The 140,734-nt window shown below is 40.6% G+C and overlaps 11 protein-coding genes and 2 long non-coding RNA genes across 27 annotated transcripts; 8 read left to right on the top strand and 5 right to left on the bottom strand.

Annotated features, from left to right (window-relative positions):
* Window positions 1-5,696: 5,696 nt before the first annotated feature.
* unm_sa1261 (un-named sa1261) lies at window positions 5,697-19,680 on the bottom strand. 2 transcript variants are annotated; one of them, XM_027003336.3, is made up of 4 exons: window positions 19,436-19,680; window positions 14,774-14,996; window positions 11,434-11,636; window positions 5,697-8,671 (listed from the first exon to the last, which is right to left on the bottom strand). In XM_027003336.3, the coding sequence occupies exons 2-4, from the start codon at window positions 14,943-14,945 to the stop codon at window positions 7,811-7,813; spliced, it is 1,236 nt and encodes a 411-aa protein (XP_026859137.1). In that variant the 5' UTR covers window positions 14,946-14,996; window positions 19,436-19,680; the 3' UTR covers window positions 5,697-7,810. The 2 variants fall into 2 exon arrangements, with proteins under 2 accessions (XP_026859137.1, XP_081567300.1); XM_081711174.1 differs by lacking the exon at window positions 19,436-19,680 and adding an exon at window positions 15,630-16,312.
* An 8,649-nt stretch (window positions 19,681-28,329) lies between these two features.
* luc7l3 (LUC7-like 3 pre-mRNA splicing factor) lies at window positions 28,330-37,380 on the top strand. Of its 2 annotated transcripts, XM_027003386.3 has the most exons (11): window positions 28,330-28,547; window positions 29,582-29,648; window positions 29,740-29,779; window positions 29,860-30,004; window positions 30,187-30,261; window positions 30,884-30,988; window positions 31,144-31,305; window positions 31,829-32,199; window positions 34,245-34,423; window positions 34,956-35,152; window positions 36,838-37,380. In XM_027003386.3, the coding sequence occupies exons 1-10, from the start codon at window positions 28,449-28,451 to the stop codon at window positions 35,117-35,119; spliced, it is 1,407 nt and encodes a 468-aa protein (XP_026859187.1). In that variant the 5' UTR covers window positions 28,330-28,448; the 3' UTR covers window positions 35,120-35,152; window positions 36,838-37,380. The 2 variants fall into 2 exon arrangements, with proteins under 2 accessions (XP_026859187.1, XP_081567299.1); XM_081711173.1 differs by having other exon boundaries at window positions 34,956-37,380.
* Window positions 37,381-38,764: 1,384 nt separating this feature from the next.
* radil2a (Ras association and DIL domains 2a) lies at window positions 38,765-59,503 on the top strand. Of its 2 annotated transcripts, XM_081711172.1 has the most exons (18): window positions 38,765-39,194; window positions 39,287-39,450; window positions 40,472-40,801; window positions 40,947-41,182; window positions 42,320-42,636; window positions 44,407-45,081; window positions 45,265-45,302; window positions 46,115-46,296; window positions 46,473-46,585; window positions 49,556-49,775; window positions 50,085-50,257; window positions 53,731-53,875; window positions 54,022-54,117; window positions 54,302-54,477; window positions 54,610-54,988; window positions 56,705-56,841; window positions 57,722-57,861; window positions 58,283-59,503. In XM_081711172.1, the coding sequence occupies exons 2-18, from the start codon at window positions 39,323-39,325 to the stop codon at window positions 58,380-58,382; spliced, it is 3,585 nt and encodes a 1,194-aa protein (XP_081567298.1). In that variant the 5' UTR covers window positions 38,765-39,194; window positions 39,287-39,322; the 3' UTR covers window positions 58,383-59,503. The 2 variants fall into 2 exon arrangements, with proteins under 2 accessions (XP_081567298.1, XP_026859156.2); XM_027003355.3 differs by lacking the exon at window positions 54,022-54,117 and having other exon boundaries at window positions 38,767-39,194; window positions 58,283-59,315.
* Window positions 59,504-63,200: 3,697 nt separating this feature from the next.
* Window positions 63,201-68,540, bottom strand: LOC113573204 (uncharacterized). 2 transcript variants are annotated; one of them, XR_014122781.1, is made up of 4 exons: window positions 68,302-68,540; window positions 66,789-66,866; window positions 66,222-66,385; window positions 63,201-64,991 (listed from the first exon to the last, which is right to left on the bottom strand). It is a non-coding gene; the product is annotated as an uncharacterized LOC113573204 (long non-coding RNA). The 2 variants fall into 2 exon arrangements; XR_014122780.1 differs by having other exon boundaries at window positions 66,222-66,382; window positions 68,302-68,539.
* A 2,273-nt stretch (window positions 68,541-70,813) lies between these two features.
* Window positions 70,814-79,929, bottom strand: LOC145657012 (uncharacterized). Of its 5 annotated transcripts, none has more exons than XR_014122775.1 (4): window positions 79,745-79,929; window positions 75,315-75,353; window positions 74,285-74,362; window positions 70,814-73,581 (listed from the first exon to the last, which is right to left on the bottom strand). It is a non-coding gene; the product is annotated as an uncharacterized LOC145657012 (long non-coding RNA). The 5 variants fall into 5 exon arrangements; XR_014122779.1 differs by lacking the exon at window positions 79,745-79,929 and adding an exon at window positions 75,459-75,519; XR_014122776.1 differs by lacking the exon at window positions 79,745-79,929 and adding an exon at window positions 75,459-75,508 and having other exon boundaries at window positions 74,285-75,353.
* Window positions 79,930-80,350: 421 nt separating this feature from the next.
* gcat (glycine C-acetyltransferase) lies at window positions 80,351-84,688 on the top strand. Its single transcript, XM_027003319.3, has 9 exons — window positions 80,351-80,636; window positions 81,250-81,380; window positions 81,492-81,593; window positions 81,788-81,934; window positions 82,663-82,817; window positions 83,082-83,164; window positions 83,358-83,529; window positions 83,832-83,953; window positions 84,329-84,688. Exons 1-9 carry the CDS (start codon window positions 80,414-80,416, stop codon window positions 84,478-84,480), a joined length of 1,287 nt encoding a protein of 428 aa, XP_026859120.2. The 5' UTR covers window positions 80,351-80,413; the 3' UTR covers window positions 84,481-84,688.
* Window positions 84,689-85,757: 1,069 nt separating this feature from the next.
* On the top strand, window positions 85,758-93,130 carry mcm5 (minichromosome maintenance complex component 5). The gene is made up of 16 exons (XM_027003405.3): window positions 85,758-86,117; window positions 86,513-86,639; window positions 86,985-87,113; window positions 87,341-87,513; window positions 87,745-87,900; window positions 88,208-88,377; window positions 88,480-88,651; window positions 88,844-88,955; window positions 89,158-89,301; window positions 89,414-89,479; window positions 89,605-89,781; window positions 89,873-89,985; window positions 90,177-90,305; window positions 90,614-90,756; window positions 91,029-91,156; window positions 92,597-93,130. The coding sequence occupies exons 1-16, from the start codon at window positions 85,948-85,950 to the stop codon at window positions 92,696-92,698; spliced, it is 2,211 nt and encodes a 736-aa protein (XP_026859206.2). The 5' UTR covers window positions 85,758-85,947; the 3' UTR covers window positions 92,699-93,130.
* A 380-nt stretch (window positions 93,131-93,510) lies between these two features.
* hmox1a (heme oxygenase 1a) lies at window positions 93,511-96,527 on the bottom strand. The gene is made up of 6 exons (XM_027003406.3): window positions 96,317-96,527; window positions 95,906-96,017; window positions 95,002-95,217; window positions 94,246-94,518; window positions 93,957-94,005; window positions 93,511-93,855 (listed from the first exon to the last, which is right to left on the bottom strand). The coding sequence occupies exons 1-6, from the start codon at window positions 96,355-96,357 to the stop codon at window positions 93,725-93,727; spliced, it is 822 nt and encodes a 273-aa protein (XP_026859207.1). The 5' UTR covers window positions 96,358-96,527; the 3' UTR covers window positions 93,511-93,724.
* Window positions 96,528-97,309: 782 nt separating this feature from the next.
* On the top strand, window positions 97,310-103,108 carry foxred2 (FAD-dependent oxidoreductase domain containing 2). Of its 2 annotated transcripts, none has more exons than XM_081711171.1 (10): window positions 97,310-97,443; window positions 98,489-98,620; window positions 98,928-99,239; window positions 99,471-99,722; window positions 100,069-100,401; window positions 100,916-101,082; window positions 101,398-101,563; window positions 101,676-101,902; window positions 102,142-102,312; window positions 102,493-103,108. In XM_081711171.1, the coding sequence occupies exons 2-10, from the start codon at window positions 98,541-98,543 to the stop codon at window positions 102,717-102,719; spliced, it is 1,935 nt and encodes a 644-aa protein (XP_081567297.1). In that variant the 5' UTR covers window positions 97,310-97,443; window positions 98,489-98,540; the 3' UTR covers window positions 102,720-103,108. The 2 variants fall into 2 exon arrangements, with proteins under 2 accessions (XP_081567297.1, XP_026859127.1); XM_027003326.3 differs by having other exon boundaries at window positions 98,390-98,620.
* Window positions 103,109-103,589: 481 nt separating this feature from the next.
* ankrd54 (ankyrin repeat domain 54) lies at window positions 103,590-106,769 on the top strand. Of its 2 annotated transcripts, XM_035527583.2 has the most exons (9): window positions 103,590-103,772; window positions 103,907-104,274; window positions 104,424-104,471; window positions 104,619-104,717; window positions 104,844-104,915; window positions 105,084-105,131; window positions 105,279-105,403; window positions 105,908-106,015; window positions 106,514-106,769. In XM_035527583.2, exons 2-9 carry the CDS (start codon window positions 103,908-103,910, stop codon window positions 106,586-106,588), a joined length of 942 nt encoding a protein of 313 aa, XP_035383476.1. In that variant the 5' UTR covers window positions 103,590-103,772; window position 103,907; the 3' UTR covers window positions 106,589-106,769. The 2 variants fall into 2 exon arrangements, with proteins under 2 accessions (XP_035383476.1, XP_035383467.1); XM_035527574.2 differs by having other exon boundaries at window positions 103,590-104,274.
* Window positions 106,770-107,161: 392 nt separating this feature from the next.
* Window positions 107,162-113,944, top strand: hmgxb4a (HMG box domain containing 4a). Of its 5 annotated transcripts, none has more exons than XM_027003415.3 (13): window positions 107,162-107,249; window positions 108,207-108,297; window positions 108,383-108,492; window positions 109,022-109,100; window positions 109,564-110,202; window positions 110,517-110,747; window positions 110,859-111,028; window positions 111,174-111,255; window positions 111,452-111,516; window positions 111,618-111,717; window positions 111,946-112,121; window positions 112,822-112,944; window positions 113,043-113,944. In XM_027003415.3, exons 2-13 carry the CDS (start codon window positions 108,261-108,263, stop codon window positions 113,085-113,087), a joined length of 1,857 nt encoding a protein of 618 aa, XP_026859216.2. In that variant the 5' UTR covers window positions 107,162-107,249; window positions 108,207-108,260; the 3' UTR covers window positions 113,088-113,944. The 5 variants fall into 5 exon arrangements, with proteins under 5 accessions (XP_026859216.2, XP_026859215.2, XP_081567296.1 ...); XM_027003414.3 differs by having other exon boundaries at window positions 108,383-108,522; XM_081711169.1 differs by lacking the exon at window positions 107,162-107,249 and adding an exon at window positions 107,277-107,781 and having other exon boundaries at window positions 108,383-108,522.
* Window positions 113,945-114,349: 405 nt separating this feature from the next.
* si:dkeyp-69e1.8 (GTPase IMAP family member 7) lies at window positions 114,350-118,389 on the top strand. Its single transcript, XM_027003335.3, has 4 exons — window positions 114,350-114,499; window positions 114,962-115,049; window positions 116,255-116,421; window positions 116,595-118,389. Exons 2-4 carry the CDS (start codon window positions 114,965-114,967, stop codon window positions 117,462-117,464), a joined length of 1,122 nt encoding a protein of 373 aa, XP_026859136.2. The 5' UTR covers window positions 114,350-114,499; window positions 114,962-114,964; the 3' UTR covers window positions 117,465-118,389.
* Window positions 118,390-134,677: 16,288 nt separating this feature from the next.
* On the bottom strand, window positions 134,678-136,213 carry foxd7 (forkhead box D7). Its single transcript, XM_027003365.3, has one exon. The coding sequence runs from the start codon at window positions 135,824-135,826 to the stop codon at window positions 134,849-134,851; it is 978 nt and encodes a 325-aa protein (XP_026859166.2). The 5' UTR covers window positions 135,827-136,213; the 3' UTR covers window positions 134,678-134,848.
* Window positions 136,214-140,734: the final 4,521 nt, after the last annotated feature.

Raw genomic sequence — 140,734 nt, 5'->3', positions numbered from 1 at the left:
AAGTCACACAGGCATTCAGAAGATGTATAGAAGCACATAGCAAACTTAACATAAAACAAAATCAGAAACAACCACAAATCAACACAAGCATATAAGATCTATAGAAACTGCATATGAATTCATTCAGTATCTGCCCTTGATTCTCCGTATTGGAACACTCAGGGCATATTAATGAACAAGTTTCACTTCTGCTGGATAATATATAAACTAAAGGCAATTGGTTTTGCATAATCATGTTCTTGTGTATCCCATGGAAGAAGTATCAGAAGAGAATATTTAAAAACTCCACCTAATCTGCACAGCTGCACTTGTGTAGATATCTACAGAACTGGTATTAGCCTTTGACTGAAGCAACTTTGTTTAACAGTAATCTGTAGATACCAGTAATATCTGCACTAAGTTCCTGTTATTTATTTATCTTCTGTAATTTATTATAATGAAATGGGATTAATTATGGAGGGTGGAAATTCCATTTAATGTTATCCAGGAGAGGGAGCTGTAGACCAGTCTTTGAATTATAGTATATTTTACAGAATTCTTTATTTTCGTTTACATTTACGGCATTTGGTACACGCTGTTATCCGGAGTCACTTACAAAGGTGCTTTATCTGAATTTGACAGTTGTTTCAATATTTCAACTGAAATCCTAACTTATTTCAATAATTCAAAGCTGTCTTGATGCATCTAATCCATTTATGTGTGTGTGTGTGTGTGTGTGTGTGTGTGTGTGTGTGTGTGTGTGTGTGTGTATGGAGACTAGGTGCTAGGTCTAAGTTAGTCAGTGTTATTGTGTGTCAAAGTCTGTCACAGTGTACTACTAGTGCTAGCACATAAACACTTTAACAGTATACCAAACTATGACACTATAACTAAATACCAAATTAGATTTAGCATTCACACATAATGATGTATAATAATAGGGTATGATAGATTATGACACTATGACTAATGTAGACCTAGCATCGATACATTGTGATCGATACTGTGATTAACCTGTACTAGCACTTACACACTGTGACAGAGTATGACACACAATGACACTGACTAACCTAGAGTTAGCACCTAGTCTCCATCAGTTTGGCCTACAATGTAAGCTGAGGAATTCCAGTATAAGTTCCCTGTAAATGTTTGAAGGAAGGAAGCAGGCAATAAATCAGGGTGGAACGCCACTGTAGGCCATTGTGTTTCTACACTCAGCCTGCTTCTCCATTTTACAGAGAAAGTGGCCACTTCATGTCACTGCATTGCTGCATTGCTGAGGTGTTGATAACTCCTGCATATCTTATTTGAAGAGACCTAATGGTCTGGCTGGATCAGAAGCGCTAGCAATGTATTAGCCCAGCAACTAGTTATCACTAGACAGTGAATTTGAGAGAGTGCTATATATTTTTGAAATTTGTGCGTAAACAACGGTTTTTAAACATGGAAGTAGCTGGACTACTTGCCTAGTCTAATTATACCAAAGTGAGTTAGCTACATTTCCTGTGAAGGCAGGAGTGTCGTGGATTAAAATAAATCATTAGAATGCCAAAGTGCATGCTGGTGGTGTCATTAGTGGAATGAAAAATCAATGACAGTGTGCAATCTCTACCCAAATCAGTTTCATGCTAGGTTGCTAAGGTATCTGCTGGAATCTTTCCTTTTAGAAACTCCACATAGCTAGTGTGAGGAGGCAAAAAAAAAAAAAAAAATGCTTTGTCTTTCAGCGCTCTGTGAGCAACCCAATAGCAGTGGTGGTGTCACTCTGACCTATAGCATAGCATGGCCAGCTTCCCCTCTACTGTCTCATCATCTTGTTGAGCTCAGAGTAGAGTATCTCTCCCCTGACTAAAGCAGAGGATTCAAGGTGTTTCGTGTGTGTGTGTGTGTGTGTGTGTGTGTGTGTGTGTGTGTGTGTGTGTGTGTGTGTGTGTGTGTGTGTGTGTGTGTGGTTGTAGTTTTTGCAGGGGGGTTGCCTATACTTCATCATGTTCATTTTTAGCAGCAGATGTTTGGCACTGTTGCCTTTGGGAACAGGTGGTGCATTTCCTGGCTGTGCTTGAGTGGATATATTCAGCTTCGTTCTTATGATGTGTGAAGACTGGCAAGATATGCGCACTCACTCCATCAATTAATTGATGTATTTTATATGCCACATTGCACTCCAAGTAGAGATGCAGGGACTGGTCCCTGCCATGGGTGGTTGCCTGAGGCATTCTTAGGACATCGTCAATTGTAGAGATGCAAAGTGCCAAGCCACGAACAAAGGGAAAATAAACAGAGTGACAAAGTTATGCTGCAAAGGAACATGACTTTTCAGAAGGGAATTTCTGAATGAAGGGAATTTCCCATGAATGCACAAAGCTGAATTAACAGTGTAATTCAGCTTTGTGCATTCATGGGAAATTCCCTTCTGAAAAGTTCAACTATTCAGCAAGCAGACTATGTTTAGAAGCAGACCAGGGCTTCATGTACCAAACGCTTCATAGTGTTAAGATTATCTTAAATGAAAGAGCCAGTGTTCCGTGTCATACTTACTCTACCATTTAATGATGATCTTTGTGTTATGATGCTTTTGGGAAACCAGCATAGTTTTTACAGTAGTCTGTAAATGACACATTCATTTTATTGGTAAACTACATTTAGATGATAGTATTTTTAAGCACATTTCTAAGTCCTTAAATCAACTTGCGCTCCAGATGAAATGCCTCCTAAAGCACTAGTTAAAGTGGAATTTAAACTCAAATACCTTTGGACAAAAGAAAGTGGTTCTTGTCTGAGCTGCTAATTGACCAAGGAAACTAACATTTGGAGCAGCAAGTAAAACCTCAAATATTAACAGCTCATTCAACAGTACACTGCCCTTCCTCTGAACAGTGTGCATGACAGTTTCTCAAGTAAAGTTCTACCTCTATATGCCATTTTCCATGGTGTACTTAGGCATGAATAATTCTTCTTGCTTATTTCACCCATAAACTATGGTGAGATGGGGAGGAGGGGGCTGTATCTCAGTCATGCATGTTCAAGGTTGGTATATAATGGTGTTGATGCCTGCAGCGGTTGTCGTAGGCTTCTCTAGTTCTGTATGCTAACGTTATCTCAGCTCTCACAAATGCTAATTTGACCCCATCACAAGTGTAATTCACATCACTTTAGCTCTGGATTGTTCGAGTGATTTTTTTTTCTTCTTCTGTCTCTCTTTCTTTTAGAGAGAATAGCAACTTTTTACAAAGATGATATGAGTGCATATTCAGGATGACAATATAGATCCTTTAACAACAGTCCTTTAACAGTAACTGCATGCTTAACTTGCAAGTCAATAGGGTCTGCCTGGTATGAGAATGGTGCTTTGGCAAAGTCTACACATAAATGAGTGTGGAAAGCTTTTTGGATCGGGCTCTTAATAAGGCCGTCAATCAGCACGGCCTACCACGTGCCTGTGATGAATCATATGCTATCAAACATACGCTATTGCGTGTAAACGGCCCACATCACAGTCTCATGATGAATAGTACTCATTGCATTTGTGGCACATATTCTCCAGGAGTCTATTCAAGACTCCCAAGAAAGCTGTCATTATGTTGTCTCAAACCAGAATCCATTGTAGCCTAATAGCAGATGGCTGCTTTCAGTGGTCTTATCATGATTCTGTTGCACATGCAGCCTTTCTAAGCTTGTGCACTCAGCTCCATGTTGAAATAGCAGTTCCTGTCCTTGGAGAGCTGTATCTCAGAGGGCAAACCCGTCTGGCATCTCAATTAACAGCATGTACTCACACATTACTCTTAAAGGATGTCTTTATCCACTGCCAGACTATGTTCTCACATCATCTCTCTAGATGCAGTTAGAATGTTATGAAGCGGTGTTTTTGACTAGTTTCTCTAATTAGGGCATGACATCTTAATATTCATGAGATGTGTAAAGGTGACAAGATGCCACTGACATTTTGGTTAATGTCACTTAGGATGTCCCATGTTTAAAGTGAATGTCAGTTTTATATATAATACATAATGGATGAAACAGAGTTTCAGACAGCAGGAGGTAGTAAATGTGTCTACTCCATGCAGACATTGACATCAAACTTTTTCTCTTAAATTATTATTAAATGTGCTAAATGTCTTGTTGCAGTAGAGAACATTTATTATGTTTTGGATGCATCCAGCCACTTTTGTGGCTTTTCTGAAGATTTCAATGCACCTCAAATGAAAGTCTCTTTGCCTGATTGTTGACCTTTGAACCCAACCCAAAATGTCATTTGTCCATCTTCACACATAAATTTAATTCTCCTTTAGTGTTCACTAGCAATGTCCCTTCCATCTCTTCATGCATGGGGTTAAGAGTTGAATACTATCATGTGGCCTTGCAGGTACATGTAACTTTCATTTCTCTGAAAAACACCACCAAGTAATATTGTACATTTCAGAACACCTGTATCTGTATTTGCATAAACTGTCCTCTATACCCTGTGGGTTCACTTTGCCCTAACCTATGGCATGAGGTTTAGCAAAGGTTTACTAGCCACTTTTCATTTAAACTGCTACTGTTGACTACTGCTCTATAAAGTCCTGTTTTACATTATCCATACAGACGTCTGTATAGATTAGTAAGATTAAAGCTGTGTAATTTGTGATTTTTTTCATATATAAAAACTATTCTTATTACATAAATATCTCACCAGTATGTTGACTGGATGTAAAAACTGTATGTCTATTGTAAAGCATCCTTGGGTTCTGAGAATGGCACTATTTAATTGTAACTTTATTTATTCATTAATTCATATTAGAATGTGTAGTTTGCAAAGAATTTCACATTTGAATTTGAGGCATGTTCATACTAAACTTTTGAGGCTTTTTGAGACCTGGTCCAATGTACTGTGCTTCATCTGTTTCTAGACCATTTTCAAGCTTTTTGCTGTAGGAAGAGGTGCATTTGACAGTACTATCTGACATGTTGAAGTAGTAATGTATCACGTTAAATATGTTTAAACATTCATTGAGTCACTGATGTGCAGCTTTACACAATACCTAATCAAGTTGTTCACTGAGTTCCTTTATAGTATATATATGTTATGAGTTTACCCCAGGTTTATGACCATTCATGGAATTGTTTATGAAATATTTAGTAACAATTTCCTGGGATGTTGCGATAGCTCATTTTCAGGGGCAGGAGATCTCCTCCCTCCTCCCAGCCTTCCACTCCACTCTAACCCTTCAGACAGATAGAAGAAGCCGAGATAGCACTCTTACTGCCCTTTTTCCGTTCAGAATGTGCCGGAAAGGGCAGAACTCACAGGTTTGCTTCTGCCGAAGCCTCACATTAGGCATGAAAAGTCAACAAGGCCTCATTCAGTGACTTAAACCCTGCAGCAAATCCACTGGGTCACAGCAGGTACAACTAGGTTGTCACCAAGACACAGAGGAACAACAGGAACACCATTATACAGTTAACAGGATGTGAGCTTAGTGACATGTCTTTGCTTTTGTGTGTGTGTGTGTGTGTGTGTGTGTGTGTGTGTGTGCGTGCGTGCGTGCGTGCGTTTATTTTTTATAAGGACAAAATAGCACAGTTATTTCTCAAATCGACTCTTTTATCAAGTGAAGGAAAAATAAAATTTCTTCTATGTCTGTAGGTTCCATGAATGGGGAGAACATCTTGGATAAGATCTAAATAATGAGTCACATTCAAATACTTGTGACTTTAACTCAAAAACAAAACTCTTCTATAGCATATGTATTTATTTCCACAAGGTCTTTCCAGAACAATATTAAAACATGCAAATATTTCTGGAAGTCACAATACACAATTTCAACAATTTTGTGGAGGATAATGTTTGGCAATATTTTCTTTTTTCAGAACAAAAAACAGATTTTCTGTGCAAGATAGTTGAATTTACTGAGGTTCAACAACAGTCTGAGGGCACAACATGGCCAAGAAATTGTTATCTAACACTCTGTAACTTTGATTTAGGATGCATGTAGGCCTATAGCACAGAGAGCATAAGAGAAATCCTAGTTTTTTTTTAATTTAGCTCATTTTCAATTCCATCAATAGATCAATCTAGGCAAACTTGTGCTACAGCAAAATATCACAACAATTATTCTCACAAATCTAAAATGTAGCACAGTTAAAATCCCCTTTCACATAGGTTTTATATCCATGCGATTTCAAAAATGTCCCCTTTTGACAAATATTTGTTGCCAATCTCTGAACTTGATTTAAAAAACACTGCTACTGTCTTTATCAAAACAGAGAACATAAACTCATTCAAAGCCCTAAACCAAGAGTCTAAAACCATGCTATAAAAAAATCTCTGTTCAAATCATGACATAGCAGAAGTCAAGGTTTGTATATGAATTAGATCTTCCATTAAAATAAATCTTGTTTTAGATTATTAGTGTTTTAAAAAGCTGTGTAATTCAGTCAAAATTAGGCAGATGATATGGAGTGTCAACTGGAACCTTCAGATCTTTTTATATCTAGCTTTAGAACCAAATGAATTGCCTGCTGTGAGTAATAACAGCTATCAGTTTGAGTTCTAAGTGTGATTTTGCTTCTTTTGTTAACCTTTTTATTATTTTTAATTAGAACCTTGGAATTATAAACAACGCAGCACTTTCATGCGTTATCGGTCTCTGTCCTTTTGTCTTAGTATGCATTTCAGTAACCTATAACAGATAATCTGCAGTCCTTCATTCTCTTTAAATTACAAGACTCAAACTTGGTTGTTTGGAGATATTACACAGTATAGGCCTTTCATATACCTGAGAAATCCATAAAAACACCTTCAAGTCAGCAGGATCCATTCGGAATGTTCCATCTTTACTCAAAAAACAGTCAAGTGACAGCATTCTACTACTTCTCAAACCATAATCAAGTGGTTCTGAAGCACAATGGTACCACTGTTTCTGAATCACTTGGTTGGGGAACACAGCTCTATTTTTAAATGGTCTAAACCCTCTGTGTGCGCGGGGTGACAACAGGCATGTGTGTGCACTGTGATCACATCGACATCACCCATGCAGCCCAAACCTTGCTCACCGTGAGAAGACCAATTGAAAACAAAATCTGCTGACTCACAAATGCACCACACTGCAACACAGAGATAGTGACATGCATCTACTCTTCAAAGACATTAAGATGAGGTCTTGGTGATGTTCTGATCTACAAAGTTTTGGTTTAGAGGAAGTAAACAGTTTTTACAATGCAACTCACTGCAAAAGCAACTGGGTATTATTATAACTCCATAATGCTACATTATAAAATAAATAGCAAAATGTCAAAAGTACAGGACCAAAATAAATAATGCAACAAAATAACAAAGAGAAACTACATTTTTAGTATTAACCCACTGAACAGAAAAGTACCACTTCCAAAAATCAGATTTTCAGTCAGTTTTGAGATCAGTCTCTTCCACATTCTAGTTTTTGTTTCTGATCTATTTTGACCACTTTTTTGCAAAATATTTAACATATTGCTTTATGATGATCTGATGATTTTTCACCAGAAAAGAACACCTTTTTTTGCACCATGGTAGACTGATTACATGTGGAAATATGTGGTACAAATCCTCAGCTATACAGTCAGTGGGACGGGATTGTCTTCCACCCAGGTCGTTCCCTCAGAGATCTTCATCATAAGGAACAATTACAAAAACAACAAGGGAACTCTGCCTGGAACCCTCTGTAGAATGCTTTCACAGTGTCCTGCACTCATCATGGGCTACAGAACATTTCCTGCTTACGGTTCCTCCATTTGAGGACTCGAGTGCTCTGTCTGGCCCGCTCGTTCTCAGTGTGTGAGTACATCTAAAGTGCATCGGCTCCTCTCTCCTCTACACGCAGATTTCAATAGGTGTGGCCACCAGGATGCGACCACCATTGCCGTTGCTGTCACGAGCAACACGCTCATAGCCACTGGTGGAGGAGGGAGAGCCATTTGTGGACATGGTAGAATAGTGTGCTGCCACAGGCTCCATAACAATGCCGTTCTTGGTGCCAGCACACCCAGGCGACAGGCTCTGCTGCTTCAGGCGGTCCGCCAGCTCGTCCTCTTCTGAAGAAGAGGAGCTGAGCTCGGCCAGGTGCCCGTTGACCACTGCACCACCATTGGTGTTGGTGGCGGCTCCAGGTGACACAGCCGCATTGCCATTCTCGGTATCCAGCATCCAGCAGTGACCAAAGTAACCAAACACGTCCTTGACGGAGCAGCGGCGCTCTGGGGCGATGGCCAGCAAGCGGCGGAACATGCGCAGCGCCTCGCCGGTGAAGCGACGCCACTGAGACGGCACAGCACCCAACCGTCGCCGCCGCTGCTGCCAGCGCACAAATTCCTCGTAGAAGGTGTCACACGGCATAGCTTTCTCCCATGGGAAGTTTCCTGTGAGCATGCAGAAGAGCAGCACGCCGAAGGCCCACACGTCTGTGCTGTAGTCCACGCAGAAGCCCTCCTGCCGCCCTGCATCGCACAGCTCGGGTGCCGTGTACGGGATGGTGCCGCTCACACGTTTCACTGGCGAGCCAGCCCTCCGTGTCATTCCAAAGTCGGACAGCTTCACCTTGCGACACTCCCGGTCGAAGATGAGGATGTTCTCGGGCTTGATATCACGGTGCACCAGCTTCTTGCCATGCAGGTAGTCCAAGGCGATGGCCACCTGGTGCACACAGCGCTTGGCCACACTCTCCGGGAGCCCCACCTGCACAGGAAGATGAGCCAGGCAGATGGAATGAGCGGCTCAATGGGACACAACAAACTGTTACCCAATAACAGTATCAGAATCTACACTGGCGGCCAGGACTGGAGCTATTGGAGCCCCCGCATCAGCAATCCCCATCCACAGTAAGCCAGGGACTCACTGTACCATGCCAGCAAGACTCCATGGAACATGTTATACTCATTAAATGCTACCTGCAACTTGGAGTTGATATTTGTCAAAACACCTGCTATAAATATCTCAGGAGGTTTCAGGAATAAACATTACACTAAGAAAACATAATAATTGTTCAAACTTGAAATCTGAGGATTTAGAGGTCTGATTTTCTCATTTTATTTCATTGTAAAGACCTCTGCTATAATTAAAATGAAATACTGATTAATGTATCACTGAAGAGAAAAAAATAAAATTATATACACACACACACTTCAGACAGAAGGCTTAAATAAAACTATAATAAGATACAACTATAATAAACTACAATAATGCTAATAATGTAAATTTTTTTAGGTATAATTTCTTAAACTGTTGGGCACCTTGTCTTCAAAATGAGTCACATCTTTTCCATTGGTTCCACTGCTTAGCAATATGGGCAGAGGCCCTTTGTCATATTTTGTTAATTCAGAGATAGGGTTCGCATGACCTGCTTGAAGTTGCAAATCATATGTCTCAGATTTTAACCCAGTCTCAATGCTTTGTGTAACACTTATATCATTTTGTGCCATTTAATGTTTTGGTTTTTTTGTTTGTGCTACTTTGGTTTTTGAGATATAAATCCAAATTTGTTTATATAGGTGTATAGGTGTGTAATCTGCACCCCGTAATGCTGGTGACATAATCAATGTAAAGAAACATACAAAAAAATAAATAAATAAAGAAGCACAAACAAACCGGCGCAAAGCGATTGCGAGCAGTATGTTTAAAATCTGAGACATATATGGGGTGCCAACTTTATGCTAATCACATACCCATGTAAACAAAGTTTTACATCTCAGAAATTATAGCAGTGAAAAATACAAATGAAAAATTAAACAGCACAAACGACTGAGACGAGGTTGATTAAAATCATGACATAAGCGGTGCCAGCCCCACATGGCATGCCAGCCTCAGGATGGCATTCACGTCTATGCTGCTTTAGCTCGTTTGGAGCTCTTTCATGAGTCCTAAGGATAGGAGGGAAATAACGTGCTACATTTACTCCGTTACATTTACTTAAGTACATTTTTGAACAAATTATACTTTAAGAGCTGTTTTAAAATAGTATACTGTATACTCTTACTCGAGTCCATTTGCGAGGTCAGAACTGTACTTTTACTCCCTTAATTCGTCAACGTTCCTCCCGTTACATTTAAAATGTTTTTTTTGTTTGTTTGTTTTTTACATCTTGTACGTTTTGTTCGTAACCTGTCAAGTGTGGGAAGGTTGGTGAAATCACTAAATATTATCAATGAGTTAAATCTGTAAAGATGACCGAGTGTCACCGCTTTGCTTCAGTACGTTCGACAACTAGACACTTCAGTAGACCGACATAACGAACAGGCACATTTTCCGGCGTGGGAAAAATAGCTCACATTTTTCTAATGTGCATTATTAATGTAATATAAAAGTAATGTGTGGTCCGATATATGAGAATATATGGATGACATCAATAATATTCTGAGAAAGAAAATGGCTAGCTACCTAACCTACGTAGCTAAACTACAAGCATCAGAAAAAGCAGCTGAACTGAACTCATGGCGTGCAGCAATGCACACCCCATTTTGAGGCCCATTTTCAAAATTATAAAGGTTTCAAGGTTATTAAAAGGTTTGCTATTGATTTTATATATTTATATTTTTTCGACTACAGGCGCAATTGTTAGCTAAGCACCGTAGCATATCTAGCCAGCCAGTCGGTCTGGCTAATCGTTCTTCTAATTGCAAGTTAAATATAACGAGCTGTAAAATGTAGTAAAATGCCTTTGGCAAGAGCTCGAAATATTCCCACAGACTGTAGCTACTAATCGCAAAGTGATTACCAAATCCAGTGCGATGCTTGTGGTTTATATTATATGCACAATGTTTAGCCGCTATGAAAACAAACACAAAATAAGTAGGACAGACCCAGAGCAAAGAAAACAGTTATGTATTTTTGCACGCTGAATTCAAATATGTTTTCAGGGTTGTTGTTTTTTAAACCCATTATATTTGCATCTACATTTGCATGGCATTTAGCAGACGTGATCTACCAAAGTCCTTTTAACTGTCTACTTAAAACAAATAGTATAGAACAGATTACACTCACATATTATTATGTATAGTAGGCCTATGGAAAATCGGTACCAAGGAAAGTGGAGCACCTCTGTGTTGGCAGACTATTGCTGGACACTGAAGAGGGATATTTCTGAAGCCAAATATTCACAAAATTCATACACTTGTACAAGACTGTACATTTTTTTTATGTGTAATAACAGACTTATTTATGAATAAGGAATATGTATTTATTTTAATTTTCACTTAGAAACTATGCCAGAGAGAGACATCTTTAAAACAGAATTGAATTCAGTGTAAAAAGAACTATGAGGACCACATTTTTTTTTGGTTTTTTTTAAACAGATACTTTTACTTAAGTAATAATTTAAATGACTACTTTTACTTCTACTTGAGTAATTATTGTTTTAAAGTAACAGTATTTTTACTTGAGTACAGTCTTTGGCTACTCTACCCACCTCTGGTCCTAAGATGAGTCACCTTCATCACACTCACCTGTGGGGGAATGATATCAAAGAGGTCTCCAGCTAGCGCATATTCTTGGGCAAAGATATAGTACTCGTCTGTCTCAAAGGCAACGCCATACATGTTGATGATGAAGGGGCATGGTGAAAGATAGAGAGAGATGCTGTACTCCCTCAGGAAGCTCTTCAGCTTTGTCGTCTTCTTCCGCAAGAACTTCAAGGCCATCTTGGTGCCTGTGGGAAGGAGGTGCCAGGGAGTTACGGTGACTTGCGCTTTTACTGTGCTATAGTCTGTTCTGCAGCCTCATGGAGCTGAAATATCACTAAATGTGACCTAACTAGCCACACTCCGGGCTGAGTCTGGGAGTTCAGAAGAAGGAGAATCTTTCTGGCCAGAGTCGATACATTTCCAAAGGAAGAAGTCTGTCATATTTTTAAAACTAATTGTGTGTCACCTAAAGAAGCTGTTCCAAGATGAATAATATCCTATTTTAAATAGGTTTATTTGAACAGAATTAGTCATAATCTCCTACATTGTTTTTCTTAAAAAAATTAAAATAAAAAAAAAGATTATGTACATTCCTTTGATGTTTAAAAAACTAAATACATATTGCTACTGTAAAACATCCAAACTTCCCAAAGAAATACATCAAAATGAAATACTTTAATTCAGTTAAGTTGTTCATTATTAGCATTTATTGCACTGTATCACATTTAATTTGTGAATTAGATATGTATTTAATATAGGCACATATGAATGTTAGAATGCCTCCAAATATGTGTGTCAGATATAAAGACATGTAAACACATGTTAAAGACAATGCTACTATTACAGAGATCAAAGCACACAGAACTTGTGCAATTCGCAGAACTCTTGTAGTTACATTAAACAGTTCTGCTGGGAGATGGCTCTGAGTCTGTCCAGCGTGCCTTCCATCCGTGTCGAGGACAATCTTGGATGGACTAAGAACATCTTACAAATGACTTATGATATTTTCATTATCTCTGACACTACCTTTTTACCTTCGAAGGGCAGACTCCACTCTGAAATCCTCCACAGACCGAGATTCCTTTGGGGCTTTGTTGGAAAAAAGCTGCTGGGAATTTATGTGGAGGGCCTGAATTGTGGGAGGATTGCCGCTTCTTTGTTATTACATAATGCAAATGGCACAAATCAGGACACAGGCCCATCTATCAGAGTAGGGACCAAAAAAAGGCTAAACAAAAGCCAAGAAGAGCCATCTCGTTGTCTGCTACTGTGCCTTCCCTACACTGACACCTGTCTAGTGCAGATGTGTCACTGAATCTGAAAGGCAAATAAGTGGAGCAGTGTCCCGAGAATTGGCACACTGTTTGAGTGAAGAAAGCCAACATTAAAGCCTTTGTCTGTCAGGTGTCTTCATTCTGAATTTGCTTTAAACAGTACTCAGTAAATGTTCAGTGATGATGCAATAATCTAAGTAGAGAATTACTTATTGTGAATACCAGAATTGTCACAATTAGTCCCTCCCAGATTCCGTGTTCTGTGTTTTCCCTGTCTTGTATATTTTAGTTCCATTCCAAACCCTGTGTTTCCTGTGTCTTGGCTGTTCATTGTTTAATTTAGTGGTTGTGTTTATTTGAATGGTTGTGTTTATTTTAATCTGTGCGTTTATGTGTTTAGTGAATGTTTTTGAAAGCCCGTCTCTGTATACCTGTAAGTTTGTACTCTGCGTATCCTAGCCTTCGTGTTTCTTAGCCCCGAGTTTTCCCTAGTCTTTGTCATAGCCTGCTTCCCCTTCTTGCCTTCGTGTGTTTTGTTTGTTTGCTCATGTATCCATGTACTTTCCATGTTGACTCTGTGACCCTGGACTACTACAACAACTCTGATTTTCAATTTGCCCATAATAAATCTTGCTCTTCTCCACACGTGTCCACCTCCTTACTGCTCACCATTACAAAAATAAAAAAGGTTAATTTACCAATGCTGACTTAAGATCTCTTTTCTGCACTACTTCTCAGTCCTCTAAAATATTTATTCTGAAATGATTAATCCCCTCTCCCCTAGTCTGTATGTTGCTTATTTCTGAATGGCACTTTATTCTCTAACATCTACTACACTCAGCAGAATGTGGAAGTATATAACCAGTGTCTTTAAACCAGACTACTAATGATAGTGCAGAAAACTCCAGGCTCTCATGGTTATGAAACTGTAATGGAATGACAGCAATTTCTCAGACACAGGAGAGCTTCATTCTATGCCATGCGCTGTATTATTTTACATCATACATGCAGCAGAAAATGCTTGTGCACGTGTGTGTGTCTGTGTTTTAAACATTAAAATCTGACCCCTGTGATGTGCACCATTGTATATCATTGTGTTGCATTAAATTGCATAAGACAAAATAATTAACATTGTAACATTTAATATCTTCAGCAGTGGAGCACCTCACAGCTTTGCGGAAGTGTTTTAACTGGCTGTGCCCCTGTTTGAGAGTGGATTCTACGCCCCAGCAACCAATGGGAACTTCAGTGGTACCCAGAGCAGCCGTCTTTTTTTGTATTGTCTCCTCCTCATTTGCATAAATTCAAGTCGTATAGAACAGACCCCTCTCAGTTTTCTTTGGGTGCATGAGCTGCCTGTTGATATGGGATGTGGGAGTGTGGATGCTTAGGGCCATCTGTGCAGTTTTCTCATGTCACAAGCCCCTAAGAACACCTCTTTATGCAAAAAATTGAACTTGGGGGTTTGGGGTGCCAACAGATGGCGTGTTTCTCTGTTGGTCCTTTAAGAATCCTAAGGACCCAAGAACTCCGCAGCCTGTGCTCTACAGGCTGGAGGGACTGACAAGACACAGCAGAGACACCAGTGTCATGTGACCCGGGCTGCTCCTGCTTTAGGCTTTCATCAAAGGGCATTAACACTGCAGCCAGGAACAGATGGCTAGAGTCTGGCCACTGTCACAGGCAGGTTAGGCAAATGTTCTAGGGACAGAACATTTGGATGAGCTGTCTGGATCCTGTGCTGTTTTGTAATGCTGAGCTCTAAAGACTACACTGCATGGAACTTAGATTTGACAGAAGATGCCTAAAAGCAGCAGGGCATTAAGGAAGCTGAGCACCAGAGGTCAGGGATGAGATGAAGGGGTATTGGTTAAGAGGTCAACACAGAAAATTTTATTAATCATGAAAGTGTATGAGTCAACAAGAAACATGTTGTGTTATATGTGTATGTAAAGTTCCCTAGCTACACTTCTGTGAGTGTGTGTATTGTTTACTGTAGAACTATTTTTTTGTAGAAAATGTAGAATGCTAGAATAGGAAACAATAATTATTCATAATTCTATTTGCAGAAACAGTAGAAGAAGGCCAGAGGTAGGCCATACGCCTACCTCGGATCTTGTGGACAACTAGATCCACCTTGCCATAGGTGCCCTTGCCCAGTTCTCTGATAACCTCATAGTACTTATTGATGTCCAGTTTCTCCAGGTTCTGGGCTGCAATAAGCTGCAGCTCCTCCAGGATGTCGATTGAATCACGGGACACGAGGGGGCAGGAGCTCATTCTTCCAGTTGGAGGGGTCAGTTACCACAGGTGATGTGTTGACCAGCAGCTCTTAAGATGAGAACAGGGAAAAGAACAGAAAGAGATGAGAATACCATAACCCGGGACACAAAAGAGTTTATTAGTCTGATTATTAGTCTGTTCTGGTGCTTTCTTCATCACAGAATTAATCCAATTCTCTACACAGACACACATGCACAAACATGAATTTCAAAGTGACAAAGTTCAGGGAAGGCTGGTATCTAAACCAAACAAGTTTATTATATAAACTTTGGCATCCTGCAGTAAATGCTGATCTAAATTCACTGCCTGCAATGCCTTTTATGCACAAGCGCTTTCTACAGAGCAGAAGCAAGAAGCAGAACACAACACAAGAAATACAAGACACAAGGAAGACAAGTTGACAGTAAGTCAAAATCCCCTCTCAGATCTCTTCAACACATCATTCCTTGCTGCTTGCTGTTTACTTTTGTGACACACAGAGGAAAAAAGATTTTGCACGTTACATAACAATAATGAACATTTTGCTTTTACTAAAGTCCCAGTTGGGCTTGTCTATACAATATAACCTAGAGTGTTTGATGACATATTATTGGACTGTACTCAGCTGACAGGTTTCTGCACCATTCCTGCCCTCAGCCAAGAGTGCAGCATGATTTCTGAATGACTGAATAGACTTAGTACCTATGGCCTGCCAGTGCTCACTAATGAAGACAAATGTGTTGAATGAGGCTAGATATTGCACATCTTGTCCATACACGCCATCTGTGGACATCTGAGGGTGCACGTGTGTGTCTGAGTGAGAAAAAGATAGATTCCATTCAGTCATGCTAAATGACTACACTTTCACCCATATAGAGCAAGGGACACACATAAATGCACACACTCACAGTGTCATGTATCAAAGCTAACTACTCTCTCTCTGTATTTCTCTTTCTCAATCCTGCTCCTTTGCAACAGTGGGGAGATTCACAGAAGACAAATATACTTTTCAATATATCTCATGGGAACAGTTTCAATAAGGCATGGCCTTAAAAAATAGCCAGCCTATCCTTCTATGACAAACAGTTGCACATGTTCTATTTGCCTGCACAGTGCTGTGCTCTGAGGTTCAGTCAGAAGCTGGCCTCTTCCAGAGTGTACTGTAACCAGTACATAAGCCTGCCTCATGCCAGCTTCACTTGCAAAAATCTGTTGTGCAATTCTGCCTCCTTTCCACCCTCCACCCCAACACTACACCATGCATACCACCCTCCACCCAACACTACATCACTCATACCACCCACCACCTCAACACCACACTACGCATACCACCCAACACCCCAACACCACACTGCTCATACAACCCACCACCCCAACACTACATCACTCATTCCACCCACCATTCCAACACTATACCACTAATACCACCCACCACCCCAACACCACATCATTCATATAACCCAACACCACGCCACTCATACCACTCACCACCCCAACATTACATCACTCATGCCACCCAACACCACACCACTCATATCACACACCACCACACCATTTCAACACTACACTACTCATATCACCCAACCAGTCCACCCCAACACCACACTACTCATACCACCCACCACTGCTACAAAAAAAAAAAGTGACCTCAAGAATCTCTAGGGTAACAAATCACTGCTGCCCACCAGAATCCTCTGCGTAGCCTTTTAAAGGTTATAATAATTTGTAACAGCTTAATCAATATAGTGGCGTTTTACAAGACTGTGCAGCCACTCCAGCTTAAATGTTAAGATGTCCAAGTGTAATCACATTATAAGTGAACAATATCTAGAAATTATAAGTGATATTCTCTCTGCCTCAAATCTTTTGTAGTTGTCGTGACATTCAATCAGGTTCCAGTAAACCTGGAACGTTCTGCAGTTTTTACAGTGTTCTGTATAGCAGGGACATATATGGGAGTGTCTATAATGCTCATGATGCCACAGCTGTGGCTATGCCTTCCTCTTTGCTGATTCTTTAACCTTTAAAGCCTTGAGTCAAGCTCCTCTTTGCTGTAGAACATAATAGACTCAGACTGTGTGTGTGTGTGTGCGTGTGCGTGTGCGTGTGCGTGCGCGTGCGCGTGCGCGTGAGTGTGTGTCTGTGTCTGTGTCTGTGTCTGTGTCTGTTTGGATGAGTAGTCCCTCTCCACTGAACAGCTAATCCAGCAACAAGCAGACATCTCCAGGCAGTCCTGCTGACTCAAACTAAAGCCACAGGCTCACAACACTTGGCTCTCAACAACACAATCAAGCCTCAAAGTTGCATCCTTTGTTAGCCCATAAGGAAATGTGCTTGAGCAAATGAAGAACATGCTTGTGATCCACCGCTTGCTCAGAAAAACTTTAGAAATTAATTTTGTAATAATGAGGACTTTCAATCATCTTTCATTGGCTCTCTAGCTTTTCTGAAGCCTAGAGCTCATAAAACACCAGTTGTTACTGTGAAACTAGTGCACTTGAGTTAAGCATAATATTATAGATACCTCACCTGCTACATGTTCAGACTACAGAGCTATGGGGCTGAAAATATGGAGTCTCTGTAATAGACAGTGAAGATACAGCCATTCATATTCATGTTATGGCAATGTATACTCTAAATGTATATTTACATTTCAGAATTTTCAGTGATTCCCTTTGGTTATGGTGAGTGACCCAAATTAACCATACACAGAAAAAGCATGTTCGCATGTTCGCATCAAACATGTTCGCATCAAACAAGTTCGGAAGCCTTACTACCAATTATTTTACAGTGAAAATGCCAAATACTGATGATATCTATTGTCGTGATTCACAGAGCTGAAGATCATATATTGATCATATATTGCTCCCTCTCTTAGCTTGAAGGCAGACCATGGAAGCCATATTAAGTGCAAGTTTACTTGCTGTACACACACACACACACACAGTGTTGATGGAGCCTTGGAGCACATTAAAGGCAGCAGGCCAGGCAGGGCCAGTGTCACCAGCGCACTTGCCCTTTGCATCTCTCTGTGGTGGTTCATCCACTCTCATCTTCACTCACACCAGACGCATCTCTGTTTTCCACACATGCCTAGGACCATGCACAACCTAGCTCATTTGCATATGAGCTTTGTAGAAATGCCTCTGCAGACCATATTCTGGCAGCTCTACACAGCAGGTCTCTTTAACAACCTCATAATGACAGCCCTCCTCCACGGGTCAGTGTAACAACCTCGTTATGGAAACTCTATGCAGGAGGTTACTGTAACAAACTCATTATGACAGCCCTAGTCAGTGGATTGTTGTAACAACCTCATTATGGAAGTTCTATGCAAGAGGTCATTGTAAGAACCTCATTATGACATCTCTATGCAGCAGCTAGCTGCAACAAACTCATTATGACAGGTCTGTGCAGCAGCTCGCTGTAGCAAAGTCAAACTACTGAGAGCACACTAGAAGTATAACACCTCCCTCTCAGCCAAATGCTTGGCTAAAGTCAGAACTGCAATAATGATGAGCTGTGAGCTCAAATAAGGCTCGCTCACAAAACATTTTCTTTCCATGAGGAACAGAGAGCACAGGATGTGCATATTTTTCAAGCTTAGATCATCTCCACACTCCAGTGTGTCCCTTTAGAAAGAGAAGGGGATTTGGAGGTTTATCACTTGTTCAATATTCTGTGCAACTCTGTCAGTGGCTTTGGAAATGAAGCAACTGGCTGCTTTCAATCATTATATTGACCAGCTGTCAGTGTTTTAATAGGCATGGCTACTTGATCATCACAGCACCATTCAGTAAGCATCTGAAGCCCCTTCCATATTTGAGACCGTGTGTGTGTGTGTGTGTGTGTGTGTGTGTGTGTGTGTGTGTGTGTGTGTGTGTGCATGCGTGCATGCATGCATGCCTGTGTGAGTGTGTTTTCATGCTTGCACATGTGCATGGGTGCATATTTGTGTAATATCTCTTCAAATGCAACATATTCATAATCCTATTAACCACAATAAACATGCGTTGTTACATGACATCGGTGACATTGATAAATTAAAATCTTTTTGAGCCATTTAGATTTAAATCAGTTTCGACACCTGAAACAATGAACACAATGCTGACATACACTAAAAGATGCTCACCTATTGTTCTTATCAGTGTATCAGTCTTCCTATGCAAATATAATGTTAAATTCACAACGTAATGAGGATATTTGTCAACAATAAAAGCGAAGAGCACTGTTACAGATACTCCTGTGCAATTGCACGCATTTGTGCAGCATCACTAGAACGATTTATTGAGAACAGACAGCGCGCTGCGTTACTATTGCTACAGACCGAGGTGAGATCAACAAAAGCAGGTTTGTTTTTGAAACCAAGGATGTGAGATTACGGGACTGATCCCATAGAGAACAGCGTGCTTATTCGCCATGAACGAAGCAAAGTAAAACAAAAGCTATTTAATTAAGCGCATCTGTGTTTCCAAATGATATGTTAATATTAAGGCTGGTTTTCTTACCTTTCAAAGCGCACCGCATACAACAGCTTCCGCCGTCATTGCCTTCCGTGGTAAACTTTGATTATATGGCCATTGGCGTGAATTCGGTAGTAAACCACCTTTCCTCGTGTCTTTTGATCACTAAAAGATGCAATTTCTTTATTATGTTACTGGGGCACGCGATAGTACTGCGCGGTCGCGCACACAATCACCTTGGGTATCTCGTGCGCTGGTGCGTCTGGAGGACCGAATTGACTGGCCTATTGTCTCTTCGCTGCTGTGGATGCGACTAATGGCAGCCAGGGAGGTAGCGTAGCACCAGCCCACCGCACCCACCGGCCAATCGTAGCTCAGACTGAGAGCGCTGCCAAGTCTGTCTGTCTTAGTGGGGTTCTGTCTCCATACAGATTTCTTTTAGCATTTGCTCTGCGCATGGAAAATGAGCATCTGCAAGGTGGCGGCCGCTGCGTTGCTACACACGCTCACAAAGACATTTATAGGCATCATTTCCATCATTGCACCGCTGACTTTTGATAAACATTCTATCAAGTCCACTCTTTGATACAATTATTTATTAAATAAAATACGTACACACATAAGTGAAATCTTAAGATGATAATTTCTAGCAAATGGCTCCGATTGCGAATTGGTTGCATTCATTACACAAAATAAGATGAATGAATTAACGGAATAAATCAATCCTAGTCAATGTTTAGTTGTTTTACCTGTCATTTAACCTGTCTTTCTGTAACAATATGACCATGGGCATACACGTATATTAGAGCGAATTACTTCTTATGAAATCATGTAGCAGTAAACTGGAATCTTGTTTATTGATAACAGCTCAAGGTGGAGTTCCTGTGACTGCCCACATACAAGACTCATACAAGACTCCTCCCTTCCTTTGGCCAGTCCTTGAGAGCTACAGAACAGCACAGATTTAACTTGCCATCTAATCATCAAATCCTTATATGTGCAACAAACTGTGAAGTCTTTCTGATGTCTCATAGCACCTTTCTGGAGAGGTACTGCAGAGGGTCATCAAAGCAGTACTATATCTTGCAAATACAAAAGAAAAAATGTTCAGTATGACCTAAACATTGGGTTAAAAGAATCATTGCTCAAGACACAGTAGTCTCTCCCCTGATTTATTTGTTCTCCAAACAGTGATAGCAATTCAGTTCACTTTAGTGATAACCAGGATTCCTCAGTACAAGTATTGTAGAATTCAATATGTGCTGAGTTTCCCCTGTTGAGTGCTTGTTTCCTATGTCTACTTACAATGAACTTCACAAAGGTCATTGTGTACTATAACATATGCTACCTGTGTTTATTCCAAGGTGCTCTGTCATCAAGTTCTTATTTAGGCTAAACACACTGTTCCTTCAGTCATGCAACCTTTTTGGTGAACATCCCATTGCTTCCAGCCAAATGCACTCTGAATCTTCACTATCTACTCTGCTGAGTCCACAGGCCTGTTGCAGATCACTGGGCTTCTCACCCAAGCAGAATTTACTTTAAGCAACATTGGACAAGTTCTTTTGGCTCTGCTGAGCTGAGAATAACAAAGGGTATGTATTTTAGTCTTAACACATCATGTTTTATAATTAGTTAAAATGATGCTTGATTAATAGGCCTACCTGATAAAGCAGCTTGATTATTTTATCATTCTGTAGCACTGATGTTTTCTGCATTCATTTTTTTCTAAGAAATCTATTCAAATACAGGGCCAGCAGATTAGTAAAAAAAAAAAGTAAAATACATGTATCTGGCTCTCTGTTTGAATGCATTGTTTGATCAGTCAGCTTGAAATTTAAATAATGGGATCTTCTGGTCCTCAGAGGTTAAACTGACAAACAGCACCACACACACACACACACACACACACACACACACACACACACACACACAAACTCATGCCATCAGAACACCTGTGTACTGGGTTCCCTCTCTGGAGTCTACCATGTCTGAATATAACACAGTGACTCGTAGAATGGCTGATAGTGCTTGTATGCTGTTTGTCTCTTTCAACTTCTGTTTAATCTCTCCAGAGATGTAGCAGGTGGGATTGACTAGCTTCTACTTCTGAATCTGACAAACAGCATGCAAGCCCTATCAGCCATGCGACCAATTAGGAACAGTCTTACATGGTGAAACTATACCGTATAACTATACTGTATCCAGTCATTGCTGCAGAATCCATGATGGCTGCACTCATGGAAACAACACTGACTGTTACCATGCAGGCAACTGGTGCCCTTTACTTGTCACATGGATTATGAGGACTCGAAGCCTTGTGCTCTGAGCCCAGTTCTGAAAGTAAGTCAAAGCGCATCACTGTCACTGAGCCACCAGCCAGCCATCGAATTTATAGGCCCGGTCTCCCAGTGCGCAGCTCACCAACACAGCCTTCTAGCTGGAGTTCTAACCCATACGTTTTCTGATCCGCCACACATCTGTTTGCTGCACTGCTGTTTCGGTCAAGAGAGCTCTCAGCTTCTCTCCACTCTCCTCTTTGCCACAATCTTTCCTTCTGCTTCTATTCCTTCCCTCTGTTCCCCTTCCTGTTTCACTTGCCATGACCTTTGCTGACCTCCACTTACAGTAGTAACATGTTGTTAAAGATAACTACTCTTAATTCCTCACTGCCTACTGCTATCTCCCGCAGCTCACAAAAAATTAAGTAAACAGAGCTGGAGATACATAATTGCCTGATGGCTAGTGTTGACCAGGAGGACAAGTCACAGCAGGTCACAATCACAATGGCCAATATTGTGGCCATAGTTTTGGTAGAAACAGATGTAGCATGGCACTGGTTGCCTGTTGGGAGAATGGACAAGGTTAGCTGGCACACAGCCACACTGGAAGAGTGCAGCAGGAAAACTTTGTCTCCTCTCAGGTATATGGGACTGTGGATTATACACAAACGCACACACACAAACACACACTTAAACATCTCAACAGTGTTCATGTCTCCAGGGGAATGCAGAAAAACCCGTGACCCACAGGCCAAAACTGTCTCCACCGCCAGTGGTTTTGAAAGCTGGCAATGCTTTGTGGGTTTGAGCTTGGGTGCAGAGGAGAAATGCAACTGTGTGTTACATAACTGACCTAAGCTGCTTACAGTCCTGACCCAGTCTCGGCCATTAGCAACTGGAAATGCAGAGTGGCGTGCAAGAGAATGGCAGACGGCTCAGACCCTCTCTTCTTTGAGTGCATGGAAAATATGTGCAGAGTCAAAGTGCATTGTGGGAAGAGCTGCATGTTTAGGTGCAGATAGAGGGAGAAAGAGAGAGAGAGAGAGAGAGAGAGAGAGAGAGAGAGAGAGGCAGACAGACAGAGAGAAACAGAGAGCTGGTATGAGAGGGAGATATAGGGAGAAAAGGCTGCATGTGTCCAGCACCACACACCATTGCACATGTGAGGCAGGAGAGAGCTACAATTACTTAACCCACCTAGAGAGCATACTCTACTCTACAGTGAGTCTTAACCAACCTAGAAATCAAACTCTACTCCACAGTGTCTTAACATACCTAGAAAGCAGACTCTACTGCACAGTGAAATCACAGATTGGCAGATGGATATGCCCAAGGACTGAAACTGTTTTATTGCTGTGCACAGTACAGTACAGCTCAATCCTTTAGATGGGTGCATATGTGTGTAGATGTCTCTGCCAAAAGTAAGTAAGCATAATTGAGTGTATGTGTGGGTGGGCATGCTTCTCTAAATCTGAGCAAGCATAAACAAAGAGCTTTCTGTATGTGAGTGTGGCTATCCTTGATAATGCAATGCACCTTGTAATAGAAGAAGACTGGCAGGTCTGCATTCTTCTGGCCCCGATACTGCAAGTCCAGTCCTTTGACTGTTCAGGCTTAGCAGATAGAATACTAATATTGTCTCATTATTGCAGGGCCAGATCTGACACTCCCCCAGTATGAGCACTGGGTGAGCACAGATGCAGAGCCTGTGATATGCATATAAGCTAGTGTGTGTGTGGGGGGGGGGGGGGGGGGGACACAGCAGGGCCCCTCCTCCTTTCTGCCTTTCATTAAAAACAGTTCTCTATCTGATACGCACCAGCCACGTGCTGCTGTCAGAGAATGGATGGAGGACCAAAAAGCAACAGGGACAATCATGCCTTTCTCCTGCAGACAGAGGAGCTGCTTGTCGTGCTCACGAGTGACTGGGGGATCGAGACGACACACATGACAGTGGTGTCATTGCTGGCGTTTCTTTATTGTCAGCCGGCCTGGTGTGTGTGGTGCGGCCCCATTCGCCAGATCCAGTCACGCATCCACGTTATATGGAGGCTGAGACTCACGCTGACATCCACCCAAAGGAACAAGGAGGGATTGGCTGCGCAGGGATTATTTTTACACCACATTGAAAATGAGCGTGAAGCACAGAGATTTCCAGGCTGCCAGAGAGTGTCATGGCAGGGACACCGTGTCCTGCCAGTCTACTATTCCCAGGCACAGAGACTGGTAAAAATGCTGTAAATACAGAACATGCTACTGAGAGATGTTCAAGCCACAACACTGTCAAAATGTACATATGGACAGAATGGGAGAATCTGGCACATAGAAAAGTGCTGCCAGTTCCACTTCCAAGATTCAGGTTCAAGTCACAGTTTGTGTCATTTAGGGGTTTAATAACTAGCAGGACAACAAGGTTGGCTTCCTACTTGTAATCATAACATTTTCATTAGATTAACCAGCACAATGTGTTTATTTATTCTACATATGTATATGCATTTGTTGATAATATGTATATACAGTGGAGGATGTACATTAATGTTGTGTACAAGTAGTTGTTTCCAAGTAAATGTACATTCATTTTCACAGAGATATTGTATCTCCCAGCAAACTGAGGATGTTCTGTTCTTTTGCGTAGGTAAAAGCCCTTTGCAGCGTACACCACCCACTCATAAAGGCAAGGGGCCATTCTGCCCTTTTCAGGGTCTTATCCATTTTCATTTAAGACTGGATCAAATGGAATAAGTATTTGAATCAACTTCAGTCCAGCTTTAGATAGACTTCAAACATCATTACACTAGGGATCTACAAGTTTACAACAAGCCTTATCTACAAGCCTTATCTCCCCTTCTCTATCTGAATTCAGTATTCAATTTTCACTGTATTTCATAATGCTAGATAAAATTAACATCTCTACATCTTAAAGCCACAGTCAGGAATTTCTTCAGTAAAATGGTACTGAATTTTCTTTTGAATTTTCTCAAACACTAAACTAAGGCAGTGTCACCTCAACTGGGACATGTTCTCTTTTGTTTATAGTTGCACTGCAAGTGTGGAATAAAAATTCCATTTTGCCAACAAGTTTGAGTTATAATTCATGCTCTACAAAAATGATTATTTTAGATATGCATTCACAGATGTTCCGCAGAGGATCATGTTATCTCGAAATGAAGGTGAATGTGTATGTAATGTAAACATTAGCTAATTGCCTTTTCTAGTTATTTCAAGAAAGATACCTATTTTAAGTCCTCAACGTGGCAAAATCTGCTGCTTTCTATTCTAATTGCAAAGTATTGGCTTTATTGCCCTGTGTGATTGAAGAGAAAAAGTGAGAGACTAGCCTATTTTGGATCGGCAGCTACAGAATAGCCTGTTCTTACTGCCCACCAGCCAGACCGTGTGGGGAGCCAGCGCCACCTGTCTCATCCGCCTCTTATCATCTAGCTCTACCTTTGTTTCCCCTGCAGAGCGCAACCACGATTCAGACATGTCAAGCGCTAAGCCGTGAAGGTCTGCTGCAGCAGAACAGTATGATGAGTGAAGACAGAGGCAAATGCGAATTCATGCGTGCAGGGAAACAAGAGAAATGTGATGGTCGCGTTTTCAGATCCGCGCAGACACGGCGCTCGGCTAGCATTTGGGTAATGCTGGGCTGCGGGCAGCCGCACGCTTATTTGTATGGCCAGACAATAGCTCACACCCCAGCTTGGATTCATGGGGTTGGCTTTAGCGCTGGATATCTTGTTTACATAAATTACACACAAAACGCAAAGGATGTGCACATATGAAGGACCTCAGTACAAAATGTCCTGCGTTTTATATATATAGTAGAACGATTATTTAGTACGAGATTTATTAGGGGTAAACCCGAAAATCAGAGTCGTCAGCATGGTCCAGGGTCATAGAGCCAACACGGAGAGTACGGGAAGACATACTAACAAAGCAAACCGATAAAACGGACAGGCACCATCTGTGCCCCACTACCACAGAAGAAAACATTACAACGACCAGCAACAAGACAGCCCAAACACAGGGCTTAAATACATTGTTTAACGAGCATTAAACAAGACACAGGTGCTACAAATGATGGACGGAGATAATGAAACACGGAAGCAAAACAAAAACACAAGCCAGGGAAACCATGGAAACAGAGACACTAGGAGGGTCCAATCGTGACACACACACACACACACACACACACACACACACACACACACACACGTCTTAGCCTACCATTTGTTGATTTAGGCCAGATTTGTTGTTTTAGCTATAGTATAATGACCATATATAATCAGTCTCTTTATTAAAATACAAACTGAAAATACGGGAAATATTACACATTGCTATATGTATTAGTGCCCGAGGTAAATGATCACTAATTACTGTAGACCTATTAATGTACTTGGATTTCTTTTTCAGTATAGTCAATACAACATTGTCATTTTATAAGCATATTTCTCTCCAACATCCAGCATATCGTCTACAAGAATTGGCTGTTTGCTTTAGAATCTAAAATATCTTGACATGTGCCATTGTTACGAGAAAATCAATGTTATTCACTTCATCTGGGAATGTTATTAATGTTGTGGCTGATCTGTGTAAAATTACCTAGCTAGCTAATGTCAGAAAGGTTACAATCATGCTAGACTCAATGCCATGGGAACAAACATAACATTTAAAATGAAGGCACTTAAGAAATCATATCATGATTGGTGCAATGTTAGGAACTGTCACTAGAAATCTGATTTGCTGGAGTTTTAGCACAAATATTCCAACATTTAACAGAAATGAAACTTTGTGAAGTTGAGTAAACTTAGCTCTTTAGCACATAAAGAGATTCAAATGTGGAGAGCAATTTAGAGTAAGTTTTCAAGTTTTTAATGAAACACAATGTTGTGCACATACAATTTTTTAATGTGAATGTCATTATTGAGGAGGTTTTCAATTTTTAATTAATGTTTTGTTGAGCAAACCTGAAGGTATTTAACTGTACATTCAGTGCTGATAATTGCATTCAAGTTCATTAACTATGCAGAAGCATCGTTGTCCTCTCAAAGTGTAATATTTCTTTTCAAAACATAATTATCTTCTCTTAAACATTTTGGCACAAAATTAACACTATAATAGGGGTATGGGGTTATGTCAGTCTGCATTGATATTAGAGGAGCAGTAAAGTGCAGCAACCTTGCTGCAGACCTTTATTTAAATTTTGTCTGTCATATGATTTCCTCTCATATGAATCATATGATATGAGTTCATATGACATGAAAATATGTAAAAATACATTATTGTCATGTACAAATTACCAATAATAATGTAAAGTTAGCTAGCTAGCCACTGAGACATTGGCATTATACTAGAGATTTGTTTATGCATGAAGAAAATGACCAAAATGCATTGCAATAACATTAAACCTAAATAATACAGTGGTTATTGTAATATTCATATCTTTATTAACAGTGAGCATATTTATATTTGTGGGTTTCTTTGATTGACTGCACATGCATTTTACTGTGATTCAGAAGGCATTCTGAGAAATTTCTCATAACATTCCATTTGGAGTGTGCTTCATAAAAACCTCCATTTGGAAAGCCATTTAGCCCATTAGGCTTTGTGTTTATTGAGAAAGTTTAATAGTTGGCACCCTTACATTTAAGCCTAATTAAGACATCTAAAATGCTTTCTACTAAATTCCATAAATGTAAATGTAAAATGCTTTCTAAGTCTTGTTATAGTTGGCCAGCAGTTTTGCCTTTCAGAAATAAAAAGAAAATATGAACTTCAGATATAAGCACTCAAAATAACTTCAGCACGCACCTGCACACACTTTCACTGGTGAGTAAAAGGCTTCAGAACAGAACTTTTACGGGCCAGTAAAAGTAGAAGTAATGAAAAAAAATAAATAGATAAGTGTCAGTTAGGATAGTGAAATCCTTAGGGATCTAAACTAACAATGAAAATCATAAAAAGGACAAGTTAAATCGTTTCATTTTTCAGTGGGAATGTAATTTTATGTTTCTATGGACAATTGTGTGTATTCTGTAAACTATATACAAAGCATCTACAGAGGTATACAACATTCCCAAAGTGTTTCTGCAGGCTAGCTAACCATTCCATTAGGCTTGGGGGTCTTGAATTTATGTGAAATTTCATTGTTCGGAGTGTACTATTTTGTGGTCACCTCGTATTTTATCTTATACTCAGCTGATAATTATAAGTAGCATTTATCCATTTTAAACCAATAGTAGGAGTATTATAGTGATCTGGAGGGTATTCCTTCTGTTGTCGAGGTAAAAATGACAACACAAAAATAAGCTATTATTAGCCAGTTTGCATTAAAACATTGTTTTTAAAAAATATTGCTACAGCTGGAGAAATCGTAGCATTTCATTGCTAAATTGACATGCATTTCTTTTTGAGCCTCTTAGACACCGGAACTGTTTGGCAAGTCTCATTACTAACTCTCAGAAAATATACTGATAAAATAAATGTAAGGTATATAAGGGATTTGGTGGTGAGGTCTCTATTTGTTTACGGTAAAATGCTAAATGTAAAGCAATGTAAAGCGAGTGATATTTAACTCCTAACCAATGGATGGCGCACTTGAACATTTGTTTAGCTTATGCGGTAGGGTGGTAACTTAGACTTCTGGGAAGTATCTGTTGTGTGAAGGACTGCTGCCATTTTGTCGGTACAGTTCACTCCCGAAAACGTCGGGCATTTTTGTAAATGAATAATAAGAAAATACTATAGTTGATCGCAATTAACTTCAAGGCAGAATGCTCTCCGCCGCCCAGTTACTCGACGAGTTAATGGGTCGAGATAGAAACTTGGCCCCGGATGAAAAGCGCTCTAACGTACGATGGGACCACGAGACTGTAAGTTGCCAGATAATGAACTGTTAGTTAGCTGACTAGCCAGCCCGCCACTATCCTAAATAATCAGTCGCGATGGTTAGCTATCTGTCTAGCTAAGATGTTTTAAAATTCAGTAGGAACATGTACAAACTCGGGAATAGTAGTTAGTTATATTTCGAAAAATATTCGCGTTTTAACCTTAGTTGAAATGATGCAAGATTGGCCAAAAGCCAGCGTAAAATAATATCTCGAACATTAGATTTACATGCTGTCGCGTTGACTAGTTAACGAGCATATCTGCCTGGCTTTCGTGGTGGCTACCGCTACCATGCCAGCTTGCTAACGTTAGCTTACTTAACCTATCAGGCCAAGTTCCATAGAACTACAGTTTCTTTGCATATGTCTGTACATTAGGCAGTTGCAATCTCGATTTTTTTAACCAACCAGTTGTATTATGCATATTCGTGAACTCACTGGCGAGAATGGTCATCAGGTCCTCGTGGATTTGCGACCTTTGTTCATTTAGCTAGCTAGCTAGCTAAGCGTGTGTGGCGTGGGTGGTGTTGGCCATTACTTACGAACTAGCTAGCGAACGTTGCAACATCTTGGTTAGCGAATGCTAACTAATTTAGCTTTAGCCAATTGACAGTTGTAAGGTGTCCGTCTACATAGCCATCTATCTAGATATTTATATAGATAATCCGCAACTAAATATAGATGTGTATCCATAATCTTAAATGTCAAGTAGATTAGGTTAGCAACGGTTGATTGCATAGTATCTTGCATATCTACTCTGACACGGAGTAGATTACGGTCGCTACGTTAACCTACGGTAGCTTCATCCAGGCCCCTTGTTTCATACATTTGATCTTGCTATTTCACAGATTAGCCATCTTGTTTTCTTACCAGCATCAGCATATTGGTAGCAACATTTATAATCTTCAATAAATATAAATCTTATAATAAATCCGTGTTGCCATGTTGCACCTGAAATCAAGGTGATGAGATTTTGTTTGGTATTGGGTTTAAACGCCTTTCTCTGCATCTTATCTCAGGTCTGCAAGTATTATCTATGTGGCTTTTGCCCAGCTGAACTGTTCACCAACACACGCTCTGATTTGGGTATGAATATATTTTCTATGACTTATCAGTATTATGCAACAATATTTTACCTTAGTTATTCTTAAATTATATAAATAATTTCTTTTTCTAGGTCCTTGTGAAAAGATTCATGATGAAAACCTGCGGAAAATGTGAGATGCCATTGTACTTTAAAGATGTTTTATAGTGGCTTTTTCAAAGGCTTGAAATAACCTGGTAATGTGTGGGACAGGTATGAGAAGAGCTCCCGTTTCATGAAGGAAGGTTATGAGCGTGACTTCCTGAGGTACCTGCAGAGTCTCCTGGCTGAGGTAGAACGCAGGATCCGGAGAGGCCATGCCAGACTGGCATTGTCACAGGCCCAACAGAACTCTGGAGTATGTGATTGTTCATCCTTTATTTCTCCTCCATAATTTACATCATTGCATAATTTTCATGGAACAGAGGTCCGTCATCAGCTGTGCAAGCAAAGTGTGTGTGTGTCTAAACTTAGATGGAGAGATATAGATATTGGTAGCATCAAATAATCAAAGATGTATGTTTTTGCTTGTGGTCACAGGGACCTGGCCCCTCTGGGAAGAATGAGGAAAAGGCCCAGGTGCTCACAGAGAAGATTGAAGAACTTGTTGTCCAGGTACGACTGTGCCATGTGCTGTGCTTGAGATTAGTGATTTGTCTAGGATGTAAACCATCTCCATTATGGTATATTTTGAAGATGCAATGGATCAATACATTATTAATTATCCACTGTTATATAATGATAGATGAATATTTGATGGTTCATAATGGAACTATAGAGCACTTGTGGTCAACAAATGCACATACAGCCACAAGTTATTTTGTCTGAAAAGCAGTTTTATTACAGCTAATAAATTCTGTAAATCTATGTATAATTATGTATGTTAGTATAATAAATAATGCAAGATATGCAAGTACAGTGTCTGTAATGTAATTTACAAGATTGACACTAGCAACAGTAGCATTTAATATTTTGGACAAGGAATCTCAGAATATTTAAGTTGACATGGTAGAGGGGTTTTTGCATTTTACTTTTTCTTTCCTCCTCACATACCTTCAACCTCCTAAATAGACACTGTTTGAATGCATTGCTCTGTGACAGCAGGCTATTGAATCACTTAACAGTGCATACTTTTTATTACATTTAAACAAGAAAAATATTAAATGATATTAAATAAGCATGCCTGGTAAATGTAGGTAAATGCCTGTATGACAGATTGTATGTGGTGATTCTCCAGATTGAAGAGCTAGGCTCAGAGGGACGTGTTGAAGAAGCTCAAGGCATGATGAAACTGGTGGAGCAATTGAAAGATGAAAGGGAGCAGCTCAGCTCAACACCTTCTGTGAGTCATAAATCTTTACATCATTTTAACATCTCATGCTATACCAGCTTTAACGTTGCCACTTCTGGCTGTGTGACTGGATTAACCCTCATTACCAAAGAATTTTAGTTTGATTGCTGAGTTTTGGCTTTGAACAGCTTTCTTTCAACTCCTAGACTATTGAGAGCTTCGCTGCTCAGGAGAAGCAGATGGAGGTATGTGAGGTGTGTGGTGCTTTCCTCATTGTTGGTGACGCTCAGTCCAGAGTGGACGACCATCTAATGGGCAAACAGCATATGGGCTATGCTAAAATCAAATCTACTGTTGAAGAGCTGAAGGTGAGTGAATTGTTTGCTCATTCATGGTTTATTTTTTTGTGAAAATTAATTGTGCTGTATTGGTATTTAGTTTTGCGGAAAACATGTGAATAAGTGGAATTTCCATTAATGGCTTGTTGCTTTGAAGTGTTTCTAAAACTAGATTTGCAGTGTTATTATTTCTACTGCATGTATCAGTGTCTTAGTTCACGTCACATCCAGAATTCAAGACAATTTAAAGTGACAATTTAGCTTTGTTAGGAACAGTGCTACTATCAGGCAGCAGAGGAGACTGTCATTTTACCGCACCTTTTTTTTCACCATGTAGTGCATTCTTGTTCTAAACAGTCTGTGTTTGGCTTGGGAGCTAAGAATGGTATGAGTAAATGACTGATCTCTGTAAACACCATATGTTATCCACTCTGGTTTTTAACAATGTGTTTTTGATTGTGTTTTGAAGAAAAATTTCACTGACACCTGAAAACCTGTTTTATATTTTCTCTGTTTTTATTCCTTTCTTTATATGTGGCTTGTGATCGTTCAGGAGAAACTGCATCGGCGTTCAGAAGACCTGGACAAAGATGACCGGGGAAGGAGAGAGAGGGAGAGGGAGGACAGGGAACGTGAGAGGGAGGAGCGTGAAAAGAAGCGCAAGGAAGAGGAGGAGCAGCGGGAAAAAGAAAGGGAGAAGGAGCGTGCTCGAGAGAGGGAGCGGGAGCGTGAGAGAGAGCGGGAGAGGGAAAGGGAACGTGAGCGGGAACGAGAACGGGACCGGGAACGAGAACGTGAGAGGCGCGGCAGACGGAGTCACTCGCACAGCCGCCATTCCAGCCGTGCGTCGGACCGCCGCCGGAGCCGTTCACGGGACAGGAGGAGGAGCAGCAGGAGCAGGGAGCGGGACAGGAAACGCAGCAGGTATGTACACCAACCTGAGCTCACTGTAGAGTAGCGGTGTCATTGTTTGGATTTATGTAAAATGCGAAATGGCATCTGGATCTGTTGCGCAGTCATCTCCCGATCATATATACTGCATTTAAAATACAGAAAGCATCCTAACACTAATCTTAAGAGTTGGGGCTGCTTCAAAAGCAAGATGTTCTTTCCAATAAACAAAACATGGTCACCAAGAGCTTTATTCATATGTAGCTTTGAGCTTAGGAAAGAAGTACGCTATATGGACAAAGTATTGGGGGGGCACCTCTTAACCTTTTGAATTCAGATGCTTCATTCAGCTTCATTGACACAGGTGTATAAAATCAAGAAACGTGGAATGCCTTTACAAATATTTGTGAAAGTTGGGTCATTCTAAAGAGCTCGCTGAATTCCTTGGTACTGCAATTAGATGCCCTCTTGGCAAGTCAATTCCAAAAATGTCTTCCCTGCTGGATATTACACAACCAACTCTTGATGGTATTATTGAAAATTGTAAGTATTTAGGAACTACAGTAACTCAGTCCACATAAATTTACAGAGTGTGGCTACCAATTCCTGAGATGCTTAGTGTGAAAGTCACCAACACTTAACTCAGTAACTGCAGGGTTCCAAACCACCTTTCCCATTAACATCAGCACAAAGGAACTTCCTGGCATGGGTTTCCATAGTCGAGCAGCTGCATGCAAGCCATCACCAAGCATCAATAAACACAAGCGTCAGATGGATGCGTAATGCATGTTGCCCCGTCACTGGACTTTGGAGCAGTGGTAACGTGTTTTGTGGAGTGGCTTCTCTATCTAGCAGTATGATGGATGTGTGGCCAATGCCTGTAGAACTTTACAGCTGGCACAGTGCATTCATGCAGGTAAAGTTTGGTGGAGGAGGAATAATGCTATGGGGTTGTTTTTCAAGGCTCAGCCTAGGCCCCTTAGTTTCAGTGAAAGGAGGTCTTAATGCTTCAAGACATTTTGGACATTTGTATGCTTTCAGCTTTGTGTGAATGATCTGTGGAAGGCCCTTTTCTCTTCCAACATGATCAAGGCCCCCCTTGTGCAACATCAATGTCTGGCCAACATACACATTCCAAAGTCTTGTAAAAAGCTTTCCCAGAAGAGTGGAAGCTGTTACAAAGGGGGCCCAACTCTATATTAATGCATATGGATTTAGAATGGGATGTCAAAATATGCAAGTGTCCCAGTACTTTTTTCCATATAGTGTATTAAACAGCCCATTTAAAGTCAGTTATCAATATAGTGCTTTTTACATTTACAGCATGTAGCTAACGCTTCTATCCAAAGTGACTTACAATTATGACTCAATGCAACTTGAGCAATTGAGGGATAAGAGCATTCCTCAGGGACCCAACAGTGGAAACCTGGTGGTGGGGCTTGAACTGGCAGCCTTCAGATTACTAGTCAAGTACCTAAACCACTGAGCTACCACTGCTTTTTACAAGGCACATCACAAAGCAGCTTTACAGTGGATGGGTCCAGATTCCAAATGAGTAAGCTGAAGGTGACTGTGGTAAGGAAAATCTCCCTGGGAGGGATTAAAGAGACCTTGGGAGGACCAAGACTCGAGGGAACCCATCCTCTATTAGGCAGCCCAACTATTAACAAGTCCATGCTTTATTACACTATTTTTAGACCATGTAGTTGTAGACCAGTGTAGCTGTGGAGCCTCAGTTACTCCAGTGGATCTAGGGTGGCCAGGCTGCTACTGAGATGGCAGCATCAGCACATCTACTGGCAGTATTGGTTCATTAGTCATTTGCTTCAATATTCAGAGGAGTTTTGCAGCAATGGTTCGTAGCACAGTTTATTGGCCGATGGACTTTTATTTGGGGTAATGGGAAAATTAGCATAATATAATATTAAAATCCACCTCAGCTCAGTTGAAGTTGTAGAAACTCGACTGTATACAACAGCTATGCCAGTACTAAATATCCCTAATTAGTATTGTAGCTATACTGGGTGTTGTTACATGAGCATGGCCTAACTATGGGGGTCCTGTCTGATGTTGCTTAGGAGCCGTGACCGAGAGAGGCGGCGCAGCAGGGAGCGCTCGGACAAGAAGAGACGGTCCCGCAGCCGAGAGAGGAGGAGGTCCCGCAGCTCTGAGCACAAGAGCCATCGGCACCGCAGCCGTAGCCGAGACAGGGACAGAGACAAAGACAGAGAGAAGGACAAAACTGCCAGAGAAAAAGGTATGACCCAGTGTGTCAATACAGCAGTTCACTCTTAGTTGTAGATTAAATATTTGCTTTTCTGTTTTAATTCGTTTCTTCCTCCTGAAGAACTTGTTATATTCAAGGGGAAAGTAAAGTAAAGCTTTGTTTTTGTCATTTGATGTGTGGTGCTTTCAGGTAACTAATTGTAACACAGCCTGCATATGGCATATTTTCCTGCAAGCTTTCATTTTCACATATGCTGAAGTAGTTCAACAGTGCAGACATCGCATATGTTTGGCCTTATAGTCCACATAGTTCTGTGGGGTTTCTGAGTTTTTTGTTTTTGTGTTTTTTTGTTTTTTTTTTCAAACAAAATGCATTACTGTAATCAGTCATTTTTAACCATGTTCTCAGGTTGTATTATTAGATAATGTCGACTGTTAGGTGATGCTATGGAATGTTATTTTTGCCATATCACAATATGCAGTATATTTAGAACCTGATTTGTTCAATTTTGTAAAATCCTGATATGCAAGTATTCCATTTGGTGTCTGTGCTGTGCCATCAGAGCACAAGGACACAGAAGAGAAGAGAAGCAGTGGGAAGGGCTCAGGTGACGAGCGTTCCGGCGAGCCCCTGAAGCCCGAGCCCATGGAGGCCCAGCCTCCACAAGTAGAGGTGAATGGCACCACTGAAGACCTCCATTCTGAAGGTGACACTCAGTCCAATTAAAACTGATCTGATAGGACCTCAGATCAGCTCCAGGTAAGTGCACTCTCCCCCACCAGCTTGCCCTCCCCTTGCCCTCTCCCTCCCCCCCCTTTTTCTTTCAGTTATGTCTGTGATTTTTCTTCCTGTTTTTTAATAGTGCATCGTAAGTATGCACTGAAGATGGGACTAGAGGCTGAAACAGAAGAAGGTAGAATGAAACACAAACCCAGAGGGAAAAGCCAGTGTAGTCCTGAAAAACATGCCTGGAGGTACCTCGTTTTGTATCGGTCATACACATTTGTCTCTTAGACAAGTTGTCTTCCAAAATTTTTTTCCCTGCCTCTACCTGTGCTATCTGAACCTCAACTGTTAACTCAATGCTCGCAGTAAGAATATGCTGTGGTATTTGTTTAATTCATACTTTGAACCTATAAATTTGTGTGCCTATGTATGCATCAACATATATAAGCACACCGCAGTTTTAGCTGTACTTATAATGTCTGAGGTGTTCTCGAGAGCAGCTTTTTTATTGATTAAAACTGCAGTCAGTGTTGATTCTGTTCTCCAGTTTCATGGATGTGTGCTTCCTTGCCTTGCACTTTAATGCAGTCTGTTCTTAAAGTCGAGAGCCGATAGCATTGGGATGATGGAAGTGTAGGGTTAATGAATTATTGCAGCTGACTTCCATACCTCACACAGCGTTGGTGTTGTGAGCGACCCCATGAAAAGCCAAATTAAAAATCAAGGATACTGTCAAACTATGCAGGTACTCACCCAAGGTACTCCTTTCTCTACCCACATCCATTTGAATGCTGTTGCCTGTGAACGTGTTTCAGAGCTTGATGTTTTTGGTTTCTTTTGATTATTTTCCCGTTTTAAATATGGCTAATTATCCTCAGGTTTTATTTCTTTTTGTTGGTTTTGAAATGTCAAATGCCTACTGCACTTGAAACAAGTTGGAAGCAAAATGTTGGGCTTTCTCAGATAAACCCGGTTGATATCCCAGAGTCACAGGTTAATATTAACACATAAGCCAGGTTACACTGTTCCTGCCTGCTGGTCAGATCAATGGAAAATGTGTCTTGTGTATGAGATTTGAGTCATCTGTTACTTTCCTTTCAGTTTGTTTGTTACTCAGTCTGTAGAAGAAGGTCTGAAGTACATTTCAAGCCAATTATTTGATGTAGGCTGTTGGATGAACAGTTAGTGCACCCGTGTTTTTATTTTTTCCCACACAAGATGTTAGACCTTTTCCCCCATCTCTTGTTTTCAGCAAAACAGCGTGTATCTGAACTGTACCGACGAGGGGATATCAAGCGGGTTACTCTTCCAGGGGGAAAAAAAGTCCACCATAAGTAGTTTTCATGGTCCCAAGGTTTTGTGTGCTTTTACCTTTTAAATGCTTGTACTTGTTCAACTGAACAGCCAATGACAGTTGTCACTGTGTCCATAGTACAGCAAAGGCCTAAGTGGTTAGACAAGAAGAAGAGTGGCGAAATGGCAAAATGTCTATCATCAATTCAACTTCTCATCCTTGTACTAATTGCTGCTTGATTGGCCAGTAGTGACATGTTTATACCTCCATGTATAATGCTGTAATGATGAAATGGCAGAAGTGATCTCCAAAAAGAGGGAGGGTTTTTCCTGGGTTTTTTTTTTTTCTGTACAGTATGTGACTGCTGTGAGCAAATGAGATTTTAGCCACTAATTGTGTTTCTTTGACTATTTGTGCACACCAGGGGGCGCTGGGACAGCTGAGTAAGGAAGAGCCGAAGACCTCCAACCTTCAAAACACAATCTCCGCTGCTTAAAACAAGGTGAACCGCAGATGTAGTGGCCTAATTAAGATAAAATAAAATAAATAAATGTAAAATGGTTGTTGCCCTTTTCAGCATTTTCACAGGACCTTATCAATTTTGTTTTCCTTCATACTTAACTGTTGTGAGATCATAAGCCTTTAAGTAAATGAAGGTCCATTCTTATTTTTGTTAGTATGCGTTAAAATGAAAAGTACCTGTGACGTTTGCTTTGTGCAGTTGGGTCTCACTTCACATTTTAGAATTTGAAGAGTAGTTTTGGAGTGTCATGTACAGTGTATGGACTGAGACCCAGATTTGGGCTCTTTCGCTTAGCTTTCCATCATTTCACCCCTCTCTGTAAGCTATATCCAAAATGTTTGATCAGTTTTAGTTCAGAAAAATGCATTTTCATTTTGTTCAGATTTTAAAAACCTGTATGTGTCTTGAATAAAAAAAAAACCAAAAAAACTTGAGATGAATTAATTGGAAAGTGTGAAGTGTTTAATTGGGTTGGGTTATTCTAGCAGTGCTAACAGTGAAGCATATTGTTGCCATGAAGCATTACACTGCAAACATGCCAAATTCTTAACACAGTTCACTCAAACCATATCCAGTTCTTAATATTGCTAATATGGTTCATACTAGTTAATGTGGTTTAGGACACGTGATCTTTTAATGGCCAAAGTTTCAGCACAGCTGATTAGGAACACATTTTGTGGGCAGCCATCTAGGACAACCACAATAACACTTACCTTGAGAGATGACTTGATGTTATTCCACACAAGGAGGTGGGTGTGTTACCAAAAGCTTCAAGCAATGGGTATATTACTATATTTCCCCTTTCCCACATTAAATTATAAATGGACTACCCTTGCCTTTTATGAAGTTGTTTATGTAAACATATTACTTGGCTTCATGGTGGCATTTAACACAGTGGATAAAACAATATTGGAAGGCTGGACCTGTGAAAAGTAGGACAATAGCTATAAAAGTGACTGGCCAAACTGCTCCTTTTAAATGATTGACAGTACAATGAAATGGTTTTGCTCTTGCTAAAGAAGGCTTACATTAACCCCTGCTTATCTGCAAGTAACCCAGGCGATTTTTACCCCTGAACTTTGCTGTTTCCTAATAACATTTAACTGACTAAGATGCATGTAATACAATAAATTACATTATATTAATGGTAGAATCTCCAGTTAGGAAGAGAAATTTGAATGAATGCTTTGATGTCTAGTTGCTTTGTCTTCATGCTTGTCTGAGCTAGTACCAAGAGTAGTTTCTGAAATAAATTATGTATCTATTATCTGATAGTTTTAATTTTGTTTTTCAGTTATTTCTAATGCATTTTGTTCAGCTATCTTAATAGCTATACAATGCATAATGCTTGCCTTACTAAATAGTAAATGAATTCACCGTTACCTTTTAGATGGTGTACTCTACCACTTTGAGAATCTAGAATTAATACACTTTCAATATAACATCCAGTATTTAGGATCTTGGACTCAGTGTGGGGACCTTGTTTATGAGTAAGTAACGAGGATGGTATGTCTTCGTATTTGTTAAATCCTCTCACACCCAGGTCAAGGGATATCCTTTCCCACCCTTCCCCTTTCCGCAAGCATGCATCAAATTTAACTGAAAACCTTTAACTTAAAAATGCAGTCCATATGTCCATAGAAATACTGTATATTCCAAAACAAACGGACTCGTATTTAATTACTGTGGTTTCGTTTGGCCTCCAATGGTCCCTGACATCTGTTCTTTCTAAATCTCATATGCATTTCACTTACACCGTCCTGTAAACACGCCCCTCCCTCGGAATGACGTCACGAATGTAGCCTGCTGTTGGCGCTGTTCACGCGACTTTTTTAAACAGGTTCACGCTCTATGTTCAAGACTGCCAGTCAACGGAAAGCTCTCATGATTACTGAAGCCTAAACGCGATAGCTAGAGTGATTTGATGCTTTTTCACGGGCAGATACTAAAGGAAATTTTGTTCTTTTCTCCTTACCGTCTTCGTCTGAACTCGAAATTAACTTACATTTGTGACGGAAAATCTCAGAGCCGGTGGACCACGGTTAAATAATTTCAAGGATGTCGCTAGCTAGATAGGATAACCTACCCTGGCTGCGTTTAACATTTTGAACTTGCAGTCGGAATGTAATATATTTTCGAAGTAAACATCATGGTGTTTCGATGTAAATGAATGGCAGTGTTTAACACTGGAGTGCGGATAACCTAGACTAATCTTCGAATTGTTGTACTCTACGGGTAATGTAAGAGCTACATACAAGGTAAGGTATGCTAGATAAAAGAATTAAGGAAAAGTCGATGTATAAATCAACAGTAAACATAATTATAATTAAAACATTAATTTATTCTGTAGCCACACCAGGAGAAACGTTCTCCAGTTGCGAGGAAAATGATTTCGGAAGAAGGAAGCAGCCAGTTAACCAAACAAGCTCTTGGATTCCCCGTTGGATTATTGATCCGGTCACCGAAAAGACGCCTCGCAAACTTGGGGAGAAAACCAAGTAATGGATCTCTACAGTAAGTAATTTTAACTTTAGACTAGCGTTATAGAGATTGAGTATTAAGATTATAAGAATATACATAATGCTAACTTACAGTAGTGTAGAGTGGAAACTTGCTCCCACTAGTTGGCTACAGCGCTCAGTAAGGCAGTGTAGTCAAGTTATCCTAACGAGCCTAACCTAGCGGCTTTTTGAGAAAAATGGCTAAAAACTGTTAACATTAGCTAACTGGATAGCTTTGTTTTAAAGCAATAACTTTTTAAGGATTTCTTTGCGAGAACTAGCTATCTTACTGGCTTGTTTTTATTTTGTTTGACTACAACACTTCTTCATTTACTATCACATGACCCTAGTCATATCTGTCAGATGCGAAAATGCTTTACATATTAGCCACATCCTAGATTTTAAAAGTGTTTCATCAACTATGTCAGCTATTGCGAGTTTGTCTGGAACTCTGTAATTGCTCTTTCTGGAGGACAACCTTTTGTAAAAATGTAAAGGCCCTATGCAAGTTTCTATGTTTGCTTATTTTCATTATGCTTTATTTACCTTAGATAGATTTGTACACGGAGCTGTATCAGAGACGCATGGTATCATGACGGAACAGATTTACAGAGGCATTTCGAAAAATTATAGGCGCACATAGCATAAACCTTAGGTATATATCAGCCAAACTGAACAGAATCAGAAATTATCTTAAATAAACATGAGCATATATAATATAGAATGGGCATATGAATTCCTTCATCCAGCTACCTAATAAGATATGTGAACTGTACCCTTCACCATTTGTGAGCTCTCTAACTTGGCTGTCTCCTATGGCTGATATTGTATTTTTTCAGTACTGGCTAGAAAAACAAAATCCTCTTTCAATAAAGTGTCTAGTCTTGACTCCAAGGAATTTGTCTTTGGTTCACTGTCTTTGGAATGCTTTTAAAAGAATACTGTGCTTATTGTCCTGTTGGTGGACACTGTGCTGATGAGCCTTGCTCTGGCAAGCCCTAAAGTTTATCCCTCTATCTTCCACTGTGTCTGAGGTCCAACATGTCCAATAGCACCACTCGATCTGCGGAGAGCACTGGCGTCAGGCAACCAGCCAAGAGCAAGATCCGACGCCACAACAACCGGCTGGCCAACGTGTTTAACCGCAGTCCCCTCCTGCAGGACAGTGGACCAGACCAGGGTGGGAGAGTCCATCTAGGGGGCCTGCAAACAGTCAACGACCCTGCAGAGCTGTCCAGCCAGCTCTCTGCCCCAGGGATCCTCAAAATATTCGGCAGTGATATCTGCCAAGGGGCCAATTACAAGAGCGTGCTGGCCACGATTCATTCCAGTGCCAAACAGCTGGTTAAAGAGGCCTTGGAGAGGTGAGTATTACTGTCCCTTTCCTTTGTTTTCTTTTGATGTCTGGGATTTTAGCTGGGCTCAGTAGAAAGGGCTTGTTGCTTCTGTATCACAATGTCAGATCAGGTTGTGGTGTCAATGCAGTGATTTTTGCTGTGTGGTTTAAAGGTACTGCCTGGAAAAGGAACATCCAGATGCATATGTGCTCTGTGATGTGATTGGCCAGACAGGAGCAAACTACAACTGGAAGACCGAATGCCTTCGGGTCATTGGTGACAATGAGAGGCCCCTTATGCTGCAGTCACTGTGGAAACCCAAAGAAGGCTTCTCCAGACGGTTCGAGATCCAGAAAAGAACCACAGTTGAAGATTGTAGTGCCAGACAAAGAGAGACAATCACTGCAGGTAATGCAAGTGAAATAATGTTGCGGCTAGACTTTAAGTTAAAGCTTAGTCAACTCTATACGTCTTGCCATGTTTTGATTGAAGCCTTGCCCGGAAAGAGCTTGGTCGCAGAGGTCCTTTGCAGGCATGTTTCATTGGGCTGGTCTTATCAGCTCTCACACTGGACTTTTCCCATTGTGCCTGAGTACTTCCAGCATGTTGCAGTGCCAACTTGTTGTTCTTTGCATCAGAACTTGTTTCCTGCACTCTGAAGAATGTGCTGGTACTGTTGACTTTGGTGCAGGGCCGTGGGCTTTCTCAGAGTCCCTCAGTCGAGCAGTCCTGCCTCTGGCTGCTTACGCACTAAACAATGTGGACGGACACCTGCTTCCACAGCTGATAACGCCCCTACAGCCGCTGGGTGTGAGGGCTGGTCATCAGAGCATTCTTCAGTGCTTAATGGCGCTGGAGCTAAGATGAATGGTTTATCTTAATTCAGTCCCCATGGGTAGTTTCTGATGGAAGTGACCAACTCGTGTTGTCCGGATTTCTGGATTTCCTGTCCTTTTCTCTTTTGTTCTGCATCTCGGTCATGCTAGACAGAATCAGGTCAGGATGCTGTTCCTTAGAGCGATACTGGCAAAATTGCAGCTGGATTTGTTAATATGCACTCCATTTAAATGTATACTGTATTGTATGAAAGCCTAGAGTGTGTTTTAGCTTCTCTCATTGGCTTGGACTCTCTATGTCGGTTAAAGGTTGGCCTTCAGAATGAAGGGAAGGTAAACACTTTGCTGTAAATGCTGAGAAAGTGCTTGCCATTTCCTTATATTTCAGAAATTAGCTGGTCATAATCATGAGTTTCTTGAAATGCAGCAAGCTTTGTGCACTAATGAATGACATTAGAGGTGAAGCTATCAGAAAGAAACTTGAAGCATAGGCATTTTTCTTTTAATTGTTCAACATGAGCTCACTTTTTCCACCTAAGAATTTCACTAGTTTCTGCTCAATATAAAATATCTGCTTGAACACAGACATTTCAAACACAAGCCACCCATAATTATTAGTCAGAGATGTTTCTCCCTGGACTGAAAACATAAGTTCTCCCTACATGTACTGTAGCCTCTTTCTTTACCTCCCTGCTCTGTTCTCCTCCAGGCCTCAATGCTCAGGTTTGCAAGTTTCAGAAATTGCACCCACGGGTCACCTCACTTTTTGTGGATGGCAATGATGGAGAGGTGGATAGCCTAGGCATCTGGAGGAGCCTGAGTGACATGGACCTTTCGGCCTTGGGCAAGGAGACCTGCAAGATCCCCAGGGGTGTTCTGCAGGAGCAGCCAGATGTGGAGACACGTGGCCTCAGCACGGAGAAGGAGGAGACGGAGAGCAGTGATGACAACACAACTCAGTACTCAGTCCACCTGCCGTTTGACTTCCCCTACTTTCTCCTGCTGCAGGGCTACAGCCACAGACAAGTAAGGTTCTCTGTGTTCAGCGAGGCCCACCTTAACCGCAGTCTAGTAGTCTTTTAGCCCTGCCTCTTGTTTACAGTTTGATTAGTTTTCTGGATCCCATTCAAAGGGCATGGGGCTTTGTCACCATTTTCTTCGTCTCTGCTGATTGTTTTTATGTCCTATAATGGGATATTCTGTAATTGGTTTACCTGTTGTGAACCAGCAAGCTTACCCAACAGCATAAACTGCCTGTACATTTACTCTGTTGCTGACTGAAATTATGATGTTTGACCTGTAGGTTTCAGCCAGTTGATAGTGTCTGTAGGAGCAGTGAGCCAGCTGCTGTAGTGCATGGTGGAAATGAAGGAGCTTCAGATGGATTAGCTACATTGAGCAGATTAATGCAGATGAGATGCTGTAAGGTTCACAGGTGATCTGCAGGGCTTCTGGGTTTGACCCGTGTCTCGGGTGGGGCGCTCCACTTCAGTCACCACTGCCATGAACTCAGTACACACATCAGGCCTCCAACAAAACTCATAAACAGAACATCCTGTATGTGTTGGAGCTCAAGACAAAAGATTAAAGTTTTTGGAGAGGGAAATCAGGCAGATGCCAAAAAGCATTTTCACAAATACATTTTGTACACCATAGCTACATATACACTTCTCCATTATTTTCTCTTAATGAAAACAAACTGGGGTAACTTTATGAGCTCAAACTCCTTTGTTGATGGCATCAGTCTTCCTGGTAATTCATTTGTTTATAGAACTCTCTTTTTTGTAGCGAAGCCCAAGTGTGATAGTCTGATGCCTGGCCAAGCCCATTTGCAGAAGCAGGAAGTTGGCGCTGGGCTGTTTGTTATTCATTGTGAATGCTGCTGAGTGTGCAGGCCAGCGTTTGGGTGTGAGAGAGAATGGGTGGGGGTGCACAACCTGGCTTGCAGCAAGGATTCCCAGAGATAAAGTGGCACTCTTTGCCAATATCACGTTCTCCTCAGCGATGCATTTGTTTTAAACTTGCTGTTGAATGCACCTGATCATTTGTGCCTATTTTTGAGCAGAGAAAGCAATAACATGGCTGCTGGTTGTTATGATTATGTGCCCATGAATATTGTCTAAAGGCCCATGTTACTATAAACAGTAGTTAACATTCCAGAGGTATAAGGCCGCCCTGGCTACTGTAATTTTGTACAGGTAGTCCTCTGCCTTGTGTACTTACGCTGAGGTCAATCATGTGAACCGTTTCTGCTACTGTTTTGTTTTGTTTTTCTTTTGTTTTCCCTTGAGATGGTAGGTTTACTTTGTCCCTTAATTCTCATTTGGAAATATCATAGTGTCATATTTTAATTATTTCTAATATGAGGAGTGAAGCAAAACTCAATCAGTAGATAATGAAGACATAGCTGGTATTCATGAGAGGTTACCTTAAATTACGAATTTAACACAGCTATATGCTAATTAGTTCTATAATGTGTAATTCTGAAAAGACACAGCCACAAGCAGCAAAAAGTATCAGTCAGGTAATAGCTAAATTTGTTTTTCAAACATTTTCTGTTCTAGTTCACAATTATTTACAATGTACCTGAAGTAACTGAGTACCCTGTTGGGTCCAAGATGGTTTTGTTGCCATAAAGTAGCCTGCTCCATTCATAGATGCCATAGTGGAGATGGAAAATGAGTCGTCTTTTGTTTTTGGCTTCTGTTGCCGGTTCGGATTGTGTTCAGTTCCCTTTATCTGGTGTCACCTGAAACAGGTTTGTATAAAAGTGTCTTGTGCCTTTGTTCCTCTTAGGACTTTGTCATCTACCTTATGAACGGGAACAGTTGTGTGTTTGGCTGCAGTGGGGAGCCCGGCGAGGAAGAGGAGAGCTTGAAAGTGGATGTGCTGCTCTACGCCCCTGATATTCTGCCCCAGCATTGCTGCGTGCGGCGCCTAGACTCTGGCAACCCCCCAACCGAGAGCAGTGGCAGGGGGACTCTTACCCTGCTACAGCCCCTCCATGGAGCCCCAGTCACCCACAACGGTGTTCTGTTAAAGGACGAGGCCGAGCTTTTCCCAGGTGACCTAGTGGGCCTTGGTCAGCATTATCTCTTCATGTTTAAGGACCCCACTGCCCCCAGCACCCAGCAGACACCCTCCTGGATGGCCAACCTGTGCCGTCCTGCAGTAGCATCGCCCTGTAAAACCTGTGATTCCTCCATAAGAAGGCCCAGGAGCCACAGGAGAGTGGCAGCCCGCTGGAGGGACCAGGAGGGCAGGGTACTCTCCGTTCCCTATGAACTAGAGCAAGAGGACCATGTTTTGGAAAAGATCCTCACCATGGTAGATCCTGAGGGACAGGAGCCCAAGCTCATTCCAGCCTTCCTGCTCTGTCTATGCATCCAGCACTCTGCTGCAAGCTTTGAGATGAAGCACTTCCGTAAGCTATTGCTGCAAATTGCCAACCAGATCCAGCTCACAATGTGGGTGAGTGAGAATTTAGAAAATAGAAGCAAGAATCCAAGCGCATATTTTATCATTCCATAGGCTTAAGATGACTGCATTCCTAGGGTCTGTTTTCTCTGTTCTTGGCTATATCATTCAAGTGGTTATGAGCTGTAACAATTTTGAGCACCATCTTTACGTGTTTATTTTCCTTTTCCCTTACAGGAGAGGACAAAAGAACTTGCTGTGCTTCAGCCAGACATGTGAGCTCTCCTTTCATTTCACATGCCACTCAAATAACAGTTAAATAAAAGCTACTAGTATGATATAAGTACCCCAGTGTCCCTTGTAAGCCAATCTATGGCTTCTTAACTGAGGCTCACAAATGTGAGCTGTGACCCAGGCATATGCAGTGTCACTTGTCTCTGATTGTCTCGATAGTAATTTAGTGTGCTCGGAGCACAGAACCAGCTGAGAGCTGCTCCGGCTGTTACTGATGCAGCACATCGTATGCTATGTGAGGACGAGAGCCAATAGGTGGTACTTTATCAGCCATTTTGTCTAGTCACAGTACATCCTGATTTTCCCTCCATGTTGCGGCTGACGTGAAAACACTAACAGTTGGAACAGAAGCACTCGGGGCAAAATGAACTTCAGTGGTGTTATGATTTTAACTTCCCTTGATTCAGCTTTGTGTGTGTGTGCGCAAGCGCTTTAATGTAAATCAAAGTGTCGAAACAAAAGTATCTAACTGGTTTAATATGGTTTTTGTAAGAAAAGGACCCCATTCCCCAACCCCATTTTCTTTGTTTACCACAGTCCCATGGACTAGCAGTATGCACTCTTTCTAGATATATTTACTGTCCTGTCACAATGAACAAATGGCCTGCTATTGTCTCAAGGGTGGGATGAATTATTATGAAAGTAAAACGGGTACTAGAATAAAACCACAAGCTTTTCAGCTCCTTTTTCTACGTCCCTCTTGTCTGCAGGGTTCATTACCACTGTTATATGTGTGGATATTGTGGTATGGGTCTTCTAGACTGTATGAAGCATGTGATCCTTTGTCTTGCAGAGGCTCCGGGGACAGGCAGCTGGAAGCAAAGGAGCTGTGTCCATCGAGCACGGCTGAGCTGATTCGGAGTCTGCAGCAACTGGTGCTGTGGATGGCCAACTCCATCGAGCTGCTGCACTTCATCCAGCACGAGGTGCCGCTGCTCCTTCCCTGGACGCGCCAGGAAGAGGAGCAGGCCAAAGGTGCTCCAGCCTTTTAACCCCTCTTGCCCTCGACCCACACTTTTTGTCTGCTGTTTATTCTTGTAAACAGCAGACAAAACAGCTGACGGCTATTTGGGTTTTAATGTATGCTGGGATATTTAGTTGTTTTATGTGATTTTTGTGTCTGAAGCAATGATGTTTGTTTCTATTTGTAGAATCGTTACATTCTCAGATCCTGTCTACTCGCACTGCCAGTGAAGAGGCCATGACGGTCCTAGAGGAAGTCATCATGTTCACTTTCCAGCAAACTGTCTATTACCTTACCAAAGTAAGCTCATTTTCCTCTAGATGCACGCACCCACACACAAACCTCTCTTCCCGAATCCTGCTTCATCTTTGACCTCAGTAAATCACAAACCTGTAGCCAAATTCACCACAGCTCTTCATGTGTAGACCTGATGGGAGAAGAGGCTGTATACAGAATATCTGAAACAGGACATCAGAGTGTATACACTGTTCTTTACTTATTGTGAGAATTACAGAGAATAGTCATAAGGCAATAGAAAAGCAAGGATTGGCCCATCCTCAGTTCCTTGGGGTGGGTGTATGAAAGTATTTGTTCCTCTCCTTCTGTGGAATCGAAAACAAGTACATATTCTCTGTATTTTCCCAGCCTTTGTACAGATCTGCGCAAAATCCTTTCACTTGAAGATGGTGAGAGTCATGGTCACATTGTCAATTAGAAATATTACTCTGTGCTCTCAGTGATTTTAATTAGGGTAGCTGACTGTTTGAGAATTGAGCTTCCTTTAGTTTATTGCTTAAATTGCAGGCTAAACAGTAAGCACCAGGGAGGGATCCTAGAATCATGACATTTCTTACTCAAGGGTGCACAATTCTGAGTTGCATATAGTTGGCCACGCCTGCTCTGAGCAACACTCGCCTAACAGGATGATGGAGTTTGGTTACTATGCTGGTACTGCCTCACAGCTTCAGTGATTAAACTTGAATACCTGCCTCCTACAGATATTTTAGCCTAAGAATCTTTAAGCTGACTGAAATACTCATAAATTAACTTGTCAACCGAGCAAGGAGGACGATGTTGAAGATGTGTTGGAGTTTATAGTGCGGTTGGTGTAACTCTATACACCATCAGCACTATAAAATCTTAAAACAGGGTTCTCAAGTAGCTCTGGCATGTGTTTGCGAACATGTCGGCCTGGTCTGTCCTGACTGGTGAGGCATGACGGGAGGGTGGAAAGGGCTCACAGTAGAAGAAGCCGGAAGGACAGAGTGACCCAGCGCTCTTCGCTTCGTGGGGAAGCAGCTGTGGCCTCCGGACCCAGATCTGGAATTGCGCCCCAAGCCCACACACTGTTTCCTGCTCAGGAAGAAAGTGGCTGTCATCAACAGCCAGTCAGTACAGGGGAATATGCACGTAATGTCCATTGGGGAGATTAAAATGACTGAAGAATTGGTGATTTCATGGTGAAAATGTTTAACTCATAGGTGTATTGTCAGCATAGCTTGAAAATGTATGTTTTCCCCTTCCATGTGGTGTGTCTGGTGTGTGTGACTACCTGAAATAAAAACTCTGAGGCTGGAGGTTATAAACCAGGAGCAGAGTGACTCATTGGTGTTGGCTGAAGACAGTGCCAAAGTACTAAAGACCTGTATCATTGTGAGTGAGGATTTTTGTGTTAATTGGAAACATTAAATATCATGTGCTTAAAAAAACACTTCTTCAATGACATATGGGCCTTCAAAAAAGAAAGAAAACTGCCAGTGTTCACCACCAGACTTTGGGGATGAAGTAGAAATTATTTAGTGTTCATATAAAATGCTTAAATGCTTTCACATGTAGTATGTACTTCAAATGCAGATTATAAAGTTAAGGAAGTTGTTTCACTATGTCTACGCACCCCCCTCCCCCCAGTTCATGATTGTGACCATTTTTTTCCACGTCTCCCATCAGCGTTTTAATTTCTCTTTTGTACTGAAATGCAATTAGTGTGTTAGCTCCAAACATTGCCTGTGGTACACCATATCTCATGGGACAAGAGGAATGTGTGGTTATTGTGATTTCAATGGTTAGATCACAAAACACTCCCAAGAGTCATTGAGCCCTTTGAGGAGTTCTTCTTCTTCTTAATGCTTCCCTTACATAGACCTGACTAAGAGATGTGGTGATGTCAGTCTGGGACAAAAGTGGAGGAATTTGTCAGTGAGGGAAAGGTGTGGGATGGAACCTTTTGTCCAGGACAGATTATCCGCTGACCTCTAATGCCACCAGTGTAGCCAGTGTGTAGAGGCCCAAGGATGTCTGAAAACTTCGCAGCTAAAGTGGTAGATATTAAATAAAACCAAATGCATCATTTGCATACGGTGAATAGTGTTTTATTTTCAGTGGAGTGTTTGCAGCTCTGAGTGTTTTTACTCCTCTCCTATTTCTAGATGCTTAGTGGCAGAAGCTCCACTCCCACGCTAATCTGTGAATTCCCACTTTCATGTTAAAATGTGTGGCCTAACAGCAAGCAACGTCTGCAGTTCTTGATTGCAGGTTTTTACTCTTGGGTCTTGCTCTAGGTCACATTTCTGTGGGCTATAGCCATGTGTTTAAACACAGAACTTCCTGACATGTTTCCTGTATACTCTGGGATCTTCCTCTTTCACAATAACCTTACTAAACCCACATATATTAGAAAAACCCTGCTAGTCTATGATAAGATGCCACCAGGATCCAGTCTGATTACACTCTGGTTTTGTAGCTTTTATTGGTTATCACTGCAGTTTTGTGAGCAATGGGGCATGCAGTAATTAAATCAGCGGGACGCAAGTGTTGTGGTGAGAAGTGTCTTATCTTGGCCATTCGCAGGACTCTCAGTGCAGTGTTAACAATAAACTGTTATGGCTGATGCATTCTCCAGCATCCATTTCCAGACGTATATCTCTGTGCAAAGGAAGTGGTTGGGTCATGCTTCCTGTGGGCCCAGGCAGAGCATGAGAAGCTGCTCCATTGCAAATGTTGCGTCACACTGCACTGCTGTGAACGTCAGCCTGCTAGTATACGGTTAATTGTCTGTTGTGCGTCTGTCACTGTGATGTATTTTTATCTTATTCAGATCATACATGCATTTGCCAAAGTTGTTTTGTTTGTTTGTTTTCAGTTTTTTAATGAGAGTAAATAATTTATACTTTATAATTTATATCTACATCTTATGCATAGCTATATGCCTATAATGTGTCGCACGTCATGCAGTCTACAACCGCCACTCTGCGTCTTGTGCTCTGTGCTCAGAGGTTGTACGTGGTGCTGCCAGGACTGCTGGACAGTAATCCTTTCTCTGAGAGTGGGCAGCTGCGCATGCCCAGGGGAGTCTGCAACATCCTGGATGTCCTGAAGGAGACACTACAGCTACTTAGCTCCTTTCAGGTGCATGCAGAGATCTCCTCACAGCTCCTGGCCTACCTCTTCTTCTTCACCAATGCCTCCCTCTTCAACATCCTCATGGAGAGAGGTCAGCACTATGGCACACACTATACTGTCCTAGAAAGTGGGACCAGTTAGAACAACATGCATCTCTCCTCAGCCACAAACAGAGCAGTTACAAAAAACATTTCACTGCCAGTTATACCATGTATGACTATGTATGTGCCAAGTAAACTTTGAACAACAGTTTTAGCATACAGTTATTTGTGGCACACTTATTGAACTATGAAATCGTAGGACAGATTATAGCTTCTCACTTAAGCATTTCTGAAATCCACCAAAGTGACTGCTGATTTCTGTGTACAGTGTTGATGGGTGAGTTTGCTTCTTTGTGAAGGTTCTGGAGATGGGTTCTACCAGTGGTGCAGAGGGGTGCAGATCCGGGCCAACCTGGATCTGCTAATGGACTGGACCCAGAGCATTGGACTGGGTGACCTGGCTGCGGAGTTCTTCCAGAAACTCTCCTCAGCTGTCAATCTGCTGGCCAGCCCTAAGGAGACCTTACTACAGGTTAGACTTTTTCGAAGTTTGGGTATTGTTCTGGAGTTTTCACTTGCATAAACTGCTGCCACACTAATTGCCTTATATCACCTGATGTACTCCGCTTGGTTTCCACAAACTATCTATGAATACGGTGATTGGAATTGAATCATATAATGAGATGTCAGCTTTTTGATAAGTGAATAGTCTATCATATTGTAGCCTGTTTTCCACTCAGCTGGTTGTGGGAGTCCAGGCAGGCCTATGGTTAGTTTAATATATAATCCTATGACAACGGTGTAAAGTCCTTGAAGCTTTTGAGGAAAACAGAAGTTGGCTAATGCCTCAGGCACTGCTGAGCAAACCTGTTGCATCAACAAAGAGGTTGGCACAGGGTGTCAAGTTCAGTATAATGTGACTGAACAATCCAGTTAATCAGATAACAATGCCCATACATATTTATTTGCCTGTGACTCTTAACACTTTCTTTGTTCACTGTGGGGCGGTTTACTTATGCAGAATGCTGGAAGTGCCAAAATTAAGAGCTGGCAACCCATTCAAGTTCGTATCATCTGAGTGAAACATCAGCAGGGCATGCTGAGTCATGTAGCTTGTGTAGTTCCCCATGAAGTGTTAGACCAGGATTATATGTGATGTAACTAAAAACACAGCTTATTCACCTTAATCATCAGACTTTCTCTGCAATAAAAAATATAAAGGTGAAAAAACCATCTGGACTCATCACCTGCATATCAGAGGAGCTAATGAAGCACTTAAAGGGGAAGTTCACCTTTTTTGACATTTGAACCTAAACGCGCGTGTGTGTGTGTGTGTGTGTGTGTGTGTGTGTGTGTGTGTGTGTGTGTGTGTGTGTGTGTGTGAGCTCAAATATGGGAAAAGGTGAAAAGCCCCATTAATCCTTTCTTAGTCCTGAAATTCTCAGGAAGATGACAGTTTTAATTGTCACACTTGAAGTTACCCTGTGCAGTTTTGCTTTACTTATGACCCCTACAGAACAGACATCACAGTGGGATATGGTCGTTAAGAGGGCCGTAAAAAAAAAAAATAAAAAAATACACGTCATCAGGACATATCCTGAACTGGTAGAAGATTTACAGTCAAACAGGAGTATTTTTTAAGGTTTGACTTCAGTACTAGTTGACGCAACACTGCTATGGCAGGTATATAGTAATGTGGGTGGCAGTAAGAGTGAGGCATCAGATGTGAGACGGAGTGATGCTGGTCCTTTTAAAAAATTTTTTTTTTTTGCCCCCACCTGTTGCCATTTCATTGTTATTCACACGCACTCAGGCAAAAAGGTGCTGTAAAAGATATTGTGGTGTTAATGACCCTGACTTATGACATTAGCTCAGCAAATCCGATATCCTCTTTCTATTGGCCAGAACTTCTGAAAAACAGTTGTCAACTGTAAAATAACAGTTGTGAACTCTAGTTAGCTACCTCCTAGGAGGACGTCAGTTTGCATGTCTGATGTGGGAATAAATGTGGGTCTGGGCATTTGAACTTATTTACCACATAAGAACATCACCTGTTTTACAAATGTACACGTTTTTACAAAATGGTCTGAGCACTGCAATATGTGTATTTATTCATTGCAATGTCACCTGTTGTTCTAAATCATGTTACCCAGTACAGCCTCATGTCAGGGTTCAGCATTAACTTCTTTCCAACTTGCCTGTTGGAGCAAGCGACAGACCAATTCACTGTCCCGAATCAAATCTTTGTATTTTAGTGTTATTCATATATAAATAATCACACAGTTAGTACATTTAGTTGAGTTGGTTAACTTATTCTTAAATAAGTGTACAGTCTGACAATATACTTAACTTACTTACTTTTGTTTATTTACAACTAAAAGTTTCATAAGAAACATATTTTTCTTTCAACCCTGTGATATGCTTTTGTGACTAACTTTGTCAACTTAGAATCGGTTTCGCTGTTCAACTTATGTATGCATGTCCAGACACGCAAACATTTGTATTTCCAACCAAAAAGAAAAGTGACTTGTCTGGCTTGTTAGGATATTCCCTACTTTGCAGAACAACTCGGGTACAGAGGTCAAAATCGAACCATGGGGAATTGAAGCTGCTGACTCGCTTTGTTTCATATTTGCACTTTGCCATTTTCCTGTACACCACGCTCTTACGTAGATTTTCAACAGATACAAAGGGTTCAATTTTCAACTGAGTTGAGTTTTATGTCAGTCACATTGTTAACACATTGCGCCACCCAACCCAAAATGAACTGGCCCAATCGGGCAAGTGATTTTTCATGCTGCTGTCCCAACGTCACGTTTTACTTGCCCCCAAAATTCGTGCAATCGCTATTGTTGAACCCTGCTGCATCTTAGCACAAGTTGGCTTGCTCAGTTCAGAATTAATACCAGCTGAGTTGGGCAGTTGCTAGGAGACTTATATAAAGTGTTCCACCCATGGCACCAGGGCCCACATTGTGGTTTGCTCAACCACTTGTGCTTGCCTCTTTTCTCAGCTGCCATTTCTTGCCCCACCTTGCTCAGCTCCTTAAGCTGCCTCTTTTGGCATCTGCCAGTGATGCGCTGAGGTTTAGCCAGAGTGCCCATCTGATCCTTATCATAGGGTTAGTCCATGTGCACTGGCTGTAGTATTTTTTTTACCCAAATCTCAACCTTCAACTACATAAGTGGAAGCTCACAGCTGCTCTAAGGTCAGCAGAAAAGGGACAGCTCCTGTGGATGCTCTGTTGTCAGGTGTAAACATAAATTCATCTGAAGAAGAGGTAATGCGGGTATTTTCTCATTAATGCACCATGGACACACATGAAAGTGTTTGGCAGGAAAAGCCTGTGTTCAAAGGGCTCCCTTCTAACGGCCAGCGAGGAGGAGTCCTCCACACTTATGAACTTATGAACCACACTTATATACTGGGAGGCAGCATGATGGGTCTTCCTACAGTGGCCCTGCTCCTCTGATCAATTGCCCTGTCATCACCTTATCTGTTTAAGGTCAAACTGTGTTAGGGTCTGAATAGACCTCTGAACACTCAGCAAAGGCACCACAGACAACCTGATTTTAGGTTGTGGATGTAGTGGCCGCTTGATTACAGATTAGTCCTGGAAGATGTTTTGGGTTCCGTTAGATTATAATTATAATGAGGCTATGTTGTGAGTGTGGATAGAGTACTCATTCTAAGTACGCTGTCATTTACTTTCCTTAAGTAACAATACAGTGTGAAAGTGCAGAAAGATTTGTTGCACCCTGCCTTTTGTTGTTGGAGCTGTCTGGTAGTGTTTCATATGTGGCATTTTAGTGTTTTGTTTGGTTAGAAATAGCTTGGGTAGGTATATTGTTTCCTTTCATCCCTTATCCGTGAATGTGTGGAAAGTTGTGTTGGAGTGTATAGTCACTGCATGGTAGATTCATGTATTAAAATCAACAAATGAAAGAGTAGTTCATTGCTTACTGTTTTTCTTTTGTGTGTATGCCTGTGCATGTGTATGTGTAGGCGTCCTGGGCATCTCTCAGAGCCGAGTTCATCCACCTTAACCCAGCACAGCTTCATCACATGCTTAGAGAATATAACCCAGGCAGGGCATGTCCGCCCTGCTGGACCCCTTCCCCAGAGGATGCAGACGCTGCGCTCCGAACTTGTGAGTAGTGCAAAATACACACGTACATCTGTGCCAGTGTAAACTGTGTAGAGGCATGAGCTTCTGCCAGAACTTCATACAGAATCTCTCTTGTTCTTATCTTACTCTTTAATTCATTCTCTCTTTCTCTTATCCTTCACACCCAGCCTCTCACTGTCCTCTTGGTTGCACAGTGAGCTTCATCTACATGGGGACATGTCTCACTTGGTGTATTTATTGTCAAGGCATCATTTTTCTTTACTGTAATCTTTCAATCTACCTTGTATAAGAATTTGTCATAGTCATCAACAGTAAAGACCTGTACAGAAACCATTTTATAATGCAGCTAGTGACTCAGTCAAACCATCCCTCTGCCACCCCTTAACTCAAACCTGGTGATGTGGAGCCCGGTGTCCATTCCAATCTGCAGCTCATGTTCTCTTCTAGCTGAAATCCTGGAGAGTTTCGACAACCACCCTCCACTCATCTTGCCCAACAGCAACTTTCACTTGGAGCTGGGGAAGCCCATCACTGAGCCCACATTCTTCTCCCAGCTCCAGTGCCTACAGGAGTTCATCTATGCTGCCGCCAACAGCCAGGCACAAAATGAACAATCTGTGCAGGTGCCCTTCTCCCCCTGCTGACTCCTAAAACTTCCCCCATCTGTGGGATCCACATTTATAGTGTTTTGTTATAGATGGTGGCTTTGGACCAGTATTCTGAATGTGCTTTTTGTGTGTGCTCATTTCAATCAGGGCTCCAGCAGTGGACTTACTAAGGATGTGCAGTCGCTCTCCTCTCCATCAGGCTCAGAACCAGAGTGGCACAGTCCGGTCTCAAGCTCTGGACCTACTGTTCACCTTAGTTGTGAAACTGAGGAGCCCCAGTACATGTCTGGGTCTCCCCCTCAGGTCAGGGAGTCCCATGGCGACCTGAGTTCATGCGAAGCAGTGTTGACCCAGAAGCTGAAGAGCCTGGAGATCCAGAGCAGCCTGCCCGGGGAAACGGACCTGGGCTACCACAAGCGCTTGGCCTTGGACCCCTCGTGCCTGCTCACCCCACCCAACACACCGCAGGGCCTGGAGCTAGCTGAGCTGGAGGAGGCAGCATTGCAGGCTGGCCAGCACATGGAAGGTAGCCTGGTCAATTTTGCGTGTGATGTGTGTGGATGCAAAGACCCATGATCTATCTACACCAGGTTCAGATCAAAAACACTATAACTGCTCTGAGTCATTAAAGCTGCTATGGTGATTTCTTACACAGAAACTCATTAGGGAAGCACTCTGAACAGGGAGTTGACCTCAGGCCACTGCTGACTTAATGGTTAACGTGAGCCTGTCTCCCACACCCCTGCCAGCTCTCTCTTCACTTTCGAGCTGGACTTGATGCGAGTGCCTCAGGCATGCTCGCACTGTGGGTTGTTACCCAAGTTCAAAGGATGGGCCGTTTCCTCCTCAGGTCTGTTGTTTTTGGAAGCCAGAGTAGTGAGGTCATGCGGGTGCAGCAGGGTAGATATGAAAGTGGGGTTTTGTGTGCTCTGGCCTGACTGGTGTTATGATTGAGGAGGCTGAGAGCATGAAGAGAGGGCCTAATTAGTTCATATCACCATGGGTTGAGCTCTCCCCTCTGTGAACCAGTGCATTCTGTCACATTAAAGAATGATTAACAGTGTGGATGTGGACCTGAACAGATCTTTTTTTGTTCAGCAGGAGGCATCTGGAATAAACACACACTATATATATATATATATATATATATATATATATATATATATATATATATATATATATATATATATATGGCCATCTTTAATCTCTAGGTTGAAAACATTTAGGTAACACATGGAAAGTTGGCATAGAAAGCCTTTCCAAATAGTTCAGACTCAACATGTCCGCTCCCCTCAGCACATGACTAGAGGGGATTAGCCATTACGTATGGTCACAGGGGACTTCCCTTGAACTAGGTCATGGGTCAATTTTCTTTTATAAAAGATTATGACCCCAATTCATTGACGTTAAAGGCGAATAATTGCCCTCTGTTTTCTTAGACATTCCAACTTGTTAACCAGAAGTACACAGAAAAGAGCTGAACGTTACTCATCTTACTTTTTCCCAACTCTCAACAGCCCCCTGTGGACTAGGTCTGCACCCCTTCAGTATCAGAGACTCCCATTCAACTACATTGGTTTACCCTAATAACACATCACACTATTCTGGTAGCTAGGCTAATCATATAATCTGGAGTAAGAATTACAGCAAGGTGGTGATGTCAGGAGCGAAAAGAGCAGTGGTTAAAGCGTCATGGGACTTTTACAGTCGAGTTGCTGGGTGGAATCTTAATGGGACAGGCATTGTTAGAGGTAGTAGGGTGTGAACACACTTCAGTGGTGGAGTGTTACTGTTGCTGACGGTGCTGTTGTGCTTGGGGAGCGGATGGAGTGTTAGGGGTGGGGCAGACTAGGCCCCCTGTGTTCCAGTTGGCCTGATTCAGTGCATCTTTGTGTGACTGATGGTTTGAAAATTACCAGAGCTTTTGGAAAGGCTCTCTGTAGGCTGGTTGGGTTCTTTGTTTTAAAATATGAAACAGGACTTATGAGATTTCCTTGAAAATACAAAGGGGCAGTCAACTACTTTGTTGACCTGTCTTTACAAAACAAGCATAATGTGTTCCTTATTGGAAACACCCTCATCATCTTTCAGTTCGATCTCTCAACACTGTTAAAGGCAGGTGACCACATCTTTAGTCAATCAACTGTACTTAAATTTCAAATATATAATTACATTTTCAAATCATATAAAGGAATATGGTGTGTTCACATAGTTAGCTGCTTCTTGTGTGCTGTTTCTTCAGTGGGGAACATTCTTACAGAAAGTGAAGACCTCAGGAGAAAGCATGAAGAGGAAGATGAGGATGAACAAGATGAGGTGTTCACCATCGAGCTGAGGAGAGGACCTCATGGCCTCGGCCTGGCACTTGTGGATGGACTGGTGAGGAGAATGTTTTTGTTTTGAAAAGATAAAACATGTTTTCACCATTATTAGTGTTCCTTTTCAGATAAATAATCCATTTTTTTATGTGGCTTGAAAGCAAAGAAATAAATAAACCATACATGGGTTACTTTTGTGTTTTAATATGGTGATTAATGTAGTTCATCTGCCAGTCTGCAAATTTTGTGGACATGCCTTGCTTCAGTCTGAGTCTTATGTGTAGCCCATCTGATTGTGATTGCAAGCAATCACCAACACCTTAATAACTCCAAAACTAGACCAATCAGCAGTTGTTGTACCTAAAAATAATGGCAGGTTGGGCCAGTACATTGGTAAAGTATGTGTAGACAAAAATTGCTGCATTGTTTCACTCCCCTGCTGTGGCCCTTTAAGCACTTTGTGGTTGCTGACTGAGGAGCATGGTATGGGGGTTTGATGGTGGTGGCAGGTTTTATGGGAAATTGCTCAGTGGGTGGTAATGGCTTTGCTTTGGCCTCACCAAGGTTCTTTTAATGGTGGCTGTACTGAGATTATGAATGAGAGTGACGTGGTCCTCTGATTTTCCCAGAACCTCTAATAAATGTAATTTAATATAGACAGTGAGGTACACAAGAATACGTTGTTCTAATGACCTACTAATTAATAAAGGACAATAAAACAGTGTTTTAAGCTACTCATTATATTTTGTCTACAGATGCACTTTTTTAAAAACCAGATGGTACAATTTTTACAGTATATAGCTGTTTATATAGATCCTTTTTAGCTTTCCTTTGCTGTTAAGGGCAGATGAAACTAGAAGCAGGATCATATATGAGGTGCTTAGATTTACTCTCTACTGAAGGTCCTTATTTTGGTGCCTGCTTGTATTGTCTGGATATAGAAAACCCCTCTGAGGATGAGTGGAATCTATATAAAGTCAGTGGTGCCAGAGTCGCCTGCCGGCCAGTGTCAAAAACTCAGACTAGGTGATCGTATCCTGGCTGTGAATGGAATCAGTCTTGTGGGCTTGGACTACCACACGTAAGTATACTGTTTCAGGCAGCACTAACTGTCAATACAGGCATCAGCCTTATAAAAGGGCCTTGTTGGGAGTTTATTCAGGGTGTTCTTTTTATTTAGTCACTATACTATGTACTGTAAGTTCGAGGTATAATTTTTGGTGAGTTTGAAAGTTATACAGCTTCATTTAACACAGCTAAGTTATTTTGCCATTTGACCTAGTGAAACCTTTTGAAATAAATAAATGAAGGAATGAATGAGTACTCTTCTGGCCTGGCCTGGCCTGGCCTGTCCTTGGCCAAAATAAAAGCCTACAGGAAGAAGCTTGAGGTTTCTCAGTTGAGATGCGACAGGAGATTTTGGCACTGTGGATCAGTTACCACAATCCAGACCAAAATATCCCTCCCATGCTCCCATAACCCTAACCCCTCATTTGTCCCAGTGGCAGGGAAATCATCTGGACATCAGGAGACTGCCTGCGATTTCTGGTAGCCAAAACCGAAGCCGGGAGCAGTGGCAGGAGCTCCACGGCCAGGTGCTGAAGCAATGGAGAGCTGTAAAGACTGCATGCTGAGGGTTCCTCCTAACTGGATTATCTGGTCATTTTCTTTTAGGCTTCTGAGGTGAAGATCTCAGATATAGGCACTGCAAGTACTGAGTACTAAAGCAAAGGGAAAAATGTCTCTCCCTAATATCAGCATACTGTTTGAGTTGATATTAAGATTCTGTCTATCTTTAAGATGATAGCAGTTGACATTTAAATCTACCAAAGACTCTAGTGGCAAGGTTCCTCCAACAAATTGAGACCTGGGTTTTCAAATTGAGAACTGCTCTTACTGCCTTCAAAGGTGAAGTCTCAATTCGCTCTTCTGGTTGAAAAGATGTATACTAAGTAACTTTTTTAAATCAGTGTTTATTAAGGTATATATTTACCTTTCAGTCATCTGCATTAAGTGCACCGTGGCTTTGGTTTGGTGAAAAGCTGTGATTGACTCTTTGCAGTCATTGGTCTACTTCAGTCTCAGACTAGCTTGTATTTGTAAGATGATGGGACTTTTTAGCCTTTTAAAGCTCAAACCATGTTTAACATACATTTGCAAAACCTATACATCAGATTAGAACAAATAACATTATTTCTTAAATATATATATTAACCAAAGTCTCATTTGTTTCAAAATGTGTAATTGTTCTGGTCAGAGCTATTACTTTCTTTCTGATAACATGGAACCAGAGGCGTCACTCATCTCATTAGCCTTGTCTATTTGGCAGCAGGTATTACAGATTGGTTTTTGTGATGTAAACATTTTGTGATGTTTAAGACCATGTTATTTTTCCTTATGTGCCAGAGGAACAGTGTTATATAAATGTTACTGATATGTTAAGTATCCATTTGCAATATTTATAAAAATTTACATGTAAAATAAACTTTTTTTTTTTTAGGTAAATATACAATCTGAGTGGGTCTCTTCTTTTAAACAAAATATTGACAGATTTATGTATGTATGGTTTATTGCAGTTTAGGAATAGCCAAAATAAATCTGCCGAGAATCCCTTTAGAAGATCTTGACAATCTGGATGGTGCAATTCCAGTTGTTCCAGGGTAGCATTTTACTTTTGACACTTTATTTTAGGGACAATAAGAGGCACATTGTTTGGGGTGCCACCCAGCTCTGTGAATTCCATTTGTGTGTGTATGTTTTATGAATTAAGCAAAAAAAAATAAAGTGATTGCCCACTGTTAGGGTAAATCAGGAGCCCAGCTGTTGGTCTGCTGGTTGTGACAGGATGCGGGGTGGTGGTAAGTGTGGAGCCAAGGGTGTGTCTGCTGCCTTGGGCCAGCACACCACTTGCCATTTATAGAGCAATGATGTTTCAGCTGCATCACACTCTTCTGTGAAGCTTTCATTCTATAGTGTAGCCTCACATGCACCATACATGTGCAGGACACACACTGAAAAAGCTGGAATAGGCTGGTTGGTTAACTTCTATACTGCAGACCTGAGCTTAGAAAAAACCCATGTTCAAATTTGGTGATTTGTTTTGTTGGTTTAAGCTCTTAATACACATTAACAATTTAAACACTGGAACACAAGCTTACAAGCAACATTTATTTAGAGCTTGTGAGAGAAATGTTTTAATCCACAGAAATGGTCTTCAGGTTTAGCCTTACAGGCTGTTTGTTTTGAGCAGTCTGTGGGTAGCCTCTATATTTAGTGGCCGTCAGACACAACAGCATGTTTGTTTCACTAACACCACAAGATCTTATGAAACTCAGACCCACACAAATGTTGGGTGCTGGGCCTGCACTTGCAGAGTCCACATCTTAAACATTTTTAGAACTAAAATTTTGCCATTACACACACACACACACACACAAAAAACAAAAAACTTTCTTCCAGGAATAACCATTGTACAATGCCAGTACATCCTGCTGCTCTGCATGTGCATCCACTGGAGAGAGTTAGACTTTTTATTTCACAGGAACATTCTCAAAATGCACTCAGACAAAGCAATTATATCACCACACATTGTACATTTACAGATACTCATTGTACTAATTTGAGATGGCATGGCAAGCATATTTTCAGATGAAATAGACATTCTCCAAGGTAAACTGTACATTATAATTGAAGTTGAGGTGATGGATTTAATCCCCCTACATCACAGTCAATTATTAGACACTCTACATAAGAGTTCAAGTATATTTAAGTGAAAACATTTCTCCCGTGGGAGGTAATAATAATCTTTTGCACTTTTTGTGCAAGAAACATGCTGTTCTAGTGTAGAAATGGCAACAGCACAGGTATATTTAGTTTATTCCAGAGGTGTGGGACAGGAATGAGAATCAGTACCTTAGCCTGCTAATTACTTTAAGCTGCCTCGTGTGACAATGGTCACTCATTTCTATAATTGTCTATTGCCAGTAGAAGGAAATTATAAATTTGAAGGTACATTTCCTCAAGAAGTAGAGATGCTATAGTTGCAGTGATGCAAACAAACATACTACTACTGCACTACTTACTTACCCCCCTCCCCCAAAAAAACCCCTCACATATGCTAATGTTATAGTGAGAGGTTCATGTAGACCTATAGAGTGATTTAATTATGTTGCAGGATACACTTGAACAACTGGTATAAGCACAGGAATCAAAACAAAGGGGTCAGGAGAGATCCAACAGCATTCCTGCACGAGGGATTTATATGGCCATCCCAGATACGCTCATGAAAGGATGTGTCACCCTCTAGAGGTGGATTGGGGAAGTTGCTCTTTCATTGTCCCACAATATTTAAAACTGGAAGCTGTACAGCTGTAGTTGGAAGCTGTACAGTTGAGACTAGCACATATTTTGATTTTCACAAAGTTTACTGCTTCAGTTTTTATGGTGACAATTTGCATTAACTCTAGCTTGTGAAGAGTGATCAGATGAATTGCAAAGTCATTCCTTGCCCTGAAAATTAACTTAATTACATATATACTGCATTCCAGTCACTACATTTCAGCCCTGCCACAAAATGGCCTGCTAACCTCATTTCAGTGATCATCGTTAGCTCAGGAGAAAGTGTTAGCGAGAACAAGGCAGCTGATATCACTCTGCTCTTCTAATCAGCATGACAGACTGGTTGCTTTAAAAGGGTGGTGGTTCTTGACATTTTCTTCTGTTAACCATTGTTACCTCAAAAGAAACACATGCAGTCATCCTTGCATTGCATCAAAAGGGCTTCACAGGCAAGGACATTGGAAGATAGCACCTAAATGAACCATTTTTTGAATCAAAAACTTCAAGGAGGGGATCAATTGTAGTGAAGTAGGCTTCAGGACACTCAAGCAAGCTCCAGGACTGTCCCTAAGAGAATGCAGCTACAGGATCGGGTCACCACCAGTGCAGAGTTGCTCAGGAATGGCAGAAGGCAGGTGTGAGTGCATCTACATGCACATTCAGATGAAAGCTTTTGGAGGTTGGCTTGGTGCCAAGAAGAGCAGCAAAGAAGCTACTTCTCTCCAAAACAAACCATCAAGGACAGACTGACAATTGTAGGCAGTATGGGGATTGGACTGCAGAGGACTGGGATAAAGTTATTTTCTCTGATGAAGCCCCCTTCACACTGTTTGGAACATATGGACAAATGGCAGGGGAGGGGAGGGGAGGGGAGGAGGGAGAAAAAAAAAAAAACACACACACACACACTGCCATGAATAAGGAATGGTATCAAAACATCCTCCAAGAGCAATTACTCCCAGTGATCCAGGAGCACTTTGGTAATGAACAATGCTTTTTCCAGCATGACAGAGCACCATGTCACAAGGCAAAAGTAATAACCATGTAACCCGGTGAATAAAACATTGAAATTTGGGGTCCATGGCTAGGAAACTTGTCAGATCTCAATCTGATTGAGAACCTGTGCTCAATCCTCAGAAAGAGGGTGGACAAAACTCCAAAAACTGATGAACTCCAAGCACTCATAAGGCAAGAAGGGGTTGCCATCAGTCAAGATTTTGCCCAGAACCTGGTATCCAGCATGCCAAGGTGAATTGCAGAAGTCTTTTTTTTTTTTTTTTTTTTTTTTTAAAGGCAACAATGTAAATATTAAGTCTTTGCTTAAACTGGGTGCATGTCAAAAAGTTAAAACTTATGAAATGCTTATAATTGTACTTTATTATACCATGTAAACATCTGACAAGAATCTTTGAAAACCAAAATGTCCATCTCAAAACCTTTGGCCAAGACTGTACACTGATTAGCTAGTTGTGAGTGAGTGAGTGAGTGTCTCACTCATCATCTATGCTGTATGACACACCATCACCAAGGAGATTCTGCTTACCATGCCAGTGAGCTGACTTTGGTTTTGATGGTCAGAACATATGGTTGCCACATGGATGACCAGGCTAGGCTGTGACTCTCTGTCTTTGCTACAAATGGTGTCAAATTATATTGAGAGACCAGTAGGAGTGGTCATATGATTAGTAGGCCCTCCCCTGCTGTGGGATGGTTTGAAGCCCAGTGTGAAGCCCCAGGTGAAGGGTATGGGTGTAACCCTGGATGAGGGACACCTGGAACATGTGATGCACACTGGTAGGAACAGGTAGTGGGACGGAGGTAGTCACTGAAGATGAATGTGTTATACTACTGTGTGTTTGTGAGCTTGCAGAACACACAATTGCCTCCTGGAAGACTTGGGCTCAGGGTAGGTTTTGGCACCAGATTTAAACTGGGCCAAACTACAAAACTATTATTGGATGGGGAACAACAAACAAATGAGCAAATACAGCAAACTTTTAAGCAGAAGGATGTAAAACAAAAGATGGGGTTTAGACCATTAGCCGAGAGCACACAAAAAAAGACCAAGTCAAAAGAAAGAAATAGGAAACCAAGTTGTGGATATTTATTTAGAGATACAGTCAGCCAAACAATGTAGACAATTCAATAAAATATTTACAGTTAGGGGAATTGGGGGGCGTGGGCGGTCATTCCTATGTACTAGACATGTATGCCAAAACAGTGATTGCAAATCTGACATTTTTAGAATATTTTGTGCTCTGAATAAAACATGAAAATGATAAAGGCAAATCTTACACAGTACTACAAAATCAAGCACAGGAAAAAATAAATTTAAGGAAAAAAAAAAGTTTAAATAAGGGGGAAAAAAAAAAAAAAAAAAAAAAAAAAAAAAGTTATTTACTTTATGCATAGCCCACTGCACAATAGAGCACTATGTCTACAGTACAGCAGTAATGCCATTTAGCTGTAAATTATCACTTTAAATAATACTAAAATTAAAATCTACACTGCATCTCTCAACTGGGTAGTGCAGTCACAACATTTTGGAGCTCTTGTGAGAAAGGTCAAGATCAAGGCCAGGGGAGGGCAGGATTAGGTTTACTTGCTACAAAAGGCAAAACCTGACTAGGACCATCCCCGAATCAGCTTGGTCAGATATGTCAGAGCAGCCCAACAACAACTCAAAGCTAACCAAACAGAGAAGGGCTGATGAACTGTAGGGATCTGATCAATAAAGGGATGAATGAAGCTACAAACTGGTCAGCAAAGCTAGAGGCCATATCTAAAGGGGTTAGAGCTATAGGAAAGCAATTTTGGGGCTTTTATTGATTGCAGGAAAAGGATCTGAAGTATCTTATAATATAGACCCTACTCAGTGGTTTTCTGATGTTGCATACAAGTGAAACATATCAACCTAAACTGACTGGAAACAGTGCAGTGAGAATTCCCCATTTAAGTCTTTCAGAAGGACCACAGCAGAACCCAGCAGGCTAGTGTTATTGTCTTGAGTTCAGATAGGTCCTGGGAAAAGTTAAGAGGCTGTCACTTCTAAGTGCATATAGCATTCTATCTGTATGAGCAATGAAATTGTAAAACAATATCATAACTATCACAGTTATGGCAGTAAATAAACGATCAACTACTGTGCATTTCTAGCACACGAGTGTTTGGTTCCATTAACAAATGCATTTACAGCCTTTAGCAGACACTTTTGTCTAAAACTCTCTACATGGAAATTAGTCATTATTTGTTGCTAGTGTGCTATACCAGGAGAGCTGGAGAAGCACATTGCCACGGTGGTTCAATAATTATTGCTTTAACATTTCCAAAAATACCAAACACCTGCACTTGTGCAACCTCAGACACAGAACTCTCCATGACCATTGCATGCTCAACCAACACACGTGTTGGCCACAAAAATCAAGGTCATTAAGATGCTAGGACCCTGTAGCACTGCACACCCTCGAAGACAGAGCCTGATTCATTGAAATGGATAGGCTATTGTGACAGACATCAGTGTTCGTTTTCAGGGTGCCATGCTAAGCAACTGCTGACCCCCAGCCCCCAATCTGAGCAAGAGCACCACACTATACCAAGAAGAGTCCTCGTTAAGAGTCCTCTAACTATTACTCTGGCTAAGAGTGCCTGCTAAATGCATAAACTATCATAAATTAGAATAACAGTGCCAGTGACTTTCACTTTGACATGCAACAGAAATGTTTAGATTGAATAGATGAAGGACTATTTACTGGTTATACATTGACACCAGTGCATAGACACAGAAAAAGCAGACAAGACATAACAGCTGGTGGATAAAAATATAAAAATTCTTCAGCCAATGAAAAGCTCCTGGCCTAATCGAATATAATCCACCTATATCAGAAAAACAAATGGAGAAATTACCAGTAATCAAACATTGCTGTAATTCTGAACTAGATCATCCAACAACTGTTTCAGTAAGAAATACTCTCTATATCAAAAGAGGAGTCTGTCTTTCAGTCTGAAATTACTGTGCAAGTTTAAGGTTGTGTTTAGACTTGGTAGCTTTGCTATGATTAAAACAAACTTTGGTGTGATTGCTGTGTTAGTGTGGTTCATTAGATTAAGCATGAACACTTCTTTGAACTCTGCTGGGAACCAAATAAGCAGCCCAAGACCACTTGAGCAGATGATCTCAGTCTGTTCCTAAACCAAAACGGTGCGGTTCTTTGTTTCCTATTGTGTTCGAATAAAAGTGGACCTGAAGTCACACGATGAGAGACTAAACGTGGCATGACAGAACAAAAAATGTTTTCCATTACAGCCTGGTACAGGTATCGGAAATGCATGTTGTCTTCTCTTTTCAAATGTACTTTTTGGTATGTTCAGCAGAGTAATTTCTGGCACAGTTTTGACTTCACCACCTCTGTGTTACAGATGGTAAATATACCAGGTATATAAAACCATAAGTGCAGTAAGCACAGACTGCATCATAGGTGCATCACGTCACCTTTTTTAAAAAAATACTTTTGGTACAATTGTAAATTTGAGTGTGTGAATGCTAAGCAAACCAGGACTAAAATGCATCAATACATAATTTCTTGTTTAGTCCAGACCAATGGAACCAAACTACAAGTACAAACACACCATAAAATGCAGGAGCACAAAGCTAAATAAAGTAACACTGAAAGGTATTTGCTCTGGAGAGCAAACTGAAATCAGTTATTTCATCTGAGAGAGATCTGTGTCATCAATCTAAACCTTTTCCCAATAACTGGCTCAAACAGAAAGCATACTGCATAACCACTGTTATACTGAATAAGTTTTACTCTCCAAGATACTTGAAGTTCCAGAGTTATGAATCAAAGTCAAACTGCCATTTGTACCAATAATAGCAAGATGGCACAACTGTTCCTGGAGATCTGCTGCCCTGACGTTCCATTCCTTAGCCAGATCCAATATGCAGTTGGAACTAAACTCTTCAGGGAGTATGTCCAAGAACAGTGTGAGCTATCCCTGAGAGAGACACTATTAAATTAAAAAACCGCACAAGTTTGAATGCATGGCCCCAAATGTTAGGCAGTGCAGGCATGACAAGCAAACAACTTTATTAATGGAACTTGCCTGATTGCCTGTTACATGGTGCACTGGTTAGGTTGTTCTGATGAAGCGATGAACATGGTGTAAAAACATTTCCCCATTCTGCCCTTTGGGAAAACTCCAGGGTTGAACAGAACTCTGATGGGGATGCGTTTCCGCCACAGAAATTTTCAAGTCATAGTTCACTGCTAACACAATGTGGACATGGTCAACACCAACCAAACTGTGATGGTAAAGCAAAATGGCTAAGAATAATCGGCCACATTAGTGAAGCTTCTCAGACTAACAGTGCTGATCATGCATCAGATTCCTCTTTAATTTGCTAAGCATTTGCTGACAGGAACAGGTTCTAGTTCAGTGGTACCATGAGAATCTTCAGGAATTTAGGCCAATGTTAATGACATTTAAATACCAAGTAGCAGGTAGAATTCTTCATTTGAACACTACAAGCCTACCCATAAGGAACTCGATTTAGTACCTTAATAATAATATAAAAATCACTCAACCCTGTGATGCTGACCCCAGCCCATAGTGACCTGCAGCACTGTGTTAAACGGCTGTGAAAACAGGAAGTTCTTCCACTGCGCCTACCTGAGGCATGCCAGCCACAGCATCTACAAACCCTGCAGGTAGCCTGGAGACTTCTGCGAAGCCAAGCTGCCAAGACACCTGTAATGGGACATGACAGTTTAATTATAAACTAACAATTAATAATTTAATTATTAATTTGCACACAATGTAATTCTTTATGAAATTAACACACACAATTTCAACCCTTACCCCTTGACTTTAAAGATGTTCTTATTAAAACAGTAGAATACAGTAGAATATGGAGTTGTTTGCCATGTCAACAGCACACTCCATCTGCAAAACTACAATCTAAGCACATCCGTACTATTTCCAGTACTTTCACAATGCAATTTCACAAGTCTGTTTATTAAAATAAGCAACATGTTTAAATGAGCTTACAACTGACACCAATAGTTGCTGTAGGTGGAGTATATGCTGCTGTTAGCATTAGCACCATTACCAAATAAGACCTTAAGAAATAAGAAACCAAATTTTATCTAGTAGTTTTAAAAGCTGCGTTTAACAAGCCAACGCCGACGTTCAAGTTTTGCCAAAGCGTGATGGCACGAATGTCGACGATATTGTTACGTCAGTCCTTTAACCACTTTAATAGCACGATCAAATGGAGGACGCACGACTTATTACGGTAGGGTAAGGTAACTAGCTACACAATGTCACTAGCTAACAAGCCAAACAATTCCAACATCGACTTTCAAGCGAACAGTTAGCTAAATAATACAAGGCACCCAGCTGGCTAGCCACGTTATAGCTGGCTGGCTAACTAAGATTTTCGGGAAACTGACTACAGCTACAAAAGCTAAACAATGTGACTAAATTACATTGCCATACAAACATTGACAATGTTTTCATTCGAACGCCAATCACAACTAATTTCTCACCTATACAGTCGGACATCTCAGTTAGAATATGGCGTACACGAAAAAGTGCATTCCACTCCGGTCTATGCATGAGATTCCCGCGGACGTTTTGAGTCTGCCCATACTTCCAAACCACGTGATTGCCGTACTTGCGAAGTGATTGGTCATAACAATAGCCCACGATTAAATGCCATGAAGACTCGGGTAGAGGATTGTAAACTGATGTAGTGACTCTCTTACTCTTTAAACCCAGATCATTATGAGGCTTGGTGTGTTGCCCAGGCGACAACTACGGCTGGAAGTCCTAGCTACCTCATGTACCTAGCAAGGTACATTTAAAATAAAGTAAAGTAATTTCAGACAGAAATGTGCAGATACCATCTTCGGGGCACATCATTCTATCAAAGGTGCCTTTACATAGAATTGGTTACCTGTGCAGAGAAGCACTTGATATCTTCCATGTTAAGATAAACCTCCGTCCTAAACTACCCGTCTATGGGCACAACATAATCGAGTGTGTTCTTGGTACTAATTATATTAGGCGTATCAGATGTAACCTAGATACTATTTCCGATGGTACAAAAGCAAGTTCTCTAACTGCATCAGTTTTATTCTAACCAGCGCATACTATTTGTTTAACAACATCATGTTCTTACCTTCAATATTACATTTCTTTCATCTCACTTCACGTCCACTAAACTTCATTCATGAACAAAATTCAGCCGAAAATTCCAATACTGATAGAACATCAGTTATAAAAACAACTATATCTAACTAGTCTGTGCAAAAACCTCGCAATAAATAAATAAATAAATAAATAAATATTGCTCCCTTTGAGCTCCATGCGGCATACTGCCTCACAAGGCAGCTAATTTCCCGCGCTAGTACCCCGAAATATGTAGCTCCGACCGGAAACCAGCAAGTGGGTGGATACCAGCATTTTTTTTTTTTTTTTTTTTTGGGGGGGGGGGGGGGTTCTTGCGTCACCAAATAGTATAAAAAGCCAAAACCATAGGACGTCTTTATGCGGAAACGTCGCCGAAGGAAGTAGCTGCTAACATTTTATTGCACAGCCGTTTAGTAATTTCAGTGTACTTTTAAAAATTGTTTCTGTTATTTTATAAAAGGTAGAGAAAAGATGTATGTCCTCTGTCATTTTTAACAGTTAATTTATTTATTTTCGTGCGTGTTATTTCCATTTTAATTTATTTCTATTTATTTATAATATATTCTAAAGAGCATAGAAATTGGGGGAAGCCAAAACCCCCTGAATCAACTAATGAAATACTCTGTTTCTATCCACGATATTCCTGCGCCCCCGATGTAAAGACACATTATATTTTTAAAATTAATTTTAGATAATGAAACATGACAGGAACATCTAAAAGTAAGAGTAACTTACAACCCCCCCACCCCCGGAAATAGCCCGTCCATTCTGACGTCATCTTTACAGAAGGACAGTCAATGATCTGCCAAATGTTGCGCTAGTGAGCAGGTAAATAGAAGCTTACCTAAAGCGATTTATTAAAAGGACATATTCAGTGCTGTATTTCATATTTAAGCGTTAACATTTTAGGATACTGTCCTACATATCAATACTGTAGCAGTTCATTCGGCGAGTATCAGCGCAAGTCGCGATTCCCTCCTGACTAGCGTGATACTTAGCCAGCCGAGGTAGCTAGTTAACATTATACCGGTTAGCCAGCTGAGCTGGTTCCACCCTAGACTGTATTAGCTAGCATGCTACTAACTAGCTTGCCATGCTGGTCCACCCTTCCCAGTTTTATTTATAGTTTTCATTGCTTATAACTTTACCTGTTGCTATCAGCTTTATATGTCAGCGTAATAACAGCGTTACTTGGAAATATGTGATTCCCATTTAGTAAATACTAAATAAATAGCAACTTTGTCGAGATACATCCTCTCAGTCATCATCAGAAAATACCTTTCCTTTATTTTAAATCTGGCACATAAATATGACAACCGCGTGAAGACGGGCGATTAATCACTTGGTCACGAATACAGCATATCAGTGGAATTTGGGATTCATTTCCTGTCAGAAGTAATCATACACAACAAATGCAATATGGGAATCGTATTTTAGGAAACGTAAATCCATAATCTATTTGGTAAATATGCAACTTGTGATAAATTTAATATGTATGCTTCTATTGTCATATTTTTGCGAATCGATATTAAAATATTCAGTTCAAATTTTACGCTACATTTCATATGGCTACACTTAACCATTTTGCGTTCATGTTTGACAGTTATGACTATTCGTATACCTCGTTTTGTATAACTGCTTGCCGATTGCGTAAACTTGGGATCTGTCATATTCATCTACTACGCCTCGTTACAACATTGGGATATTTTTGTCAAAAAGCAAAACAAACAAACCTGTACTTATGGTTTCACTTTAATAAACAGATCGTACATTGACACAAACATTGAGCCAACAAGCTTTTATTGTCAACTATATCGTTCCATTATAACTAACTATATATATATATATATATATATATATATATATATATATATATATATATATAAGGGCATATGCTCAAGATGAAAATAACTCAAGATGACTCACGTAGAAGGCGCCAAAACTTGTTTGAGTGGGAGTGGTTTACGGGGCCAACAGGATGCACACTTCCACCGTCAACAAGCATTTACTGGGAATGGGGATCTGACACAGAGAGAAAAAACAAAACAAAGCCTAGATCAACATTATACAGACAGCACTTATTAGTCCAGCTGAGTAACACAAATACTAGGGGTGTGTACTAAGAACAATCTGTGCACAAACCACTTAACTTTAAACTTAAGACTGAATTAAACATGTTCCCATTTCATTGTATTTATCACCTGATCGACTCAATGAAGGTATAACTTAAGAGGATTGCTGTAGATTTTTTTTAAAAATTTGTTTTATTAAAGTGTATTAAAGTTATTTTTATTAAAAAGCAAGCAATGGCCAAATAAATTATTCTTATGGCACTGATGGTTTTTCTTTCATGGCATAGTACATGAAAAGGTATGGTTTCTGCAAGTTAACCATTACAACGTCTTTGTCTGGAATAGTATTTGAATGTTTGTGTTTTAACCCAGTGCCACGATGCGCATTACTGCTCTAGTATTAGCAGTGTCCTTAACCCGCATTACAGTTCTTTTAAAGGTGCCATAGAATGAAAAATCATATTTACCTCAGCATAATTGAACAAGGAGAGTTTGGCACATGGAACTGATTATAATGAACCTCACACACTGTTGTCATCTCCTTCAAATGTAAATCCCACAAAACAGGGTTTTAAAATGGACCAAATCCAAAAATCCTAGACTTTTATGTAACTGTCTAGACTGATTAAAATTTACACCCCAAAAATTTGCATACACCACCCAACATTCTACTCTAGACAAACCCAAAGCTGCAACAGTTCTGCAGGTAATGTGAAGAACAAATTTATGACAACGTAACCACTGGCATGGTCAACATTCATATTTAACATGACCCTGGACAAGCTATTAGTTTGCTCAGCACATTGCACTCTGGACAATATCTTAAACAATAGACATACCTTAGACAATATTGAGAATACTTCACTGAATGTTTGACACTGAAAAGACATAAAAACCCTGACCGTAAACTCTGAGTCATTCAGGTGCTATTTGTGTTTGGAAGGTTTGATGAGATGCATAAAACACAAAAAAATGTGCCCATGTGTTTCCAAAGCTTAAGTTATAAATCTAAGTGTTACTGATAACATGATACAAGAGAAAATACTATTCTTAAAGAGCAACATGTTATTTTTAATAATCTTTCATTAGTACATGGCCATTTTCACATCTGTATTTATCAACATGACATTTGCATCTAAAATACCAAATGAATGTTTTTTATCAAAGCTGTTTTCAGCATTAAATGTTTTTTTTCCTGTTTACAAATAATATATTTATTAAAAACACATTTATTTAAAAAAATGTTTTGTAAAAATATTGTGTGCATCTCTCAGTTGGAGTTACCACCCACCCCATCACACTAACTTCTTTTGTCTATAATGTACTATTGCTACATCACAAAGATTAAGTGACATCATTTCACCATTTACAGAGCAGCCACGATCAAAAGTAGGCAAGTTGACATGCTTATATATATTTTATTTGTTGTATTGTTTTTCATGTTAGACAGGGTCTATCATGCTCAACCCAGCCACGCCATCACACAAAACAGATAGGGAAAACATTTTTATTAAAGTCTTTGTACTGTTTATGCAAGTAAATCTATATTTCAAACTGAAAGCATGTATTTTAGGTTAGGAACTTGGAGAAATTATCTTTTAGCATGAAATTTACCACCCCGTCACAAAACTGAAGGCCTTGAATGTGTTACACAAATATTGAAACAGATCATTATCAAACCATCTTAGGCCAAAATGTGCTCCTAAGTGTAAGAAAACTAGGTCTGGGTACAAAAAATGGGTCCTTCAGCAGGATAATGACCCAAAGCACAAATCCAAAAGTACATAATGAGAAAAGTTGAGGTTGAGGAGAAAAGTTTTGAATTTGCTAGCAATGCGTTTTGAGCTCAATCCAGTTGGCAATCTTTGGATTGAAAATGCAAATTTGAAAACTGCTATTCTGGATTTTCTATTGGGAAAATGAGTGGGAAGAGTGGGAGAAACTGCCAGGGTAGAAGTGCAAGAAGCTCACAGGTGGCTACAAAAATGTATGGTGGCTGTCATGCCTGCCAAAGGTTGTCCAACAAAATATTAGGGAAGAGTGCCTTTAATCCTGTCCATGTCATATTTCCTTCTTTATTTCTCCTTTTAAATGACTGCATGTAAGTTGAATGGACATCTTTTTTGTTTGATTTTGACAATGCTATTAAAATATCCTATTTATACAAAGTTGGCATATATCCATTAATTACTAAAAATACTGGTCAAAACAATCAAGGGTATAGACCATACTACAAAACATCCAAAACAATAATACTGACTACAATTGTAAACAGCTATGCACCAAATAAACTCATATATTAAATTTAGGAAGGAATAAAAACACATAAAGAAATGGATATTAAAAATGAATAAATAAAGGATCAAGCAAAAAGTACAACAGAAGGCAGGAAGTGAGAAGTACACTACAAGATATATTCAGATGAAAACCAGAAACATAAGTCAGGCTTATAGATCCAGCAGACTGAGACAATGCAGGCAAATCCCTGAGATTTAAAAAAGGCACCATTGGGAGAAATTATCATTACTAATATAAATGTTTATAACTTTACATTTAATGTATAGCACATGGTTTCTAATAAACAAAGAAACAAAGAAAACATTTCTTTGTACAATTCCTTAGTACATGTTTTTTTGTCATTTTATTTTGGCAAATCGCTATTTATTATTCCAATGTAGAGTCCTGAACTTTGCTATTGTCTGCATAGTTATGGAAGTTGAACCCACCGAACCATTGTTCATCTCAATGTATGTTCATTAAATACAAGAAGAAATTTCTTTATTTATTTATTACTCTGCTGGTAACACTAAGCCATCCTGAGAAATTATGTTCCTTCATTCCTTGTCCATTCAAGTGCAACGTTTTCATATAAAACACTTTTATCCGGGCCACAGAAATGTATTAGGTCCCAGGACCCTGAGATTCCTTTGTCCTTTCATATTTCCTAAGGCAGCTGGCTTGGCAGAATACCTGACTTTTTCAAATTGTGCTGTGAATCCAAGCTCATTCACAGTTTCTGCAGGTTTGTGAAGTGCATGTGCCATTGTGCATAGGTTCAGTGAAGGTTGATGGATGTCACACTGCAAAAACTGTGTCCACAGTCCCATCTTCATCCAGACACCATGGCATTACAGAACTCTGGTTAAGAGATGCTGGTAAGGTTTCCTCCACAGAAAGGCTGACTTGATATTCCACAGCTGATATATTGGAAACGAAAATAGTAGAGCTCTTTTTAGATTAAGAATATCAATATCCTAATTCAAATATAATTGAATTTTTCCAATAGACTTCCACCATTGCCTGGAAAAACCATTCTATATTTATTCTTATCTGCAAACAGATGGTACAATATCAGTCTAACACTGTTATGCTTACTAGGATATGGTCATGTAAACAGCCAAATATGACTTGTCACAGTTGGCTAAAGTCTTAGTTTGTCTAATGTTACTCAGATTAAACAATGGTACATGCTAGACTGAACATGCAAACATTCAGATCTCAGATTTTGTGAGTTTATTTTTATTTAGTTGTTAACCCATTTAACATTTTGGTGTAGTCTATGTTCTTGGTCAAACTATTGTGTGCATGTAAACTGAGCAAATGTACTCAGCTCAGTGGTTAAATTACTTGACTTGTAATCAGAAGGCTGCCAGTTCAAGCTCTACCACTGATAAGTTGCTGCTGTTGGGCCCCTGAGCAAGATTCTTAACCCTCAATTGCTCAAGTTGTATCATAATTGTAAGTTACCTTGGATAAAAGCATCCACTAAATGCCATACATTTAAACATAAACATGTATTCACCACTCAATGGATCCATTTCTGGTATTGCTATAAACAAATCCTTTTTAATGTTTATTTCAAGGCATTGTTGTATTACATCTGCACAAATGTGAACTTACCTGAATCACTGTAGCCACAACAGGTGAAAAATCCATACACCACATGGAAAATGCGTTGAATCAGAGTAATGAAGGTATCTGGGGTATTAAAATTAATACATAAATTAAAAAAAACCACGAGGGATAATCAGGCTGCTGAACTACACAACAATGTGCGTGCAGGATTTGTGTTCATGACAATTGGTGAGGTGACAATTTGGATCACGTACAGTAAGGGAACATGTCCCAACACATAACACCAGCGTCTTCCATAATAAACACAGAGGCTGCAAACCTTTGATGGAGATCTGTTGATGGGGAGCTGCAAACTGTGGAGATCTAGCATGAATGTAGCTTACATGATTTTGTTAACAAAGACACACACACGGTTGGCAGACGATAACTCTAAGAGCGGTAGGGACAGTGCTGCGTATACCGAAGAAACAAGGCTTTCGATTAACTGTAAATACTGCTACTGGAATTAAAAACTTAATAGATATTTCACACATATTCGTCAAATAACCGTGATTTTGTAAATGCATGAAATGCCTATTCATTCCATAAAAATCCAACAAGGACAACCGTGGATTTCCAGTAAACGCCAAATTAAATATTGTTTTGTAAATTTAAAATGCCTCACCTTCAACAATACCTGACAATTACAAATCAGTTTCAGAAACAAAGCAAGCTATATCACCACGAACCTTCAAGAATCTATTAAATCTGTAAAACCGGAGTTTCATCTAGTTGTTCCAACTAACTCCGGACAAGAACAGACGCAAGGTGCGATACCCGGTAAATCTATCTATAATGCATACGGGCTAGCTAGCTAACTAGCTAACCTAGCTAGCTAAAGCAGTCGGTTTTGCTTTTTCAATCTTATAAGTATCCTAAATGAAATCGTACAATAAGTTTGCTCGTCAGTTGAAAACTTCGATTCCGGGGAATAGTTAAAGATATATAACAATCAGCAACCTATTCGATAGCGTCTGTTGATATCAAGATGGCTTGAATTAGCCAACTAATACTTTAAAATCACGTTACTTCTTACCTTGGCAATTTGACTCCATAACAAAGCGATTCGGCAATACTGTGAAGACAAAATATAACTATTTATACAACACCGCAACTTGGTGATTTATACAACCAATAGCTAGACAAAACCGATAACCAATATGTTAGACAGAAGATGCACCGTCTGAAGGTGTTTTCACAGGTCACGCGGCATCCCTGTCGGGATTTAGGAGGCGTTTTAGAGGCGTCTCTACTTGACGTCTGCATGCATACTGTAACTGTATCAATGACTCAAATGTTTCGTTGCGATTTGGGTGATTCGCAAAATAGCATACAAAGCCACACTCAGTTACACTGTCGTTATTACGTTTTTGGACGACATTGCATGACAGCCTACAGATATACTGTCGTTATTACGATTTTGGATGACATTGCATGACAGCCTACAGAAAGGACGTTAGTCCCCTTACACACTTGTGCCAAGAAAATAACAATGTACTCAATGTCATAGGCAAGGAGGGAACAGTGGACATCAGGAAGCAGGAGATAGTGCTCACTTCCATTACCATAAATGAAGCTTTGCTACACTCTTTAAAAGGTTCTTAAACAGTATTTTTGCTTTAGTGCTATGGTCCTTGGAAGAAACTTTGATTAGTACAGAATTTTTTCATTATATAGATGGTCTTCAATTTTTAAAAAGGTTCACACTGACATATATGATTACCATTAGGTTAAACAACTCATCCTCTTAATATGCATAAAATGTGCCAAGATTAAATAATGGCATAGGCTTACTCTACAAAAATCACTCATTTAACTATAACCTCATAGATAATAATTTCTTATCTACAATTAAATCAGCAGGATGCTTCACAGGCCCAGCATCAGAACTTTGTTGGACTGGGTTTCTGCCTTCTGTTGGGGGGGCACATGTTGGTTGCCCTCTAATTATGATCAAATTGCTGTGATTGGCATTTTAATTGACTTTATTTCAGTAGTAGCACTGAATTAAGGTGTATCAACTGTTGGACAGAGCGACGACTGTAAATATCAGTGGCAGTGAATGTTCAATAACGCAAGATTGTGTCATCTTCTGCCAAGATGAAACAACCTTGATTTAGTAAATCCTCAAGAGTAAAAGATTCTTCAGTGAACAAAAAACATTGATAAGTGAAATCACAAAGTGATTTTGGTGAACCTTTAAATAGAAAATTATGAAATGTAAAGTTAGTCAGTAAGGTAGTTAGCTAACTAGGTAATGAAGAAATTTAAATATTTGCGCTTGTTGACTTAGCTAAACAAGTTAGCATGATAGATAGCTAATATTAAGGGAGTTTTATATTTACCTGACACTTACATCCAAAGCAACTTACAATTATGACTGAATACAACTTAAGTAATTGAGGTTAAGGGCCTAGTTCAGGGATCCAACACTGGCAACTTGGTTGTGGGGCTTGAACTGCCAACCCTCTGATTACTAGGAGTACCTTAACCACTGAGCTACCACTGCAACTAACTATAGGTTTTCACACCTATAATTAATTTCTTCTGGTCCGAATCAGTTAAAGATTTGTAGTTGTAAACTTGCAGTGTTTTCCCATTAGTTTGGTTTGATTTCACACAGGAGGTGATCCAGGTGCAGCAGATGCATCACAACAAGTGAGAACTTTATTGAAGAAATGTATTGGTCAGGCTTTTCTGGGGCCAGAGCATGAAAGTAAATACAGGATGAAGGTCCTGTGTTGTGGGCTAATGCATATTTCATTCTTCTTCTCTGGTTAGCTGCTAAAATTTAGCCAGTTCTCTCATTGTGTTCAAAATACCCTACTATATAATACTTGTGTACTGACTGGGAACCAAATCAGTATGTTGTATACAATATGTGACCAAAATTAATTTTTCCAGTGCACAAAAGACATCTGGATTACATACTTCTCAGTCCAAATATTCCACTACACAACCATGCAACAATGGCAGAAATTGTGCATAAGTTGGGGCCTAGCAAACAATGGACATGCCTGGGATGCATTTTTGTTTGCTGGGAGGAAAATGTAAACATTTGTGCAGCCCTGTATTATGGTTTGTGTTTATCGCACACTAGATGCGTACAGGCCTACAGCATACTACTAGGGGGACCAGTGTGCAGTATACAGTATATATTGAGTACAGTATGCAGTATACAATATGTAGTAGGCTATTTCATGTACATGCTATGTTGCATCCCATAATGCAAAGCACACCTGGCTATGGGAGCCATTTAGCTCACACTTGTGGAGTACACCGGATAGTTGGGTCGAACCGAGGTCAGAGCACTTTTTTAACAACAAACCGGTCCAGAGTTAGTTCGGACTGGACTGAGACCACCGCCACTCATGGGCGATTACAGCTGTGTGATTACTGTATTCATACCTGCCCAAATGAATTGTATCAAGGATGAAAATAAACCAGAGTCTAATTTAACCAGACTAAAAAGTGCAGGTGTGAAAGTAAAACAAGAATATTGCATAATCACTGACATTAGCTAACGTTTGATTACGACTAGCTGCGATGAAACTCATTTTACAAAAGCCATTTGTTTGTTTTAAGCAGCCTTCAACAACTATTTTTGTGAATACATTTTTGAAGACTATGACATCTGAAACCATTAGATAACTGATTAAGCTAGCTAGCTATAGTTAACAGTAATTTAGCTAGCTGTGAACATGTATTCAATGAGAGTAGAACTATGTAGCTACCTAGCTAATTGGCTAATTTGTGAGCTAGCTAGCAGTGCCACCAAGATGTTAGGTGCCATTTTAATGGCTAAATTGTTCAATGGCCCGTTTCTAGACTTCTTAATTGACATTTGAGATATATGTATCATAAATTAATTTGATTGTGGTTAAGTAATGGTCACCTCAGTAAACAGCGGAGGTTGCTTGATTTAATGTTTGTGTAATGGTATAGGTAGCTAACATTTAGCTAAATTATTTTTTATAAAATTAGCTAGCTAGCTCAAATTAAATGGCACAGTTAAACATTTTAGAAAGTCGAGGACTGAGGGTGGAAAAGATGTCTTTGATAATAGGCCTTTAAAGCTGTTATTAGTAGCTGTCGCTTATTTTAAAGATACAGTGTGTTCTTAAGAATTCCACTGCATTATTACGTCTTATCTGCTTTCCAGACCTGTCACAGATGTGGGCAGTCATCCACTGGCTTGCCTGGGACATGTAAAGCAAGCTTTAATTTGTTGGAGGTTTTTAATGACAGGCATTGTCGTAACTTTGTTTTGAAAAACGTTGGGACAGGAAAACGGATCCTGTTTTGGATTAAATTCCGAGGCTACCCATCAGCACGCGTGTTCCCTGAAAAGCAATCAGCCCTGGAATGGAAGAGGTGAATTAGTTCACGAAAGTTTATATTGCCGCGTTTTGTCAAACCTATCGCTGTTGAAGAATACAAGAAATACCAACACTATGATTTAAAATATATTTGTAGTAGTTTATTTATTTTTGATAAAATATTTGTTTAATTTCACGAAATGTCAGTTGTGCCGCATTTCATATCTCAGCATCGTGTAACAAAATAAACACATTTCTTTCTGATTTTATCACTAGGAACATATATTTCGTGATATTGACTAAAACAAGCATTGATTACACTAATTATTGAATAAATTAAACAAGGACAGCTTGTAAAAAAACTAATATTTTCAGAGTACACTTTCAAAACGTGGTGGGGACAAAAATCAGCCATTTCAGAAAGTGACATGCCCTCAGCACAAATTAATATTAAGTCTCCAAACTCGTCTTTCCATATCGGAATCTTACATAGGTAGCGCCACTATTAGAATGCTAATATCGCCCCCTTCTGGAGAAGTTCTGCTTTTTAAATATGTGAGGTACGCCTACTTCTAGAACTACTGTATATGTAATAACTCCACAGACAGTAACGTTATTGTGAATAGCCATAAGCAGCAACCACGATATTGTCTAATCAAGGAGTCTTAAATACATCAATCATATTTAACAAAAGCAGTGTGTGAGACGGTTCTTTTAAGCGAACGACTGAACAACTGAAATAATTAGGTCATGCCATCTTTTCGCTTATGTGGATCTAGCTTCCCAAACGCAACTTCGCATCCATACCTCAAATTTAAATTTAACATTGAAACGTTTTTTTTAACTCTAATGGATCATCTTTAACAAATTAACTTATAAAGAATAAACGACGAGTCACACCGCTAACGAATAATCTATTGACAGGTTAGAAAAAAACGCAAGAAAGGAAAAAAGTTAGAAAAAATACGAAAGTAAACGAAGAGCCGTGTCACATCGCACTAGATCTTATCGGTGAACTGAGCCCACTTCTATGACTCACTACTGAGTCGGAATCACTAACGCGAATACCCGGGCTCTAGTACTTTAAAATCGTGATGGTGAGTTTGATTTTAATCAAAGGTATGTTCAGGCGTTGTTTGCTTCTTACCTTTGGTCAAATGGCAGGCCCCTGCACTTTTCATGTTATTGCAACTGAACTAATCCAATTAATTTGTCTTGAGCTCTATGAGGTTATAAACTGAGCAAAAGTAAAATAAAGTATTCTAACACTGATATCGTTTGAACGTAATAAAACGGCACTTTTACAATATAAAACCATTTTATTAAAATAAGACACTTTTAAACGTAATGAATGTCTACCTCTCCTGATACTTCGCCATTACCGCGAAGAGCAAATTTCCCGCGCTACCGACGTCACAGTTAACGCAATTAAATTTGGTTGTTCGCTCCTGTGTACACTTTGGGATTGCGTCATATTTGAGGGTTTTCGAAAAGTTTCCTTACATGGTTCCTATTTTATAAGACGTGCATTATATCTTTAAAGACCTTAATAAACTGGCATATTCGTTTTACAATCTACAAATATATAGCTGTATTAGTTGAGAAACCACAACAAACAGGGAACTGTAACTCTAGCAGCAAAGTAACATAACCTAAGGATAACCCAATGTTGTGAAAAGCCGCCGTTGAAAATGCGTGGAGCCTAGAATACTTCCCCGTTTCCGTTTATTGGTGGAAATTGTTACGCCCACTATAAGGGAAGACCAAACGTTTAGTTACGTTACAAAGTTGCTGCTCAACTCACAGCACATACGCCATGTCAATTCGTACTTTTGTTCGTCATCTTAATGTTCCTCTGAAATGGATTCTGCAATCTAGAAATATTATTAATTCGAATCGAACATGTGGTTCAATTGCTCAAGCGCGGTTGCTGCTCGAGAAGGAACTCGATACGATCCGTGCTGCGGGCACTTGGAAAGGCGAGAGAGTGATCACTTCCAAGCAAGGACCTCATATTAACGTGGACGGCAGTCGTGACGGTAAGCAACTGAAAATGTAGCTACCCAAGCTTTTCTTCATTTTTAATGTATTCCCACAGAGAGCTGAGGTCCAGATTTGCATACGAGTTAATTTACGGGGGAAGTTAAGTGTCCTGTGTTGGAGTGTATTTTTTGGGGAAACGAAGTAGCTAGCTAACCTAGCTAAGTTTTCTTTCAGGAGCACTCGTAACAACCCTATCTGATGTATTTTGCGCCATCATTTGCGTGAAAATCGACAGAATTAATGTTGACCCTTTCTTTATTTGGAACCTTTAACATCTGTTTGCCTTTGCTTGTCTTTTAACAAATGGCCAATAATCTGGTCGTGTTTTTATTGCTAGCATGTCCCATTACTGCTAGTGCTGACTGTTGTATGTTGCTTTGTCTCAACATAGTGGCACGAGTAACAACGAATAACACTACTCATTTAGAAAAGATAACTGATGTATTCTCGACAAACCGATACCAGGGCAGTCATTTAGTTAACGCTATAGTGTTTTAATTATGGGCTAACAACCTTAGTTAATCGAAAGAGTTCTTAGCGAGTTCTTTAAGGTTTGGTGGAGATTTCTTGCGGGTGGTTACGTTGCTATATTTTTTTTATCTACACTAGATATCTTGAACTTTTGCGCAAATAACTACCTGGGCCTGTCCAGTCACCCAGAGGTTATTCAGGCTGGGATTGAGGCACTCCAGAAGTATGGCGCTGGCTTGAGTTCGGTGAGGTTCATCTGTGGAACACAGGTAAAGAAAGACCACTTACAGTACACAGCACTTTTCTTTTATGTATTGTGTTGTCACATTTACATGTTTCTGTGTAATGTATAGGATTTACATAAAATATGTTTTGCTCAGGACCTTCACAAGAACCTAGAGAAGAAGCTTTCTCAGTTCCATGAAAGAGAAGACTGTATCCTGTATGCCAGCTGCTTTGATGCAAATGCAGGTCTTTTTGAGGTATTTCATAAGCTTCATATGTGACCCTAAAGATATTTAGATGGTTGTGGTTTTCCACTGCAACACTATTTGCACTGTTATACCACCTATACTATTTCACTGCGACTTATACTGTGTATGACTATGTATGTGACAAATAATAAACCAAACCAAACTATACAATCCATTCATGCAAAAATGTTGCTTGCTTATAGGTTTTGTTGGGCCCAGATGATGCTGTCTTGTCCGATGAATTAAACCATGCCTCAATCATTGATGGCATTAGATTGTGTCGTGCCAAGAGGTTCCGCTACAAGCACATGGACTTGAATGACCTGGAGGAGAAGCTGAGAGAGTCTCAGGTAGACACATGCAGTTATAGCTGTACTTGTTAGTAAAATATAAATTGAGCTAAACTGGCTAATTCCCTGCTCACTTTGTTAAAGTAAGAAGATTTTCTTACTGTTAGTACCTATGCAAGACTATGGTGGAATTTGCTGAACACACTGTAGGGTAAGGACAGTCCATTGATGTATAATGGTGGAAAACCGTTAAAAATGGTTGAAAGCCTTCTGGGACCATTTATTAAAGGCTTTCAATTGGCAATAATTGTTTTGCTAAAACATTTAGTTACTGCAATGAAATTTTGTCTTTGCAATGAAAACAAATGTACCTGAGTTTCTTTAAAGCATAAACTTAAAACTAAAAAAATACAAACAGTCAGAGCAGGATACACTTTGTTTTTTGTTCTGTAGTGTCGAAATCAGAAATAATTCTCATTTTGCTCAGTTCATTACACTATACTCTCTATAGGGACAGCAGTGCACTGTGTGAATAAAGCTATATGTTTTCAGAAACAATACTGACAAGTGGAACTGCAAAAAAATCTTTTCTCAGATAGAAGGAGCTATGTATATATCCTCACTAGTCCTCTAGTTTCATTCCTAATGACATTTGCTCAGTCTGTTAAGTTATTTAAATGCACTACCATGCATCTTAATTGCATCAAATATTTGGTAAAACTGGTAGCTGTTTCAGTGGATTCCTGCATATCAAAAACTACATGTACATGTAACTTTTCCACCCACAGTCATCTCGTCTACGGCTGGTGGTGACGGATGGCGTGTTCTCTATGGATGGAGACGTGGCTCCTTTGGTGGGCATCTGTGACCTTGCTGAGCAATATGGAGCCCTGGTCTTTATTGATGAATGCCACGCCACAGGCTTCCTGGGCCCACGTGGCCGGTGGGTAGGAAGTGAGGCAGGGACACCTGCAAGCTGTTTAATAGAAATTTGTAATTGGAAGTTTTGTGCCGGCAAAAAAAAAACACTGGCATACAGGTTTTATCTGAGGATTTGTGAATATTTTAATCACTGACTTAACCTGACATTTTCTTATTTGCTAGAAACATATTTCGTTTATCTTAATTTAGCATCTCAGCTCAGTGGTTCTGCATGCTGTTCAGCAAAAAAGATTGAGAGAGGACTATGTTGCCTTGTTTCACCCAGTGGTACTGATGAGCTGCTAGGTGTGATGGACAAAGTGCACATAGTAAACTCCACTCTGGGAAAAGCCCTTGGAGGGGCAGCAGGCAAGTCTCTCTAACAGTTCATGAATTATTGGTGAAAATCACAGGCTGATGCAAAAGGGGTTTCAGCCAGTATACATTTGCAAAGAAAAGTACTGACCCTTCAAAGTTTTTTGCTTTATCTGTTTGTTTTTGATGTACTGTTCATTTGTGTGGTTTACCCTTTAAATCCTAATGTTATCATATCTCATTTCAGGTGGTTACACCGTTGGACCAAAACCTTTAATTGACCTCCTCAGGCAACGCTCTCGTCCTTATCTCTTCTCCAACTCTCTCCCTCCTTCGGTCGCGGGCTCTGCCACACGTGCTCTGGAACTACTTCTGGCATCCAATGAAATTGCACAGAGCATGGCAGCCAAAACCATGAGGTAGGACTAGAGGGGAATTAGGTGTTACACCCTTATGCTGGCCATGGTTTATCTTTTCTAGAAAAACAAATACGCATGATATTTGTCTGGGTACAAAACGCCCAAGTTCATGTTACAAAAGACTATGCTGTGTAAACAATAAAGATGTGTTTATGTGGATTTTTGTTTTACAATTCTTTGTTCAATGCAGAAGTTATTGTTAATAATATTATTATTATTATTATTATTATTATTTATTAATTTATAAATTCACATGAAGAGCCTGACAGAAACGCATCCGTTTTTCCTATCTCATTCATCAGGTTTAGAAATGGAATGTCCCAGGCAGGGTTCACCATCGCTGGCACAGCTCACCCCATTTGCCCTGTGATGCTGGGAGATGCTCGTCTGGCTTCCATAATGGCTGATGACATGCTTAAATTGGGTGAGATTGCAGATCATTGTGAATGTCTGTCTGTCTTTTTTAGCAATTTAATTATATAACTGGCATGCAGTAGTTTGGGACCTTATATGAATTCTGGTTTATTTAACAACTGCTAAGGATCTACGTTTACATTTATGGAATTTATCTAACTCTTTTATCCAAACCGACTTACAATTATGGCTGAGTACAACTTGAGCAATTGAGGGTTAAGAGCCTTGCTCATGGGCCCAAAGAGTGGCAATGGTGGCGCTTGAACCAGGAACCTTCCAATTACAAGTCAAGTGCCTTAACCACTGCAGGTCTATAAAAATAAATGTTTTTTGTTTTTTTTTAAGAATTTTGGTTTGTAAACTAAAGTTTCCTTTCCTTCCACAGGAGTGTATGTGATCGGCTTCTCCTACCCAGTGGTTCCCAAGGGGGAAGCGCGTATCAGGGTCCAGATTTCTGCAGCACACACTGATTCCGATATCGACCACACTGTAGATGCCTTCATTCAGACTGGCCGAAAGCATGGCGTTATATCGTAGTGTGTTACTCTGATATGGGTAGTAATGCGTGGGTTTGAAAGATCAACATGGAGAAAGAACAGGTTTCTAGCAAATTACAGTGAAGCTGTTCTAGTGGACTGTTACAAAAGCACTTAACACTGGGAATAGAGGAAATAAAACTTTAAAACCCCATCTGAAAATAAGAGATCTGCTTGTTTGCACTAATAAATGCTTTTGGTAAACCATGTTTTTGCTGCCTTGTCATCACATTTTTTTCTTAGTTGCAGGATTCCTTTGTCTTTATTCAGTATTTGGTCGAATTAAGCACCTTTTCCATACATCCTTTGTATATGTTTTGTGCTCAAAGAGATCATAGGCAGCAGAGAGGCTTGGTGGTTAGCATGTTTGCTACAACACCGAGTTCGCTGTTTTAAGTCCCTTTCTGTGTGGAGTTTCCGTATTCTCTGTGTCTGAGTGTTTCCTCCCATAGTCTAAAAACATGTCAGCTAGGTTGAATGGATATGTTAAATTGACCTGTGTTGTGTGTATGTTTATAGTGTATGTGTATGCATGTCCAGTAATGGTTGATGCTCTGTCCTAGTCTTAACCTCCTTCCCTGCAACTGGTAGTCAAACAGAAGGCTGTGTTGTCAAATTGGCATATGTGTGTGTGTTTGCATTAAATTATTTACTTTCTCAATCAGATGGTTATACAAAGTTATGGGAGAATGCACAAATTCTGAGATTACTGGGAAACCTGAACCTGTGGTACCCTTAGGCTAAAGTTTATCTGGATAATAAGTGTTTCAAGCAGTAATTTTCCACTACCTCTTAGGGTCCTTGCACTTCCAAAATAAAGACCTATTGTTGCTTACTGAGGCAGCACTACTCCATGTGGTAAATTAAGCAAGTCTTTATAATAAATTATCCGCCACGTATAGATGGGTTTTTTTTCCCAAACTTTGTGTTATCAGAAGTAATAAAGCTGAGAGAAAATACATGCTTCGTTAACGGTACCTCCTAACGGGTATTATTACATCTTACATTAAATATTGTATTTCAACATTTGGATGGAAGTGTAATCGACGTACAGGTATTATTACAGGCTACAAAAATATTTTATTTCAGACCTTGGATGGAGGTGCGATTTAACATAAAATGTATAAAAAGCCTCGATTCTAATATGGAATAGAGCGCATTAGAAAACTTGTTCAGAACTTAGAATCGTTTCCCGCCAGTACGGCTCTCTAGTCCCACCTATTAGTGACGTAAGCGTATTGCGCAACCAATGAGCTGGTCAAGATGTTAGTAATGGGCTGAGTCTAAACGTAAACGGAGAACGTTTTGCCGCGAAACCTCTAGCGTGGCAGGCATTTTGGACACAGGAGTTCCGTCAAAGCCGGGAGGAAATTATATTGCACATCTGTTATAACGTTAGCAATTATAGACGACAACAATTTAGTCTATTATTTGTTAAAAGTGAGTCACAGCAAAAAGATCTTTCAAAATGTCCGGATTTGACGACCCAGGAGTTTACTACAGTGACAGTTTCGGTGGAGGAGAAGGCATTGGGGATGAAGGGGTTGTGAAACGCAGCCAGATAAAAAAGCGGTTCCGTGAGTTTTTGAGGCAGTTCAGAGTCGGTACCGACCGCACTGGATTTACCTATAAATACAGGTATAGTAAGAACGGGAACGTTTAAGCCTTTACAGTAACGGATTCGAGATCTCGTCTATTGTCTTCATAGACAGTACATTTTCTATGTTGTTAGCTATCTAGCTAACTACATTAAAGTCCCTTCACAAGCTAGCTACGTAGTCAATTGTCTGCTCTTTCACAACTACTGTAAATCTAAAACTCTTAGGTATTCTTCACAGTTTAAAGAAGAATAAATGCATACAAGAATAAACTTGAATTTCATCTTAAATCGGTAATTAATAATTGAGGTAGAAACTAATATTAAAGTAGCTTATAAGAATGATTTTCTTTTTGTCTATTCAGTCTTTTTCTATTTAGTTTTTAGTTAATGTACTCTTATTTTCCAATGTAATGTACTTTCTGTTTTTCAATAGGGATGATTTGAAGAGGCACTACACTCTTGGAGAGTACTGGGTGGAAGTGGAGATGGAAGACTTGGCCAGTTTTGATGAAGATCTGTCAGACTGCCTTTACAAACTGCCTACAGAGAACCTACCTCTGGTGAACCCAAACTGAGTGCATGCATGTTTATACTTTGCAGAGCTACAAAACAGCTGTACAGGGCCATTAACAATGTTTAATTAAACAAATATGCCAACACACACACACACACACACACACACACACATACATATATATATATATATATATATATATATATATATATATATATACATACATACATACATACATACACACATATATATATATATATATATATATATATATATATATATATATATATATATATATATATAATTGCAATAGATACTAAATTTAAAGTAATTATATCATTTTATGTGTCAAAAAAGATTATTATCCTAAAATGTGGCTCTGTTTTGTTAGCTGGAGGAGGCAGCACAGGAAGTAGCTGATGAGGTAACACGCCCACGGCCAGTAGGAGAAGAGACCGTGCAGGACATCCAGGTCTTGTTGAAGAGTGACGCCCATCCAGCCTCAATTCGTAGTCTGAAGGTAATATGCCAAAGTGTGCATACTATACCAGATTTATCAAACTATCATTGCTGAATTTACCTTTCATTGGACTGCTTCACCAGACCAAGATTAGTCATAAACCTATCAATGCTGAATCACCCTAATCTAAAAAACCTGTCCATTAAGTTTAACATTACTTGTACTGGCATCATGTCCTTATTTGACATATGGATGTGATACATTACAAACTCATCCCTTTCCTGCAGTCAGAGCAGGTATCTCGTTTGGTGAAGATCCCTGGTATAATCATCTCCTCATCGGCTGTTAGGGCCAAAGCCACCAGAGTGTGTCTGCAGTGCAGGGGTTGCCGTGCGGTCATCAGTAACATCCCTCTGCCCCCGGGACTCCAGGGCTACGCATTGCCACGCAAGTGCAACACGTGAGTCTCTTCAGCATGACTGCATGACGTGGCTCACACTAAAGTAAAATGTGCTGAGGTGCATGAGCGTAAGACAATTTCCTTTCAGATATTTGGCATTGGACCTTTTGTATGAATTAAAGGGAAACCTTAGCGTGTACATTTTAACATGCATCTTTTTCTCCCTGAGGCTCTCACTGATGTTATGTATGATTGGAAGCATAGTAAGGGTGTTTCTCTCCCCGAGCTCAGAGAGCAGGCAGGCCGCGTGAAGTGTCCCGTGGATCCCTACTTCATCATCCCAGACCGCTGTGTGTGCGTGGACTTCCAGACCCTGCGATTGCAGGAGTCTCCTGACGCAGTACCTCACGGTGAAATGCCCCGCCACATGCAGCTTTACTGCGACAGGTATACACACATGCACACACACAGAAAGATTACTTACTTTTTGCGCTTATGTTTAGAATGACATGCTTTATGTAATGCATATCATGAAACACTGTGTCTATTGTCTTATTTCTAAGAAGGAAAAAAAGTCACTTAAGTCATAGTTAACTGTAAAACCTCTCTCTCTCTCTCTCTCTCTCTCTCTCTCTCTCTCTCTCTCTCTCTCTCTCTCTCTCTCTCTCTCTCTCTCTCTCTCTCTCTCTCTCTCTCTCTCTCTCTCTCTCTCTCTCTCTCTCTCTCTCTCTCTCTCTCTCTCTCTCTCTCTCAGGTACTTATGTGACCGTGTTGTACCAGGGAACAGAGTCACCATCATGGGCATCTACTCAATTAAGAAAGTTGCTCAGCTCAAGAACAAAGGTCGTGACAAAGGGGCTGGTGTAGGTATCCGCTCTGCCTACCTCCGCGTAGTGGGTATTCAGGTGGACACGGAGGGAGCAGGTGAGCACAAGCAGTGCCGTATGGTTAATGAAGTCTTAATTGTTTGGCTGTTTTTAGAACTAGCAAAGACGGTACTTTCGTTCATTCTTTCCTCCCTCACAGGCAGAGGAGCCACTGGGTCAGTCTCTCCTCAGGAGGAAGAGGAGTTGAGGGCTCTGGCTTCTTCTCCCTCAATCTATGACTCGCTCGCTTGCTCACTCGCCCCATCCATCTATGGCAGTGACGATCTGAAGAAGGCCATCGCATGCCTCCTCTTCGGAGGCTCCAGGAAGAGGTGAGATGATAAGATTATAATGGAATTCCTCCAGGTTTGTGAGGAATTTTCTGGTGTGTGCCTTTTGTTCAGTAATTATCATGGTTATATCTTTTTTTTTTTTTTTTTTCCCCTTCTCTCCTTCCATTTCTATTAGATCATCAGTGAGATTATATGTAACCAGTGTATTAATCATTTGGATATGTGTGTTAGATTGCCAGACGGTCTGACTCGTAGAGGGGATATTAATCTACTAATGCTAGGAGACCCAGGAACAGCCAAGTCTCAGTTGCTGAAGTTTGTGGAGAGATGTTCTCCTATTGGGGTAAGCCTTGGCTAGACCCTACTGCTAAATACTTGTGTTTTTAAGGGAAGACTCCTCCCACAATGATTTTTATTTTTTATTTTTGCTTAAAAAAAGAATACTGTCAGCATAATCTCTGCATGGTTGGTTGTCGACTTTGCAGTCCACTGCACTATTCCGAAGGATGTACCCCAGTACCTGAACTGCCGCTGCTCTCTCTTAGGTGTACACCTCTGGTAAAGGCAGCAGTGCCGCTGGCCTCACTGCCTCCGTGCTCCGGGACCCCAACACACGGGGCTTCATTATGGAGGGCGGGGCCATGGTGCTGGCTGATGGGGGTGTCGTCTGCATTGATGAGTTTGACAAGGTAAAGCTCCAGAAGCACATACTTCAGCCTAAACAAAGTGAACGTTCTCCTGAATAATGTGCTTTGCCCAATGAGCTGCCCATGTTTTAAATACTCTTGTGTGTTTCTGTAGATGAGAGAGGATGACCGAGTAGCCATCCATGAAGCTATGGAGCAGCAGACCATATCTATTGCCAAGGTGCAGACAGGCTTCTGCTTGCTGCAGTCATCTTTTCCTCTATTGTCTATTACTTGTTTTACCTTCCTGTGGCTGCAGTGTCTTATTGCTAACTTTTCTTCGTCGTCGTCTTCTTCTGTGTGTAGGCTGGCATTACGACCACTTTGAACTCTCGCTGTTCGGTGCTGGCTGCGGCCAACTCTGTGTTTGGCCGCTGGGACGACACAAAGGGGGAGGACAACATTGACTTCATGCCCACCATCCTGTCCCGTTTCGACATGATTTTCATTATCAAGGATCAGCACGACCAGCAGAGAGACATGGTGTGTGGACGTAATAAGCCTTGTGTCATTTCTGGTGTTAATTTGTTATGCAAAGTGTCCTAAATTGAAGCGTGTGTCTGTGTGTGTAAAGACGCTGGCTCGGCATGTGATGAATGTGCACTTGAGTGCCCAGACTCAGACCGAGGGTGTGGAGGGTGAAATTCCTTTGGCCACTCTGAAGAAATACATTGCATATGCCAGAGTGTAAGTGTCCACACATTATCCCCAAGGTGATAAATAATTCAGGTCTCAGATTTACTCACATCTCTACAGCTTGTAACCCTGGTGGCCTGGGCTTGATAAATGGACCAGCTCCACGTGCTTCAGTGGCCATGTCACCAGCGCAGGCGGATCTTAAGCGAGTGAGTGCGTAACAATCAGCTGTGTTCTGGCAGGAAATGCGGGCCACGGTTGTCTGCCGCAGCAGCAGAGAAGCTGAAGAACCGCTATGTGGTGATGCGCAGCGGTGCGAGGGAGCACGAGAGAGAGAGTGAGCGCAGAGCCTCCATCCCCATCACCGTCAGGTGAGGACTTTTCCCACCCACCCCCACCTGCTTCAGCCATGTCTGCCTTCCCTGCTGCATTAAGCTGTACTGAAAATGCTTCATAATTCATTTATTAACATTAGAGGAATTGTAAAAACGTAATTTTATTTAATGAGTTGTTAACTTTTTTGTTGTTCATTCATAGAGCAGCAAAGATTTAAAAAAACAAAAAAAAAAACAAACCCTAGTAGATTGGTTTTGTTTATATTGGGATGGCTGACTTAAGATCAAGTTTAAGCTTTGTCAGGGCCGGTATTGACCGTTGCGCTTGCCATCTCCCCCTGCAGACAACTGGAGGCAGTGGTGCGCATTGCCGAGTCCTTGGCTAAGATGAAGCTACAGGCTATTGCTGGAGAGGAGGAGGTTGATGAGGCTCTGCGACTCTTCCAGGTGTCCACACTGGACGCCGCATTGTCCGGCAGCCTCTCAGGTGTGCGCTTGTGCTTAAAGTCGAGTTTTCTGAATTTCATCACATGGTAATATTTTTTTATATATATTTAAATAATTTCATATTAATGGACAGTTTAGCTCTTGTAATTTGGAGGAATCTTAAGTGATGACATTTGGGCTAGTGGTTGTAAGTTTCTGTGATGCTTTGCCTGGATGTCATTTAGTCTGTGTGACGCTTCACCAGTGTTTTATTTCTTTGTGGAGGAGGGTGCTAGCTTTGTGCTGTAACATGCTTGGGTTTTTTTTGTTTAGGTGTGGAGGGTTTCACCACCCAGGAGGATCAGGAGATGATCTCCCGCATTGAAAAGCAGCTGAAGAGGCGGTTCGCCATTGGCTCCCAAGTGTCTGAACACAGCATCATCCAGGACTTCACCAAACAAGTGAGCAATGCTCAGCTCCACACACAGAATCCACACGTACTATGTATGTGTAAATAAATTCCCCACTCGCCCTCTGTGTGGTTTTTCTTCTTCAAGCTTGGGTCCTCTACCAGAGGTCTGGGAGCTTGAGATTCCTGTGTAGTATCTTAGCTGTTCCCAGGACTATATTGCCAAAAGTATTCTCATCCATTCAAATCATTGAATTCAGGTGTTTCAATCACTTCCATGGCCACAGGTGTATAAAACCAAGCACCTAGGCATGCAGACTGTTTCTACAAACACTTGTGAAAGAATGCTTCGTACTCAGGAGCTCAGTGAATTCCAGCTTGGTACCATGATAGGATGCCACCTGTGCCACAAGTCCAGTTGTGAAATTTCTTCGCTACTAAATAGTCAACTGTCAGTGGTATTATAACAAAGTGGAAGCGATTGGGAATGATAGCAACTCAGCCACAAAGTGGTAAGCCATGTAAAATGACAGAGCAGGGTCAGCGGATGCTGAGGCGCATAGTGCACAGAGGTCGCCAACTTTCTGCAGCATCAATTGCTACAGACCTCCAAACTTCATGTGGCCTTCAGATTAGCTCAAGAACTCTGTGTAGAGAGCTTTATGGAATAGGTTTCCATGGCCAAGCAGCTGCATCCAAGTCTTGCATCACGCAAAGCATCGGACGCAGTGGTGTAAAGCGCACCGCCACTGGACTGTAGAGCAGTGGAGATGAGTTCTCTGGAGTGACGATTCTTGCTTCTCCATCTGGCCAAACGAATCTGAGTTTGGCATTTGGCAGAAGAACGATGCTGACTGCATTGTGCCAAGTGTGCAGTTTGGTGGAGGGGGGATTATGGTGTGGGGTTGTTTTTCAGGACTTGGTCTTGGCCCCTTAGTTCCAAGTTAATTTGCATGCGAAGGCAGACAAGCAAATACCTTTGGTGTGTGTGTGTGTGTGTGTGTGTGTGTGTGTGTGTGTGTGTGTGTGTGTGTGTGTGTGTGTGTGTGTCAAAGTTCTGAACTTGTGTATGTGAGGTGCGTGTCAGGGGAGAGGCTGTGAGAAGAGTTTATTTAGGAGACCGAAACACTGGTTTTGGTTCTCGTAGCTGTTCAGGTGTCACCTGGTGTGGCACTTCATGGTTTTTCTCCTCAGTCTCCCTATGGATAGGAGATGTTGGAGAGTGTTGCTGGGCTATGAAGGCTTGGCCATGACTTCTTGCTCTCTTCTTTACCCATGATGAATGTCTGTAAGGGTGGAGCCTTACAGTTGCTTGTGTTTTTGGGTTTGTGTGTATTACTGCATTTTTACTTGATCACTTCATCATTCCACTGTTTCGATTGATATGTTTACATAGTGTGGCCATCTCATTACAATATGCTGTCCTAGAGAATGCTACATAGCATACCTGGTGTCACTGACTGTCTATGTGTGTGTGTCTGTGTGTGTGTAGAAATACCCAGAGCACGCCATCCATAAGGTTCTGCATTTGATGCTGCGGAGAGGAGAGCTGCAGCACCGCATGCAGAGGAAGGTGCTCTACAGGATCAAGTAGATATTGTGCGTGTGCGCACACGCACACCTCCTCTTAAATAAATGCCCAAGGTAAATGGACTGAGCAAGGTCTTTTCCAAAATCCCAAAAAGTGGGGGGGGGGGACAATGAATAAATGAATGAATGAATAAATAAATACAAATTGTCCAACCTATTTACAAATGTTGTTGTGTTCTTCTGATTGCAAAGTTTTAGTTAATTTTGTGCATTGTACCTTGACATCTGAGGCATATTAATCCCAGCAATGATTTGAGTATAGTATGAAAATTGTGTGTTACTGTTGCTCTTTTAGATTTTCATGCTTCAGTAATGTTAAAAGCTTTTCTACTTAATGTTGATGACTGTGAGGCTTGTATAGTGCTTTCCCAATTAAAAGGGAAATTTTGGATCATTTTGTATGAGAAGTTGTTGTAATAAAGCATGGTGGAACTGTGATGTGCTTCATTGCAACCCAGCCCTAGCAAGTTCAAAGGAGACACTATTTATAATTTGACTATTTTACACTATTTGTAATGATTTGGCTTCACACAAACACTGAAGGTAAATAAGTTGCAAAGAAATCTAGAGCAGGTATAAACATTATGTAAGAATTAGAACAGAACTTTGTCTTGCATTTTCATGACCACATTGGAACAATGTTTTGCGGTTTTGTTTTTTTTCCCTAATCTGTCATTAACATAGACCATTGTTGCCCATTTCGGGGGTGGGGGGTGTAGAGTATTCAAAAACTACGCAAGTTTACATTAGCCTGATGAGAAATAGCCTACCCCAAAAACCTGAATTGGAGTACAAAAACAGACAAAATTATGAAAATCTTAAAATACCTTTTTACTTTTAGAATTTCTTTGTGTCACCAATAAAACAAATACAAAAAAAAAAACAACCTAAAAATGGAAATGAATAAAAAGATTATTTTCTACTTTTATATATTTGAGCAAAAGTATCATTTGAAAATGGAGAGGAATAAATGTTTCACTTGGGGGGACATGTGACTAGTGCCCTATTATGTTGCTTTTTTTTTTCCTTTTCAAAAAGCGTAAATTCCCATTCCAACAGTTGCCAGTGCAACGCATGCTCCCAGTGTAAACTGTGCAACTGAAGATCGAGAAATGGCAGTTAACAGTGTGGTGGTAGGTGCCTTTTCTCTTCCACTGCCTCCTAAATAAAGAATTGCAAACTTTCTTGTTATGCAGGAACTCAGCAATATCCTATCATTTACATTTTGTCTTGCATCTAAGAAGAAAAGTGCTAACTCTTACCTGCAGCCTGTTCTGTAATGCTCAACATTTTCTGAAGGTCTTCAAAGACCTATTTAAGAAAAGATATTCATTTCATTTGTCACATAATTAGATGCCTCTAAAATAAGCTTTATTTAAAATATCTTTGCTGTCAAAAAACTTACCAGGTAAATAGAATTGGGCTAAAATAAAGGAATTTTAACTAGTACACACACACACACACACACACATATATATATATATATATATATATATATATATATATATATATATAAAAAGATATATATATATATAAATAACTTATGCTTACACCAATGTTAAACTCAAAAGCTCTGACGGCTTCATCCAGAACCTTCCTGCACTCCTCCTCAGTCAGCTCGATGCTGTTCATTCTGCTCCTGTACAGTTGCTTAAAGCGGTGGGGACTCGTCACCCCTGGGAATGTGAAGAACGCCACACCCTCCGTGCCGCCCAATCCCAGGGTCTTCTGGGCAATCTTTCCTAGAACCTGGCCTCCTGACAGGTCGCCAAGATAACGGGTGTAAGTATGAGCCACCAGGAGATTGGGACTATTCTTGCCAATCTGAGCCGAAGAAAGAATGACCGGTTAGGAAGCACTGATTGTGTGTAACACAGGATAGTACCAGACACAATATGCTTATTCATAACACTAACATTATCATTCAGTTTAAGTGGTAGGGTCAGGTACCATGCAAGTACCACAATCCTATTTGAATGGGGTTACAACAGTTACAATGATATTTTTAATGCAGACTTCCCCTCCATAAACTGGTAGGGTCAGGTACCATGCAAGTACCACAATCCTATTTGAATGGGGTTACAACATTTACAATGATATTTTTAATGCAGACTTCCCCTCCATAAACTGCACGACAAAAGCATACTCCTTTGGTGTTATCTTGTGCAATAATGGTTTGCTTGTTCTTTGGCAGCCTCAGGTACTTTCTTAAAATCCAATTTGCATTCCTTTAACACCTCCACAATGGAGTGATCAAATAACTTAATAAGTGGCGGTTAATGTGTAATATTGTGTAAAGAGTTGTACCTCTCGGAGTCTCTCTGTGTATCTGTGTGTTGCTGCAGGTACTATAACCCTCTGTTTCCACTGAGGGCCGAAAAAATGCTCTAGATCTCTCTCCAGGGACTCTATTCTGGCCAGCTCCTGGGGGAAGTAGATGGGCTCCACAGCTGGGTGGGCTGAGTTTTTGTCCAGTTCCTCTTCCAGTACTTGGTATATCTCATACAGGGAGCACAGGAGTAGCTGTGAACACAGAGAGAAGGAAATCGTTTACTGGCCATACATATTTAGAGAACTGAATTCATTCCTGAGAAATGAAGAGAACGATAGGGAAGTTGAGGTTAGTTTCTAAACAGCTAAGCTTCTCCTGAAAGTTGTGCTTACTGTAGGAATGAAGACTGCTTTGAGCTGTGTGACAAGGTTATTACCATGTTTCTACAATATGCTGCAATAAGTAGTTAACTACATCAATAACCTTCATTCAGTTTCCCAATTTTCATCCACTATTTAAGAACATGTCTGTATTCTGAAAGATGAATGTGTGGATAATACTGCATTTCACTAGAGAAATTTATAGGTGAATAGAGAACAGTTAGATAACTTATTCCCATGCCCAATTTGTGTTAGCCATCCTCCAACTTTTAACTTGTGGTCTGTTTCTGATCACAAGGCTATTGATGGCATAACTCTCGGGACCCAGCAGAATCCACATATTTGGAAAAAACCTGCACCACTGCAGTGCCTAGTACATTCTGTTATCAGTGTTACTACTATATAAACTACCCCACCACCTGAACAATATCTGGTCAGCAAATGTAGTATAAAACACACCCATAAACTGGATCCAATGAAGAAAATGTAGATAAGGTCGATCTTCCTAATAAAACGTGCAGTATATAACTCTATCATAGTCAATGCTAAGGATTATTACCTTGTACTGTGGCAGAGTGATCTCTCCTTTCTGGAAGTTAGCCATTAACTGTGTATTCTCAGCCCGGATGTGACTGTCTTTGGTCACAGCTTTTATCTGCTCGGACAGCTCACTGTAGGGATGCAGCAAATATGGTCTTCACTGTTTTAAATTCACACTATAATGTGAATGTGGTAGGTCACTGGATGAGGTACTTGATTTGTAATTGGATGGTTGCTGGTTCAAGCCCCACCACTGCCAAGTTGCCACTGTTGGACCCTCAACCCTTAATTACTCAAGTTGTCATAATTGTAAGTTGCTTTGGAAAAAAGTGTCACATAAATGTGTTATACATGATGGAAATTAATATACCTGTAACAGACTACATATATTTAATGTGCAATGCACTGACAAATGTTTTTATCTGCTTACCTGCCAGCACTGTTTGCTGATTTATTATTGGTGGTGTCCATGTCAAAATATGTAGATCCCTGACGAGTTGATGCAATAAGTCTGTCCACTGCAATTATTCTCAACTTACGCGTGAGGTAGTAAGACAGTTCACTGATGCTTCACGTTGACTTCACTGGGCTGATTCTGGCCTTGATCTCTCCGTTCTGTCTACCTCTTTTATACCTACAGTTTCCCCAGATTGTTATTTCTTTCAAATGGGAAGTGGAAATATTGAGTAACTTCTCACATGCTGAGGTTTACCATGAGTTGACATATTTCTACACACGAGTAGGCTAAGAACGAGCATGGGCCTACAACAAAGTCACAGCAGAACAACATAATTATATACCGTAAAACAAACTGTTCTGAGTCATTTTGAAGTCATGACTTCAGCATTTAGTCCGTGTCCTTCAACGTGATTCAGCAAAACGAACACGAGCCACCTAAGAACTATGATACGGCAGGAAAACGTGCCTTGAAATAGACTAGAGTAATTTCTTAACATGGACCAATAGTCTTACAAATTCACACCTTAATTTAGCTAAAAGGAATTGCACTGGAATTTGGTAGATGGAAAACAATTTAGGCGACTATGTAACAGCTACCTTATAGTCGCTTTGCATAACCATAATGCTTTTTTTAGTGTCAGTCGTTACCTTTTCTTATTTGATTATTTCAGTTACCTATAGCCACCAATATTAAACATTGTTCAAATTGTATCTTTGTGAAAATAACTAGTGTATCAATATATAACTAACCTATAATTCAAGTAACAACTTATGCAGGAATGTATATTGCGGTACTCCAATGTGGGTACACATTTGGAACAACCATCGCCAGTTCAAACAGGTTTCTATAGGGAGTGTAGCGCTGACTTTAAATAGTTTGTTTACTGGTCACGCCTTCCTTTTTTCTCATTGGGTAGGAGATGAAGTTTTATGATTATGTTAGTGACGTATGCAGTTTGTGCATTTCGTTTCTGAGATTCATGTAGGTAGAGGTTAGCTGTTTAGCTATGAAAGGTTGCGATCACTGCGAAGATGCTGTTCCAATTCAAGATATTAAATACAGCATTTAAGGGACAGATGGATCGGTTTTGATGAACGGTACGTTGCTTCAATTACAAAATGGTGAAATTTAATCTAGTAACCTAGTTACTTGCCCACTCCGTGTTGTCTCCGTGAGACCAGCGGCATCCCCCGAAATTCAAGCACAGGGGTCGTATAACATTTCAAGAGTAGCGCGTGGATAGCCTGTCGGCCCTTCATTTTGCATGTTGATATGCGCTATTTTTATAGATTCAACTTTATTGCTATTGCTCGGTACCATGCAATGAAAAGGGGTTAGCGTCTACCAAATAGTAACATAATGCATTTGAAGAAGAGTGCAATAGTAGTACTGTCCATTCGCAGAACTGAGGGCAAATAATAGAGTGTAATTAATATGAGGAATATATATATATATATATATATATATATATATATATATATATATATATATATATATATATATATATTTGGGAGAATATATGAAGAATATAAATATAAATCTATGGACAGACTATATTTACAACATATAGCAGCTGTAGTTCTATATACATATCTATACATCTACATACATATTCATGCAGTGAATGGTAAGTGAAATAGAGTTAAATAAGTCCAGTGTGTACAGTGTGGTAGTAGTTATGCCACAGTTCTGATGTTGAAGGTCGTCGATGATAGGTAGCTGCGCCACCCTTTGCAGGGCCTTCCTGTCAGTCACAGTGGCGCTTCCATACTACCCTCTCACACAGTTTGTTTGTTAGTAAGCCGTTTATGTTATACTGCCTGTCATAAATATTACATCTCTCATTGTTTTAGCACTGGGGAATGTCTTATACTGTAAAATAAAATCGGAAGTGCCAGCTAAAAGAGAGATGTTTTATACAAGCATTAATTTATTACTCACCTTCTTTAAGATGCTCTAACAACATATCAAAATATTATCTGCTTTAAACTATTTGTATGTCATTTTCTATGATAAACTCTTTTATCTTGTTTCTCCATCTAGTTTCTCCATCTCCATGGAGTTGATTCTATGCTTCATCTGCCTCCTGTCACTCTTTTCTCTGGTCCTAACTGTTCCTGGCGATCACCATGGTGATAACAGCACCCGTCACCATGACTACTGTGTGCTAGGGGCTGGGCCTGCAGGTCTGCAGATGGGCTTCTTCCTCGCCCAAAGTCAAAGGGATTACATAATACTGGAGCGAAACTCAGGTCCAGGAAGTTTCTTCAAAAGGTAAGTGATATCTTAGTGCTGCAAGAACAAGTGGTGCTTTTATGTTCATTTTGGGCCAGTTTCTCTTAGCAAAATCTTAAACCTATTAGTAAAATGGCAATAAATAGTGAAAATATGAATATTAAAAATATGAATTAATATTAAACCCTGTATTGTGTCAGTGTCTATGCAGCAAGTCAGTTTGTCATCCTTATGAATTTCATTTGGCATTCTGCCATTCAAGAATGTCCTACATCACAAGGATATACATTTCACTTACGGTGTCTTAATGCCCAAGTTATATTGTCTTCTCTGCTCTTTTTTTCAGGTATCCTCGCCACAGGAAACTAATCAGCATCAACAAGGTGTACACAGGGAGGCGAAACAGGGAATTCAACCTGCGGCATGATTGGAACTCCCTGCTGAGTAACAGACCTAACTTGTTGTTTCAGCGAGTCAGCCGAGACCTGTACCCTGAGGCTGATGCCTTCCCTCACTACCTCTCAATGTTTGAGAAGGAGCTGGGGCTGCAAGTTCAGTATGGCACTGATATAGGGAGAATTCAAGCATCAGGGTTCGGACTGAATGGAAACAAAAGCTATATACTGACTGACCAGAATGGGGAAGAGTATAAATGCAGGTACTATGGCAGTGGTTCTGTTCTATGACAGCGATGCTCCTTGCAGTATATTCTAGCTCTTAACTGTGTCACAAATCCATAAGTCATTTCCATAGTTGTTATGGCCACTTATATTTTTTTCTTTGTCTTAAAACCTGAGCATGTAGGCAAAAGGCTATTACCATCCCCCTACCATGGAAATATGTTACCATAGCTTTCCTTTCATCATTCTCTCCCTCCTGCTCTCTTTAGAGTACTGTTAGTGTCTACAGGCCTGTGGGTTCCTGAGGAGGTGCACTTTGTGGGCTCTGACTTGGTGGAGGGCTATGAGTCCATCCCCACTGATCCTGAAGAGTACAAAGATCAGGCCGTGCTGATCCTGGGCAAAGGTAACTCTGCGTTTGAAGTGGCACAGAGTATCCTGGGCAGAGCCAGCCGCATCCATCTGTACAGCCCAAGTCCCGTACGGCTGGCCTGGCAGACACACTATGTAGGGGACCTCAGGTACTAGATGTTGTTATTATTATGAGTTATACCTCATTTACTTTTTTTTTGTTTGGTTTGACAAACAAATCATGTTTTTGAGAACTAAGTTGAATATGTACAAATTGTACAGCAGATTCCAAATGGCTCTTTTCATATTAATTGAAATAGTCCTAAGTAAACACAGACCCTCTGCATTTCATATCTAATAACAACAATCATATGTCAGCAGTGCTTTAGCACAAAGGAAAATCGTGTGTTTAGTGTTGGTGTCCAGAGCTGCTAGTTCTACATTAGAGCTGACTGTATGTTGGATGCTGCAAGTTTATTTTATGAGGCATGAACTTTACTTTGCTTTGTTTTATAGGGCAGTGAACAACGAGCTGTTGGACACATACCAGCTGAAGTCTCTGGATGGCTTAGTGGAGGGTGGACTGGAGGACATTGCTATTGTTCAGCGAGGAAAAGACGGCGGAAAGAGGAGAGCTGGGAAGAACAGGATGGGAAAGTCTTCAGAGGGGAAAATGCAGCTCTACTTTACTCTGTCCGAGCTTTTGGACCGCCAAGACGGCAACCGGAGCACTGCGATCACTGCAGAAAATCTGCCTGGGTACCATGACGATAACTTTTCACTACGACAACCATATGACCGCGTAATCCGCTGCCTGGGATTTCGCTTCAACTTCTCAGTCTTTGATGGGTATGGCCATTTTACAACAAAATACCTGAACTAACTTTATGTTAAGTCTGCACAATACATCATTTGTTAGTTGTAATCAAATATCAACCTTTGCAGTACTAATATCAACAAAGGCAGATGATGTCACTTTTTTTTCCCCTGGGAGATGTGAACATTTTAACCAATCTCAGATGTTAATCCCAGATCACTTTTCTGCTCATGTGTTCATATTAAATGACTCAACAAACAGTAAAGTAAATATGGTAATACAGGCCTGAAAGCAAGGTCTCTAGCAGTCACAGTTTATAGCAGTATAACTACAGTATAGCATTTTTAAATTCACATTGGGTATACATCATTGGTATGTTGTCAAGTATATCATTGGTTTCTTGTCAAAACTATATATACAAAAGAATGATGTTTCATATGTCTGTTCAGTTCAACCAAAAGATAATGTGTACCACTTAATCAATAATTCTTTCAGTTTACAAGATGACTGTGTAATGATGGCAATTTTTCCTCCTTGTTTCTCCAGCTCTGCCTGTCCACCGCACAGCAGTACTGCTCGAGGGCGTCTGCCGGCAGTAACGGCATGGTATGAGGGCAGGGGAACCCCCAACCTCTTTATTTTGGGAACCGCAGCCCACTCTAGAGACTACCGCATGTCAGCTGGAGGGTTTGTTCACGGATTTCGCTACATAGGTTAGCTTTGCAGATTGTGTTTATTCCTTGCACCTTATCTGAATGTTAAGTGTGTACTGAAAGTCACATTAAACGAAATACTGTTAATTATTGCTGAAAAATTCCAGCATTTTTGTTAGGATGTTATACAGTGATAATAAGTAAAACTTAAGGAAATTTCTGCTGTAGTTATAATAAGCCTTAGTTATTCTGTTATTATGACAAAACATGAACAAGCAAACGCTTTGCAATATAAAATAAATTCTGCATTTTAATGTCAATTAGATTTAGTGTTGTTCATGTTTTAGTAACTGCCTCATGTGTTTTATACTGCAGTGCGTGCTGTGCATAAGATATTGGAGCAGCGTTACCATAATAATGCATGGCCAGCCAACAAACTGCCCACCAGTCAACTGCTGCCTTGGATTTTGAAGAGAGTGAATGAAGCCTCTGGACCATACCAAATGTTTGAGGTTTTGGGGGACATTATATTACTGCAAGGGTAAGTGCTCTGTCTTTATCATGAGTAAAATTAAACCATACGTGCAAATATTTTGGATATTTGTTTTAATTAAGGTCTTACAATCATATTTCCCTCACCTTCCATGACTCAGCTCTCACTGTGAGTATCTGGAGGAGTTTCCTCTACAGGCTCTACCTCGGTTCTCTGCTCTGTCTGGTCGACACGTCTCTGAGCACGGTCTCCTGATTGTGGTAATGCAGTATGGACTAAACCGCACCGACACTCTTGGGCCAGGACGTGCAGAGTCAGAGTGGACCAAAGCCTGGAAGTCCAATTTCCTTCACCCTGTAATCTACTACTACCGTACTGTGCCAACAGGTAAGGGAGTGTAAAGTCACTGGAATTGATGCTTCCAGTAAATATATGATTGCGTTTATAGTAAAGGAACATAGATCTAAAGCAAAGTACATCTGAAGTGCTCATTCTAATCATAGCCATTTGTTCTCTTTAGAAATCATGTTTGGAAGTTACTTCTAAAATCATGTTCTTGCTCAAGCATGTTGAGGCACTCTGTGTTATGACTTAATGAGGGATTTTATTGTCCCATCCATCCATAGAGGGAGACATGAGGCGGCGCCCAGTTGGCTGGCCCCTGCCACGTCCTGATGCTGTGCATCATATGGTTGAGGACTTCCTGACTGAGTGGGACCAGCCTGTCTCTCACAGCCAGCCCCTAAGACGCTTCCTGGAACACTGCCTTCACATGGACCTCCGAGCATTCTACGCAGGTGTGTGTATGATTATGTCAATGAAAATGAGACACATCTGTCAGCCTGCTCTAAACATGCAAAGAATTAGTATTCAGTTATCAGTATCTAAATAACAGAAATGATAACGGTAATTCACTACATGCTGCATATCCTTATTTCATTTTGTGTGTATGTTTGTATGTCTTTTTAATCTTATAGAATCATGCTTCCGACTCTCCCTCACCAGTCGTAAGCCACCCCTGTTCTGTCGTCAAGGTTACCTTAACAAAGAGGGCTTTGTGGGTAATAGCCACCTGTGGCAGCATGCCCGGGAGGCAGGACTCATGCCAACCCATCAGGGATCAGTTGTTCCTGGTGATGATGGGTCTTTTTCTGACTGTCTGTCCCATGCTGGTGCTGACATGACTTCGACAATCAACTTTTAAACAAGCCAAAGTTTGAATCCCTGATGTATGAAATGTGGTTCCTTACTTCCATACCTCTTTGTGGTACTTATTTCAGCAAATGCCTCATATTTTTGTCCATGATTATCACTATCATGTTTTTTTAACTATAATTTAATGTTTTTTTTTAAACTATAATTTATTTTTAATACTTCCTGAATACTGTAAATGTACTGTATGTACACAAATACATGACAGTATAGAGTGAATGCCATTACACAGTAAAACCCTCATTTTCAGTGTGATAAAACCAGCTCTTCTATTTTTGGCACAATCAGATTTATTTTTCTGGTGTGAAACTACAGTGAAAGTAGCCCACACTTACAGATACTATTGGGAATTCAATAAAGCTGGACTTCTACAATAACCAATATAGTTGTTTCAACATGTCCACTTTATTTTTGTACTGCTTACACAGTACTAAACTTTTTTTTTCAACTGTAGTTTAATTGAGAATATCCCAGCAGTTAAAATGTTTTGAACATGAAAATACTGCCAAATTTACTGGACAAGTCAATACTGAGTTTAAAAGCAACACACAAGATACATATCTGATTATATGAATAGTTTTTGCGTTTCATGATTTTTAAGAGCCATAAAGGAGGGTAGTACCTACATAATACATATACTAGCTGATTATAAAGTTATTAAAAATTCCAGAATGCTATGAGTAAGTTAAAAACGTAGGAGAAAGCTCGGCACGTTACACATCCAACCTTTGAGCGATTTTTCAATCGAAATCTCCAGCGCTTCCGTGGGCTACGTGTATACGTAGTTTCGGTTTCCAATTGGGTGAAAGAACACTAAGGACCTTAGTGATTGGCTAATGTTTGAGCAATTGCCGTGTGTCTTATTGGAGGACAGCACTAACATGAAACGGACGACATTTTGGCTCTATCATACAACTGAACAGTTGATCAATATATCGATATTGAACCAGAATGGGAAATAGAGCAGTCTTGTTTCCCCATTGGTAAATTGACCAAGTAATGTAGCGCCTAACCGTGGAATATATGCAAACACGTAGGTACTGAGGTAGGTTGATGCAATATTATTTTCAGATTCACTGCGCAGCTAATGGACTGTATAAACAACACATCAGTAGTAACTATGATCCAGTAATGCAAGGAAACAAACTTATAGTCTTTTTTGTTAAATGACTTCATAAGAATGGACGGGTGGAGTCGAATTGCCACAGCAGCCTCTGAGGATGAACGGTCTAGTTCCCAAGGCGAATACACAGTACGGAATGCGCCATTGAAAGACTCCGAGAAAAGCGAGGACGGGACGCGCATGGCTGTGGGAGCCACATCTGGAATCGGATTCTCTGGCTTTGATACCTTGAGCACCCTGAGACTACACCGGACCGGACAGTCAGCGGAGAGAAACCTTCGATACATACACTCATTATGGACGCCAGGTGCATTACTGCAGACAGAAGTGGGTGCTACGAGCAAGCCGGGGAAGATGTCCACCAAAGGAAGAAGGCTCGGAAGAATTAGGCGGAACTTGGGACCTATAGGAAAAGACATTTATGGTATGCTTTAAACTAAAACGTATACCTAATTGCAACGGTTTTTGCAGCTGTTGAACTGCAACACTTTTCAGTAACCAGTGATGTGAATCCAGACCTCAGTAGGCCTGTTCTTTATCAGCTTCCTTTTCCCCCCACTGCTTTCTTTTTAGCTGTGAAGAGGCTCAGAGAAGCAGCCAATGGAAACGACATTGACACTGGTAGGAAGTGCATGAATGCGTGTGTGTGTTTTTTATATATATATATATATATATATATATATATATATATATATATATATATATATATATATATATATATATATATATATATATATATTGCCACATATTTGAACTTTGTTTCTTTAGTTCGTAGACTGCTGCAGGACGGCATTGACCCTTGTGCTGCAGATGACAAGGGAAGAACGGCATTACACTTCTCCTCATGTAATGGCAATGAGAGCATTGGTAAGGCTGACTGTCTGAGAGAGCAGCACTCGGAATGCCTTGGAATGACCAGGAGATTCTGGCATGTTCTCGTCACAGTATACTTTGCAATGTAGATGATTTTCTGTTGTGTCTTTAACAATCTAGTTCAGATGTTGTTGAGCTATGGTGCTGACCCAAACCAGAGAGATAGCCTTGGAAACACTCCATTGCATCTTGGTAAGGAAATCAATTAATAATAATGTCAGGTATTTAAAACTGTGCAGTCCCTATTCTTGAATCAGAATTACAGAATGCAATTCTACATTTCCCTAAAGTAAAAAAAAACAAACCAACTAGTGCAGTTAAGTATTTTTGAACTAATGTTGGTTTGAACTGCCTCCACAGCTGCCTGTACCAACCATGTGCCTGTCATCACTACCTTACTGAGAGGGGGTAAGACTTGAATAGAAGGGAAATTAATAAGAATTAAAGGTTATGCAGATGTCCACAATTCACTTAATGCTGCACCATGCATGCGCTCTACTGATCACATACAAGCACTCACATCTGAGCCAGTAATAATTTAGAGTGGTTTTTTAGGTGCCCGTGTAGATGCCTTGGATCGCGCAGGAAGGACCCCTCTACATCTTGCCCGCTCCAAGCTCAACATCTTACAGGAGGGAGAATCACGTAGTTTGGAAACCTTGCGAGGAGAAGTCACTCAGGTTACAGTGCTTGAAAGATTATTTCTCCAGCAATGTAGCAGCTGCCCTGTGCCCCACAGGCTTCCTGTTATTCACTCAACTAATTGTTTTGTGATTCAATTTAAATTGGTAGTACAATGAAACTCTTGCAATCTAGTGCTAGTGTGGATTTTAATGATAACATTATGCATAGTTTCAGAGTTGGGGACATTTTCACATTGTGCAGTATTTGGAGGTGGTTACTAAGCTTGTTATTATAGGCTTAAACAGGTAACGGAAAAGATGGTCAGCTTTTACATTAGAACAGCTGTAGTTTTTAAGTGTATCCATGGTTTAGCAGGCCCTAGTCACCCAATGGTGTGATGAAGCTGAAATTAATGTTCCATCCATCTCCCGTGAAGGCATATGAAGCAGAAAAAGCAAAATAGAAAGCTTTTAGATTGTTAGAATTATAACATATTCCTCTAAATGTGTTGTTAACACAGCACCTCCCTTTACCCTTTCTGAAACACCATATTTATGTAGATCATTCAAATGCTGCGGGAGTACCTGAATATCATGGGACAGAGGGAGGAGCGAGAGAAACTGGAGCATATTTCTACCCAACTACAACACACCTGTACTAAAGAACAGGTAATAACCACACGGGGAGCTTAAGAGTTTGCTGGTTTTCCTACAGCATGTGCTGTAGGCAACAACTATGGCACTTGTCTATCCAGTTTGCAGAGCCTGAGGGGAAACAATAGGAATGGATAGTAAAGTGAATGTCAGTAAATGAGTCTAGTGTCTTTAAAAATGCATTTATATGACTGTTATATAGCCACTCCTATTAGTCAGAACATTACTATTGAAAGCCATTGTACATATCTGTCCAAAATGTAGTGGTAGCACCTAAATGCTGAAATAGCTCTCAGGGCATTTCCTGAATTCCATGCTGTAGAGAGGCCTTGGTGTCCCTTGGGCCTATTGCATTTCCACTGTAGTTATGTTCAGATTTCTGCCCTCATTTTCTCTATTCCAGAGGTAACTGAGTTCAGCTCTTGCATTTAGAGGAATGGTTGAAGGTACACAGCTTGCTTGTCGGCTACTTTCAGCTGATTTTATGTAACTCTGTGCGTCTGCAATTCACAGGTGGATGAGGTGACTGATCTGCTGGCCAGTTTCACATCTCTAAGTATACAGATGCAAAATATGGGAGACAGGTAGAAAAAGATGGAATGTGGAATAGCAGAAGGCTTACAGGAAGCTGGAAGAGGGCTGCATAAAAATACAAATCCTGAGATATTTATTTATGTGTGACCATAATGCTGTATAATTTTAGTTAGTTGCTGTACAAGGAATATGACTAAATGAATTGATGAATTGCCTTCACTCATATGTTTACCCCTTTAATTTAAAAAAGAAAAAGGAAAATTATATATATATATATATATATATATATATATATATATATATATATATATATATATATATATATATATGTATATATGCCTTTCTGTTTTGCATGTAGATCTGTTGAAAGTCCTTATTGTTCACTGTACCCCATTTTTTCAAATGTATAAACTTGTACCACACTGACAATAAAAATGCCCAAATATTTGTTCAATCGATTCAGTTCGTTGTGTCTTTTATGACCTAACGTTGTACGTTTGTATATTGCAAATCATATATTAAATACCCGCATAGCAGTTAACTATATATTAGATTTTTCCGTAACCGCTTGTTTTCATGTCAAAATGTAGCGGATGGTATTCATTGTTGGGATATGATGGTTCGGTTGCTAGACCCTCCTCTCTGCTTCACGCTTTGTTGTTGACTGAAATCAAAGATGGCGTCTGGCGCCGTTTAAATTGAGGGATCGGTGAAGGTAATTTTATTATTTAATTCAAGATTAAGCAATTTTCTGTTCTGTTAAAAAAAGCTGCTTTCCGCACTGTATTCACAGTACTGTAGTAAGGAGGTGAAACGCACAGCAAAACGTTCATTTATTTAATTGTAACCCTGTTTCGGCCTTCATGAGCGGAAGCCACGGGTTGTCATCGCAGAACTAGCCGGCTACGTGTAGCACAGCCTCAGCTGTTTGAATCCCTTTACTTCAAACAAGGCAGAGTAGACCCCGATGGAGCGAAGGGGGTGTGTTTGTGTATCTTTTCGAAAGTAGGCGGGAAATATACACTCAATTAACTACGAACTTCAGTTCGCTCTTTAATTTCACGAGTAATTAGTTTCGTGTGATTGGATGCAAACCATGATGCTAGGCTGTATTGACAATGGGGTAAAATTGGTAACCGCAAAATGTATCTTTCATCCTCACAGTATCGCAGCTTTTCCGTCTCAGACCTCTCCATGTGTAGCAAGTTGTCACAGAAAAAAAATACACCCAGAATTGTATTTGAACGGTATTTGGTCTTCCTAACTCGCTAATTTAGGCTAAGATACTTTATCACTGTATACCGTACTTGGACGTGAAAGAAAAACTTTGACAATACTTCAAGTTGTCAACTTTTGGTCCAACCTAGCTAACGCTAGCTAGCTAACTTTCTGCTGGGAATGGATATTGTTAAAACGTATAACTGTCTAGCTACAAGTAGTTAAATATTTTATATGCCGTTATAAAATGGTTTGCTCTTTTGTTAGCTAACAGGTTAAGTTAACATTGTACATTATACTCTGTAATGACTGGATAATACCAGAGCCACCTTTCCTTAATACTTTTCGAGCTGAAATTTATTTATTTATTTATTTACCAAAGTGGCCACATAGGAATTTTTAAAACTTGACTTAAATTTTAAGATTTAACTGACGACTTTTTATTATGCAACAGGGTTACCAGTCAAAGACACTGATTGGTCAAACCCCAGTCGAGTGAACGGTGAGCATGGCATTTGAGGAGCTGAAGAAGAAAGGAGTGATGGGTGAGAATAGTCAGAATTCATTACTTTTGAATTGCACATGTGCTAAAGGCTGTGAAAATATGTAATGTCCCTTTTTAACTTCTAGAGATGCCAGGTTTGGAAGGTGAAGTTGGCCTAGTGGCTGGTCGTAGTCAGAGGGAGAAAAGACGTTCATATAAAGACTTGCTGAGGGAAGAGGAAGAAATTGCAGCGCAGGTGCTTAAAACCTCCAAGAAACGCTCCAAGGTAACAGCAGGGAGGTAGATATGGTAACAGTATACATCAAGTTGCACTGCTCTTATGCAGTTCCTTAGATGGTCATGTCAAGTTGTCTGCTAAGCAGGAGTAGATTAAGTAGTTTCTATGTATGTTATTGCTATGATGATGTTGCTTATAATCATAATGTAACACTACATGGTTGTTTACATTTGTGTATTATGCATAGTGTATTAACTACTATTATCTGCCTCCTGTTAAGCACCAACACAGTGACATAGTATTCATCACGTTGTTGGTAAATTGGAAAACATGCAACTTGATGTAACGTTACCTATATAGATATGGCATTTGGATTGAATGGGGTCTTCATGCGATCTTATTTTACTCCCCTTCATTCCAGGTGGCATCTGGTATTCTAAGTGTAGCTTCAGTGAATTTCTGGTAGAATGGTGGATTTTTTGCCATTAGATATCAATTTCATTCTTTTTTTTCTTCACCTAATCCTGATTTGTTTGCTAATAATTAGGAGTCAGAATTGTTTTTGATGGGGGGTGATTCACACAAGAAAAAGAAGAAGCACTCGAGTGATGACTGCTACTACAGAGGTAGGCTTGACAGAGAGGAGAGATTGTTTTCTCAATGATTCAAATTAAAAAATTGTCAGAGAGACAAAATTAATATGCATATTTGAAGAGAGAAACATTAATTCATTTGACCTATTTAGATAAAACCTTTTTTTTTCCACTGTATTATTTTTATAACAATTCTCTACAATTTTTATAGCAATTCTTAAGGCATAATGTATTGTTACCCTGATACTGCATTTCACAGAAAAGAGTGCAGAACAGTGGTGGAATATACTTTGTTCTTAGCCTAAACCTGTTTAGAATAGGAATCAATCATATTTTTAAACTGCAAAACATTTTTAATACCTGGTGAAAATTGCTTTATGTCTGCAGCAACATGGCACTCTACCATGCATAAGTAATAGTTTTAAAATATTAGCTAGTATTGTCACAGATGACAGTAGTTTTTTTTTTTAGCTTTTTGCATTCAAAATTTTCTCAGACCACCATGGCTCCGGTCCTCCTCCTCATAAGAAGAAACGCAAGTCTTCCGACCACTCTCCCTCGCTGTCATCTTCATCCTCCTCACAGCCAGCCCACTCTGCAGATACCGCTATGGGTCTCTTGCAGGCCATCACCTCTCCTATGGCCACGGGCTCTGAGCCAAGCCCCCACCTGCACAAAAAGCCCTCTTACCCCCCACACTCCTCGCACTCATCCTCCAAAGACCGCAAGCGGGAAGGCGGAAACAAAAGTGGTCACTCCTTCTCCCACTCCCGCCCACTGGCATCGTCCTTGTCCTCCAAGAAGCACTCTTCGTCCTCATCTTCTTCCTCCAAATCATCCCTGTTTCATGGTGGTGCAGGGAGGGGCGAACCGCTCACTCTCCGAGAGGCTGAGGGGCTGAAGATGAAGCTCATCCTCTCGCCCAAAGAGAAGAACGAGGGAGTGGGGCCTAATGAGGGCTTCTCCTTCCCACTGCACACTTCCTCCTCGGGACACCACTCCTCCTCTGGTGTGAAGAAAGGGGGGATGAAGAAGGAGAAGGACAGGGAGCGGACGACATCGTCCAAGCTGCCAAAGAAGAAGCAGCACAGTCGAGAGCCGCTGCCTGTGGTGGGGAAGGAAGTGGAAGTGGAGGGTGAGAGGAACCTCACCACCACAATGATTCTTAGCATAGCGTCAGGATTGGGATGCATGGAAACAGCTCTATTTATGTAGTGTTGTATACTAACGTTCCTGATTAACTACCAGTACATACTACTATCACTCAGTTGATTAACTCTGATAAGACACTTATGATATTGGCAAAGGGAAATATAGTTAATGATCGGGTCATGTGCAAAGATAATACTAAGTAAGGGTTGCTACCTTGGATAATTGCTTGTGGTTTATGTAATGGTTAATTATGCATTGGCATTTGTTTGTATTCTTATTACAAAACCTACCTGTTAGGGCACTATGGTGGGTCTTTAGGACTGGGAGGAGACAGTTCATCTTCAGGAGGGGAGCTGGAAGCAGGCGAGCTTGTCATTGATGACTCCTACACGCACATCTCCAAAAAAAAGAAAAAGAGTAAGAAGAGCAAAAAGAAAAAAGAAAAAGAGAAGGATAGGGACAAGGACAAAAGCTCGAAGGAGAAGAAGCACAGCAAAGGAGGAAGTGCCGGGAAGAAGGGGCACACAGGTGAGCATTTCCGGCATTCCAGGAGCTCAAACATTTTTCCCCATTATGAGATTTATTATAAAAAAAAAAAAACATTTTGGTTGTCGTTGTTGTTGTTGTTGTTTTCGGCAGGGGATACATCCAGAAGCCACTCCCATTCTCACAGCTCATCCAATCATAGCACTTCAGGAGTGATGTATGCCATGCCACCACCAATCTCCTCCCATCATCATCACAGCAGTGACCTGATGATTGAGAAGAAGAAAAAGAAAGAGGAGAAGGAGCGGGACAAGCATGACAAGGTAAAATGGAGACTTCTGAGCTTTATTCTGCCACTACTTCGGAGCACCATGTCCCAGTATCAACAGCATAGCACTTACCTTGCTCACATGAATCCACAGTGTTATGTTTGTGTAATATTAATGTGTGTCTGCTTGATTCATTTAGCCAAAGAAGAAGAATACAACAGCATACCAGGTGTTCTGCAAAGAATACAGGGTCAATATAAATGCTGAGCAGCCTGGCCTCGGTGGGTGCTGAGTGAAACGCGTGCAGTTCTTTCTCTCAGTACCACTCTTTATGGACAGTTTCTGACTTTATAAAATGACATGCTGCAGAATAAAGGGATGCAATCATGTTTTGGGTTGTTTGATGTAGTGAGTAGAAGCATCACATCAATACCAACATCTGTACATCATCTTTTACTTTGTCCTTTTGCTCTGTAGTATTTGGGGAACTGAGTAAGAAGCTTGCAGAGGTTTGGAAGCAGCTGCCTGAAAAAGACAAGCAGGTCAAAATCAGCTTAATCTACCTTGTTTCTACTGCATGGCGAAATTGAGTGGTGTTGATGTTTGTTCTTGTCAGTTGAATAATGCTTGCATGTGTCTGCAGGTCTGGAAGCAGAAAGCTCAGTATCTTCAACATAAGCAGAACAAAGCTGAGGCCTCTACAATCAGGCAGAAGAGCTCCTCATCAGAGAGCAAAAGCAAAGGTAGCAGCCATCACCTGCACACGTGGCTTCATTACTATGATTTCTTAATGAGGTCTTTTTTTTATTGGTCCTACATGCATAACAGTTTATCATTTGAAGCTAAACTGGATTAAAATGCAAGTCATCTTGGTATATAGTTAGTGTACCTTGTCTCCTGCAGCTGCGTGTCATGTGTTTCTTCTGCTCTGTTGATTTGCTCTGTGTCTCCTGGGTCGTGCCCCATGTCAGGCTCCAGTAAGGGCGTGGGCTTGGGGGCGGGGCTAACCTCTGCAGGACGCTCTTCTCTAGCCATGTCTCTCTCTCCGGCACGGGTGCCAGAGGTGGATCCCATTGATGCTGCTGCTCACCTACAGCTTCTGGGAGAGTCCCTCTCCCTCATTGGCCACCGGCTACAAGAGACCGAGGTTAGCATATGGAAAAATGATTTAAGCCAAATTACATAGAAAATGACTTATTATACTATTATTATACTATTCTATATTATGTTTATAGTCTGACCTATCTTTAAGGTTGGCATGTTATGGAAAGGGCAAGGGTTGTGGGTTTTCTTTCGAGGTGGGGAGGGGGGGGTTGATAGCAACACCATAGCACATAATGATATTGAGATTTGTGGGCATGTTACTTTTTGTGTCTAGTGATCACATGAACTTTCGTTTGTTTTGTTTTTTTAAGTTCTTACAACATTGGTCAACTAATAGAACAAATAAGAGAATAAAACTACACTACACAAAATCAAGACTGGCAATGAGCTCATGGAACAAATAACAGCAGCACATCTACACACTGTACATAAGGGTAATACACCAACCATATTAATATAACATGGAGAGCGCTTGCTCTACAGTGAACATAAAGATCTGTGTCTATATATCTGTACATTTATTGGTCTCTTTTTTTTGAAGGATGTAATCGAAGCAATGTCACAAAAGCTAGGAAGTCACACCACCAAACAAACTTCCATCCATAGAGGATAGTCTAGAATAAACTGGGCATGGTAAATAAGCCAGAAGCAGGTTCATAGTGTACAGTCAAGGGGTATCTATCCATGAGCAGAAGCCGCTGCCTGTGTGTGCTAATTTGGCCTCGCTCCTCCTCTATCTGTAGGGAATGGTGGCAGTGTCCGGCAGCCTCTCTGTCCTTTTAGACTCCATTTTATGTGCGCTTGGTCCACTGACCTGTCTCACTGCCCAGGTGCCCCAGCTCAACGGCTGTCCTCGCAGTGTCCTGGTAAGACGCTTAGAAAAGATTAACTTTTAGGGTATGTGCTAGTGAGCATGACATCTTTTGAAACACTTGCCTAAAGCATGCTTTTCCTTTTTTTTCAGTCAAACACCCTGGACAATATAGCTTACATAATGCCAGGACTATGAAGCCTCTATCTTGAGGCCAGATGGCACTGCCCCAGCTGTACTTCACCAGAAGCAGGCCTCCTTCACCACACAGGACTCGCTTTTAGTGGCATCAAACAAAAAGTCTGACAGAAGGGTGTTTTTTGTTTGTTTGTTTGGTTGTTTTTTTTTAGCCATGCCCAGTCAAATCTGGGTCAAAAACGACATTTATCGTCATAGACAGGTTTTTAAAGGCAATTTTAAAACATTAGATATTTTTTAATTGTACTTTTTTAAAAAGAAGGAATCAGGAATCCTATTTTGAAGAACACGACTGTGGGATCGCTGGGTTTTACAGTAACAATGTTTTGGTCTGTGCATGTGTGTATGTTTGTGTGAGTGTGTCTTGTATGAGAATTTGTTAGTATTCTTATTGAACTTACATACATTCATTACATCCAGAGCAATTTATTTTTATGCAAACGTGTACAGTTTCATGTCAGGGCCCAAGGCTGATTTTATTAATTTACCATTAAGTTAATATAAAGAAACAGCAGTTTAACTGCAGTAGTCATTTTATTGTCTCACGTAGAGTTTTGTATTTGTAAAAATTTAATATGATTTTAAATGTTATAATTTGTTTATAGTAAAGGTATGTATGAAATCATTTTTAAAGTGTCACCAAAACAGTTGAAATACCTACATTTATAAGCATATGTCTGTAATTCATTTTCATTAACACATTGGCCGAAACCGGCAAGAAATTGGTGTCTGGGTTCATTAGATGACAGGTGAACTGAGGAAGTCGTTTGTTTGCCAATGGAGTAGTTATGGATTACATATATATATATTTTTTATCGTTCGGGTTCAAACATTTGAATAAAAAAAATCGCATTGTTCACCTCGTTATTTCACTTGCATAGGTATTTCTAAAATGTCTACAGCGTCTCAACCCCACCCCGCTTGCATTTTGAATTTTGACGCATCAGTTAAGACACGTAAATAAACAACATTTATCTTTACAAGACGTCTAACTTAGCATAATACCTTTGGCCTAAACTAACAGTTAGTCCAGTACTTCAGAAAAACCCCGCCTTAAACCGGAATGTTTGAACAGGAAAAAAAAATGAGCGGAGTCAACATGGTTTAGCTATGTGTGACTTCCTGTGTCTGGTCCCAAAGCTTAGACTTAAAACAGTTTCTCATGGATGTGCATTAAGATACAAACCAGTGAACAGTTTGAGTGAGAGAGACGGCATGAGAGGGGAAAAAGACAGTACGCACTAAAAGTCATGTGTCTAGGAGACTTTCTCCTGTGCTTTTTTTTTTTTTTTTTTTTTTTTTTTTTTTTTGCTAGTACAGCACAGTAGTCGCAAGAGAACGAGGAAGTGCTGTGGAACAAAGCTCTAACACACTACAACACAAGGACACTAACGCAAATCTCTCGCTCAGAGGTAAGCTTTAAACTCTTTAAAGCATGTGTTGTTAGTCACTATTCAGTGTGGGGGTTTTTTGGGGGTTGTTTTTTAAGCTTTAATGGCATATTATGGCGCATCAAAATACACAACTAGGACTCAATATCTGAATATAGAACCTATCTATGTTATCTTATTTTATATCAACAGAAAGTAGAATATATGGGAAGGTCTTGTAACATTGAAGTACTGAAAGTCCAATATTCTAAATGTAGAGCTTGGTGTATATACAAATTATGTTGTGCTGAGTCATATGAGCAGAGCCCATCCTCCATTCCTCTGCCAATCCTCTCCTCTGTCTCCTCTCTTTCCCACACTGCTCACACACCCACCACACTGCAATAGTGGTTATAACCATGTATTATGCCGTAATAGAGGTACTTTATTAAGCTCTTAACTTGCATTTTGCAAATTGGATGTGCCTTGTGGTTTCACCTGCAGACCATGGAGGACACTACAGCACAGAGCAAAGCTCATGGGATGGAAGGGGAGATGGAGAAGAGCAGACTAAGTGATCCTGTGGAAGAAGGTAGAGGTTCATTTGTTCTGTTACCATTAGTGGTTTTACCCTCACTAATGCTTTCGCTGTCATATCTCATGCCAAGGGACAGTTTTGTGGGGGTTAGATAGAATTGCACCTGTAGAGTCGAAAGTACAATTACTGTTTTGTGCAAGTATTGATGTTTTGTGTACACCAAACAGGGCCTGGTGTCTTCTGAGTGTTGTTCCAATGAAGATCAGGGTACATATTATAAAACTTGGAAAGAAGTGCACCATTAAAGAGAGAGAGGAACTATTAAAACTAAGCTGTGTTACACAAAGGAAAATATGTACAAAGCACACCTGCATAAGCTTTTGTCAGGAGCTTTAAGACAACACCTTAGCTCAGGGCTAAAACCAGCCTGGCTTTAACAAATGCCATTGGATCAGTTTAGGCTGTTTTGTAATAAAGCATACATATTGGCCTGATATTTGACATTTGGCAATGTATTAGTTATCCTTAAACTGCTATTTGATAACGATATATTTGAAAAGGGACTATTATTTATCTTAATTATTTCAACAATATGGTGTGTCTCCGTTGTCAGTAGATGGTGCTGTTGCTCCATCATAGGGCGTGGAAGCGGCCAAGCCTTGAGACCCTCTTAAAGAAGCAAAGACTAAAAATTTAGTTTTCAGAGTCCTGCTGCCTATGAATAATTAAAATAAACAAAAGCAAATAAGACCACAAAACAGCTGTTGCCTTATGGATTTTTTAAAGTTTGGATCAAGATATTGGAAATGTTCAAATTTGTGTATGAAGATCTTCACAAAGAATGGAATAATACTCACTGCAAACTATAAAGAAAATTATCTGAAAACATATGGTTCAGTGTTGAATTGTTTGAAATATTACAATGTTTGGAAAAAAAATCCCCTTATACAACAGAATTTGCATAGTGTAAAATATATATTTAATCCTTTAAATATTTATTAAATAATTTAAAATTTAAATAGTTACAGCAAATTGCTTAAATGTTGCTGAAAATAATATATATTAATGAGGTTCTAAATTTAGATTATCATATGTGTTGAAATAAATGCATTAACCTATCTTGCATTTTTCAAAAGTTGCTTTAAAGCACCACTGACACCGGTTCAGAAATAGTCATCCATGAAAAATATGGGGGCTGTTTGTGTGTGTGTGTGTGTGTGTGTGTGTGTGTGTGTGTGTGTGTATATGTATGTATATAGAGGGTGACTTGAGGCTGGTGTTGCTGGGCTGGGCCGGCACAGGGAAGAGCAGTGTGGGTAATACCGTCCTCGGCTGCCCAGTGTTTGAAACCCGCTGTGACACCACCTCTGAGAAACCAGTTACCATGAAGTGTGAGAAGAAATGTGTGACCAGGGCAGGGAGACAGGTCAGAGGTCACATCTTCCTGACAATTCTGCCATTTTTTAAATCATAATTTACAAGAAATGCCACATTTTAAATTTTTTATTTTGTATGTATTATAATTGACCCTTTTGATAATTTTTGCTCAATATCAAGTTTAATTGATTCCTCAGTATCAACTTTGACTATTTGTTTCAGCTTGCTGTGGTGGACACTCCCGACTGGTTCTACTCAGAGTGCTCCCCAGAGGAAGTGCGGCGCCAGCTTGCTCACTGTGAATCCCTGTCTGCCCCGGGACCCCATGCATTCCTCCTGTGTGTCTCTGTGCATCAGTCAAACAAACTGGAGCTCCAAACTCTAGATGCCTTAGAGAAGGTATATGGCCGAGCAGCTATAAGCAAGCACACAATTATTCTCTTCACTCACACAGACAAGCTTCCAAAGGATCAAACCCTGGAGGACCACCTTAGTACAGAGCGCACAGACCTGCAGGAACTGGTGGAGAGGTGTGGGGACCGCTACCATGTGTTTGGGCTCGGAGCAGAAGGGGAGATCGGGGCAAAAGAGAGAGACAGTGTGGAGAAGCTGATGGAGAAGGTCGATGAGATGGTGAAAGAGAGTGGGGAGGAATTCTACACCTTACCTCCACTCTTCCGGATGGAGGGGAGAGCGAAGGAGAGATATGGAATTGAGGAGTGGGCAGAAAGGAGTGAAGAGGAAGATCTGTCCATTGTGAGGAGGAAAAGAGGTGCAGAGGAGGAAGACTCACTGACAGAGGAGGAAAGGATCGAGGAGGAAGCTGAGGGAAAAACAGAAGATCTGGAGGTAGAGGAGGACCTCAGTGAGTCTCCCCCCGCTCCCCCACCCCCGTTCTTGCACTGGATGTGGGATACCATTGTTTCTTGGGTGCTCTGGCTGCCCAGCCTGGTGAGGGGCAGCACTTTAATTGGTTCCTTTGTAGGGATGTTCATTGGGGGGATGTTTGGAGGCGCAATGGGGGCTACAGTGGGCTCTGTGGCCACTGAGGTAGGCAGACGTAAGAAAACCCAGAAAACAAAATCAAAATAACTTATATGCATTAGAACACTTTATGGAACATAAATTTAGCAAAGACCCAAATTCATACAAAGCTATGGGCTCAGGTGAGCAAATGGAACAATCTACATTAGTTTACTGTATGTTTTCAAGCTTGGTTCTTATACAATGAGTAGGTTTTTGAGCTAAAAAGAGTTACATTCACTTAATATAAAACTTATATAATGCCTGGGATAATCAAGCACTTACCAAAGTAGAAACTATTGTCAGTAATGATACAAAGTGAAATTGTTTGCAAGAAAAATTTGTTAACCGCACAGGTTTGAGCCTGTTCATTTATTTACACGACTTTGAAATGCCTGGTCAATGGTAGAAGGGTATTTTGTGGTGCTTATCTCTTGAAAAGAGAGAAGAGAAGAATATTATTGTTGGAACAGACCTAAAACATTTTACATGACAAATAATGGCTGGATTTAAAAGGTGTTTATAGGATAAACTGTTTCATAGGGTACAGTACACACACAACCCCAATGCTCATGTTTATGCTAACTCGTCATGCACTTCAACAGGAACACCAATTTAAATAACAGTGCTTTGAAATTTCTATCACAGTCATTTTTACTGCACGTACTGTAAATTTGTACAGGTTGTATTGTTTTTTTTTAAATAACTTCTATAAGCGTGTAACTAATTGCAGTTAACATTAGAATACAACACGCTGTGTGGAAGCTGTTCTATTGCTGCATTAGCGATCCCTGTCCCATGTTAAACATACAACACATGCTGTTTAAATAGCTTTTTGTTCTACAGTGAAGAACATCTGTATTCCACCGGTCTTTTGTCAACATCTTATTGCTTTGTAGTATATGATTTGTTTACAAATGGATTACAAAACACTTTTTGTTGCTGTATGAAAACATAAAAATAAAACTAAATAATTTAAGTAATCCACTAATAACTCATGAGAATCTTGCTGCTCATTTTGCTCATTATTAATTGATGAATTACTTGATTTTACACATTTCGTGAACAAAGTTTTTGTCTGAAGTGACTGAGGCTCAAAAAAAAAAGCAATGAAAAAATTATGCACAACAGAAATGGAAGGGATGAATTCATCCCAATGAACTAAAAGACATGTAATGGTTTTAAGGTCATGAGCTATAGAAACACTAGTAGTGGGTCTAATTTTCAGGCTTTATTTGTGGGAGCGTGAGATAGATGTGAGGGTAAGTTCAGAGAGGGTGTCTGGGGCCATTAGCGAAAGCCATCAGGCAGAGATGTGGAATTATAGCTCTCCTCTAACAGCATGCCTGCTTTGTACACTCGGTCACTTATTCCCTTTGCTCTTACACTCCCTTGTTTGTCGGGGCAGGTTATGGTTTTGATATTGATGTAAGTGATAGTCTGCTAAAGCCATCAGTCAAAAAAAAATCTTTGTATTCTAGCCTTCTCTACAGCAAGGCGTTTCCATACGTGGGTGGTCCACCCAGGGAGAGAGACGAGAAAGAAGTTGCTCTCATGTTTCTAAGGGGAAAGAGTGAAAGGGTGAGGTGGAGAGAGAAAGCGAGAGAGCTTGAGAGGCAACTTGCTCTTGAATACACATCTGTCTTCCAGATGTGGTCTCAGCAGTTGTTGGAAACAAAAAGAAAGTTTAAAAAATAATGGAAAATTGGTGCAAAACATATTTATTGTCTGGGATTACGGAAGGAGAACAATACAGATTAACAATCAGTGTGCAAGGTTGTACCGTAGCCTATGCGTGTTCCCTTAGATTTATTTTTTTTTAAAGAAGGGAAATACAGGAATGATGTAGTGTGGTCCCCTGCAAGCTTGGATTTGTGGATAGCATGTTTAAAAAGGAACACCTGTCCAAATATTATTCTGTCCTATTGGACATACGTCTGGCAGAGGACAGGGAAAGAGAGACGACAGAATGAAGGAGAGACATTGGTTAGGAGCGGGAGAAGTAATGGAAAGAGTGGAAAGGAGGAGATGGTGAATTAATATGAGAAAAAACTGAGAGAGACGGACAAAGGAAATAGATAAAACAAACACCCCGCAACAGGACTCGGTGTGTGTGTTCGCCCCTCAGCACAAACAAGTAAAAATATACAACTGCAACATATGTAGAGGCGCTAAGGGTTACCTCCCTCAGGGCACATGCACATCGGTCCTCGAGAACCGAATTGATTTGTGCTCGTGTGCACTATGCCGGCCAAAATCGTAGTAGCTCGCGTAATCACCAGTGACCCATTATTAACGCAGACACAAGAAGTTATGTCGCTTCACCATACAGCTGAAATGTTGCGAGGGCCTTGCGGTCCTATCACTGGAGAGGAGCAGTCGACTGCGGGTGCCGCAATATTTCTATGTTATCATCACGCCCCGTGGGCTGGAAAAGGCCAAAAACCAAAAGGAAATAAACAGGATGACACACTTTTTCCCCGAAGCGCATACAGCGGTCAGGTTCAGCTGCAAGAACACACTCTATACACCACGTTGGAAATGCTAATGAAGAATACTGAGTAGTTATTTAGTCAGAAAAATAGGAAATTGAAAGCTAATAAATCGCATAGACCTAGTTAGGCTATATTATCATATAATGGATTGAACCTAGGCTTTTGAAGAAATGGTTGTGTTTGACCATTGCAGTCTGCACTCGGCAGACATGCCGCCCCCATATAGAAAATTATTTTATGTCATATTTGTTGGTCGCCGAATTATGTATTAAAAAGTACCATGCGAATATTTTATTCACGTGGCATAAATCTGACAGTTGCTTGACCGCGTGGTTACATGCACTCAGGCCAAAACATACCGCTGGTGATTCACTACAAACCGTGTTATTCTTCTAAAATACTATGGTGTCCAGTGGCCAGTCCGAGTGGACTCCACCCGGCTGGACTCCTCTCATCTTTTCCCCATTAGTGCTATATTAATGTTCCTCACTGTAGCGTGTGGATGTGGCTGTCTGCAGTTGTTTACAGTGAAAGCCTCTGCTTAACGTCCATGTTCTGTCCTCGTGTGTGGCTTTCAAGCAGCGAATAAGCACGGATCAAACTTAAGGCCAAATTAATAATAAATCATAACCCACACCCAAAAGGAGATTCAATCCGTAACGCTGAAGGCCCATTTGTATACGCAAACACGGTTCGAGCCCGTTCACATTTATGGGAATCTGGCAAAATGTCACTTTGTAAAATGGCTGTTTATTTATTGCTTTTCTGTCCGTGACTAATGACAAACACATGAGAAGTAGGTTACATATTGAGAAAAAAAATGCTCTTGATTTTTTTTTAGAGATTTGCCTTCTAACCGAAGTACAGTCAGACTTGGTAATCGGTGGCAATCAAGTTTTTGTTTGCCCCCATAGCAAAATAAACGGAAAATAATAATAGCAGTCTGAAGGAATAAGCTACTAGCACACCATGAACCATGCCCGGTTGTTTTAAAATAAAGAAAAATGGCAGAGTGCGTGCAGTTTCACCTGGAATAACAAACACAAGTTTAAGACTACCATGGGATACAAAGCAAAAGCTTCAAAGTTAGAAAGGCATCACAAAAATGCCCTGACACTACTACTTCTATAAGGTCTGGGCCAAAGATAATAGGTGAAGAAATACAGCGTTCTCCAAATGAAAACCACAACCTACACAACAACATTTTACAGGCTCTCACTTGTCACTAGGTTTGCGATACAATGATTCATGGCACAGCATGGACTGTGTGCAGAATTAGCTGCACTGGCAGTTAGAATCTTATTGGCAGACAGGGAAATGACCAGGGAAATATGCATCTAGCCAATCACACTAGTTCTACAAGCTATTCACATCAGTTGAACTTGCGTTGTGCCAAATGCGCGGTAGAAACCTGAGCAGAGAGGCTTAGGCTGTCTTGCGAGCGTACCCACGTGTACACACAGGCCCGCGACCTCGTGAACAAATACTGGGGAGTTTGGTACCGATGAAAACGAATGCATTAAAGCCCTGCCTCACGGAAGACTAGATAACTATTAATGGACAAGAGGCAAATACATATAATGAGCCGCCCTCCAACACACAGTAGAGCAGCTCAAAAGGCGCGGTGCACGTGAAAGCGAGTGAGAAAATGTCTTCGAGTTTTAAAGAGCATTGCGGTTTTACCACACACACACACCTCCCATGAATGTGGCCTTGAGAGATTTCAAAAATAGACTAATGTGAAGACTAAAAGCTTTTCCCCTAAATCACTACATACCGGGGACTTAGCCTAGCTCCAAGCAAAGCTCTGCCTGATTAATCGTGCTGACCTCACTAATTGACAAGTGCCACTGGTGCGGCGAAACTCGTTTGAAGTTGAGGAGGTGGGGAACGCGGGCCATGTTTGAACATACGGCAGAGACACCCCCGCTCTTTGTAACGGACCCCGTCTTGCGGTGTGAGCGTAGCTAAGGGTCAGGCCAAAGCAAGCACACTGTTCCTCCCGTTAACCCGCACTGGGAATGGGCTCTGGAACTAGCCACGAGCTGAGCTAATGCAGGGTGGTTCTGGTGGGGGGAACTCTCCATTTCCTCATGCCCAGCACGGCAGATCGGACCTTAATCTTACCCACAACCACATTAGTGGGAGACGAAGGGGAGAGGTGACGGATCATATGTCGCGACGTCCGATGTCAGCTCAGTCAACGTGCAGGCGTGCGGTTTATGGCTCGGATCATTTGAGTCATATGAAATTGGTTGATCAGAAGCCCGGAGCGAGGAAGACAATGGAATGACCACAGGAAGGACTGCTTTGAGACCTAATGGATATGTTCAAAGTAGAGACCCACATTATGGCTAAATCGAGCAGACGGCAGGACATTTTGTCCCACACCGGTGGCCAAGTATTAATAAGTTATCAAAATGAGCAGTTAAGCTATAACCAAAGGCTGAGACAAAAAACAGCAGTCGTTCAAAAAGACACCCCGGATCGGCTTGACGGCTTATTGTTGGTTCTCTCGTCAAGTTGCTTCAAAAGGGAGCAAATGCAAAACATGCACGTGTGGGGCCTTGAGCTGACGAGGGCTGTGAAGAGAAGGGACACTGTGCAGTGCCGCAGCAAAGCGCTCGGCGGCAGTCCCACTCGAATCACGTTACGCTAGGACACGGTCCACCTCTGGCGTGGAAGAAATAGAGCCCACGAGCACCCAACGGCCCCCAAAAATGAGAGCCAGAGAGGCAGAAAGACCTTCGGCGTCAGCTTGAGAGAAAAGGCAGTGTTGGGTTCCAAAAGCCAGGCCTCTGATTTGCAGTGTGGTCCCTTTGAAAGGAAGCGTTCTGCATGAGTGGGAGTGAGAGTGAAATAAAACCATGGAGTAGTAATGACAGCTATTGCATTAAAAAAGCAAGGGTGGAAATCTCCAGGGACTGTTTTGTTTAAGGGTGGGAGGATTTACAAACACATTCTGCAAATATTGTTCCTTATTTGTGAAAGAAGTCTCCATCCCAACTAACTAAAAGTGCCAACAAGATATTAGTGGAGTTTTTCACATCAGTGAATGAGAAATATGAGGGCTTTCCTATCTTCAATATCTAAGAAGTAACAGATTGCAGAAATAATCACCAGTAATCAGTCTTTTTAAACTACATTAGAGGAATCATTTTGTGTTTGTTCTTTATTTAGGTTTGAATTTGATCTATGAATAAAAACTGACTGAAGAATCTATAATTTCATTTAAAACATTGGGACTTCATTTTCTATCACTTACAGATGAATAACTAGGCTTATAAAGATAAAAAGATGCTAATGTTAAAACCTGTGTACAGTATGAAAGGATCATTACCTACTATTTTACACAGGCATTATACAGATGTCCTTGGTTTTGTGTTGTGGTCCCTGGCCATCAGGATGGGACAGAGAGAAGTGTGTGCATTTGCATGCGCGTGCCTTTGGGTGAGACAAATCGAGGAAGAAGCAGACATACTGTGGCCACTTTGAAGTGCTTTGAGTCAGGCGCTTAGAATAGATGTATGGTGGAAAAAAAACAAAACAAATCGAAGAGGACAAATGTCTATATGGAAACCACAGGGAAGCTGCATGTGTCACTCTGCGTGTCTCCCCAGACTCAAACTCATTCATGTGTGCAGACTATCAAGCTGTCCATCAAGACATCTGATGGAATTGGAAAAGATAGTGACAAAAGTGAAGCTTCCCAAACTTCCCAAGTGACATGGCCTTCCTTAGGGAAGACAAAACACCCTCCACCACATCTGAACCTCTGTAATAATTCTTCTTATTTCAAAAAAGAAGGACAAAAAAAAAGATTATAATAGCGAATAGTGAGAATGTAGCATTTGTGTGATTGAACCTCTGTGCCCAATATGCTCTCCATATGTCTGACTTCTACCGCTGTCTTTCAACCCGGCTTGTGTTTTTGTTTTTCATGGAATTTGGTTTTTCTCCACTCATCTATTTATCTGGCCTTTTTTCCCTCCTGGGATTTATACAGGCATTCTTGGATTAAAAAGAGACCTTGGATGATGATGACAGCACATCACTTTGCAGTGATTCTACACTTCATTTTATCAATAGGCTGCATAACCCAGCAAAGAGGAAGGAATTCAATAAGTCTACAGTGGGAAGAGTCCAACTACAGCTGGGACATAGTGTGATGCCAGTATCTGCTCAGTATCTCCAGTCACTAACAGACAATAATCAAAGTCCCAAAGTCCTGCACCAAACAAGCTGCAATACAATATAGCTCTGACTAGCTGCATCCATGGAATTCTTACCATTATTAGGACTAATACCTTAATGGAAGACTTGACTACCACACATCATCTGAGGTACAGCAAGAATTTTAGTACCATATCCATCTGTCTCTATGTAAACATGAACAGAGATCTGATGATACACTTTCATTCTTTCACACTGACTGAGGGATTTGTGTTTGTATGTGTGACATACAGGGTGGTCCTTCTATGAACGATTACATGGGACTGTCACGGCAGCACAGTCCCTGACACACGCAGACCACCCTGCTGCATGTGTGGCATTAGAGGCGTTAACAAAGACAGCATTGACAGTGACCCTCACTCGCCTTCCTACATGTCTGAAGCCTCAGAGCCCTCTGCATGTGTTCCACACACACACACACTCCCACACCTATTACTAACTCACTTACACACACACCTCACTGCAGAGAAAGACATATACTTACGCATGCACGCACACGCACACACACACACAAGCACACACACACACACACACACACACACACACACACACACACACACACACACACACACACACACACACACACACACACACACACACACACAGAGCCTCCTTCTAGTCTTCCACCTCCCACATCTATGCTCAGTGGAATGTGTCTCAGGTGCAAGGGGTGTCCTGGTTCAAATTAGCAGTGTATAAATTAGCATGGCTTCCCCCCTCTTCTATCTAAACATTCGCTGTCTCCCATTCCATGCTGCCTAAACCCCCTTTTCCTGACTTTCCCCACCAGCGACCCCTCCACACCTCTTTCTGTAGCAGATCCCCCTGATCTTACTCCTCTCTTCAGAACATAAATTTGGGCACTTTATGGCTCAATGTCTACACTTACTACCACGTGCTCCATGGATCTCCTACTGCGTTGCTGCTCCAGCATCATACCTTTTGCGGCAACAGCAACACAAACTATTCAACATTTACACAGCGCCTTTCTGTTTAATGCTAAGAAATAACACACATTTGTTTGACACATTTAACAAATTGCCTAAATGTCTTTGTGTCATCACTTGCTTTCTTGTTATATGCTCCTGTTTATCTGATTTGCCTGAGTTTTTCCTTATCAGAAGAAAATCTAGCTCATTTTAGCCAAGTGGGACCAGAGGTTATACCAATTAAGGCACACATCTGTTCAAATAAATCTTCTGTAGTGCTTTCAGGTGTAACAAAATTGAGGTTCTAACACTTTTTCCACATTCCCTGTGTTGGCACCTGTCATCCTCGTGTGACTGTGTCTCAGTTCATTCTATGAGTACGAGACCCAGTCTTACCTGAGAGCAAGGGGAGGAGAGTTTATGGAGCATGACCTCTCGGAACGGCATACATTCCCAGGGATCACTACGTTCACTACTCCCAAGGTGTTCCCACATGCACAGGTCTATATTTTCCTTTCGCTGCAGTGCTCACATTTTTACAGCGTGTGAGAACCCTTTGTGCCCTCAGAGCAGCCGCTTTACGAGCGGCAGCTCGTCCTAAGACATGCTGACAAAACACAAACCTAGCTGCTTTACAGGACTCCTGGGGCCATGCCGTGGGCAGAACCTGCCTTAAATAAGGAGAGAAGTACGGTTCAGGTGGAGGCTGTACCTTCCCAAGTGTCACTGAGAGAATGCGCAGGGGGCAGGAGTGAATAGGAATAAGTAAATTAGCCAAGAGAGGTGAGCTATGAAGGAAGTGGTTACTCTGTGATCTACAGACTCTTGGCAGGAAGGGTAAATGTTGCCATTCCTTAGAGAGTATGGTGACATTTTAACCTTGTTAGAATTTTCAGAAGTTCATGGGGTTCCAGAGACTGCCATTTGAAACATCCATGCCATGGGCTTGTAAATATGGTGTAATGAAACTTGAACATTATTTTAGCAGCTATATTAGCACTGCACTAGAACACTGTAAATGTTATAGTATACTCATTTTTTAAACTGCTTCATGTTTCAAACCAATGAAAAGCATGGCGTAACTTTATATGTGTGCTGAAAAACTAGCTACTGAAATTTGCTTTGACCACATGGACTGGTCAGGATCAAAAGTGCTCAGGCATAAATAATCAAAAGACCAAGACCAAGGTAATGCAAGTCTATTTCAAGACCATATCTAACAACAAGGCCATGCTCACATGAAACTGCTATGTAAATAGGAAAAGGCTACATCAAGTAGTCTGTTGACTAAAGAACAGTTTGAAGACTATTAAGACCTGTTGCCAGTCTTGGAGCTCCAGCACATGTGAACCTAACCTGGTTTAAAATAGCATTTCACAAATGTGATGTCTTGCACTGAACACTTAACACACATATTTGGCCATGCCCTGGTGCCCACTCCTCAACGTGACCTTTGGCCCTCTCAGATGCCCTAGATAATCAGATAAGAGGTGAGCTTTCACCTTTGTGCGGCTCTTTGCAGCTGGGTAAGGTACAGAGCCTGTGTCACGGCCAACAAGAGCAGCCCTTGGCTCCCACCGCTTTCATGTGCTCGCGTGGAATGCTCGTCCCCATCCGTCTCAATCAGGGAAGAACAACACTTGGCCTGATTTGGTGTGTGATATCGCCCAGCCCACGCAACACCTGCAAGGTCCTCCAGGGGACCCATCCATCACCAGAGCTTTGGAGTGAACCATGGGCCACCCCTACTTAGTGCAACGGCAGCGTGTCTGTGAAAAGACTGGCTAAAGTGGTGTCATTGTTTGTGCTGTAGGTTTATTAGAGGGCTACTTTGGCCCAGGGGTCTGAATTTGATAGTGCTTCAGCTATCCTGCTTTCCTGCAGCAGATGTCGGAAGGGCTACATGTGCAACAAAAGAACTCCTTATCGCTTTGGCAGATTACTTATTCTTGTGCTTCAGGGATTGTGCAATTAATAAATTGGCTGTAGTTGTAATCTCCTAATTTATGGCTTGGTAGTATTATTTGCAAATCACTGCGATTTGAATTCCTCATAAGGTCCAAATGTGCTTGGAGACCACACCAGTTGAAGTGGGCACAGAGAACATCGTGCTCTATGATGGTGTTCCCATTTCAGATTGCAAGTGCATCGTGTCATTCAGCAAAATGGATTATTAAGGCTCAAATGCTCTGCTACATTTGGCTATATAAGCAGCACACCCACTGTCATTAGTTACTGGCATACAACAACTGCTCGAATGTTTCTGAGCTCCACAGCAGACACCCTTCCAGCTTAGTGGCACAAATTTCAACACAGTGTCTTTCCCTGTGTTCACATCGTCTAAAGCTCTTCCAGACTTCTGACAAGGCCTCATTTTATTTATTGACTTTATTTCACTCCGAGGGCAGCTTTTACATTGCCCTTGGGTGATGCGGAGTTAATGTATAACTGCAAGCACCCCCCCCCCACCTAACTCCCCTGAGCCCACCGAGCCCCTCCCAATCCTTAAACCTTCTTTAAGTGTTTAAACACCCGAGGTATTGACGCAACCTTGTGGAAGTGAAAAACCATGCAGGAATTAGAGACACACGAAACACTTTAGCACTCTCGTGAGGAAAGGAAAGGAATGAGTGTGAGAGAGAGAGAGAGAGAGAAAGAGAGAAGATAAGAAAGAGATAAACAGAGATGCATGGGAAGGAACAAGAGATGTGGACAGAGAGAAAAAAACGAGCAGCAGATATGAATAACATGCCAGTATAAAAATAGACAGAGAAAAGAATAATAGATAATAGATAATGATACTAAGAAGGAAGGAGAGATTCTTTTAGAAAGAGCTGCACTCACACACCAAGTTATAGACCAAACTTCTCCTGCAATCTATCCTCTATCTACCACAACAGCAAATCTAGAAACCTTTCCATAGCAGAATCTGATCAAATTCCAAATACCACCATGATTCATATATATTCTTTTAACTCTATTGGACACCAAAATAATGGCCAATATTACCAGGACTTGGAGCTTTTAGGGAGCCATATATAAGAGTTACAAGGATTTCATCGTGTTCAACAAGAATTTCATCATCTCTACTGAGATGAACACAGGCTTACGCTTTCCTGTTGAATGCACGTGCCTCCTCTCCTTAATTGTGTTTGCCCTGTAGATGTATGACAGTGATTGGATTTTGTCTCTCTTGCTGCTAAAGCTTGTGCTGCATGTCTGTAAAAAACAACTTCCCCACAGCAGCTTTTTTAAATTTGAGGCTTACAACGGTCTGCCAAAAGCCGCAAATTACCCCCCTCTAGCAACAGTGAATTAGGAACAATTTTCTGTTTGCTATAAAAAAAAAGTAAAGAGAAAGGCGAGGGGAAAAATATAGCTTACACCAGGGACCACCAAGGGAGGCAGCGGCGACAGATGAAGTGCATGTTCGCCTGCCGTGAGTTCGGGAGGCAGGGCACTGTTGCAGTCTTGCTGATCCATACACTGATCAATGCAGTTTCAGGATGCTTTAATGTGTGTGGTACAGTGCAAAGCAGCTACTCAGTCTGAGGGCACAGGCTTTTCACTGTTTAGGCTCTGGTGAATGGCTATATAAAGCCCCCCAGGCCTCTGATAGGCCCACCACATAGAGAGTGAGAACAAGCCTGGCATATTAATCTCACAGCTGAATGGGTGGCAGGCATTTTTAAGGAAGATTTTAAAGTTGTGATTGAACAGGGTAGAATGGGTTTTACAGAAAAATTGTGCCAGCACACTTTGAGGTTGGGCTATTGGATTAAGCACCAGACAAGGATAAATAGGAGGGTTTTTTTGTGCCTGATGCAAAACGTGAGGGTTGGCAGGCAGCCATGATCTATCTGGTCCAGCTCGTGAACTGCCACTGGGATTTTTTCCAGTGCTCTTTAAAAACCCAGGTCCAGGTCTATCCACCACTGCTGACATTACAGAGAGGAGATGAAAAAGCTTGGGGTTATTAGACACATTAACAAAAGAATGATCCCCTATATTAGGACATTGCTTCTGTTGCCCTTTCCAATCCCCATTCTGTTACTATGGCAATGGCCAGTGTAGTGCTCTGACTTGCACTGAGATCTGTTAGAAGTAACCAGCCTGGGCTTACCATAGTCAAGTCTATGAACTGGAACCTTTTAAGAAACACTATAGCTCCAATCAAAGCCCAGGACACAATGACCCAGCTATGGCACCTTCCTGCCCTCATGCTAATTATACTTCCCGTTTGGTTTCTGATCAAATGACAGCCATTTTTTATGCATGACAGGGCTCTGTTAATGGATCTAGTTTGGGCGTGACGCAGTCTAAGTCAGGGTTAAGGGGAGGGCCAGGGTTGGGATGGGGATTTGGGGTTTGTCTTAGATGGCGTCACCCATTTCTGCTGCTTTGATTGCGTGAGTGTATTTTCAGGAAAAATCGTTTTTGCTTCTGGAACAAGTCTTACTGGCGGATGTCTGCTGACTCTGATGGGACAGGAGGGTGAATAGGCCTAGCAGTTCAACGTGGTAGTGGTAGGCACACCATGCCTATGCCTCCTGATGAAGAGGAAGAAGAAAACAGAGACTTCCTTCTGAAGCCTGGGGGCACCGGGCCGAGGCAACAAGAATGGGCATCAGGGCACCATCTGCATGAATGCAGCTGGGTGCCATAGAGGGTAGCCAGAGAGACTCTGTTGGGGTAGGGAAAGGCAGGCAGTGGTGGAGGTAGCGGGGAAGCACCGCCCGTTGGAATACATCATATCCGGACATGCTGTAAAAATACAGCTTGCCTTTTTTGGTCTCAGATGTTATAATGAGGCTGATTGGATCAGGATTAAATCCAAATGGATCAGAGCAGGAGGGATATTTTGATATTTTCTAGGCCCCTCACTCCTCTGGGAGGTTGGGAACAGGTGGTGACAATTGGGGCCTTTCTGCATAGGGAACAGCAGTCAGTTCAACTCTTGTGCAATGAATGGCTGAATTTGGAAGGAAAACAAGCATTTCTACAAACGCAAACAAATACTTCCTTTTAAAAGGAGCAGCTCAGCTGTAGACCTTTCTAAACCACCTTATCTCTCTTACACCCGTCTGGTTGCCACGACTCCCCCTGCACTGCCCTAGCTGTTGGTGGTGAACGTGGCTGAGTAGTGAGCTCATGCCCCTTCTGGGTGGCTTTCTTCCAGTATGCCGCTGTCATCTGCTGGCACACTTGAGCAAGAGAGCAAACGGCGAGAAGGGTAATGAGGGGTGTGAGGATCCCCTTTCCTGAAACATACGTATACACACATGCGTGTTTGAATACACACTCTACTTCAATATGTGACAAACATTTAAGCACTAGACCCAGTGCTGGTGCATGGAGACTCCATGTTTTCAGAGAGAGAGCATGCGCACGAGACACACAGACAAGCTCAATAAAAAGAACAGAGAAAAGTGGCATAAAGAAAGGATTGATATATAACTGAATAGTTCAAACTGATGAAAAAGTGAAGTCGGGTATGCCAGAGAATGCAAATTCCAAAGGCCCCAACATGCCTCTGAGTGCAGGGAAGTAGGCTGGGTGTTACATTTTGGGGTAAAAATGAGCATGAATACATGTGTGTATGGGTTGTAAGGACATAGCTTGTGTGCGTGTTTGTGTGGCTAAGTCAGTCATCAAAGAGCAGGGTGAGGAGCATGCCTCTGATCTTTGTGGCACCTCAGTGGCCAGTGCAGTGCCGACAGCAGCCAGCGCCTCCATACCACCCTCATTCTCTCTCATTACAATTCTCTCCCTCCGCACCACACCAGACCAGCTCACTCTCGCTTTCCTCATTTTTCTTTCTGCCTCACAAATCTACATGAGTGAACTTTTGGTAAATGAATGCAAGTTCTCCAGAAACATTAAATGTCTTGGCTGGTGTGGTTAATGAGCAATAACCTAACCAAAACATTCAGAAGGTTCCTTTCCTTGTTTATTTTAACATGGACCAGAAAGAATATTTGTCTGAACCAATCAAGTACCTCAGACAAATCTAGAAATAACATTTTATTCCAAAGCTCCACATAAGACACCTTTCAACAAACAAATCTTTGTACAAATCTTTGTATTTCAATTTATAATTACATTTTAGCAATAGAATAGATTTATTTGAGTCCAAGATCACAACCTGATGTCCTAATGGAACCATTTTCCATTTCATGCTCAAAGATCTTTGTTGATATATTATACAGTGTTGATATGTGCTATGCCTTGAATCAAAAGAGGATCCACCTCAAACATACAAGTCCATCCTGTGGGGCATAGTTTGTCCTTTCTGCAGGTAGCCATGGTAGGAACGCACTATCCCACAGTGCAACTCTCTCACCCTGCTCTCTAATTTGGCGTAGTGGTTGCCAAGGGGAGGCCTGCATTAGCTGGTTCCCCTGTCTGAAGGCTGATTTTTGCCTAACCTGTTTGGCTTGGCATTACAGAGCAGGAAAGAGTGGTTGCCTCTGGTGTCAGACATGAGTAGGTCCTCGAAAGCTGAACCTGGATGTGTTTTATCCACATGAAAAGGCTTTTCGCATCAGAGGGAAGATATGAGCTATGATACGTTATAGCTGATAAAGCACCGTGCAGGGACGCACAGGGTTTTCACTGGCAACCCTGCAGAAGGGGCGTCACAGACATAGCTATTCATCACATTCATAATATTATTAACATGCCTAATATGATGTTGATTGAGCATGCTGTGGAGTTTTAGGGGATGACGTATTCAATTTAAGACCAAGGTTTATTTTAGCTGACTTTTACCAAGAAATGACTTATTTCATGTGGAATTAAGGGTCTTCCTAAACATTCTTTTACAAATCATTGCAGAGGAAAAAAAGCTTGTGATTAAGTGAGTTTCAGTGGAGGATGAGATGTCTAGCTCAGATGTGGCAAAGCACAGAAGGAAGAGGTTCTAATGTAAACATGATGCGAGGGTTAGTTCAGCGACAGCCTTGGATGGCCAGAGTAAAGAAGTGTCTTCTTGTTATTCTACAGGGACCAGGCTATAAACAGAAAGTTATTCGGCACAAGTGACAGAGGAATCTTTCCAATGCTAACTCCATGAAGTAGAAGTAAAAAAATGTCTGTAATCCAAAGGCAGATGCAACCTACCAGAAAAATCTCTCTTTCTCCCTCTGTCTCCTCTTATTTTGTCAGGTGCAGAGATTTCACTCCTCCATCCCTTATCTCAAGAGCGTGTCTGTCAGAATGACTGCTGTACCAACTCTCTCTGCCTGTATGTCTTTGCCCCTTGCATCTCTTAGATAAATTCCCATAGGGAATGAAGACTCCGGTTTTAGAGACACCAGTAATGCTCTCATAAGGACGGTAGTCCAAGCTCTGAAAATTCGTTCTGGGTTTATGATTTTGCCACAGGATACTATTAGCTGTATCCTGAAGCTAATCCGCAGCCTGTGCACTTGAGATTTAGCTAAGCTTTGACTCTCGGCACCTTTAATAACCGCAAAATATCGTTGAGCAACGGCATGCTCAACAACCACGAATCCTATTTTTATCTATAATATTTATGGTTAATTAATTTTAATATGGTGTCTAAAATCATGCTATGAGGATTAATCGGCAACTGTCAAAAGATATTATGATACCAGATACGTTTATTACCAGATACAGCTAAACCCCAGCCTGCTTAGGGTAGGACCGTCTGTAAGTGAGATGACAGAACTGGTTACATAGGGCACCACTTTCCATTGAGATCGTTACTGAGAGAACCGCAAATGCTTAAAATTTGTTAGAGGTACAGATTAATCAACTTCCTGAATTAAATTTAGAAAAACAGAAAAAGAGTAGCTACGTTCTGCCGTTACGCAACTGGATATCTCACCATACGGTACCAATCTTTCTATTTATTTTACTCAGGAGAATATTGCCAAAAGCTTCGATATGATAAACAACAAAGCCATTGTGTAATACTCACCAATGCTGTCAAGGTACGTTGCGCATGTAATCAGTCAAATTGCAGGCTAAGAAAGGTGTTGGTGCGTTGTATAATTTCAGCTTTAATAATTCCTTCCTTTATCTCGAATTCTCGAAGTGAGTATTCTGTGTATAGCAGGCTATAGCTAACTTAACAAATTAATTTTGACATGGAATTGACATGGGATTGTCAATCAAAATTAATTTTGTCATGATGCTCAGGTTTATGACCACATTTAAAAAGCAGACCAGGGTCACCTGTCTTGAGAAAATCAAAAGAACTTAAAATTTGACATCTGTTTTCTTGTAACATAAACATTACCTCTCAAAATACCCACATTAGCCTCACACGTTAAAACAGTGTTGAGTGAAATAAGCAGTGTTCAGTTAGATTTTACGTCTATAGTTTAAACGAGTTCCTACAGAGTTTGACTGATGACTGAAAGAATTTATCTATCATGCACTGTTGTGCTGTCTAGGGCCAGAAGAAACCTTTGAAACAAAATGTTATGCAGATTGTCATATGGTTTAGACAGGGCTTGGCTACGAGTGGCCTACGCACTACAAACAAGACGATGAAATGATATTTAACTGATACTCTTGTTAGGTCTACAATTTGCCCGCTATCTAAGAATTGGGCACAGCTGCAAAAACCGTTACGTCATGTCTTGAAACGATTATTTATAATATACGCTCTACGGAAAATATGGTCATAGTTAGGTGTGATGATCTGTCTCATTACATGGACATAAAATGCATTTATGATCACATTAAAACAAATACACTTTCACACGACCTACAAGATTACAAAGTGTTATCATTGAATTTTAGCCTGGCAAAATCTTTCATTCAAATTGACATATAATTTCAGCACATGTGGTGAAACATATTGAGAGACAGAATCACAGGCCCGCACGGTATATGTAGCATTTAATAGCTAGTTACAGCACGAATAGAAATCATTTGCATTTTATGACATAGATCCCGCTGGGTTTCTAAAGAAGAACAGGGGTTTGAACCTTTAGTGCACTGCACTGTTTAAAAGCTTATTGCTTGTACTTCCTCGGCCTCTTCCGACGGGATGAGAGACTGATTACACTATTTACTCTAGAGGTGCTCTCATATTGAAATTTAAACATTTCAGTTTCTCAAATTAAATTTGTTTTATTGAAGATTACGTTACACTCTAAACTATAGATATAAAACAATTGTTACACATTTAACATAGGGCTGTTATGACAAATGAGATTAATCGCATTTGGAATATATTACAATCAGAATCCAGCGTTATTTAGGATATCTAAATAAAAATGAGACTAATCGCAATAATATAACGTTGAGAAACATATTTAGATGGCGTGGAATAATTAAATTGTTGACTGGAATGACACATTTCTAAAATTTGCTGACATTTTAACATAATACAACAATAGCACTTAATCGTCTTTAACGTATTACGTTAAACGAGAATTTGCTATTTAAAAAAAGTTGTCAGATCTATTTAACCTAAGACAAATGGTGTATTTTACCAAATTCGTTTTATTTCCTTTTAAACAATAAAGGGGAAATTCGTAATTTAAATATTTTTTAATTCATTCAAAGCACTTCAGTTATAGGCTATGAAATACAAGATAAGAAATTATTTTAAGCATTAACTAGCCCATAAATCAGTCTTTAGTCGAGAATCTCTCTCTCTCTCTCTCTCTCTCTCTCTCTCTCTCTCTCTCTCTCTCTCTCAAAAATGAAGTTCAGCGTCCACTGTGTCACTAGAGATCTCCTATTATACCTGCACTCTGAAACGTTCCACAAACGTATTTCCTGAGAAGAGTAAGAAGTCTTTCTTGAACCGCTACTAATTAATGACATTGCCCAAGTATACATGTTTATTAGACATGTCCGGGTTACCTCTCAATGTTTGCAATTTCTGGTATTCATACTGAAGGCTGAGAAACTGAGGAAATGCTACAGGGTGAAAGACAGCAGGTGACGCATATGGAGAGCATGGGTTGAGTGGAGCGGTCAAACCATTGCTTCGCCCAGCGGTTAATGACTCCGCTGTCAAAGGCTGCGACGTAGGTAAAGTCTTCGTAGGGAAAGAATTCCTTGAAAAAACAGATGACAGTGCCGGAAGAATGCTGCCTACAGGCGGGACGCTCGGTGCGCAAGACGTGGGGTTGTGATGATGGCAGCTAAATGGATAAATATCCAGACTTGGTAATTGCACACAGGATGCACCTAGCCCGTACGTACTGTAGGATAGATTTAGAAAGCCGCTTGGTTCTATTGACTGCTCTCTGAGCATGCTGAATTTGAAATGTTGTCGTTTGAAGCGTTTCCTTCTTCGTAGAAAGCTTCCGTTTTCGAACATATCCGCCGAGTTCGGATCCAGGGTCCAGTAGTTTCCTTTGCCTGGGTTGCCAGGCTCGCGGGGCATTTTGACGAAGCAGTCATTTAGCGACAGATTATGCCTGATAGAGTTCTGCCAAGCTGGAAATTTCTCTCTGTAGTACACGAACCGGTGGCTGATGAAATCGCATATCTCGCTGAGGGTGAGTCGCTTCTTTGGGCTCTGAAGAATGGCCATCGTTATCAAAGCAATGTAAGAGTATGGTGGCTTCACCGAGGTACTTTGGTTCGGCGCTGGAGGGCTCCTGGCTGCCAGGGCATCTTTTCCCTTATCATCAAAACGACTATCAGAGTTCAATCCTCGGTCGGACACTTTCGCGTCCACGAGAGATAAGTTAGAGAGGTTCTCTTCTCCCGAATCTTTACTACATTCTCCTACTACGTCAATAACGAAGTCGTCCATTAAATCTGTATCCAATGTCATAGTAATCCACAAACGGCACCACGTTCCCCCGTCTCAACAGGTGGGAGACGAGAGGATTTTCGCGCTCGAGTCTCTGCTCTTCACTTCAGCAGATCGCGCCGTGAAGTACAGCCTATGCTCATATGCTTCTTCGGATCACTAAAGAATTACATTGAACAGCAGCCAATAAACCAGATAAACAAACAAAAAAAACCCCTCTAATTCGCGTCACTGTTTCTCCAGTTCACGTCAAAACATTTCACAATATTTGACCCAGGGGCAAAAACAACTGGCGATGGCACGGGATACATTCACAGCAATGTCCAGCACCCTCTCCAAACCAACTGGATTTCCTCTGCGCTGCGCCCAGGCTGGATCAGATGACTGTGATGTCATTATGAAGTATTTGTGAAGGAGAGCCACTTCTGAGAAACAGTAGCTTACCAATACGAACAACCGTCCGATCTATACAAATTTTTCATCATAAACATTAGATTGACACAAGGAATGTGTCATTTTAATGTGCGAACATTTTGTTTTAAACCAAACAAAGCCTATAATACAATAACATTTTTATGATTACTATATACATCAGATTTTCACATGTGTGATTGGCCTAGGTTATATTTCTCTTCCCAAACAAATATGTAAATTAAAATACACATGACGTTTAAAGCACACTCTTAGAACCACGGCGTCTTCTTTCAAAAAAAACAACAACAAAACAAACAAACAAAAAAAAACCACACCTAGTGCTGATCTGTTATTTCGAATTAAATACTTTTTTCATTGGGTAATTTATCTATTTCAAAAGTGCTTTATTTGAAGTATTAAGTAAGTATTCTGAAGTACGTTGCATTATTTTTATTTGATTAATCGAGTTTACCTTTGATTGTGCAAAGCAGTAAAACGTACACAAATTAATCGTGCGGTATAGACCACCAGCTGTAAATTAAATAATTATAGACCTGTATCCTATATCGGGTGAAGCAGTTTAGTCATATCGGTCGGATTATAACGCAGATTTACAGCCGGAAACTATAAATTATGTAACCTAGATTATAGAGAAAAAATGCCAGACATACTTAAAATATTTGTTAGATCATCGCATAAAATATTTGACACCATTTGAAATTGAAATTTTCATAACCTGACGGTGCACATTATGTTATATATTGTATACCAATTAGTCAATGAACCAGTTAGAAATAGTGATGCTAGCCAATCAAGAGTCCCTATAGCATAATAATAATAATAATAATAATAATAATAATAATAATAATAATAATAATAATAATAACTAATTAATTCTAATCATTAATGCAGTTAAAGATGACGAATATTTACCCTATCGTACAAGCTAACGAATAACGAAAATTCAAAAAGAAAATCTAGAATTACGGTCCCAACAAATGTCTCATTTTAATAGAAACATTAGGCTTTTGGCATTTATATAATTTAAAGAGTGCGTTTAAATTTTAAGACCGCGCACTATCACTTGCACAGGCCATAATCGCGTGAAGACACGGCAAAAATAAAGTCCACAAGTTGTACCGTTGGCAGGATTAAAGCAAAAGATTTCGTTGGCATTCGGAGATAAAAGACAGTCAGTCGAAGCTCCGGGAGTGCGTTTTTCATTTCAACGGGCCTTGGGCTGTTTGCGTTTAATGATGGACCTCTTTGTTTGGGATTCCCACATTTCCTGCCCGTAATCGTATTGATACCCGAGGCCAGCAGGCGACGAGACTGACGTGGGTGGGCTATGGTACAAGAAAGCTGCATATGGTTTGCCAAATCTATCACGCATGTCCTCATATTAGAAACAGCTACAGCAACGCGAAAAGACGAGTGAGGGGTGGTTTCAATAACGAAAAAAGGATAATAATAGAATCTGGAAGGGATGTGTTTCAGCGGATGGGGTTCTATAATGTGGTTGGCATAGATGAGACAAATGTCTAGCCTTGCTTACTTAGATGAAACTACCACAAAGACTAAACAGCTTGTAATAAACAGGCCTGTATTTATTGAAATATTTTCCTAAACAATTGGATAAAGAGCCAAACCTAATCACAGTAATTGAATAATATCAAATATCTTACACTTACAGGGAAATGAAAAGCGGGGAAACTAACAAATTACTTACTGTGAACATGCCACGCTTTATTGTTTAGAATCCACTTTAATTTAGTTGAAAAAGATTATCGATGCACAAGCGCAACATAGCTAATAGGCGATATTACACTGCTAGTTCTGAAACTATTTATAGTAAATTAGCTTACTAATATATTTTGGTTATTACACAGTTTGTCTAAAACTCTAGAAAACGCAGAACAATAGTTTTATTTATTGTTAAATAAAAATGAAAAGTTAAAGTTACAAGCAAATGACAGACGATAGTTTCAATTAATCATTTACAAAACATGCAGTTTTCTCACAAATATAGTTAGGGGCTTTCTGTATTTACTATTGTCCGGCAAATGTAGTTATTTGTGGTCACTGAGCTCACTGCGCTTCCCAACTACACTGACACTAAAAATATAATTATTTTACTGTAGCAACATGTTGGTCATACGGACCAACTTAGTCATGCCAACTATAAATCCCTTCCGGGGATCAGCATCAACGCCCACCCATAGAAACCCATCCTGTGGCCTTTCATGTGTAAGACCATAAACGCATTGTCTAACAATTCATAAAATATTTGACAGCGAGTTCAAATAAAAAAAAACAAAAAACATATCGTCATATAAACGGACTTACCCTTTATACAGAATATCAGAAATAACAACAGATTAACAGCAAGTTTATAATCGGGTATATTCTACTTGACATTTATGTTAAATAAAGTCAAATTTAAATATTTATAATATTTGAATTGTCATAAGGTCTTACGTTCATACGCAATTAGTCCCAAATGAACACTGATTCTGAAATGAACAATTACAAAACGAAATTATGTCTGAATTTAAGAGATAATTTAGGCAATGTTAATAGTTCTGTCAGCAAATATTATTCTAATTAAATCTGAATAATGAGACCGTTGGGATTCTTTAAAAATGTTAAAATGGCCATTCTTACATCATATGCAATTTATATGATTACGTGATTTTTTTATCATTTCTTTTAAGCATTTATTAGTCTTTATTCTTTAGTCTTTAAAATTTTATTAGTCTATAAATCTTTAGTCCAGAAATGTTGTCTCTCTAACCAAAAGAATACAGCAGTCACGAGGCTACAACTTTGTTCAAGTTCTTGAACTTATTTCCTCTTTTTGCTGTTGTAATACACATTGGCCACTAGAGGTCACCCCGATAATGCTTCTGGAGAATTCTGTGGGAAAGTAGGATTGCAATTGCGCATGCTACGTTTACGGCCACTGGTTTACTGATGTTGTAAAGGATGCATGTAAGGTAAATTGATTTTGCAGGCTAAGGGATCTTTCTGTGAAACTGTTCTCTGTGGGAAAAAAAAGCAGTTCGTTAATTTAACGTTAGAGCATCAAATGGTATAAAAAGACGTACCAGTCTGCTGATTGATTGCAAACTAATTTAGATTGCAAACTATAATAATCATAACCCTAAAACAGAAATGGGACTTGAAACATTAATGAGCACAAACAATAAATATTTTAAATTATCAAACAAAAAGCATTCTAGAGATGGAAACATGATTAAGTGGTAGCTCAGTGGTTAACGTACTTGACTTGTTGCTGGTTCAAGCCCCACCACTGCCGAGTTGCCACTATTGGGCCCCCGAGCAAAGCCTTTCACCCTCAATTGTTCAAGATGTACTCAGTCATAAATGTAAGTTGCTTTGGATAAAAGTGTCAGATAAATGTTAAGTGCCAGGAGTTCTACCAGAGGCTGCTTTAAAATATGTACTAATAATTATGCCATGTAGACATAACGTAGATGATTACATTTTTGTTACAGCATTTAGGTAATGAAGTGTAAAGTTGTGTCTAAATGTGAGTCTCCCGAAATGCCGATGTCCAGTGAGCCACCGTGCTGTATTTTGTCTCAGTATAATCCGCCATACTAGATCTTACACTGTTAAACTAAATCTAGGCTGGTGTATATTACTGAATAACCCAGAAAAAGAAGGAAATTCAATAAGAGTGAATAAAGCATAGATTAAAAAACTGTAATTATATTTTGTAAATGTATTTACCATCCATGCCAGGCCAGATGATGATGGCATGTGAAATGCAATCTGTGAATTAATTTAATTAAAAAAAAAAGGCATTCTTGCATATGAAACCTTTTGTAACCTATCGACAAGTTAACAGTTAACTACCTTTAGCTATAATCGTCTTTTAAACACAATATACAGTTTTCTTAACATTACGTGGAAATAATAAAGACAACCCATTTGACATCAGGGGGAGCCATTTGTCAGTGGTGGAAGCTAAAATCGCTACTTGGGGGTGTTGCATTCACCTCCAGAGGGAGCCAAGTTTCACTTCAGTCGCTGTGCTGTTTAGCGTGTTTGGAATGACTGTCTGCACAGTCTAGTGGCAAGTGAGAGTGCTTTCCTTACATTGTTAGTCTATGCTCCTTCCCCTCATTATTTTACTAATATAGGTAGGTTGGTAGAACTGTCTGGAGCTTCCAGACCTCTGGTTTGCTCAGCATGGCAATGTAGTATTGACTACTTCTTTGTATAAGCAATGTATCAAACCACTACTCTTTGTAGCGGTCTACTTATGATTGTGACGTCTCTTCTCTGAGAGATTTTCTGTAAAATCTACTGAAGCACAACTTGGCTCTTAGTGGGAGAGAATGAAAAATACCTGTAATCTGTACTTCAAAGGTTAGATTAGGGTAGATCACTCAACTAAAAGACAGGAGCAGTATTACTACCTGCCCATTTCTATTCTTTAACTTTGAGCAGAAGAGTTGCTCTACCAGAAAACTGGTTACCACACAC

This window comes from Electrophorus electricus, chromosome 3 (assembly GCF_041902795.1).
Source record: "Electrophorus electricus isolate QZ-2024a chromosome 3, ASM4190279v1, whole genome shotgun sequence".
NCBI lineage: Eukaryota > Metazoa > Chordata > Actinopteri > Gymnotiformes > Gymnotidae > Electrophorus > Electrophorus electricus.
This window is presented reverse-complemented; position numbering and strand designations above follow the sequence as displayed.

Bases quoted from the DNA above. Each gene is read 5' to 3' on its own strand.
- radil2a (XM_081711172.1), top strand. From the start codon at position 39,323: ATGATTTCGGAAGAAGGAAGCAGCCAGTTAACCAAACAAGCTCTTGGA. The intron at 40,802-40,946 runs GTGAGTATTACT...TGTGGTTTAAAG, and splicing joins GTTAAAGAGGCCTTGGAGAG to GTACTGCCTGGAAAAGGAAC. The intron at 53,876-54,021 runs GTGAGTAGTGCA...CTTCACACCCAG, and splicing joins AGACGCTGCGCTCCGAACTT to CCTCTCACTGTCCTCTTGGT.
- foxred2 (XM_027003326.3), top strand. From the start codon at position 98,403: ATGGAGTTGATTCTATGCTTCATCTGCCTCCTGTCACTCTTTTCTCTG. The intron at 99,723-100,068 runs GTACTAGATGTT...TTTGTTTTATAG, and splicing joins CACTATGTAGGGGACCTCAG to GGCAGTGAACAACGAGCTGT. The intron at 101,083-101,397 runs GTTAGCTTTGCA...TTTATACTGCAG, and splicing joins TCACGGATTTCGCTACATAG to TGCGTGCTGTGCATAAGATA.
- hmgxb4a (XM_027003414.3), top strand. From the start codon at position 108,261: ATGGCATTTGAGGAGCTGAAGAAGAAAGGAGTGATGG. The intron at 108,523-109,021 runs GTAACAGCAGGG...GCTAATAATTAG, and splicing joins CCTCCAAGAAACGCTCCAAG to GAGTCAGAATTGTTTTTGAT. The intron at 112,122-112,821 runs GTTAGCATATGG...CTCTATCTGTAG, and splicing joins ACCGGCTACAAGAGACCGAG to GGAATGGTGGCAGTGTCCGG.
- si:dkeyp-69e1.8 (XM_027003335.3), top strand. From the start codon at position 114,965: ATGGAGGACACTACAGCACAGAGCAAAGCTCATGGGATGGAAGGGGAG. The intron at 115,050-116,254 runs GTAGAGGTTCAT...GTATGTATATAG, and splicing joins AAGTGATCCTGTGGAAGAAG to AGGGTGACTTGAGGCTGGTG. The intron at 116,422-116,594 runs GTCAGAGGTCAC...TATTTGTTTCAG, and splicing joins TGACCAGGGCAGGGAGACAG to CTTGCTGTGGTGGACACTCC.
- mcm5 (XM_027003405.3), top strand. From the start codon at position 85,948: ATGTCCGGATTTGACGACCCAGGAGTTTACTACAGTGACAGTTTCGGT. The intron at 88,378-88,479 runs GTGAGCACAAGC...CCTCCCTCACAG, and splicing joins GGTGGACACGGAGGGAGCAG to GCAGAGGAGCCACTGGGTCA. The intron at 90,757-91,028 runs GTGTGCGCTTGT...TTTTTTGTTTAG, and splicing joins ATTGTCCGGCAGCCTCTCAG to GTGTGGAGGGTTTCACCACC.
- gcat (XM_027003319.3), top strand. From the start codon at position 80,414: ATGTCAATTCGTACTTTTGTTCGTCATCTTAATGTTCCTCTGAAATGG. The intron at 83,165-83,357 runs GCAAGTCTCTCT...ATCTCATTTCAG, and splicing joins AGCCCTTGGAGGGGCAGCAG to GTGGTTACACCGTTGGACCA. The intron at 83,954-84,328 runs GTGAGATTGCAG...TTCCTTCCACAG, and splicing joins TGATGACATGCTTAAATTGG to GAGTGTATGTGATCGGCTTC.
- foxd7 (XM_027003365.3), bottom strand. From the start codon at position 135,826: ATGACATTGGATACAGATTTAATGGACGACTTCGTTATTGACGTAGTA.
- unm_sa1261 (XM_027003336.3), bottom strand. From the start codon at position 14,945: ATGAGCTCCTGCCCCCTCGTGTCCCGTGATTCAATCGACATCCTGGAG. The intron at 11,637-14,773 runs GTAGGCGTATGG...TCCTTCCCACAG, and splicing joins AGTTGTCCACAAGATCCGAG to GCACCAAGATGGCCTTGAAG. The intron at 8,672-11,433 runs GTGAGTGTGATG...CTTCCTGTGCAG, and splicing joins TTGATATCATTCCCCCACAG to GTGGGGCTCCCGGAGAGTGT.
- luc7l3 (XM_027003386.3), top strand. From the start codon at position 28,449: ATGCTCTCCGCCGCCCAGTTACTCGACGAGTTAATGGGTCGAGATAGA. The intron at 29,780-29,859 runs GTGAGATGCCAT...TGTGTGGGACAG, and splicing joins GATGAAAACCTGCGGAAAAT to GTATGAGAAGAGCTCCCGTT. The intron at 30,262-30,883 runs GTACGACTGTGC...GTGATTCTCCAG, and splicing joins TTGAAGAACTTGTTGTCCAG to ATTGAAGAGCTAGGCTCAGA.
- hmox1a (XM_027003406.3), bottom strand. From the start codon at position 96,357: ATGGACACCACCAATAATAAATCAGCAAACAGTGCTGGCAG. The intron at 94,006-94,245 runs GTAAGCATAAGT...TTTCTTAAATAG, and splicing joins CTTTTGAGTTTAACATTGGT to GTCTTTGAAGACCTTCAGAA. The intron at 93,856-93,956 runs GTAAGAGTTAGC...TTCTTTATTTAG, and splicing joins CATTACAGAACAGGCTGCAG to GAGGCAGTGGAAGAGAAAAG.
- ankrd54 (XM_035527583.2), top strand. From the start codon at position 103,908: ATGGACGGGTGGAGTCGAATTGCCACAGCAGCCTCTGAGGATGAACGG. The intron at 104,472-104,618 runs GTAGGAAGTGCA...TTGTTTCTTTAG, and splicing joins TGGAAACGACATTGACACTG to TTCGTAGACTGCTGCAGGAC. The intron at 105,132-105,278 runs GTAAGACTTGAA...GTGGTTTTTTAG, and splicing joins CACTACCTTACTGAGAGGGG to GTGCCCGTGTAGATGCCTTG.